This window comes from Emydura macquarii, unplaced genomic scaffold, assembly GCF_026122565.2.
Source record: "Emydura macquarii macquarii isolate MOO-44397 ecotype Brisbane River unplaced genomic scaffold, CSIRO-AGI_Emac_v2 contig_967, whole genome shotgun sequence".
Taxonomy (NCBI): Eukaryota; Metazoa; Chordata; order Testudines; family Chelidae; genus Emydura; species Emydura macquarii.
The window spans coordinates 1794542-1896307 of NW_027131104.1; the positions used below are offsets into that span (position 1 = coordinate 1794542).

The 101766-nt window shown below is 40.9% G+C and overlaps 2 protein-coding genes across 7 annotated transcripts; both read left to right on the forward strand.

Annotated features, from left to right (window-relative positions):
* Positions 1-420: 420 nt before the first annotated feature.
* Positions 421-51976, forward strand: PPP2R2A (protein phosphatase 2 regulatory subunit Balpha). 5 transcript variants are annotated; one of them, XM_067543725.1, is made up of 11 exons: positions 421-641; positions 3317-3394; positions 30794-30907; positions 36027-36124; positions 42098-42263; positions 43227-43339; positions 43733-43910; positions 44743-44907; positions 46257-46426; positions 46685-46776; positions 49766-51976. In XM_067543725.1, exons 3-11 carry the CDS (start codon positions 30880-30882, stop codon positions 50043-50045), a joined length of 1290 nt encoding a protein of 429 aa, XP_067399826.1. In that variant the 5' UTR covers positions 421-641; positions 3317-3394; positions 30794-30879; the 3' UTR covers positions 50046-51976. The 5 variants fall into 5 exon arrangements, with proteins under 5 accessions (XP_067399826.1, XP_067399825.1, XP_067399823.1 ...); XM_067543724.1 differs by lacking the exon at positions 30794-30907; XM_067543722.1 differs by lacking the exons at positions 421-641; positions 30794-30907 and adding an exon at positions 2470-2521.
* Positions 51977-56358: 4382 nt separating this feature from the next.
* BNIP3L (BCL2 interacting protein 3 like) lies at positions 56359-71367 on the forward strand. Of its 2 annotated transcripts, none has more exons than XM_067543727.1 (6): positions 56359-56511; positions 61995-62181; positions 63405-63477; positions 65711-65814; positions 66585-66734; positions 68349-71367. In XM_067543727.1, exons 1-6 carry the CDS (start codon positions 56433-56435, stop codon positions 68395-68397), a joined length of 642 nt encoding a protein of 213 aa, XP_067399828.1. In that variant the 5' UTR covers positions 56359-56432; the 3' UTR covers positions 68398-71367. The 2 variants fall into 2 exon arrangements, with proteins under 2 accessions (XP_067399828.1, XP_067399829.1); XM_067543728.1 differs by lacking the exon at positions 56359-56511 and adding an exon at positions 56573-56613.
* Positions 71368-101766: the final 30399 nt, after the last annotated feature.

Here is a 101766-nt window from a genome sequence, read left to right on the forward strand (position 1 = left end):
TGAGGGTAGGGTAATAGGAGCCTATATAAGAAAAAGCCCTGAATATCCGGACTGTCCTTATAAAACCGGGACATCGGGTCACCCTCGGCGGGGCGGATGTGTGGGCACCGCTGGCATGGGCTGGGCAGATGTGTGGCTGCGGTAAACCCCAGTGCATGGGGTTTGCTGGCTGGCAGGGGCTGGGCGGACATGGGGGTGCAGCTGGCAAGGGGCTGGGCGGACTAGCTAGTGCAGAGGCGCCAGAGAGCGCAGCAGCAGCAGCAGCCCCAGCCGCAAACTCGAGTCAACTTTCTTCTTCTCCGCCCGCTCCCCCCCGCCCCCGCTCCTTCTCTTTGGAGTTCTCACCCCGCCCCTCTCCGACTGACGTCACCCCCAGCTCCGCCGGCGCCATTTTGAAAGTAGAATCTTGGCCGAGGGGGGGGCGGGGGGGAGGAGCGGGCAGGAAAGGAAAGACGGAGGCGAAGACGAGCGGGGGAAGCCGAACGGAGCCGGCTTTACCGCTCCCCCCCTTCCCTCCCCCCCGGGTCAATCTGCCGCCATCCTCCCTCCACGCTCGCCATCGGCCCGGCCAAGGGGGCCGTTCCTAGAGCTGAGAGGCCGCTCTATCAGCCCCGGCCGCTATTGGGAGCCCAACATGGCAGGTAAGGGGGAGAGTGCCCCCCTCCTTCCCGGGGGCCGGCCCCCGCTGCCCATGGCGCTGGAGGGGCGGGGGGATGCGCGTGAAAGGGCCAGGTGAGGCCACGAAAATGGCCTTTGCAAGCGGCTTGCAAACCTGCGCTGGTGCTGCCAGTTGTGTGTGGCGGTGGCAGACTTGCTGGGCATATCGCGCTCTCCTTTCCCCTTCCTTCTCATTCCCCCTCCCCTGGTCTCTTTTTATTCCTTCCTCTGACAATGTGGCTCGGTTTCTTTTCCTCTTCCTCTTTTTGTTTTAATGTGCATTCCTAGAACCTTGGACCCTGAAATGCAACGTGCAGGGGGCCCGAGTCTGTGTCTCTTTCCCTCGCCCTTCTTTTTAATTTCTCTTTCCTTCTGGAAATCTGGGTTGATTTCTCCTCTCTTGCTTCCCTGCCTGCAAAAAAAACATTTGCCTTTCACAAGAAAGGTGGTGGTGGTCGCTGAGATTGAGAGAAGCCTGGTATTTCTGAAGTTCAACGTGTTAGTACATTTCCAAGCAGGGCGTGTCTTTTTTTTTTATTTTATTTTTTTTATTTTTTTTACATTTCTTCCCTAGACTTTCTGGTTTTGCGGGGGAATGGCTTTTATGTGTTGCATTCTTGAAGTGCAGTTTGTAGGGGTGCAGATGTGTACAGGCGGGTGGCCGTAGGGTGCAGATGTTATTGTGTTTGGAGTGTAGTTGTGCCCTACTGCAGGGTATCTGCAGATAAAGGTGAAATTGGGAAGAGGATGTAGTTTTAGAAAATTCAGGTGTCTCCGAGTGTGTGCAATAGAGGAAGGTGTTTTTATTTCTCCTTCTCTCAATTCTGGAGGTTTATGTTCATTCTCCATTTTGCAGATAGCTCATCTCGCATCCTAAAGTGCAATTTGTAAGATAACAATTGATCCACATGCACAAGATGAGTCTTCCTCTTACTTCTCCTCTTTTAATTTTATCTTCTGGTGATATGTTCATTCCTCTCCTCCGCAAATTAATTGCCTCTTCAGTGCCTTGCATTCTATAGAACAGCATGGGAGGCTGTATTTAGGTTTGCACCTTGCTTCCTCCCCTCCCCACGCTCTGCCCCTCTACCCTTCTCCTTCCTTTTCTTTTTAATCAATGGAAACAAGGCCTTGAATGTAGCGAGTTGTATAAACGTTAAAATACAGTTGGCTGCATACGGTATATTGCTTTTTCTTGCAAATAATCATGCTCAAAATGCTTCCATGGTGTTAAAAGAAAGAGTTAAATAGCAGAAGTGGGGGAGCACAAGAAATTGTGTGGATAGGCTTGTGGGTGGTTGGGAAAGATGCTATGGGTGGAATACTTTTCCAATACATGTATCCAGAACAAACGTTGCCATTCATATTGTGTAGATTGACATCTTGATAAGATTTCCCCCATCACCTTGGCTGATTCTAGAGTTCAGGTTGTCTCCCCTTGGTTCCTGGATTTTGTAAGAAGCTCCAAATACAGATCATAGTCTGATCCTTTCCAGACACTCTTTCTTCCCCCCTTCCTTCCCCCCCTCCAAATGCTCAGGCAGCCTCTTGATCTTTGATGGAGAGAGAAGGGTTGAGGAGTCATTCCTGCATGCCCCCTTTCCCAAAAATGTTGCATTGGATTAATGCTTTGCAAGCTGCATTTGTTGTGGGTTGATGGAGAATTTCCATTTTGACAGCCTCTTGCAGACAGAGCAAACTTGTTTCAATCTCTCTTCCTGTTGGGACCTAGCCCAGTGATTTGTTAAGAATGAAATGGGTGGTTTTTTGTGTGTGCGTTTTTGGTGTCAAGGTTCAAATGAATCGCTACCTTCCGCTGAGGCGGTTATGTTCCTGAAGTTTTCTCTTCGATCCATTTTCTATGGTAGTTAAACTTGCTCTTAACTTCAAGCAGATTGTTCAGTTTGTTGAACATATTTGTTGCTTTCTTTAAAACCTAAGCCTGATGATTTATTTTGGTACGTCTATGGGGAAAGAGGGAGAGGATTATAAACTTCCTTTAAAACTTGTTTTCTGTAGTCTGAAATACGTAGGTGGTGTTATGTATTTTCCAAAAGAAAATGAATTGTTTCCGTATCATAATTTGAAAACGTTTAATCATTTGAAATATTTGGAAAACTTGTAGGGCCATTCTGGCTCCTAATATTTACTTTGAAATTTAAGTCACTTGTAAATAAAGTGCTCTGTTTTTTTAGCAGGCACTGAAGTTTTTAAATAAAAAAAAAAAAAAAAAAAAAAGGTATTATGAAATATACGGAGTGTTGATGCTTGTTTTAATATAGCATAGTTTATTAACACTAGCTGTGCTTGTTTTTTATAGTCTTGTGAGTTTTCAACAATTGTAGAAAGTAACTTTTTTATCATTCCTGCCACTACTTTTGACGGATGTTGCCTTGGATGTTGGGCAAATCACTGACAAAAGCAGTATCAGGATTTGGAGAGTGGGGGTGGAGTTGTGGGGAAACAGTTTGTAATCAAGTTTTGGAACTGCTGCCTTTGCATAAGAAATGTTGGTTGTTGCAGGTGTGTACAGTACTGTCTAAAGTGTGTCACTTGCCGGCGGTGGATACTGTCTCTGTGTTTACTAGAGTAAACACAAAACTCACTGCCTGATTTAATGGGGGTTTATTTTTTTGTTTTTGTTTTGTTTTTTTTCTAGGAGCTGGAGGAGGAGGGAATGACATTCAGTGGTGTTTTTCTCAGGTGAAAGGGGCTATAGATGACGATGTAGCAGAAGGTAAGAACAAACTTTTATTACTGTGAATTAATTTAATTGTTGATAGCTGAATTTAGCAAGGATGTTTGAGTCTATCCTCATTGCTGAAGTTTCTCCTTCAGAACTGGGTTTTACTGTATATAATTTTAGAGAAGCAGGAAAGTCAGTGGAAACATCCAGGCATGGGATCAAACTTACGTGAGGTATACGTGGGTGTAATTCAACTGATGTCCATGATCCTGCTGCTGCTTACGTCAGAGTTGAATTTGGCCCATAGATTGCAACAGTAGTTGTTTGTTTTCCAAAATATCAGTCACATGACATAGTCCTCAGGTGAGACAGAGCTACTGACTTATCTGTTTTCCCCATCAGTGAAATGGAGATAATTATGCTTACATTCTTTACGAGGGTGTTGTGAGGATTAATTAATGTGAGCACAGCACTTCGAAGATGTAAGGGTGTTACATAAGTATCAAGTAAATCTTTCCATCTTGCATTAACGATCAGAATTGAAGTGGAATATTTGTACAAACTTACTTTTTAAGTATTAATTATCTTTCATGGCGAAGAATTATTGAAAACTGCCTTAAACTTTTGTAGTATAGGACTGCTACATTGCCGGTGACATGTCACATTTGTAGCAAGATGGCTGCCTCCAGTTGTGGATGCAAACATTCCATTTATAAATCTTCCAATTTTGTCTTGATTCATGGAAGGAAAGGTCTTTATTTCCTTTTGACAGTTCAGACTTCTGGGCTGAACAGGGCCCTTTATCCTGCTTACTTCTTCATGTGGGCAGAGCCCTTCTGATTTGGATGAAATTCCCTCTGGCTGTAGGGGTTCATTTATGCAGAGCAGCTTGCAAGACCTGGACCTAACATTTTCTCTTCCAAAAAGTTGACTTTGGGTGTTGGGTGTGTGATTTATTCAGGATATGCAGCATTTACCTGTCCGGCATACACTAACTTAAAGGCAAATGAGAGAAATATTTACGTTTCATTTCCGTTATTTCCACTTTTGACATGGTCAGATTTAAATTCTGGAAGGCTAAATATTAAATTGTCTCGAACTGCTACTACTGTGTGGACACAAGTGTTTTGTTTTTATTTGTGACCTGCAACGTATGGAAATGATGCCCTTCAGAGGTTTTGTCTGATGCCTACAAACTGAAAGAGAGGTTATAACAAATACCTTTGATATGTTTTATGTAAAATGGATACATTTTAAATTGTTCAGCAAATGCATTTTAAAGATTGAACGTTAATAACCATTTATATAACTGTTGTACAGTTTTTTCCTACCGGACTTGAATTTCTGTAGATTTGATGTTAATTGACATTCTGCAGCTACCTGGCTTTTGAATTAAATGCAAACAATTGAGGACATCTTGACGCTGCCTCTGTAGCAGGTGCTTGTACATATTTCTCCCCTAATAGACGGAGCCTATGAAATCAGACAGAAGAACATTAGAGTTGTTCTGTTGATGTTCATACATCTGTTCCATTGAATATATTAACGGATGAGGGGTTTTTGTGTATATCTGTAATGAAGTGGATCTTCCAAGGATCTGGAAATCCAAGAGCCAATCTCAATTCTTAACTTCCCTATTTGTTCTTAAATACTATAGCTCCTAGACTTAGTATGAAAGATGATTTACTAGTCTCTCACTTCCTGACAGCTGCAATAACTATGAGTGGAGTGACAAGCCAAGAGTACGTTAACTAGTTTGAATTTCATCAGGATACTCTGTGTTGCTTTTAACAATTTTTTGTATAAATATCCATTCTTAATTGTACAAAACCTATAAGTTGCTCATTGTGCAAGCTGTCCCTGGATAGCGACAAAGAAGATTACAATGACTTCATAGTCAGCTATATCATGTTTTGTAAAAGGTTTCTTTAGTGCATGTTACAGGGCTTCTTTAGCGTACATAGGGCTTTATTTTTGCAGTCAAATTGTGCTTAAGTGAAGTCCCTAGGAAAATGGAAGTGGGAGGATTTGACTATAATAGATTTTGTGAGTTGGATTTCTCTTTTATCCATATGGCTGACTCCCACATGACATGCTGAAAATCCTTACAGAACAGTTAAAAGATGTCTGTCCATCTAATTAAACTGTAACTTCAGCTCCCATCCAACTATTTAAAAGTACTGATATACTTGAGGTAGATTCTTTATCCTTGAAATACTCTTCCAATAGTTTAAATACTACGTTTAATTGCATTTCTTAAATGTATTTCCTTGCATTTGTTCTATTACTGGCTATGTACTGTGGAAATATACCCTTTCATAGTCCTTCTTTGTGAATTTGGGACTATAGTTTTACATGTTTCTGGTCTGTGGAGTAGCTCCTTAAATTGCACGGGAATAAATGTGCTATGGCTTTAAGACTAGGCTGATAACCTGTTTCTCTGCCTGCCTTTCTGCTTCTTCCTTGTAAGCAGGCAGCGTATTGAAAGCTTACAAGAATGTTGCTGTCTGAGCCTTGAGAGAGGGGTGTTCTTTCAAACTTATGTGTATTGCCTTCTTACAAGAATGGACTAGAGGTCACATGCTGTGATTATTGAGGAAAAATGCTGGTTATTGTAAGATTGCAGTTAGTATGTGGGTTTTTTGTTTTAAAAAGTGATTTTAAAAAGACAACTGCGTTGAATATACAAAATTTAAAAACAAATTCCTTGTAATACTAGTATCTTGGTTTGTTAAAACTGAAACAATTTAAAAACTCTGATTTACTTATCACTTTATGCAGTTTACTTCTTGCATTTCTTTCAGTATAGAAGGATAGAGTACTTGCACTTTCGTTATTGTGAAATTTCAGTAAGTTTCTCTTATACGCACCTTACAATATTTATATTACAAACACTTAGTGCTTATATATGCACAAGCTGCATCTGTTTAACTTAAATCAGTTTTGTTAAGTCAGTGCTGGTTTGTATATGAACATTCATATCTGTTTAAACCTGGCTTATATTGGTTTAACTTGCACCTGTGCAGAAGCTAAATCAACACAAATGTCCACATAAAAAAATTTATCTGTTTAACTAAATCCATATAAAATCACACTCTTTGTTATATTGATGCTAAATCTGTATAAAGTAACCTATTTAGTTTTATCTGTACAATGTTGTGTGTAGAACAGGGATAAGTGTAGGGGAATGTGGCACTTGTTTAAAAATGTCCCATTTGAATTTTAAAAAGAGAGAAGACAAATGTAAATGTTTTCGTTAAGTTTTGTAGGAGCTGTCTGTACAAACGTCTACAGTAAATATTGGGCCAAATTTGACCCAAATCGCCTGAGCAAAACATATACAAACCATAAGTGTTGAGACATCTGAAGTAAATTGGCAATCTTAAATCAACTTTTAGTGGTTTTCGTATTTGAAACATGAACTCTCATGTTAGGGAAATCTGGGAGATAAAAACCTTTCAAAGCACTGTATGGTGTTCTACATTCAAGGAGTTAGAAACAGGCTGATACTTTATAATTTCAAAAGAAGATCATAACTGTTGTTGAAATTTATTATTTTTTATACACTCTGTGCCTTATCCTCTATTCTTTGCCATCCAAAATTTCTGCAAACTATGGCAACACCAGGAGGTAGAATGGAGAGGAGGAAGAGAAGGGGTGTCATTACTCTAGCCGCCATCCTGACATTAGCAGTGATTTTTTTTTTTTTAATGTCTTATTTCTATATGGATTGAGGACTTGTGCACCAGGAGTAGAGAGAAATTTGCAGCAGGCAGTTATGGTGAGGGCACAGAATGCGAGGCTCAGTTCATGATGCTGAGGAAGGAATGAGAGAGGAGAGAGAGAGCTTAATTAGGATTTGGTGTTTTTGATGGAAAAAACTACTTCAGTAGTTTTTGTAACATCAGTTTGTGGATAAGCACCAGTCAGGGAGTAATGAAGAAGTCATTGGAGGTGCAGTCCGGGATATTTGACATGTAAAAACTAAACCAAATGTAGAACTAACGAAATGGGTTCCTACCACCATGATGATCACCCTACTTATTTCCTGTACCCCTTCAATTTGCAAGACTCATCTTTTCAGACATGGCTAAGCTTTCCAAGATAGTGGCTGTGTCTTCCTCTCTTTGGAAAGTGCCTAGTATATTTTGGGAACCATCGTAATCTAAATAAGAGTTGAATATATTTTTATATACTGAATGCCCCGAAAGAACAAAGAGCATTCAGCTGGTAGTTTTAAATGGACCTCCGTATTCCTAGAAATTGAACGGTCTAGTTCTTACTCTTGACACTCTCTAGAGTTGACATTGGCTAGGCACCTTTTGTGCTTTGACCACTACCTAATGTGGTAATCCGAATGGTTGCATTGTGCTCCAACAGTCTGTCTGTCAAGAAACAATAAATGTATGCAGTCTTTCGCTTGGATTGTAAATTCTGTGGGGTAGGAAACTGTTTCTTTCTTGTTTATATGGTGCCTAGCGCAGTGGGGCCCTGATCTGTGACTGGAGCCTGACCTAGTAATACTATAATACAGATAAATATATAACATCTGGCACATTCTAGACTAGAGGATCAAAGCCACCACTGGCAATTATTTTTCTAAAAAGGCCACTTAGATGAACCCCTTTTAGACACTTCCATGGTTCAGCAGGGTTCTTGTGATAGCTGTGACATCATGGAATGATGCATACTTTGGTAGAGCTGCAAAGAAAGAAGAAATCCTAATGATAGGACAGTAAACTTGGAATTAAGAGACCTGGGTTGCATTTCTAGCTGTGCCTCTGACTTGCCATGTGACCTTGGGCAACTCACTTCCCCTCTCTCTACCTCTGTTTCCCCTCCTATTCTTTGGCTTGTCTGTTTAGATGGTAAGTTTTTTGAGGCAGGGCCTGTCTCTTACTGTGGTTTTTACAGGACCTAAGTTAATGGGGTCTTAGTTGGCGTTTTTTGGTCCTACTGCAATACAAACAACAAAAAGGGAATGCCAGTTGCTATTTGGGAAGAACAGGGCTTAAAAACATTTTTCAAAATTTTGTTTATCTTTTAATAAAACCCAACAATATAAACTATCTAATATCAACATTTTAAAAAGTCATCCCAGAAGGACCCAAATTTAAAACATTGGCTGAAAAGAATGGTTAAAATTTAGTAATGGAGAGCCAAACATCCTGAATCACTGCTGATCTTTAACTCTGTCTCCTTCCTGTTTGTGGTTTAAAAGAATTACTGTTCTTAAAGCCCCAAGCTAGACTTCAAGTCTTAGAATCTGGAAGCCACCCCTCTCTAGATTGTAAAGAACTTTTTAATATTTACTTTTGTTACAGAAAATTACATATGAAATAGCCTGTGTGTGTGTGTGTTTGCCAAACCCACACAAAAGCAATGTGTGAACATGACAACAATTAACTAACACTATTCCCTGGCCTGTGTTCAGCATCATGGGTGGTATTGCTCATAAAGAGAGATGCATTAGTTTCAACAAAATCAATAAACACAAGAATGGCCATACAGGGTTAGACCAATGGTCCATCTAGCTCAGTAGCCTGTCTTCTGAGAGAGTGAACAGAACAGGACAATTATCCCCTGTCGTCCAGTCCCGGTGTCTGGTAGTCAGAGGTTTCGGGACATCCAGAGCATGGGTTGGGTCCCTGACCATCTTGGCTAATATCGATTGACAGACCGATTCTCCAGGAACTTATCTTCTAGGGGTGGAGGGCTGCTGGAAGCAGGGTGATCCTCAATAGTTCTTTAAACTCAAAAAGAGATGGACTGAATTAAAAGAAATTTGAACAAAACTGTGCCTGCCCTGGCATATGCTAGATATCATTCTTGTAAATCAGAGAATTCTGTGTTTAGTATTAAAAAGAGTGAAGTTACAACTACATTATGATGCTACTATAGCACTTTTTATCTACGTACGTATTTCTACAGTGCCAATGATCATTATATCAATACATAGGATACAGTAAATAGATCTGATTTTTGTACTGGTTAGAACTATTTTCCCCTGCTCCATGCTTGATGAAATTGTATTGCATGGGTCTTCAAAGGAAGGTGAAGGAGGAAAACTTGATAGTTGTGATAATGCCCTAGGAAGAAAAGGTGTAATCGAAAAGGTTTCTTGTGCTCTGAAAGAGGAGATGTGTTGAAATATCCTGGTATGGTGTAGTATGGAGTTACGTAACTCAGCATCCTCCACTGAAAATACTGTGTTCATTCTCTGGTTATTTTTCAACCAGAAATATGTTAGTTGTTTTGAAAACATCCCCATAGGCTACATTTAAGGCCACATGATTGCTTGTTGAAATGAAGCGGCATGTTGGTTTAAAACAAAACAAAATCTGACCTGGAAATGGTTAGATTATGCTCCCTTGAAAATCAAGGTTTATAATGGAATTATAGGCTGTCAGAGCCTGAACTCTGGTGGTGCTACTGAAGATTATAATATTACAGAAACCTCAAATGACTATTTTCAGACATTGATAGTAATTCAGTTGCAGAGCTAGGAACTGCTGCAAGCTCTTCTCTTCTAACTCACCACTCTTTTGTTAATCACTGAAGAAGAAGTAATTATCTTGGGCAGACAGTCTTTATAAAAATGTTCTTTGCATTTAGAGAATCCACAAGTGATAGCAACATTTTAAGACAAACCAGCCTATTTGGGTTGCATGTTAAAACCCCCAGGCATTGTGCTTGCATCTAATTTTGGAACTACAGGCAGACGTTTTAGGGTCAGTGGGAGAGGATAGAAAATCGGCCTTCTAAGATAGATTGATTCTTCGGGTAGGTACATCCTCTGTAAAATGGTTTTTCTTAGCATTTTCAGTTGAATTTTTTGAATTACTGATTTTGGGAATAAATAGCAACTCCTCATGAAAATACTGTTTTTGCACTTAATGATTTTGAGTAATTGTTTTCAATTATCTGCATAAACTGCGTATATTCCAGGATAGCTAAGCTGACAAAGATTTCATACTGCATATTTGTATTTTACAATTTGCACTGAATTCCTAGTTGTTTGTTAAATCCTGCTAGATTTTTTTTTTTTTTTTTTGGTCACTGCTAAGTGGCAAAATATTCCAAAAAAGTTCTTTGATTCTTCAAAGCAGTGATGGCAACAGTGGCAAAATTTAGTAAACAGAAGTCACATTCAGATGTGACCTACATAATGCCTATGTACGATGTTTGTGCATTCGATACAAAGGACTTGTTTTCCCAAAATATTTTTCATTTTTTAAAAGCAAATTGTCATAGCAGATCTCAAAGTCAATTGAGTTAGTCATACTAAAATCAACTTTCAATTTCGTCCATAATAAAAACATCATAGTTCCTGTAAAGAAGACGTTTTTTTCCAGGAGGTCCTGACCATCTGTTCAGCAAAAGGAGCATAACCAGTAGAAATACATATTGGTTCCGTGGCTTTTGTGCTTTTCACAGGGACGCATTTATACATGTGTTGAGTGACCTTTTTTAATTCCTTCAATTTCTACATCACTGTTGTTTGGAAAATTACATTGCATGACTTGTTTTCCAGAGAGGTGTGTGGTGCAAGCACACATTTAGGAGTGAGGAATTGGAGTTTTAACTGCATCTCTGACTTGAAGTCCCCCGGTGATTTTAAGCAAATCAGTTACCCTCTCTCCTTCAGTTTCCCTATCTATAAAATGGTTGTACTTATTTGCTTTTACAGCATCTCCCATGTAAGGTGCTCTGATTTCAATGCACCAGTGAATTAAGCCTCACAATACCCCTGAAGTGATAGGCAAGAACTAATACCCACAATTTACAGTTAGGCAAACTGACACATTTATATTAACAGGTGAGTTTTCAAAGGGCCTCCTTTGAGTGCTTTGCAGAGGATTTCATTGCCTAGTTTTGTGTGTTCAAAAAAGGGGTATTTTCAGACTATGAGCTGTGCTTGTTTGCTTCCCCACCCCCCCGCCTTCCTTCCTTTTAAATATCAGCTCATGACATCAAGTGCCCAAGCTGTCTGAAAGCTCAAGCTCAGCTGGGTGCCTGGCCTTTGGATTTTCAAAACCTTATTGCTATATGATGCTGCGCTCTCCAGGCTCTGCTGCTCTGCCTGTGCTACGTGTCATTCGTTTGCCCCCTACCTCAGTCCAAGGTCACTCAGGACAATTCAGCAGTTTTAGTGTGAGGCACCTGTTGCCTGTAAAACATCTTCACCAGCACCTGAAATCATAGAAAAGCCTCAAATGGAGGAGAGGGATCGGTCAAGGGAAGATTGGTCACTGGTTTGTAGAAGTGATTTTAAAGCCGCAAAATGGAACGGATGGGAAGCAAGCAGAGCGTAGCTTCTACACACCGTGGACAGCATGTTCAAAACCTTGGGCAGGGGCAAATAGCAATATGGACTTCCATCGAGGGCATCAAGTGAGGATTTGGCAGTGGGAGAAGATAGGGTGGGTTCAGAGGTGATATTTGGCTGCACACACATTGTCTGGGATTTTCAAAAGTGCCCAGGCAAACTTCCTGGTACTGATGGCTGAGCAGAAGCACCCACTAGTTGCATGTTAGCATATGTAGATCAGTTGCCAATACACTGTTAGGATAATTTACACGATTTGGAAAAGATGTTGTATCATTTAAATTTTTTTAAACATTGGACCGCTATCATTCTCCCTACACAAAATAATGGCAAAACAGTTTGTAAATGTATCAGGGAATCTTCTCCCATGTTACAAATTGGGAGTGGGAAGAGGATTGACATTTTAATGGGTTCTGGAGGAGACTTTTATGTAAATATTTACCAGTGCAATGAACAATTTAATTTTGTTACAGCGTCTCTTATGCCAACATCAAAACACTCTAACCAATGTCACTACAAATGTAACTTGTCTTCTTTTTTTTTTAATTTTAAGAGTTAAAGGCAAGGGAGAAAAGAGATGTTTACAGCTGAGACTTGAGATGGAGAGTTGAGGAAGGCTGTTCCAGATGGTAGGAGCTGCAAAGGAGAAGGCTCTCGTAGCGTCAGTGACAAGATTGTGTGAAGAGGACAGAGGAGGCCAGTGCTAGACAGGCATGTGAGGGTGGAGGGAGATGTAGGTACATAAAGAATCTGGTTGGTAAATGAAGACTTCTGTTGTCATTTTTCTTCATGCAAAGCGTGTTGCTTCACTTTCTCTTGCATGTCTTTCTTAGATTTTATGCCTTCTGTTTCTCACCCTGTACCCTTTCCTCTGTTATCTACCTAAATCCTTTTCACTTGCCTTCTCCTCCTATTCAGGGTTGTATCAGGATCCCTTTTTTACTGTGATTCCATTAGAAGGCAATGACCCTCCCTCTGACTGAGAGCTGGTAACACAGGACTTGACAGAGCAGATCAGACCCATGGTCCATCCCGTCTGACAGTGTCTAGTGCCATATGCCTCAGAAGAAGGTGCAAGAGTCTATACTAATGTGGTGTAGTCTATCCCCTTGAAGGTCTTATCCTAATCCCTAATAGAAAGTGGCTTAAAAACTGAAGGATGAGGGGTTTTTATGCCTTCCAAAAGTATGCGGTGGTGGTGGCGTAGCTATGTTGGTCCCAGAATATTAAAGGGATAGGGTGGGTGAGGTAATGTCTTTTATTGGACCAACTTCCACTGGGGGAGAGACAAGCGTCCAAGGTGGTCCAATAAAAGATATTACCTCACCCACCTTGTCTGTCCAAAACGGTGTTAACTCTTTAAGGTGTTGGCTTCTTTGAGATGGACGCTAGTCCTTTATGTGGTCAGAGGTGGCTGTTATTGAACCAGACAAAACACTTGCTTCCATTTAGTGCTGAATGTATAGCCTCCATGGTGTTCCCATCCTCTCTGTGCTTCTGGGAGCCAGTGAGGCCTGCTCCTAAATCCTGCTTTGTCAATGTACTACCAGGCCAGCTTCTCTGTCTGTTTGTCATCCATCTTCCTATATTGCTTCCTGAGGTGCCGCTCCTGCATAATGGTGCTTGCCACCCGTGACTGGTAGGGGGTAATGGTAGCATTGAAAGTGATAGGATCTCACTGAGCCTTGATACAATGCTCCTGATGGACCGTAGGGAAAATAACCTGCTCCGGGACAACATTGGTGTAATCTTCTTCCTCTGCAAGCCTGCCATAGCCTAACCCAGCAAAAGATCATTCACAGAACACGCTTTTGCTGTGTAAACCTGTTCATGCAGCAGTGTTAAAATTAATTCCCATTCTAAGAGTTGCGTCTTTTCCCTGACACTCAAATTGGAGTTGACTGGCACCCTCAAACTGAGTTAGGCCATTACATTGGTTGAGGTTTTCCTAAAGAATGAAATATTTTGTCAGATTGATATCTCCCAGTGAAGGGAAACGGACCATGAATACAGAGAAACTGGAGGTGAGGTGGTAATCCTGAATCAACACTGATTGGCTGTATGAGGTTGGGGGGAGTCTCTCTGCCTCAGTTTCCTTGATCTGTAAAAAATGCCTGTCTTTCTCAGGGGTGTGTTGGGAAGCTTAAATAATTTTAATGTGCTTTGAGATCCTTCGATTACAGTTAATGCGACTGCTTAATATTTTATATCTTGCTTTACAACTGTTAAATAACCCTGATAGCTCCTAGGAAGAATTTTTGCTTCCCTATTTTACAGATGAGGAGAATAAGGCAGAGAAGTTAAATGACTTACCCAAGGCTGTAGATTGGGTCAAAGCAGCTGTCTTGCTCAGACTGCTAGATTACACTGCCTCTCTGCGAGGTGCTGTATAATGCATAAGTACAGGGCCTGATTTTTCAAAGGTGTCAAGGATCTGCAGCTTCCATTCACATAATTTGGAGTTGTGGGTGTTCCCTGTCTCTGAAAATCCATCCCACAGTGTTATTAGACCCATACTAACAAGGAAGTTGAAAAAGAATGAGAATAAATGGACCCATTTATACTTGTGCCAAAATAGAAACACAGGAAAATATTTGCCAAATAGGGGGGGAAAAATTGGTAAAGGGATAAATATTTACCAGCTTCCAAGTGGCACTACAAACAATAGATGAAGCAAACATTAAAAAGAAATAAACCATCAAAGTAGTTGTGTTTTTAAATGAGTAAAGTAATCAGAAGCTTTTATTCTGTGATGATTTGATAGATCTGTGTATTCATCCCTGTTGGAAATTTAAGTTGTACTTGTGACCTTCACAAGTGCTGAGCTTTCCAGCATGCTGCCTGAAACTCCATCTAGTGTGCGTCTCTCTCTCTCTCTCTCTGCCCCTCACTCCCATTATGGCAGGTAAGAATAAGTTTGCTTTCATTTGATTGCTTCAAGGAAAGCACCTTCCCAGTGCCCTAGGAGAGATGCTCCTATGTGGTCTAGAGCTTGACACTTGAGGATTAAGAGCCTTACAAACTTCTGAGTTTAGCCTTAATATCTAGAATTAAATCATTGCTTAAAGAATGTGTGTGAGGAGGCTTGAAGGAATGGGGTCTCTTCAATTCAAATAATGTTTCTAAAACTCAAGCAGGAAAATCACACGGGGCTAGAGAACTATAATGGCTGAGTTTGAAATGCATTGCCAGACTCTACTTATGCTTTTGAAAGTAGTATTTTTCTTAGGTATTAAATATTTATGTTTTACATTTTGTATTGCATGTCTGAGTGGATTTAAAAAAAAATCAAGATAATCCAGGCTTTTACTGCACAATATATGTTTCAGTGACAAATCAAGAAAGTCGTTGCTTAAAGGCGTCTGATATTTACATATAATACAATATCACAGTACATTATTTCCAAATGTATTGGCATTTGCAAGCACAAACTTAACCACTGGCTCTTCTGTGCTGTGCAGCCTATTGAAATTCTGGCGATGGTGTCAACAGACATTTTTCCATAAATAGCTCTGTACTACTTTGGAACATTAGTAGGCCTTCTGAAAAGAACTAAAGTATGGCCTTCCAAGGACTATTCCTCATTCTAGGTTCATAACATGTATAGTAGTACTTCACTGTATGTAGCTCTATTTTGCTGTTTACACAGAATGGGCTGGGGGAGGAGAAGTGGGGAGCGAGAGAGGAATGAATTGAACAATAAATACTTCTACATTCAGTGTAAAGCTAGGGATTGATAAGTGTCCTGAAGGGAACCTAGAGGAAAGGGTAAGAAATAAAATAAAAATATAAAATTTATCGATGAACAGCTGCAGGTATATTTCCTACACTAGTATTGAGTTCATTTTAACGCTGTCACATTGTGAGTAAACATGCATATATAACACACACACAATCTGTTACTTTAATCTGGAAGGCTGCCCATCCATGCAAAGGATCCTGCAGAAGTTTTATTGATCTGATGTTCTGACTGATGTGAATTAGAGCATACATTTGTTTTATAGTGGATATTTCAGTTGCCCTTCCTAGGGATAATGAATTAGAATTGTATTTCATCTTCATTCTTGAATATCTGAGTGATTCCATGGCCAAATTTTGCCTAAATACCTTGTAAAATAGTAAGACTTGATCTTTGGGAATGTCAGCAGAATCTCTTAACGGGAAAAAGAAAAAGTTTTTTTTTCTCCAAGAGGAGCTTCAGTGGCTTCCAACACGTGGCACAAGAGGCAACAGAGCGACTGTTTTGGAGTCTTTTGTAGTTCATGGGGCTCATCCCCGAAATAGCTATGGCATTCTTAGAGACATCTGGACAAGGCAGATATCCTCTTAAAGAAGGGGGCAGAGGGTCTGAAAACAACTTGTGCATTTGTGAAAGCCACACTTTCAGTGCCTGACACTTAGGTGCAGTCTTCTGTCCCTGGTTATGGTACATCAGCTGTCACACTGGAACGGACTACAACAATACTGCGTACAACAATGGAATGGGTGAGGGCTTTGGTTTTTATTCGTCTTGCATGAGCACTTTGTTATTAAGGGGTTAAACCCTGTATCAAACCATTAGAGCATAACTTGAAATCAAAGCTCACACATTTTTCTATCTGACCTTAATCTTTACAAATCCAACCATCGGTGCAAGAGCCCATTGAAAGCTCTTCCTGGCAATCAGACATCAGTCTTGGGTGGGAGTTTACACAGACGTCAGTTGGAGCCAGACAACTTTCCTTAAGGTAAATGGCTGTACATGTGCCTTTTTGAAACTGAATGGTGTTACTGAGCTTTCTGAGGTTTTGCAGGGACAGTCCTTTTGGTTCTTCCCAAGCATTTTGCACATTGAGCTGAGAAAACAAAGCTATAAATAAGACAGCTTGGCAAAACATATATTTCTTAACCTAGCAGTACAGCAGGGCAAATCCACTAACCCATTCTGGGAAAATGGACAAATGCTTTGTTGAAATTCTAATCTGCAGTCATATAGGAAGGATCAACTAGGAAGCTACAAAGTGTTATCTAACTTTTCAGTGTGTGTACTGGGATCCAGTACTTGCATAATAACTTGCATTTCTTTAGTATCTTTCATCTGAGAATCTCAGAGCACTTTTACAAACATGAACGAAAAAACCTTGCAAGACCCCTGAGAGTATGTAACTTTTATCCCTGTTTTGTTGGTAGAGCTATTACTGTCCAAGGTGAAACAGTGGGTCAGTAGCAGAGCTGAAACGGAACTCTGATCTCCTGCCTTCCAGTTCTGTGCTATAACTAATCGTATGATAGCAGTAACATTTTAAGGGGTGACAAGATTGAGGTTGTCTTGCTCCTCTAGTGAGAGGCTCTTCCAAACAGTGTGTACTTAGGTAGCATGAACTTTAGTCTGGAAAGACTGAATCTTTGGGGGTGATAGAATTGGAAACAAACTTAATCTTTAGAAATTAGTAAATGGCAAAACAGTTTTGCTGTAACTTTGTACGTGATTACTTGTTTCGACACATTTTCTGCCCACAGAGTTTTACATTACTGGAATATTAGTGCTAGACAAGTGGTAAGGTAAAGCAGAAATAAGGTAATGTACTTGAACTAAGCCTGACAGGTTTATATCTCATATTACTCAGGCTATGTCTACGCTGACGGCGGCAAAGTCGCCGCCGTCAGATCGACTTATCTGGATCGGTCAGTGAAGACCCACTCAGTCGATCCAGAAGTCGACGTACTAAAACCACCTCCTCAAGTGGCGTAGCGCTGCGTCGACGGGAATGCGGTTCCTGTTGGCGCAGTGCAGTGAAGATGGCGCGCAGAAGAGAAGCACAGAAGTCGACAGGAGTTATGCATGTTCTTTGTGTACTTTGCGTAACTCCCATCGACTGCCGCTGAATCACCGAGGTAAGTGTAGATCAAGCCTCAGAAAAATCCATGTTACCAATTATATAGTATTTGGGGTTATGTTTTGCATATGGTGGCAAAATAGTAAGGCCTTAAAGGGGTTCATATGTGCAGCAGCATTAGGCATTAACTAAGATGCTGTTCAAGTTCTTCTTGTTCCTCTACAGTTAGTTATGGTCCATATGTAATTGTAGGGAGGATGAAAATTAGCAGTAACTTACCCAAAATGTATTTAAATCATAGGCAATGTAGTAACCCTTGAAGAAAATGTATCCAAAAAATTATTATACATCAATGTATCGATAGAATTTTATGCCTGCTTTGCAACATATACATCCTTCCTTTGCATTATTAAAGCAATTGAACTAAACAGTGTACTGTACAATCCATGCTAATGATATTTTTAGTCACTGTGGCCTCTCTATCCAGGCCATGTATAGCGTACATACGTGCATCACTTTATCAGCAGGAGTGTTTTAAATGCACCCCTGTTTGTGTCCTCTTGAGGCTAGTGGTACAGGATGTTTGTGGAAGTTCCTTCACTGTAGTTCTCACTCCCCCCAATTCCGTCACAAGTTTGGTATCCTTCAGAGCCCGGTGCAGGCCCCATCCTTTTGGCGAGGGCTTTACTTACGGGTTTTGAAGAATAGTTTTGCAGTTCTGTCTAGTTTCTTATGGCTTCCATCACTGAGGAACTCACTGCGACAGAATTTTCACTTTTCCTGCTTTCCTGCGCCCTTTCTGTGTGTGTGAGAACAACTGAGAGAGGATTAGTGGTGTTGCCCGCTGTGGGCAGTTATCAACTTTTTTTTATATGTGACACGTGCAGCTGCCTACATGTCTTGTCTACATGGCACAGCAAGAGACGCTACAGGGCTGTGATTTCTACAGCTCGCTAATTTGGTGTGCATTGACTGGTCCGTGTAGACCCTACTGGTGTAAACTAAAAGTTTCGTAGTGTGCGCTAACATACAGCATTGTGTTAAAGCGCACTAGGGAACTTTTAGTTCACACCAGCAGCATCTACATGGACCAATTAATGTGCAGCATGATAGTGGACTTTAGAAGCCATACCCATATGAAGTGCCTTGCTGCTCAATGTAGGCAAGCCTGTAGTGATGGCTACTATAATAAGTTAGGGTCTCTGGAATTCTACAGCATTTAAAGCCCAGACTCTGCTTTTTTGTCTGACCCAATCTGAATAGTGACTTTTGATTTCTCTCCCAGTGGAAGTATACATTTTGCATTTTGTCATTTATTCCTTTACACATATTAGTAGCACATATGTGTTCAGTACACATGCTAAAACTCCTTATGGCATTTTGATTGAAAAATGTACTCTAGCACCAAGTTATTTCTTGTGAAAGACAGTCTGTAATTTCCATGTTTTTAATAGAGCATGGGTTACTTTCTCTCTTGTTCCCCCCCTCTTCCCCCCCCGTGATGTTTCAAATGGTAAATATACTGTATGATCTGGTATCTGGGAACAAATTTGTTGAGGTGTACCTAACCTCTGAATGTGTAGTGCTATCAGGGAAATGGGAGAATGCTCTGCATGAACTTGCTGATATTACAACATGGGAGTATCGAGTAGTGGGGAAGGTTCTCATGCGTTGGAAAGGAAGGAGGTGCAAGCTAAGGTCAGAGATGGTGTTAAACAGTCGTCTGCAAGGAAATAAGTTTTTTTCCCTCTGAATATAGAAGTAGGCTTCTGGGATTGGCAGCCTGCAGCAGGGGTGTTTGAGGTGACTGGAAAACTGAATCACAGTTATGGCACTAGTATTGATCAGCTGGATGGCATTACAAATATCAATGTGTCAGATTTGAGTCTGATTGTTGTTTGTTAGAGGAAAGATGATTGTTCCCCTCTCAAGCGGTCTGGAGAGAGCTATTTAAAATGCCATGGCGTAACTTCATTTTATTTTGTGACTACATATTTAATGTAGTTCCTGCAAAAAAAAAAAAAGGGGGGGGGGAGGGCTCACAGAAAAGCCACGCAATGTAATTGCATAGTCCTAATTGTGGATAAATACTGTGGTTTCATAACCTTTGGTGGTGGTGGTCACCCGTCTTTCCAAGGTTATTTAAGACTGGTAGGTCTGGATTGCTGCCACTTATGTCTCTTATGTGTATGATATTAATAAACTGGTGTCAAATGTCCTGGGAACGGGTGATGTGGTTTGAAAGACCTTTGTTTCAACCAACAATAGAACTGAATTACTGTGAATAGGAGAGGCCAATAGCCATTTCCTGTCACATTTTAGGGATGACTTTAGTGGAGCATGCATACTGAGTAAACTTAAGCAACTGTACCAGAAAGTTGTTCGTTATCGGTCAATACTTCATAGATTTTTTTTTTTTTTTTTTTTTTGCAGTTGAGTTTCACTTATGTTCCCAGTTTCACAAGTATAAAATAACGGTTTTTTAGTTTCCCTAAAAATGTCTGCATAGTACAGTGCTATTAAGGCAGTGAAGTTAGGGAAAATCCATTTGTTAAAGTAGATTATTAGAATTTTGTTAACCTTCTGTGTGGGTTATCTGCAAACCCAATTATCTGAGGACAGTAAACTATAGGGGGACTTGTTTTAGAAACTCAACAATCCCTGAGTTAAGAACTGGTTAAGAGGATCTTGCAAGGATTGGAAGTATCTGAGATAAAAGCAATGGTACAACTACAGCGTCAGACCACCTTGTCAAACCTTCCACTCAGAGCTGATAAAATCCTCCTCTTTCTAAAATGAGAGGATTACATAGACCTAATGTTCTTGTAAGTTGCAGTGGATGCAGATGGAAATATCAGAAACTTGCAAAATGTAGTAGTCTAGCAGGCTGTCACCAGTGCAGTCTCATAGAACTGCTTCCTTTCCGTGGGAGAATTGTTAGGCTTCCAGTTTTGAATAGTCTGAGGTTGGCTGCCAATTCAAGGTAAAAGGTATCTTTGAATAAATGTTTCTTTGGTGGATGCTGAGATTTAGTTCAAGTTTTAGAACTGGTTAGTTCCAGTTGTTGGGGTGATGAAACCCTTACTCAGTTCTCTGTAAGGTCTTGCATTAATGTCACTGAGCATCCTAGTTCTAAAGGTATGTCTTCACTGCAGGTTTAAATTAGATTCTTATTTGGATGTTATCCCTAATCCCCCTTCTCTCCTCACACAAAAAATCTCTGACCTGAGTAGTGCTTTCAACACGGTCTGGCTGGCTCATCTGTGGCTGTCAGCCAGAGCCTGAGTAATGCTTTCACTCAGGCTGGTAACCCATCGACTTAGCAGTGAGGATGCAGGCTAAATCACTAGAGTGCTACTAGTCCAATAGTGCTTTCCCATAATTCTGCCATGTACAAGGATAAACAAGTTCTCCTATAATTCGCTGGGAAAGAATCAGACCCGCTGAGCTTAATGCAGCAAAAAGATCCATGGGATATGCCCCCACAAGTCCTAGCAATACACAATGAGCATCAGTGAGGACACGGAAACTTGGATATGGCTTTGCATTGTGGTTACTCATGCATGCCCAGGCTAGGCTAACTTGCGCTAATTTTGCAATGAAGATACACCCTAACGTAAAGGTGACTGAATAGGTCTAACAGCAGTTTCCAGTTAACTTTACCTTTTCTGGTAGCCTTCGCTGTACTTCAGTCCATCATAAATGAATTTCATTTACCCTTTCTATAGATGTATCAGCCCACTGCTCCTACTGTAGTTTTACTTCACCATACATTGCTCCTTCGGCTGAGTAGTGGCTAGAATAGGAGGTAGTGTTGTGAAGCTGCAGTAGTTTGCAGCTTTTTATAGGCTGTAAAAATACTGCTGGGGTCAGCTCATAGTATATATTTCACTTAGTTGAGTAAAAGGGACTGTTGCCGACTGGTTTCCTATGCATTTGTTCTGAAAGGAGTTGATGTAATGTCCTTTCTCAAGGTTTAAAAATAGAAGGTAATTAATCAGGGTGATGAGGGTTAATGGTTTCTGTGCAGAAACCAAACATTTGCATTTGGTAACAGAGAGAATAGCCTTGTATATGTCTACTATCATTATTGGGGGGAGGGGTTAGGAAGATGTATTTTTTTTTTTTTTATAAACCAATTTTGGGTTGAAAAATAAACCCAAACCTCTAATTTTTTGAACAGTTGGAATGTCTTCCAAAACACCGGTTTAGAGGCCTTTGTCAACTAACAGACACCAACCCTTTAGTTTTCTTGTTCGCAGACTGTTAGATTTGTAGCGCAGCAGGTTTACAGAACACTTGAGTAATAAGTAGATTGTGTGAAAGTTTCAACAAAGAACAGAACTCCTGTCTTGTGAAGTATTAAGTTATTATACAAACACTGTGGACGGGTACAATCCAGACACCAACAGAGGATGGTGGTCATAATAAATGGAATGCTGCTGGAGCTTCATTATTACATTTAAACGCGTGGATTATTTCCATAGCGTTTCTCAGTTTTTAAGGAATTAAAGGTTTGAAAACTTTTTTCCTGACCACCTGGCATTTTATAATTTAAATAAATGCTTTAACTTCCCCAAATTTAAGGCTATTTAATTTTGTATTAAATGATAGGAGCGTTCACTTTAAACTGATCTAAATCCCATCTCCTTCAAAATAATTTGACCTGCATCTCTGGCCCTGTCTGACACGTAGCAAAATGACGGCAGCAGCATAAGTGTTTCGGAGTCAGGTCTAGAGGAGACCTGGTGTTTCCTACCTTTTTGAAGCAGGTGGAGATGGGATGTTAGTGGCGTGGTGTTTGTGTTTCTTCTCTCCGCACCCCTCATCCTCTACCCCACCAAGAGTTGCCAAGTACCTACCTCATAGAATCAGTTTCTCTCACTCATACCAAGAAAAGAGCTAGATGATCTTTAATGCCCTCTTATCATAGACAAGACCTTCGTTTAAAGATGGTTCTGGAAAGACTCCCATGGAGTAAACTGAGTAGTAGGATTGCCTGATCTTAGATGGTATTGCTACCAGAGAACTGTGTTTTTTTGTTGTTGTTAGTTTTTAAAGTGCTGCGTGGAGAACCCAGAGAAAATCATGCACGAAATCTAAGAAGGTGGAGAGGAGGAGAAAAGAGTTTTCAATAATAATACAGGTAGTTGTAACCTTCAGATACAAAATTCTTGCACTAAAAAGGGGGGGGGGGGGATCAGGTATGATGATGAGAAAGAGAGGGAATTTTATACCTTTACTCCACCCACCACCAGTAAACAAAGGCTCTCACGGGTTACCTATTAGTTTTTGAATCTAAATCATAACTGCCTTCCAGAAATTAAAAACTTTTCCTGTCATACCTCTCTGACTTTGTTTATACTTCCTGCTTGACCTCTGTCCATTTTCTATGCTCTTCCACTCTTGGCCCCTTTATCCCTACTGTCTGTCTGTCTGGTTGGGTGTCACGCTTTCAGTTGTGTTGTGCCATGTGTTTGGAACCATGATGTTCCTCCCATCACAGTGATTCACTCTTTCTAAATCCTGTTTTAACAGTTACCTGTTTACTTTTAGGATTAGTGCTCTGTAATCTACATTGATATTTGTATTAAATACTTAGTGTATTAAGGACTCCATATAAAGGCAAAAGGTGCACGTAAACAATGAAATACCCATGTGATGTCTCAGTCTTACAAGGTGTACAGTGAACTTCCTTAACAGTATTTTAAATTTTTCATGAAGTTAACTCAAACTTCAGGGACAGTGTAGCTAAATTTTCCCATTTTTGATTCATTGTGTCTTGTAATATGTTTTTCACAGTAATGAAGTAGATAATTGCAATACGAAATCTTTTAGAAATGAGAGAAAACTGCCATGCAGTGCATATATACAAAATTTTCTGCCATCAGCTGTTATTGCAAGGAGTCTCATAGGCTCTTCTATCTGTTTTGTAGTCTCAAATAATAGGAAGATTTTTGCCTCGTCTTGGATTTGAAAGGAATAAATAAGTTCCTACGGATGCTTTCCAGACACTTTAAAAAAAATACAAAATTATAACCCAAAATTAATCCTTCCAGCAGGTTTCCTGGTTTGTCCAGGCCCCCTCTCCATTTAGTTTCTTAGTCTCTGCCCTAAGAGAGCTTGTATGTCCCATGTTCATTTTTGTCTGGAACAGTGCTGAACGCATTGGTTGCTGGTTTTTTTTCAAGCAGTCTATGGGATTTAGGCTTAATCTCAACCATTATCTGTGCTTGGTGAACCGCAAAAGTTCCTAGCCACTCTAGACCTCAGGATGTCACCTGACTCCCATTGTGCTCTCAGCTGACGTTCCTTAGACTTCTAGGAAGGCACTGTTTCTTTTGAGTTTGGAATTGTCCGTTGGATCTTATTGAAGATGTTGATTTTAGTTATTACACCTTTTTTGATAGATCTGTTCGTATCCTCATCTTTAAATGCTTCACCATTTGAAAGCTTAGTCAATGATAGAATCCAGGAGATTTTGGAGGAGCACAGTTGGCCCATCTCCTACCAGGAGTGCCTTTCCTGAGTGTTAGGTATTGAGAGAGGCTTCCAAGTACCGTACACTAAGATTACTGCTGTGTCTTTATCAGGCTCCAAGCTGGTACAAATCCAGGTCAAGATTTTGGCCCAGCTATAAGAAAAGTGAATCTTGGCATGGCAGTATTACCAGGTACTGGCTTTCATGGATCTTTGCACTTTGTTCAGGATGTGTTCTTCCATGCATGCTCTTCAGTCTTGTAATCTCCATGTAAATTAAAAGCTGTGGTAGTGAATGAAGGGCAAGAAATTGGAGGAGAGTGGGGAGAATAAAAAAGGTTGCTACTTGTTCCAGCTATGTGGATGTGGCAAATAAATGGGGAAAAGTTAGTGTGAAGGATATCCTGTCAAAAGGACTCGTTGAAACCAGGGGAAAAGGTATTCTTAAAAAGTGTTAGATATTATGATTTTTAACCACTCTTAGCAAGTAGTGGGGATGGCGTTTAATACCTTTAAAAATGTATTAGCTGGCCATAACCACTTTCTCACTCATTCGTCTTTTTGCTTCACTCCAGTTTTTGGTCACCATAGTGAACACTTGTTCCAGAGGACTGTTGGCTTCTGGTAAATAGAAAAAAATTCTTCTTGGTATATCAGTGTCACAAACAAACCTCTTGGAGCTTTATTTTGACTAAAGTGAATAACTGGGACATTTCAGTTATTCCAGAAGAATTTTGTGTAGAAATCCTGAGTAGAACAGGATATGTAATCCCTTTGCTTAAGGATGGTACCCTGCTGTTTCATTTACCAGACTCATCTTGAAGTGAAAGTCCACTTTGTCAGGAGAGTGTCAATCTCATGGGCAGATGGCTTCTCCATAGAAGTTTTTAACAGGGTATCCATCTGTACTACTCTGCATACGTGTGTTAGGCATTACGGTTTGGCTGTAGCTACATAATACAGCACATGGAAGGGCAGGTGTTTGCAAACTGCCTTTTCTGTAACAGTGGTTCTCAGCCAGGGGTGCGCAGAGGTCTTCTAGGGGGTACATCAGCTCATCTATATATTTGCCTAGTTTTACAATAGGCTACATAAAAAGCACGAGTGAAGTCAGCAGAAACTAAAATGTCATACAAACAATGACTTGTTTATGCTGTTCTATATACTATACACCAAAATGTAAGTACAATATTTATATTCCAATTGATTTATTTTATAATTATTGGCAATTTTTCAGTAATAGTGTGCTGTGATACTTTTGTATTATGTCTGATTTCATAATCAAGTAATTTTTAAGTGAGGTGAAACTTGGGATACACAAGACAGATACAGACTCTTGAAAGGGGTACAGTAATCTTGGAAAAGTTGAGAACCATTGTTAGAGTTCCTGTATATCGGTGATCTGACAAATGCTTTGGTAGTCCCACTGTTGTGGCTGGCACAGGAATATGATCAAAAGAGTAACTGGTTTCTTGAAGTTCTTGCAATCCAAGATAGTTCGCTAAATTAATATGAAGGGATAGGGTTGAGAGTTTGTTCATAATAATAGTTAGTTATAGACTGGGCACGGGCAGCTTATAAACCTCAGAGATGGCATCCTCATCAGCTCTTTGAATTTTCTCTGTATCCATCTTATAAGAACATATGAATGTCCATACTGGACAAGACCAATAGTCCATCTAGCACAGTATCCTGTCTTCTGTAAGTGATCCATCCCCTGTTGTCCAATCCCAGCATCTGCCAGTCAGAGGCTTAGAGACATCCGGAGCATGGGGTTCCATCCTTGACCTTGGCTAATGGCCATTGATGAGGATAGACCTATTCTTCATTAACGTATCTAATTCTTTTTTTGAACCCAGTGTATAGTTTCGGCATTCACGGTATTGCCTAGTTATGAGTTCCTCAGGTTGGCTCTGCGCTGTGGAAGAAGTACTTCCTTTTATTTGCTTTAAACCTGCCACCTATTAATTTCATTGGGTGACTCTGGTTCTTGTGTTATGTGAAGAGGTAAATAACGCTTCCTTGTTCTCTTTTTGGAAGACAATTGTCAGCCCATTGTCTGGACTGGCATATCAGTAGTTCATAAAACCTAGAAAATTCCAGAATTGATACTTAAGGTCCCTGGGAAGGTGCATAAACAACTAATAGCTCCATAAATGTTTTGGAATGCTACAATTCTTTGTTCAGATTCCTTAGAAATATGAGCATATTGCTCCACTTGTGTAAGCTGACTGGTTTGCTTGTTGAGCATGTACACACTTGGACAGACCAAAGTGGTTCCAAAAACTTGTGTGGTAACTTTTTCTATCTGGTGAAATAAAGGCACTCTGTTGGCTGCCATGATTGCCTTACTACTGTAGAATAAGTGACATGTTCTGCCTGCCAAGCATCTTTTATAAGCAAAGCTTGTCCAAAGTTCATTGTACGTTAAAATATATAGCTATTCTCTGCCGATAAAAATAAATGTTCTACTACTGTTGTAAACTAGAACTACAGATTCAATACAGAATATCTTCTCAGAGTCACAAAAATTCAGCTTGTGGAATTAAGTCAGTGCATTGAAGTACAGTCAGCTCATTAGACTAATTAATTTGCACTAATGGAGTTTTCAGTATTTTAACCCCTTCCAAGCTGTTACTTACTAAAATCTCCTCCAGGCACTCTGAATGCTTGCACTGTCTCCTGGACAGAATTTTCTACTGTTCCGTTTTCAGGCCAGCATGTGGATAAGCGTGGAATACTCCTCAACCAGTTGTCTACAGTGAGGTTCCTATTTCAAACTTGTTACTCCTTCAGGGCAAAACATATCAAAGGTGTCTCAGATACATTTATTCAGCCATCTCTGAGTGTGGTCTTGGCTTGTTTTCTAACTAGACATTTATTTTTGTTTGAATTGCACATCACTGTTAATTCTTCTGGCCCGGGGCCTTCATTTCTCAGCTTCACCTGAATCCTGACATGGCTGTCTTTCTACAGTGGATCTTGTACTCTGGTTACAGAGTATCATGGTACTAAGCACATCCTGCTTGTCAACAAGCATGTATTCATGCAGTGTCCCAGAAAGGGAATCTAGAGTGAAATTTGCAGACAAAGGCCAGATGCTCTGAACAGGTATACACCAACTTCTTTTGAGGTGTATCTCATTTGCTTGGTTTCTTGCGTCAAAGGACAGTGCCAACAAACCTGATGTTTCTGCTTTAGCTTTCCTGACCTTAAAAGTCCATGGTGTTGACTCAATGCAAGCACTATATGCCAAAGTCTGCTGTAAGTTCATTGTTACTAGAAAAAAGTAAAGGAGAGCTTTCTTTATGCTTCCATCTTGAAGTAGGTTCTTGCCTAAACTTCTGGATGTTCTCAGCTTTGGAAAGGTTCTATTCATTTGTCTCCCTCTTCACAGAAGCCAGCTGTCAGTGGAATATGCATATAGTTTGCAAAGAATCAGCAATGGTTGTAACCCTTTCTCTTTAAGTAATGTTAATGTTGATTGTTCTCCCTCCATTGAAAATGTTTCAGGTAACTTCATACCTAGACATTACCAGTTTGATATTTGGGCATTTTTGAGTCTTGTCTTTTGGCACAAAAGTACTCATGCTGCCGTACAGATTTCTTGATGAGTTATTGTTCTGCTTTGTAGGTTTGCTTCCCACCCTTCATTATTTGAATCTGTTCCAGCCATTCTTTCTAGCTTCCCAAATTCAGTGCCTATTCTTTCAGTATAATTGAGGAGCAGGAAGAAACTCTTCAAGGTGAATTGGTTCCATTCCTATTTGTTTTAAATACTGATGGCTCCACCCCTGCCAACCTGTGCAAGTTTGAGACTACTGGGAAATCAGATGGGGGTTCATTTGACAAGTTCCCTTTTACTAATATTTCTGTGCCTTACACCACTAAGCCTCTCAGCACTATTATGTTTGGAAGTGGATTTCTCAGAGTAATATAAAATCAGTATAGCAAATATATACAGAGATCAAGACTTCTGAAAGTGACTAGTTGTTCTGGGTGCCCAACTTGAGACACTGATTTTCTGCAAGTACTGAGTGCCTCCTTTTTCCTTTCACTGCCTTGCTCTTGGGGGTGGTTTATCTGCTAGCAATAAGATGATTTACATGTTAAAAGCTTCCAGTATGTCCTGGCTGCCCACAGTGAAGTCTAAACATATTGCATCAATCATCAAAACAACTTTTCATACTTATCCTTTTTTTCTTGATAGAAAAGGAAAGGTGCCTTGTTTCATTGCTCTGGTTTTAGCTAGGAGACCTGCAGATCATTGTCTCTGCCTTCGTGCTTACTTAGAAAAGCTTGTGTTTGGAACTATAGCAGAATTTATTCTCATAGTGAAGCTGAGTTTTCTTCTGACCCCGAGCTAATTTTGATTTCTGTTAGAACTCTAAAAGTAAAAGGGAGAAGAGGTGTCCATAATGGGAGGCATAATGAGCTCCGGGCAGCTTGAAGATATCACACACATGCGCGTGCACAAAAAATTGTAGCTTGTAGCTACTTTAGCTGGGGTAGCTATTGGCAAACTTACAGGGCTCCTGACACATAGCAGACTGCCTTCTGTTAGGCCATAATAATACTTTAGGGTCAATTAACAGGAACTTTCAGCCAGAGTACTGTAGGGCATTTTAAGATACTTGTTTAAGATCATTGGCTTGGTTTATTTCTTTAATGATACTTAGCGCTGCTATGTGATGTATCTGGGTTTGATTCACAGTCTTTCACTTGGGTTGGCATGCTGGATGGCACTCTCCCACAGGTGATATTTCTGGTTGGTTAAGAAGTAATATGGTCTGTCCCTGTCAAGTCCTCCCTGGTAAAAAAGAGCCTGGCTTTCATGTAGTGGTACGGATTGAATTTTTTGCTTACAGCTCACTGGTTCAGGACCAGTGTTTGGCAGCATTTACAAATCGTGAAAATGTTTGTACTGAACTAATAAAGGTGCTTTTAGTTTTGGCAAGTTGCATGATACTGGACCTGATCACCATCTTGTTCTAGTTGCTCCACTTTGATTCCCACATGGTTTTGATAGCCAAAATCTTATGAACCACCATAGATGAAGATTAGCATTTTATACCATTGGAAAGCAGTAATTCGAAGATGGGTTGGCATAAAGTGCTGGTGTATTTTCATCTGTTCTTGAGATACCAGCCAGGTAATAATGGCAAGAATTAAAATGAAGGGCCAGTGTTTTCAAAAGTGACTAGTATTTTAGATGCTTCTATTTTTGTGTATCCAAACTGAGGTGCTCTTAAGATGCCTGGCTTTTCAGAAATTGCTGGACATCAAGACTAATCAGCATGATGGGATTTTAAGATCTAGTATGTCCCACCTGGCTGGAGCTAGCTAAGAATGCTGCACATAAATTTGGTGCTTATGTCCTTAAAGTAGTATACAGTGTGTATATCTAATCCCAGAAATCCTGCGGCCAATGTTAAATAGCTCAGGTGACCTGGAAAAGAAGGTGAACAGTGAGATGAAAAAAATTGGAGGAAACAAAATTGTCTAGATTAGTTATGACTCAAGAAGACTTTGGGCAATTTCATAGGGACCCAACGAAGTTATGTGACTGAGCGCCACAGTGACAGATGAAATTCAGTATTGAAATTTGTGAGGTGCTGTACGTGTTGCTGGGTTCTGATATTAACTAAACACTCTGGGGGAGAAGGAGCGGAGACAACTCAATGTAAATTTCTGAAACGGGTGTCAAAAAAGTAAGCAAAGTTAGGCTGTTTAAAGAAAACAATACTGAAAATATTATAATACCATGATATAATTCAATGGTATGCCTTTCCCTGGAATATCGTGCTCAGTTCTGGTAATCAGAAGAACCAGGCAGTGAAATTGACTATAGATATGAGAAGAGATGAGAGGTGACAGATGGGCAACATTTAGCATTGAGAAGACACACATAAGAGGAAGCATGATGTTGGTATACAGAGTAGGGTGTGGCTGTTTTCCCTTATAACAAGAATAAGGCTACCTTCAATTGAACTGAAAGAGGATGATTGATGAAAGGAAATGTAATTTTCAACACTCTATGACCTGTGGAGCTCACTATTTCAAGATATAATTGAGGCCTAGTCAAATTAATAAAAGAACTAGGCATTTGTATGGATAATGACAGCATCTGCAGTTAGGATGAACATTTTTATAAGGGTATAAACTCTCCCACTTTAGCATAAACCTGTCACTAACTGATGATGGTTAGAGAAAAAACTTCCCTATGGGTAAGTTATTTCATGTCTCTGCACTACAGATATTTTAGCCTCTTCCTCTGTAACGTCTGATACTGCCCCTGTAAAACACTGTATTGAACTAAATGGACCTTTGAGGTGAAATCCTAGCTCTAGAGAAGATGATGGGAATTTTGCTCTTGACTTGAATGATGACAGGATTTCACCCTGTCTTGATTCATTTTGACAATTTCTCTGTTCCTATGAACAATAGACCATCAAGCTGTTACTTGATCATTCTATTTAGTCTTTTTGGTCAGTGTCCTGGACCTGATTATAGAAAGTTCTGGCCGCAATAGCAATTTTTTAGCCCTTTTGAAAGGAGGAAAAATGAGTAGGAAATGGAGTATGGGGAAGAATGAAGGAATGTGGCCTTCCTTCTTCAGTAAATAAAAAAGAACATGATTTCGCTGTAGAAGATTTTTCTCTCTAAATCTGCCTCTTTTCAGATGTAAAATGGCTTTTATGTATCTAGAGTAGAAATTAAATAGATACTTCCTGCCTGATTTTAAAAAACAACAAAAATATAGCTGGCAATGCCATGCCACCTTAATGAGCAAGATAGATCAGGTCACTTTTGTTTCCTTTTTAGATTTGGGAGAACTCTCCTTAAACTGTGGTGGGACGTATGAGCAGGAAGTTTAGGTGCCCTGGAAGAGTCCTCCATTTATCCTCTCCATGACAGCTGCTGAAGGGGACCAAGCTGGTGATGTACATTTATGACTGTCCTTTGCTAAAAGACCGTTATCAGTTAGGAATCTGTCAAACCTGCTTTTCATTTCTGTGCTGCAGGATTAGGCTGAAAAAATCTAGTTTCTAAAAATAGACCTGCAAGGAATCTTGTCCTATTTGTATCTTTTTGGAGTTGTCTTGTAGCAGCCTGTGCTAGATATCTTTTAATTCAGATGTATGCATTGCAATTGGCTGTCCACCTTTATTTGAACAGAACTCTGAAAACCTACTGTAAGTATCTTACATCCATAACTGTGGACCTAAATTGATTGTGTCCATTATTTTGCAGTCATATTTACAAAGTAAGCAAGCATGTTAGTAATGGAATTAGGTTATTCTTCCTATATTACATTTCATGTGAATAAGCAATTGAATATATAATTTAGTGAATAAGCAATTTTTTCTAAACTTCATTAACGTATAAGAGCTGTAGCTTAGTATAACTGTATCTTTGATAAGGGCCCCTAATAATCCTGTTAGAGCTGTTATATTGTAGCCTATTAACATAATATCCTAATTCTGTAGTCATGAATAAGATTATTAATATCAAGTTTTTTAAATTTAAATTCACGTTATAAACCTTGTGAGTGTGTGGGGAGGGGTCTGTTTTGGAGTAAAACTACTGTAACAGAGATCAAAGTAGATACCAAAGACTTGGGATGGGGAAGGCTTTTTAGGAAAAGAACTTTTTTTTCCTCAGCTCTGCTGATGGAAGTTTGAGGACTTTCCATATCTAAGGATGAATAAGTAGCCTTGTGATTAATGCACTGGACTGGGATTCAGGAGAATTGGTTTCAGTTCTTGTGGAACCTTGGGCAAATCACTTCATTTTTCTGTGCTTCAGTTTTCCTATCTGTAAACAGTGATTGTACTTTCTTACCTTAATGGAGTGTGGTGAGAACAAATTTGTTAATATGAGTGCTCAGATACCATAGCAATGGGGGCCATATAAGAACCTAAATAATCTCTCTCGTGTTTTGCCTTCATCCGATCAGTGTCTTCCTCTTGCCTGTTCTTGATATCACACCATTGTAATTAAATTATTGATCCTTGAAATATCAGAATGCAGCTTCTCAGTGTCAAAAAATCTCAAGACACCTGGAGTTTAAAAAAAAACCAAAAACACAGAGTAAGTGGTGTCATAAGAGCAGGTGGTTTGCATATTCATTCTGTGGCTTTCTGCAGATCTGTGAGAGATTGATTGAGTTAACAGTATTCTCTAAGGAGTATCAAATATGTGCAGTTCTAGGTGGCTGTTCTTGTGACACTTGTGCTTTAGGGTGGAGGAGAGCACTCTGCAGTAAAATGTAGAATGCAGTATATTTCTGAAAGTCCATTGTGATGCAGACTTAATAGAGCATTGATACGTTTGCTGCTGCTCCCTCACAGATTTTCCTTCCCTGTACTGTTTGCTTGTGGTAGGGGATCATTTGGAAGCTCCTGGGCAGTGATGAGCCGCCCTGAGAGTTTCCAAGACCCCCACCTAGAGACTACAGCGAAAATAGCATACACAAAAGGGAGGAGGCAAGAGAAAGCAGCACGTTCTGTAGATGCTGTGTTTCCCGTTGCAGCACTGAATGACTGAAATAATCCTGCCTTGTAATTGTCACTGGGATTCTAGTTGAAAGAAAAGACTAGCATTCATTTTATTTGGGAACCAGGGTGTTAAAACAGATGAAAATACACAAGCGAATCAGTGCACTGCGGAAGATGAAATGCTTCCTTTGTCAATTCTCAAACACTATTAAATCCGCCCAGTCTAACACCAGTGCTTTGATGTCTGCCTCTTTCTTTGACCAAGGTATGGGAATACAGTATTCTTAACGGTGAGTTATTTGGTTTAAAATGCTTGATTAGTTGCTTTTCTTTCTGTACTTATTTTATATAAATATGCAGTTCAGCACTATTTCACGGTTAATAATAGGAAAGCCTTTTTTTGGCTTACTTGTATAGTATACATGTGCTTTGACCTTTTGAGAATGAATAGCTCAAGCTTGCCTTATAAGAGACATAGATTCATTTTTGTTTTTTTAAAAAAAATGAGTTTTACAGACTTAAAGAGGTTGCTAATTTTCTGTTGTGGTTGCAAATAAATAACTTCTCTTTTTTTAATTTGAAACTAAATTGATCCAAGCAGTTTAAAATATCTGCTTCCTGGATACTAGAAAAATAAAACACAAGTGGATCAAGCATTCAGAGTTTGAGTGTCTTGTCACCTTCAGAAGACCATGCTGTCTTTTCTTGGAGGGCGTGGGGATGCTAGCACTGAAACTTCATTCACTGATGGAGGTTCATGCAGCTGATTCTGTAAACAAAACAGGAGCTGTGTCAGATTGCTGGGCACTAATCAAGCACTCACACACACACAAACCCCTAAAGTACTAGAAATAGAAAGAGCAAGGTGAGAGATATTTAGACTGGGACACCTTCAGGCTATTGGAAGAAACAGAGCATTTAGGAGGTGATTTTCTAGGCTTAAAATTATAAATATATATATAAAAAGTAAAACTATTGTGAAAAACAGGCAGTTGAGTTTTTTGCCTTCAGGAACAAAGACCATAAGAAGCTTCTCTGAATGCATTTCGGATAAATTTATGTTCAAGGAAAATAGTTGACCCAACAAACCTCAGGAAATTCAATTACAATCCCTTAACTTAGAACTTCCTGGCTTTTGTTGCTCTGTCACAATTGTAAGGCTTTAAACATAAAGCCTTTGTCCTTTTTATTTATTTATTTTTCTTTTTTGAAGGGCAGTTCTGCAAAATAACTTGTCATGAAATGCCTCGAATGTGCAAACACAGAATAAAAAGACTGTCCTTCCCCCTTGCAATCTAACTTGTGAAAGGTGTACATTGAAAACCATGCTACTGTTTTGAAGTCTTTTAAAAAAGTAATCTCAAACATCAGCATTAGTGAGAGACAAATATTATCAATGTAGCCACCAGTGAGTAGGAATGAATGGATATTGTTACTTTAGAAGGGGAAAAAATTAGTTTATGAAGGATAAACTTTATATTTTGTTGATGAGGGATTCAGAGCATAGTATTTCCACCACACACACCTTAGTGTTTAGAAAGAAGCTTACGTCACATCTACATGTTTAATATCATGGTCATGTTAGTGAGAAATTTCATCCTGTCTGTATTTTCAGTTCTCTAATATGCAGCTATGCACACTGCATATCTGAGAGCACAACTGAGCTGTGTATCTAACATCCTCTCGTACATGACAGGAATCTGACTCTTCATTTTTTTCCTTGATACTTGTGGATTTTGCAGCTCGTTTTGGCCTGCATATCTAAACTGCCTTAGCATTGCAAAATTTTGAGACACCAGTCTATGCTTGTTATTGCTGTGTATTGCAGTATATAGAAAACACAGCATTTTGTTAATGTCCACAAAGGGCACCACCCATCTTTTTGGAATAACATCAGAATGACTTTTGCATAAGACCCACCTTAGGAATTTGAAAAATGTCTCCCTTCCAGAATAATGGAGAGAAGACATGAAATTTCCTGTCTTCCTTTAAATGAGAGAGGCCTGGTACTTTTGGTGTCTGCTTTCTGTTCTCATAACATGGATTCCTGACCTGCCTCTCTGCAGAAATCTTTGGAAGTTAAGACATACATGGTATGTTTTGCTCAGTAGCATTCAGTATGCAAGGTAGCGCCTTAGAACTACAAATTGTAAAACGAGAAAACAGAAAAGATCAAGCAACAACAAAAAATTGTACCGTGCTTTGTTTATCTCCATTACACAAGAATTAAAGGGGGGGAAAGAGTTTAAAGATTTGTCTGCCTGAAAATAACTTACGTACTTTCTTCTGCCAAAAAGTCTTCTTTGTTGCTCCATGATGAAGTGGAAAGTGTCTGCAAATTAAGTATTATGTATTTAAGAGAATATTCCTGAATAAATGGAAATATCTCTTCTGGTTCCTGGAGAATATATATATATTGTGGTTTCATGGAAGGGTGTCATGCACCGAAAATGAGTTACTTAAAATATGAAGTGTTCATAACCTGGTAAACATGTTTATTTCCATAGTGAAGTGCAAGTTTTGATTTCCTCATGTACCTATTTTGTAGCTTCTGGAAAAAAATAGTCTGGGTTTGTTCATCTCCAGAATCCACGAGGAAAAATACCTATTTTTGCTGGATATTTTTATTTTTCTTCCTCTTATCCTTGCTGACACTATGTCTGTAGTGTATTGTGCATTAAAAACCAACTAGAAGGAAAATGTTTTGGAGATTGGTTAAGTTGGATTGAGGATGGGGTGGTAGGTTTAATGCTTAAACTTGAACATTTTAAATTTAATTTAACAGCACGTCATGTGTAGGGTTCAGGAACGCTAAAGGAATCTACACACAACATTTTAAATAATTTATGATTGGTTTTAATTTCTGCATAGGAAAGCTATAACAGATGAAAACAGATATACATGTATTGGTATGTGTGCTATGAATTAATATGCCTTGGTGGGTGTGGGCTTAGTTTTCATTCTAAATTCGACATTTGACAGTGCCTCTCTTGCAAAATCAGTTTATTTACGTATTGCATGCTAAATTCCATCCTTAAAGTCATGATTGGCAGAGAGGAGTACTCAGTATACAGAATTACATAATTTGCCCAATTTATATAGCATTCTCTAGGAGAAAAACTTTAGTAAATAATTTTAGCTGGTAAAAGCCCAATGTAAATCTCAGACTACTTCCTCACCAGAAAAGTGATTTCTCCACTTTTTTTTTTTTTTTTAAAGAAGACCCTCATTTGAACTTAGATCTATCTTAACTTGAGTGTAGTATACTTAGCTTCAAAAAGTTTTGCTATTCTGCACCTTTTTACAAAACAAAAGCAAAACCCCACTTTTACTGGCCTTTTTCTATGTGGGCAAACAATTTTGGACATTTGCCCCGTTGTGGCATTTTATTCTGAGAATAAGACTGATTTAGACTAAAATGAGCCTTGTCAAGCTGTTGGGAAAGATTATTTTTTTGTTTGTACTCCTTAACCATTTATAAGTCTCCCTTGACTTTTTGAATAGATGTTTAGAAGAAATGTTGACTCGTGGCTTTTTTTTTTTTCTTGGTTATGCAGCGGATATAATTTCTACGGTAGAATTCAACCATTCTGGGGAATTACTAGCAACAGGAGACAAAGGAGGTAGAGTTGTCATCTTTCAACAGGAGCAGGAGGTGAGTGTTAACTGTTTAAAGTGTTATGTATTGAAACTCATCCTCTGTGTCCAAGTGACTGTAGGAGTGAGATGTATACTTGTTATACAACTGAACAGTTTTTCATACAAATACCTGCTCATTCAAAAGTGCTGTGAGAATAAATAGTGAAACTCAAAAGTGGCTACCAAAGGAACTATCAAAAAATGGACAGGGCCTTTAAACGTATGGGCCTGTTCTTAAACTGTAATCTAAACACAGTTTATTGTGCAAACAAAATTGGACTGAAAACCCTGGAGACCCCTTGAAGTGGTCACTTCAGATAGGTTGCTGCCTTTTGGGGGTGATCCTTAATGCAGGTTTCAGGGTAGCTGTTGGGAAATGAGAACTGAGCTTTAAGTGAGCATGTGACCTAAGCTGTCCTTTTCCACTCTAATATATATCAGGCAAAAATTGTTCAAGGTTCTGTCAACCTTGATTCTTTGCAGTTTGTTTTTGGGTGATTTAAGAGCAAACATTTTTTTGCCAGCTAAAACTTGCCATGTAATGGTTTTAGCGTCAGAGGGAATTCTCTCCTGAAATTAAACATGAAAGTTCCTTATGCTATGTTTTTTGAACTGTGAGTAATTTTTCCTTCCTGGCTATAATAATTTTTTTCATGTCTAAAGATAACTCAGCTCATTTTAAGAAACCAAGCATTTTATGTGCTTTTATTCAGGTTAGGTCTGTTGGTAGCTTACAAAATGCACCTCTGAAATAAGATTCTGATCTTAAAGTGCAAGTTATTGCCCATGTACATTTTTTTTCTTTTTGCCCAGTATTCTATTAAATGCTCTCAAAAATGAATGGGATTCCAAAACTATTTTTCTGAACACAGGAAGATGATCAAGGAAGTTCTAAGCTTGGTTTTGAGACACACTTTGATCTTGAGCAAGGCACTGAACCTAATTTTCCTACTTGTAAAACGGGAATACTACCTTAAAGGAATGTCTTGGAGAATGAAGGGTTGAGGATGAAAGAGTAGTAATATTATCACAATATATTATGTTGACTTCAGCTGGAGAGTCTCAGTCACAAATATGCTTAGAGAATATTCATAAGCTCTCTTATCTCATGGTTTTGTATCTAATTATTTTTACCTTAAATACATTCCCTTGCCTTGGTGGCTTGTTAGCATAACTTTCTATGTCTGCAGAGCCTATTCTCGCTATCCTTGAGTTGGCTGACAAGACAATATCCCATTAACCAAATGTGCCTTTCATCAGACACTTTCCCCCAAGTTAAATCTGCCACAGGCTCTTGTCCCTTTTAGCATGGCTCACAGATCTATATGGACTTTTTGTGACTGAGCATGATGTAATCTCTCTGACTTCCTAGTTAAATCAGAGCTTAGTGATATTTAAATAAACAGTAGAATCTGACATTCCACACTAACTAAGCAGCTCATGAAAAATTACTGAATTCTAAGAATTGGAGTAGCCACAATAAAACAAGCAGAGTGCATTACAATGGACTTCATTTATTTGGCAATTTGTATTTTATTTTTAAGATTTCACAGTGTACTGTAATATACCGTGTAAAAATAATGAAGTCATGCAGTGAAATTTCACTGCCATGTAGGTTTTTAAATCTTTGCTGAGAAATGAGGAGAGACTGCCCCTTTGTGCAAATTATAAAGTTTGCAAATATTGAGATCCTATTGTTGGTGAGTAACTGCAAGGGTTGAGGACAAGTTCATGTACACTAAGTATCCATTCAGAACAAGGATAGAGTTCAAGGATTGGAATATTTCTCAAATGAGAGACAGTCATAATACTTAGCCCTTCTATAGGGCCTTTCACCTGTGGCTCTCAAAGTGTGTTACAAATACTAATAAATTGATTCTGGCATTACTCCCTTGAGATATTTAAATCTGAGGTTATGTGGACTAGAGAACTTGTGTGGCAAGAATAGTATGCAATAGATATTATACAAAACACACTGGTGGCTTTCACCTGCCTCTTGAAGGTAGATAAAGCAGTCGAAGAGCTTTTGTCTGTCAAAGATTTTTCAACTGATATACTTATTGTCTGAATTAAAGACATAACTTGTGAGTTAAAAATCAAATAACTTTCTATATGTAGTTGATAAGGAAGCATGAAAACTTAAGAGCATGGGGAAAAAATACCTTGAAATAATGTCTTGATGGATCAGTCTTTCCTATTCTGAAATGTATATGTGCATGTGTAACTCACCCAGTAAGAAGGGTTGAAGACTTCTGAACAACGTGTCCATTACTCCCTCCAAGTTATATTTTTAATGTATACTATACAGTACATTAGTTAACGTAGATATGTATATAGATGGTTTTTGTCCCCCATTAAATCTATATGCATCAGTTACAGAATACTTTCCATCTCTTGCACCAGTGACTAATACTGGGTATCTGTGCCTTCTCTATACTTAATATAAAAAAAAACTTGCTGCCCTCATTTTCTGAGGTTGAACTTCTGACTGCATTTAAGCTCTCAGAATACTTCACAACTTGTGGAAATGACTATCCAATAAAACTTCTATTCAACAAAATAATGTAAATCTCTTGGTTTAAGAGCCTTTTGTTAGCGTTTTAAAGGATAAAGCAGGTCATTGTCAGTGTTGGTGTCTTTAGATGGGCCTACTTATGGAAGTCATTACATTCATATCAAAATAAGTAATCGTTGTTGTGTGTGGATAGATAAGCAGTAGTGAGCTGTATTAATCTATTTGACAAGCAAAATGCTGTCTGCTTTGTAGTTCATAGACATTAGTAAATATCTTAATAGCTTTATTATATTCAGGTGGGTAACATTTTTAAGATGCAAGTTTTGGGTCTATTTTGAAATTCTTCCAGACCAGCTTCAAAGCTAATGAGTTGCTCAGCTAATACTCAGTCAAAACCAAAGAGAGAGCTGCCCATCACTGATACCATTTAGAGGCATTATGTACAAAAAAGGATGTGCTTTTGGAAAGACTAAGATTTGATCCCTCTGCTCACACATGTATGTTAACTTCTGCACTGTTTGGCTCGGAATGTCATAGCATGCTAAATTAGTGGCATTTTCAAAATGCCTGAGTGAATGGGGAGCATAAATCCTGTTAAAAGAGAATGGGACTTGTGCTCTTAAATCACTTAGGCACTTTTGAAATTCTGCTCAGTATAGTTAGCCAATGAAGAGATAGAACTTGATGGCATCCTTTTATCCATGTAATATTAATGATCCGTACTAGCTTAGTGCTTTTGTCTTCATAGCACTCCACAAACAATCTTCTCAATATCCCCGTGGGGTACGTATTGTCATTTTAAAGGTAGGGCAGCTGAGGCAGAAAATTTGATTTACCGGATGTTGCAGAGAGTTGGCATTGGAGTTAGACCCTGGCAGCGCTTGGGGCCTAATCTATACTGGGACTATGCCTCTTCAGAGAGAGTGGTATAACTAATTCATTTAATCTTGCCATAATTGTGACCATGACATTAGCCAAAACTATCTTACCAGTCAGTTTTGTTTTTTTAAAGCTGCTGAACGTTAAAATATTTTTAATGACCTGTATGACTGAGTTCTACAGTCCATTGGAAATAGAAAATAGGTTTCAGACTGGCTTGAGTGTCATAGAAATAAGAGGAGGAAGAGTCCCTTTTTTTCTCCCTGTCAGTATGGGGTGGATTTCCTACAGGATGCTTTCTAGTGCTCATTCAGTCTAGTTGTAAAAGTCTTAAGCAATGAGATTTTTCGCCACTTCTCTAGGGAGGTTCTTCCACAGCCTGCAACAACTTGCTTTCTTCCAGCCTATCCGGAATTGAAACATGTCATAGTAAAATAAATTACTAGGGTCAGGTAGTGCCATCTAGTGGGGTTTACCTGACTTTAGTCAGGACAAGTAGCCTTATAGCAACTTTGTTTAGATGGACTAGGGTTTCAGTGTAATGTAAAATGCAGGATGTCCTTACTCTGTACTCGTCTGTTGACTACATTGAAACCCACTACAGACTCTTGCTTTTATGAATATAAATATGTGAAATCAGAACAGTCTTGGAGAGTCGGGGATGGGCAGCAACTTGCCTGTAATCTAGCCATTCTGGTTACAAGTTAGAGTATGTTTAAGGAAGTGGCAGTCACTGATTTTAATGCTCAGCTGCTCTGAAAAACTCCCCTTATTTGTAGGTGACTGGTATCACTGAAGATCAGAGTCCAGTGTAACTGGCTAGGCTTTCCTCAGTGAGCTGTTAGAAATGCGGGTGCTGCTGTCGGCTTTATGCAGTTGAGTTGTTGGCTTTGCTAGTACTTTTCTGTGTGTTTATGCAGAGGTTCCTGCTTTCAGTACGAAGTGTTATTTATTGACGGCTGTGTGTGCCTTAATTTTAACAGTTACTGGTAAATATTTGCTTAAATCTTATTTTTATCATCCCAGTGTCTGCACCTTGGCTTCATGCCAGTTCCAGTTACACTAGAATACAAGGACTAAATGTTTTGTGATTATGAAACCAGATTCTGACTCAGGAGATCTACAAGTTACATTCCCAAGGGATGCTCCACCATTGGATGTGAGTGTACCTGTGCACTTTTTATTGAAGATTTTAGTTAGCAACATCAGTGCCTGTGCCCTTACCCATCCTCATGCTCTGGTGCAAGGATAATATAATTTCCAGTAATAGGCAGTGTGGTACAGTATTCTGGTGCTAAATAGAGTTTTCTTTCCCTAAGGCAGCTTTCTTCTCCATGCTCGTGGCTTATTCTGCAACATGATAAAATTCTAAACTCCTCATATTCATTAAAATGTAAGGATATGGTACAAGAAAAAAGGGTTTGGAAAATATAATGCGTTTGGGGCCAACGGTGATCACACCAGGAGATAACTTTGGGGTAAGGCAAAAGGGCACAATAAGGGATGAATGGACCTGAGTCATATATATAAAGGGAGGAACAAGTTTCACAGTGCAGAGTGCATCACAGCAAAGGCATGATTCTCCTTCCAACTGAAGATGTGGAGGGATTGCCAAAGCGTAGGTTGGATGTGAGTGACACAAGATAGGAAGCTTGAAGTGGGCTCAGCTATAGCTAGGGCCAGCACAATGAATTGTTTCAAAGACCAGTTTTTCCTGGTCACTTTTCCCATCAGAGGAGGTCACGGTCCTCCTGTGTGAGAGTCGCTTTCAGAAATCGCTACATAAAACACAGCTTTTTAGCAGGGAGAGCAGAGGCCCTGTGTGAGATTTGGGGCTTCCCGTCATTCAGAGCAGCCCTCCCATCCATCCAGGGTGCCCTTATAACATAGGCTGTCCATCACAGATGTGGCTTTTAATATTAAAGCTATGCTGGCTGAAGGTGATAGAAGATTTGACTTCTATTTTTTTCCAGTGCAGCTTCCCAAAAGGAAGGTAAAATGGTTTCTAAGAAAACAAGAATGAATACTGTTCAGGGGTGGAAGAGCTGATTTATATAAGCAGCTCTGTGACTCTGGTTTGCACAGTGGTTGAATTTGGGCTTCCCACAACTTGCATAGCAGACCAGTCGTACCCAGAATAGATTTACTTGGTATGTAGCTGAGAGTCTTCTGGAGACCAGGCTCCCCAGGAAACTACATATTTTGTGGGCTGGATGAGACCCTTACACAATTTGAAAGGTTGGGTTTTTTTTTCTGTTGCATCAAAAGCTACAATCTGTACTGTTAGATGCTTTTATCTGAGTATCTGAATATTCTTGAAACTTTACTCAAACCCTTGTGAAGTGGATGAGCCTTGTTGCATCCATTTTTTCAGAACTGGAAAAATGTGGCACAGAGAAGTTGTAGCTTGTCAGAGGATATACAGCAAGACTGGCAGAGGCAGGCATATTCCTGACAACCAGTCTCCTATTCTCACCACTAAGTCTACATATGTAGTCTGCGTAAACATTGCCCCTACAATCTTGGTACATGTGTGTACTACATATGCGTCTTAATCATCTAATTCTCAGAAACAAATCTTTTCTCTCTTTCTAGAACAAAACCCAGCCTCACAGCAGAGGAGAATACAATGTTTACAGTACCTTTCAAAGCCATGAACCAGAGTTTGACTACTTGAAAAGTTTAGAAATTGAAGAAAAGATCAATAAAATTAGATGGTTACCCCAGAAAAATGCTGCTCAGTTTTTATTATCTACAAATGGTAAGTTTTTTTATTGTACACAATAAACTTGAAAGTGGAATACAGCTGTGTAGAGTGAATCTCAAATTCTCTGCTCCTCTTTCTGCCCTTACTTATAGCATACTCAGCTTTGACTAGCATCGAAGTTTGTTTATGCTTTTTTGAACTGAGAATTTAATATTTTTCCTCCACTTTGCAACTGGTGCTTTACCTACACCAGGAACTTAAGATTCAAAGGCCACTCCTTTATTCAGTAAAATCTGTTCTCACTCAAGCAGTGACTAGTAATTTGTTGCTACAGAGGATGGTGAAAAAAACCTATATCTTGGGAGGAATTTCTTCCTGATACTGTTTTGATCAGTTTATTCCACAAATCATGAGATTTTATAACATTTAGATTTTACTGGCATCAACAGTCTACATAATACAATAGATGTATAATTTGTGCTTGGTTTAATATCATATCTGGGTATCCAAAAGCTTAATAGTAAACAAGTTTACCTGTAGGATTGATTTGTTAATTTGAAGGTTTTTCTAATCTGATTCTGTTTTAAATTAAATGTCAGTCTAAGGGCTTGTCTGTACTCAGGTCATACTGCTTCAACTATACTGGTTTACTTAAAGCAGTACAATCCCCCCCCCTAGAGTGGACACAGTTATATTGGCATAAAGATGCTCTCTACCAATTGTTCTATTCTTGTACGGGAAGGGCAATAAACTATATTGGCATAAGGCACCTTTATAGCGACAGAACTGCATCTTATGTGAGGGCTTGTAAATTGAGGCAACATTCCCATTCAACAAAATATGAATCTTCAGACATTTAGCTTTTATATTTAGATAGATAATCTTGACAGGCTCACTTGAAGAATGACTACTGAAGTGATTAAAAAAACAAACAAACCAAAAAACCAGCTGTGAAAGGAAAGTGGCCTCATGCTTGAGCTTTCATTTCAACTTGGACAACTCTTTAATTTGTTTCAGATAAAACAATAAAGTTATGGAAAATTAGTGAAAGGGACAAAAGACCAGAGGGCTATAACTTGAAGGAAGAAGATGGGCGGTATAGGGACCCTACTACAGTTACGACACTACGGGTGAGTAGCTCCTCTGTCTAGTGTAATAGTCCTCACCATCGCCATCTGAAGGTAGGTAAGTTTTAGCCTCATTTTATAGATCGGGATCTAAGGCGTAGGCAGTTGAGTGACTTTTTCAAGGTCCCGTAGATCAGCTGGCAGTAGAATTCAGAACTCCTGACTACATGTGTCAGTCATTTTCTACAAGACCATCCTTTGTCTAGTGATATTAACCTTGCGTTTTCTGTGCTGTCCCACCTATTGTACACCAGCAGGTCCTTGCCTGCCATGCACGGGGCATTGATTTCTGGAGTGACTTCAGGGTCCTTGTTTGTCGGGCTGGTGGAGGTGCATTGGATGGGTAGCTGTCCATACACGCTGATGTATGTTCCATGCATATCTTGTATTTTGCAGGTGCCAGTATTCAGACCTATGGATCTTATGGTTGAAGCTAGTCCACGAAGGATATTTGCCAATGCTCACACATACCACATCAACTCTATCTCCATCAATAGCGATTATGAAACATACCTATCTGCAGATGATTTGCGGATTAATCTGTGGCACCTAGAAATTACAGACAGAAGTTTTAGTATCTTTTTCATTTTTATTTTTGTCCAAGAAAGACCTTTTGGCCATAATCCAAGTTGTCAGAGATCTCTCTTTTTCCCTTGAAGTGCTGTATGCTTAAGCCGTCTTGCGTTTCTTAGTTATTTTGCCGTTGCAGAGAATATTGCTACTGGCACGCCAATAGCGGAGGATTTTTAGACTACAGAAGGCAAAGCGGTGTTTTGATTAACGTTGGTGGTGGTTTTCATGGCAAAAAATTACGGTAACATCATGGCGTTCATTAGTAGAAGGGGGGGGGGGGGGAAGGTAAAGAACCAGGAACAGAGGAGGAGAAGGGCTGTAAAGAAAACTATTTGAAAGCCTTTGCCTTTTTGAAACAGATCTTGAGCTACCTCAAGAGCCAGGTCTGAAAACAACAACTGATGTGTAGTGCAAAATCATTTATTGAGAGTGTTGGATTTTAGTTATTTTAAGCTTATAAAATATATTTGTTGCTGTCGCTTACTAGACTATAGAAGAATTTTAAAACGATGGCATGTTTATATTTCAGGATATGTTGGCTGGTTTTATAGCCAATTAAAAGATGACTAGATTCCCATTTTTAAAGTGGATAAGGAGGCACAGAGAGGCTGTGATTTACCCCACATCACGGAGGGCGTCTGTGAATAGAACCAGAGTCCCGTCTCCCAGTTCCCTGCTCTCAGCATACTGCTGCCTTTCTTTTTTGATGTTTTATGTCTATTTTAGATGTGCATTCATTGGTGATTGTAGTGGTATTGTGGAATAAATATATAAAGCTGTAAAAATGTGTTCTGAAAATTGAAGAGAAAATTCCTTAATTAAACGCCCTCTAGATATTGTAGATATTAAGCCTGCCAACATGGAAGAGCTGACAGAGGTGATAACAGCTGCAGAGTTCCATCCTAACAGCTGTAACACATTTGTATACAGCAGTAGTAAAGGAACAATTCGTCTGTGTGACATGAGAGCATCAGCGCTCTGTGACAGACATTCGAAACGTGAGTTCTACTTAGTTATTGATTACACCCCCCCCCCCTTTTTTTTTAAAAAAAAGGATTCAGCATTTCACTACTAGAAGAAACGAAGGACTTACCTATACGTGAAATACTACAGCTGCACCACTGCAGCACTTGAGTGAAGACACTACCATGCTGATGGGAGAGGCTCTCCCATCAGAATAGGTAATCCACCTCCCTGAGAGGTGGTAGCTAGGTCGACAGAAGAATTCTTCCATCTAGCACTGTCTACACTGGGGATTAGGTTGGCTTGTCTCAACTACGCTGCTTGGGGTGTGGATTTTGCACATGCATGAGTGACATAGTTAAGCCAACTTTATTTTCTAGTGTAGACAGTGCTAAGTGTAGTGCCTAAGCATCAAGTACTGTAAAATGGTGCTTTTGTCAATAAATTTCTAACACCTCACTATGCTTGTATAGCGAATTTCCTTAGAATGTCAAAATAAACAAAACAGTGGGAGGTTGGGTTTATTATCTCTTCGCTGGAGTGAAAACAGTTGCTTAATGTTACTGCAACTTAAAAAATGAATACCGAGGGGACTGGCTAATTCAGAAGATTAGAAATATTTAATGCAGCCTTTAACTCTTTTTAAATTATTGATTCAGTTCCAACCCAAGTCCATCGCTGATGATGAAGACCTTGCAAATGACTGCACCCTCCAAAAGTTAGATTCCTCACTCTGTCTTGGATTTTTTTTTATTGTGACTGGTCTATATGAAGCAATGTGTAGAGTTACTTGCCTTTACTTCTTTATCTTTCTGAAATATTGCATATAATGGCAACAAGGCTCTTTATTTTAGCACAGTTAACACATTGTAAATGTATAGTCAGTTTAATTGGGTGTACATATCGTTTTCGGAGGGACTTGTATCCTGGACTTCTGAGGAGATAGACTCAGTGGTCCAGAGGTCTTTGATTCTAATTCTTCCAGCATTGTTGATATTACAGCCTTTGGCGGTGGATATAAGAGGCATTTGCTGTATGCATCAGTTTGCAAGTTTTAATGACCTTGTGGCAATATTTCTTATGGTGATAAGTTTTTTTCTTCTTCATCTGGCCCCTCTAACGCTAGATAACTAACAGCACCTGCGGGGTGTCTAATCCGTCCGTGTAATGTCATGTCTGTCTTGTGAAATGACAGGTATGCTGTAGTGGGGTATGGGAGACACTCATCTGTCAGTGCATGTATAAAATGCTGTCCCAGAACCATGAGATCTTTCCATGGTTCATATTGAAATTACTGTTTTGAAGTGCTTGAGTTTGTATGGAATTGACTTAGTTTTGAATAGATGTGCTTTGCTGATTGGCATGCCTGCTGTTTGACTTACAGTGTTTGAAGAACCAGAAGACCCTAGCAACAGATCATTTTTCTCTGAAATAATTTCCTCCATATCCGACGTAAAATTCAGCCATAGTGGTCGATATATGATGACTAGAGATTATCTGTCTGTGAAGATCTGGGATTTAAATATGGAAAACAGACCTGTGGAAACATACCAGGTATTCAGTGAAATTTCATACACTGGTATTACAAATCTTGGAAGTATTTCATGTACTCAGTATGGCTCTGATCCCACTATTAATATAAAGGGGAGAATTATTTAAGACCTATGCCTCCTAGTATTCATCTGAATAAAGATATCATGTTCTTGAAATAGAAATTGTCGAAAGATTGCTTAGACACTTTCACAGATAAATCATGCTTTTTCAAATGTGCATTAAATACATCCAATTAAGGAAACTGTTTTCCCCCCTCAGGTGCATGAATACCTCAGAAGTAAACTTTGTTCTCTGTATGAGAATGACTGCATTTTTGACAAATTTGAGTGCTGTTGGAATGGATCAGACAGGCAAGTCTAAAGATTTTTCTTCACATATTTAACTAAAACATACTTAGTTTTGAGACATGGGACATGGAAAATTCAAAATGTAGCCTCAAATGTATGAATCCTTATATGAGCTAATGTAATGTATATTAGTCCTTACCATGGAATGTAACTTCTGCATTCTAATCCCGCTATTCTTTCCTTCTGTTGTGTCTTTCAATGTTATGCCATGTCGTCATTTAGGCCTCAGTCTTGCAATTTGATGTGCATAGGAGTGAGGATCTGCCCATACAGATCTTATTGCTGGATTGAGGCCTTCAGTACTATTAACACTGGAGGGTATACCTAGTATGCTTTGGGAGCTGTGTGCTCATGAATAACCCTGTTCTGCCAAAATATGAAAATATATAGGCAACCCTCTAAGAATTTCATTTCTTAAAAATGACTTTTCAAGCTTGCCTGGCATGGCTAACTCCCCAGCAACACTACTGTTAACCTAAGTTGAATGATACTTAAAAAAAATGTTCATTGAGCCACTCCCTTCCCAAATCTGAAGCAGCTCAATAGATCCCCATCTGTGTTTCACTGTGCAGAGCATTGTCTTTTAACGGAACAGTTATATTTGGATCATCTCTTAAGCATATTTGCCTAACAGAAAATCTGATTGTTTTTTTTATATATATATATATATATATATATATATATATATATATATATATATATATATATATATATATATATATATATATAAATTAGATGGTCTTAAACTAGCCAACCCTAAGGTGTTGTATCAGAAATTGGGTACGTTTTGGTCCTGATGCATGAGCACACTTCTAGCCGTATACTGTGAGCTAAATTAAAAAAATTTCCCTGTCTGGCTATTAGTCATTTCTTTCCAGGGTGCACTCTGTTGCCAGCCATAAAGGCAATACTGACTGCTTACACGCAGAAATTCAAATGCTTGTCTTAATCAGAGAACCTTGTAACAGATAGTGACGTTTCCTGAGGTACCCAAATTGTGAGGCATCTCTCTGCTACCTGCCCTTAGCGTGAGAATGTCGTCTCTGCCTGCTGTGGTTCAGCTCCCTGAATCCACTAGCCTCTGGCTACACAAGTGCTACCCTCCAATCCTTCACAGGCTCTGAACAGGTTAGCGTTAGGCACACACCAATCCTTGACTCTTCCAAGCCTCCCTTTGGAGTATTCAGCCCCTGTCCCACTGAACACTCACAGAACTCTTGATTTGCTACTCCCAAACGAATAGCACACCCCAGCTTGCAAGAGTCAATTCAGGATCCCCACTGAACTTAACACACACCACTTACAGATATTTATAGTGAAAACAAGAATAAGTTTATCATCAGAGAACAGAGATTCAAGTGATAGGAAGAATATTGGAAACAAATAGTTACATATAAAACAAAATCATAACATGATTTCTAGAGCCTAAACTTAAATCACAAGAAAGTCTCTTCTCTCCTACAAGATAGCTTACCCCAAGTCCTTTCCCCAGTGTTTTCAACTAGGTTGGAAGAGTCCCCCCCCTTTCATGAGTTTAAGCCCACTTGGAATTTTCCTTCACAGATGGATGGCTGCCAGGGTGTGTCTCTGCACTCCCAGATATACTAGAACAAACTTCTGATGTTTACTTGAAAAGACAATATTTCCCCTCCCTGCTGTTTACCTCTTCTGTTAATTTCCTTATGAAGTCCCCTCCAGCTCTTTATTAGCATTTGACTTTGTATGCTAATAGACTTCTGTTGTATGTCTCCCAGGGAGATAAGTGTCTCTAACCCCGTCTGGAGGAGTTTGTTTCAAGACACGCTGCCTTTGAGTGACCTGCTTTCAACCACAGACTTAAAGAACACAATTTTTAGTAGATATACTTAACTCCTCACATATTATCCATACATACATTTTGCAGTGACAGTGATGATCATTGTGACCCAGGCTTTCAGTAGAAACCTTACATGACCTTTTTTGATAAACCCATGTGATCCCTATACCCCTGTGTCCTCTGCCGGTTGGCATCAAAAGGTCTTGGGCCACACAGGTAAAATCTGTAGGATCCAGTCCTGTGACGTGTCGAGCCTCTTCTGAAACATGCTGGGCAAACTAACCACCCACGGTCAGATGCAGTTGAGGATGCTCCACACCTTGTAGGATCGGACCCATAATGACTTAAAAACAGTGTTCAGCTTCCAAAGAATGAAAATTGGTTTTCTCTGATCCAAAAAATACTGCAGTTTTGAATTGGGGTATGAGAATATTTGATACTTTCTGAAGTTAATAACTTGGAAGTTTTTCTAAAATATTGCTTTGCATTGGGAACTGTTTGTTTGGGGTTAGTTTTGGCACAGTGTGAGTTCTCATATGACAAAGACTGTACATAGCGAGAGCTCCCTGTAACAAGGTCTTTGCAAAGGCAGTTGATGATCGAGTTATTCTGGATAAAAATCTGAGTTGTACCTCCACTGGTTTTTAAAGTTCTTGTTTGGCCTGAAAAAATTCTATTGGTGGCCCTAATTCTGCAAGGTTCTGAGTGCCTTCATCTCCCGTTGACTTCAAGAGTGGAGGGCACACAGCACCTTACCTAAGCAGGCCCAGAATAGGTTTCCCCATCACTGTGCAACTCAGAAGGTATTTTCTGAAGGGGTAAAGTGGCTAGAATAGGTGACTAGGAAGGCGGGATTTTGGGGCTCTTGTAAAGTGGAAGGATAGTCTTGTGATTAAGGCGTTGGACTAGGAGTTGGGAGATGAGTGGTCACAATAGGGCCTTGTGTTGATCACTTAATTTCCCTGGGTGGCCTCAGCTTCCAATCTGTAAAATGTGAACACATACTTTATTTTCACTCCCCTTTGTCTTCTGTGTTTGAATTGTAAGCACTTTGAGCCAGGGACTCCCTATTTATACATACAGCCCCTAGCACTATGGAGCCCCATTCTCAGTAACACACTCTTTTTCTCTAAAACGTTGCATTCTTGGATTAATCTTTAGTTTTCTTATTTCCAGTGTTGTCATGACGGGATCTTACAACAATTTCTTCAGAATGTTTGACAGAAACACAAAACGAGACATCACCTTGGAAGCATCACGGGAAAACAATAAACCCCGCACTGTTTTGAAGCCCCGCAAAGTCTGTGCGAGTGGCAAGCGAAAGAAGGATGAAATTAGTGTTGACAGCCTAGACTTCAACAAGAAGATACTACATACAGCCTGGCATCCCAAGGAAAATATCATTGCTGTAGCTACTACAAACAACTTGTATATATTTCAAGACAAAGTGAATTAGGGTTGGCATTCCTAACAGAAGAGTCCACTTCCTGCATAGTTGAGATAGTTGAATCTAGCATTTGTACCTGTAAATGAAAGAGAATAAAAGAGAGAGGTCCATTGTGGCACCCCTTTCCAGTGTTTAAAAATGTGCCATATGACACACACTTTTTTTAGCTACATGGAGAAGGCTCTGTTGATCCGTCACTGTGGTGTTCTCCATGTCTGCTAGCCATTTAGGTGAGGGTAGGGCACTTTTTAATTTAATGACTACTTGCACCATCTTGCCTAATGGACTAGATTGGACTGTTTCAACATTGGTTTACTCCACTTTTTATGCCTTCCATTGTGATGACGTCAAACACAGGGAAAGCCTTCAGTCATGCTATGGGATTTAATTGTGTAACCTCATTACTGTATCATTTGTGGCCCTTTTTTATTAAATGCAGCTCATTCTCGCCGTGGCTTGTAGCATTCCTCTTCTTGGACTCCCCTTGTCCCCCTTCATTCCCTCCACCCATCCCTGGTGGTGGTGTATAGAAAAAAATGAAATAAAGCACATGAAATGGGTCAGTTTGGGGTCAGTGGTAAAGGGGGTCTGTGTTGCGAACAAATGTTTTAATAAACAGTTGACTGTAATCACTCCTTGCCATGTTTGGCACCAAAAAACAGAAAATAAGGAAGAAGAAAAAACTACTGAATAAAAGTGACAAAGAATGAATAATCTGGGTTTTTTTCTTCTTTAATCTACCTCTTTACTTTATACAAATGCTCTGTGTTTTACCTTAGATGCATGAAAATAAAGTGGTGGTTTTTTGTAATGATTTTAACCAGTATTAATTCTTTTTCAGGGGGCAGGAGGAGGAGGGAGGGAGAGTTTTCGCAACTATCTGGCTGTCATTCCAGTATGAAAATGATCATTCTAACTCTGGTATTTATTGACCATTTCCATTTCAAAAATCTTGAAATGCTACCAGACTTTGTCATAGTCATGAACAGTAATTGACCTGTTCCATCTCTTTTAAAGCCCCTTTATCTGTAAATTAAACTATCCCTTGTGTCTGAGTGGGGATTGAATTTGTAGAATTGAAATACATTTCATGGGACTAACTTTTTAATATGTTTAATCTCATTCTAATTTTATTTAATGCTTTGTTTTGAAAGCCAATATCTTTTTTTAATTGTTAAAATTCTTGTTCAACAGTATTACAAAACTAATATCAAGTGAATACATAGATGAGAATTTACACTGCATTCAGAGTACACATATATTTTCTGTATTTTATTGCTATCAGTATCTGGATGGAAATGTAGTTCACCATATGAGTGCTTCTTTTTTTTTTTTTGCCTTTTCAAAGCCATTGCAATTAAAGATAAACTTTAAAAGGTACAATGATCAGAAAATGCTTGGAGTACAGCAACTGCATGAAATAAATATTAATAGTTGTCTGTAATTTGATTTTAAACTCTTTTAAAGCAAATAAGGCTAATCTAAAGATGAAGAATTGGATAGTAACGTTTTTAAAAGCTTGTGGGTTTTTACCTTCAATATGTTTTTTGCTAATTGTCTTCTTCTGGTGCACTAGAAGGTTTAATAAGTTGTACTTATCATTCAACAAAATAGTCAATGGAGTTTTAATCCACAGTAAATGCTACGTTTGATTGGGAGGAACTACACTTCTTAATCAACTATATTTAAATTATTTTTGTGGTTTAGTTGTAAGTAACATTTCTGTAATGCTTCAATTACCTAATCAACTTAAATATTGTTTCTGCTGTAAATTGTTGGCAGGGTTGCACATAGTTAACAGGATCATTGATGCAACGCTATGCCTTAGTTTCATTCAAACTTGAATTTATGTTTGTATAGTGTTTTGAAAATGTTAAAAGTTCTAAATATTCATTACATTTTGCTTGCGTGGATACAATATATAACTCTCTTGTAACATAGATACTGGACCTATGAGCCTTTTGTGAGGAATTTTGTGTGAGTATGAGCTACACCTTTATCCATTTTCATCCGTTGGTCTTGCCAAAATTTAACTCTCCTGGGGATTGTAACTCTGATGGGCAAGTAAAATATTAGGCCCCCAATCTCACATTCTGTTGTGCACTTGGTTAATTTTACTCAAATTATTAGTCGTCTTGAAGTATTTGGAACTACTTGTGTATGCGATTAACTTTACTCACACAAGTGTTCCCAAGATCACGGCTGAGATTTGTTCATTACCCTGGTCATGGTTAGGCAATTAGATTTTTTTGTGGCCACGGCTAATAAACTTTCAGGTCAATTTTGCAAAGATGGTCGTATGTCTAATCACGTCTATTGTGTTGGGAACAATCCAAGTGTTCTGTAAGGTTGTGGCATCTGCAATGAGTAGTGCTATTTTACTCCCACGGTGAAATGTTCCAGCGGGGTAGCCATGTTAGTCTTTATACAGCAAAAACAACAAGAATCCTGTAGCACTTTAAAGACTAACAAATTTCTGCAGGAAAAAAGCTTATGCCTGCAGAAGTTGGTTAGTCTTTAAAGTGCGACAGGACTCTTGTTGTTTTTACTCACGTTTAACTTGTGTGTGTATGCTGGATGGCATATTGAACAGCTGAACACTTCACTTATCAAAGACAAAAAATGGAATCTGGGATGGAATGAAGATGCAGACCATGAACAGGTAGATTACACAAAGAGGCTAAAGCACAACTTTCTAGCAATATTGAATTAAAGTAAAACTGCCTCTGGGACCTCTGTTGTGCTTGTCAGGAGTGTCCATGGTTTTAAAAGGATAAAGTGGCTCCAGGAGAATCTTGAGTTTTGCTTCGCCAGTAGTTGTGGCACTCTGGCCTTACCACCCCTTATCATTAAAAACCCCCCTCCACCAAAACCAGCTACTGATTGAGATTGCCAGATATTTTCCAATTATATAATTCTTTAATCACACCGTCCATTGACATACACTGTAAATCCTGCTGATCATCTTATATGCTAATGCTAATTATATTTTCTATTAATAAAAAGTATGCATAGAATAAATGTACTTCTGTCAGGTTGCTTTTTATCCACTACCCTTTTTTCGTTCCCCTTATTTCACAAAGTCTGTTTCAGGTTACTAATAGGTGTTTTATTTTTTTTCCTTGGATGAAACAAACTACCCTGCTTTACCTGTGCCACCACATCTGGATCTTTTCCTAAATAGCTGGAAGGGAAGAAGGGCTTGCAAGGAGATTCTGGTCCTTCCACAAGAACAGAATCACAGGAAGCAGTTGCTTCTCTTTAGGAGCCTGATCCAACTCCCAGTTAAGACAATGCAAGCCTTTCAGTCAATTTCAGGGGGTATTGATCCAGACTCTATCAAACCAGTCTTATCCTCTGGCATTGTTGAAATACAGTCTTGCACCTGTTTGACTAGAGCTGTGGTTTAAAATAGATTTATTTAAATGGTGCAACATCTTTTGCAGAAAGTGAAATTTACAAGCAGTGTTTAAACCAGTTTAAACCAATGTTCAACCAAATACTGTTCCCCCTGGTTTAACTAAATCTGTTGTCCAAACCAGTGCAACGTGTGTGTGTAGACATGACCTGTGGCAAAGTTTGACAGTTTCAGGCCCTAAGTCTTTTTTTTTTTTTCTGCTGAGAAGTGGCTATTGCCTCCATCTCCTAGCCATGTCAAATACACAGAGGCCTTCTTCCTCTTGTTCAATGCCCAGCTGAATCTGGACTGCAACTTCCAAGTTAGTCTTTATGTTAAAGAGGAGCACTTCTCTGTCCCAGCCACAGCAGGGAGAAGACCAGGTGAGGAGGTTGAGGTAGAGGCGTGAGATTATTGCCCTCAGAAAAAATCATCTGGTAATCAAAAAAGGGGCAAGTTTCCAAATGTAACATTTCAAACTACATTTTGGATATTTAGGGGTGTAATATTCTAATATTGGCTACTAGGGGTGTAATAGCACTTAATATTGTGGGATATTTAGTTAGGGGTATAGGATTTTTTTAGTCACATTTCCTAGTTTTAATTGTCTATCTAGTCTCATAAATTGGAACTGGACATGACAAGGTGTGAGTAATTAATAGTCACTTCTGTGGTATGTGACAATGCACAGAAGGCACGTATGTTACCAGCTGCAAACACACCCTTCTGTCTAATTGAGCAATAGGAGACATGTCAATGGGGTGAGCCATGTGATTTGCCTCAGCTGAGCAAGGGAGCCCTTTAGCTTACTGAATCAAGGGGGAAGTGAGCCAAAGGTATTTCCATTTGTGCCCACTGGCTCCTTGAACTTGTCATGCATGTACTCACAAAAAGTTCTTTTTTAACCTGTAATTGAAATACGTCATGTTTTTATTTATGAACACACAAGGAGTAACAGGTAAAAGCTGTTAAGAGCAGTGACTGGAACAAGGGAAATAGAAAGATCTGCCTTATGGAAAAGATAATATAGGTCAGAGATCAACCCCATTAAACTGCTGCTTCCTGGTTCATTGGCTCTTTTTTCCACAGCATAAATTCTTGTTCAGCCTTTTCATCCAGAGTCTGCTGTCTGAGTTGTTTTAACAGTCCTTCTACCTTTCAAAAACAATTCACTCTTCCCTGCTCCTTTAAAAGGGGGGGGGGCAACGGGTGTGCTTGCGGAGAATTTTTCTGATGCAGTGCTTACTCGTTTTATGCTGGTATCATCCACTAGGAGGCCAATGAATGTTTCTTAGGGGAGAGTGAGCAAGAGTTACAAAGGGATTCAATATTAGGTTTCCCACCATCTCTGATCGGTACTTTGCGAGGGAGCCCTGCTGCCGGACGGGGATCCAATGGGTTCTGCAGGACCCACTGCCATAATAGCAGCAGCAGGTAAAATGTACTCCGTTGCGGGCAGGAGTGTGTGGGCAAAAAAACCAGACTGGTAACTTGTGGGAAAATGTCAGTTTGTGATTAATAGAATTTCAGCAATGTAAAGCAAACTTATCTTAACAGGTGTTAAAGTATTTTTTACATGGTTTAAGCAAGATTTGTTTTATTCTTTTAATGGTAAAATTTCTCAATATTGTTAATATAGTTTATATATATGTATAAACTTTTTTTTTTTTCTTTTAAAGCATAGGGGAGTCTGTCGTGGGATTTATGAGATCTAAGGTTTTTTGGGGGTGGAGTGGGATAAAAATGCAACAAACAACACGGGAGCTGGGGGCAGTGGGTATTGCGGAATGAGAGCAGGATTTAAAAAAAGTCTGGTGCAGGGCTCTCTACTGGACATGGTCAACAGGGCCTGTGGAATTTTAGTGCTCTGTACTAATGACTGTTTTTTGAGCTGTCAACTGCATGTTGACATTAAAGTCCATTGGACCTACTGCAGCTGCCTGCAAATTTCAAGGAATAGGTTCAGTTCATTTCCGCCCTACCGCAACTGCAAGGAAAAGTGAGCTCCAACACTTGTACAGGTGCTAGTAGAGTGTAGTCCTGAGTCCTGGGTGGGTCCCTCTCTGCTCCTGTAATACAATTAAGAAGCTATTTCACATGCCCTGGCAGTGTGTTACATGCCCAACCCTGGAGCAGAGGCAATGCCAGTCTTTAACTTTGGCATGCTCACGTAGCAATGGCACGTAGAGCACGGGCTGCAGGAGTTATACCAGGTTTAGCCTCTATCTCTTTGGGTTCTAGCCTGCAGGGCATGGGGACCCAGCTGCTGGCGGTGTAAGCACCTAGAGGCTGGAGTGCAGTTAGTGCCCCGGTCTTAGCTGGCGTAGGGTGCACCCTGGGGGTTAGCCCCCCTTCTCTCTCCCCCTCCCCAATCCTACCCCATTAGATCCTGTTGTCACTGCCCAGTCCCTGGACTCAGGGTCATTTTACTGGAGCATGGAGGCCTGGGGGGGCTGATTCACCCTGCACCCATAACAAAGGCTTGGCACGTCTCTGCCTCAGTTTCCTCGCCACCCCAGAGCATGATGTGGGCGGGGCCAGGCTCACCTACTGATCAATTGCAGCCCTATCGACCCTGCCCCTAATAGAAGCCAACCTGACGCATGCGCACCTAGCGCTAACGACAGCCGGGCCCAGAAGGCGCCTGCGCATTGAGAAATGAAGGGGGACGTCGTTCGGATCGGCACGTGCGCTCCGGAGGGTCAGGCGGCGGCTGTGGGAAGGACAGGCGCAGTTACGCGAGATGACGTAACGATGGCGTGAGGCGGCGCCTGCGCAGTGAAGCCGAGCGATCCGCCGGCCGCCCTTACGTGACCAGAGAGTGGGCGGTGCCTCAGGGCTGCGCCTGCGCAGCTGGGGGAGGCGGGGCGCTGCTGCTGCTGGGGCTGTGCGCGGAGCGATCCCAGCTTGTTGTTGTCGTTGTCGTTGTCGTTGTTGTCGTCGTCGTCGTGCCCCCACCAGCCTCGGCGTTCCCTTAGCTGCCGTTGCGCCGCGCCGCCATGTCCTGCCTTCCGGAGCCGCTGCAGCACAACAACAACCCCCCGGCCGAGGGGCCGCCCGCCGAGCCGGGCCTCAACAGTGAGTGCGCGCGCCCTGAGCGGAGCCGAATGAGATGGAAAGGGGGAGGGGCTGCGGCAGCCCCTGGGGAGCGCGACCCCGCGGCTGGGATTGGGGGGCGGGGTGAGGGGAACGGGGGCGCGCGGGCTGCTGCGGGTCAGTCCGTGGGGGGAGGGGTCCCCGAGCATAGTGGGTTCTGCAGCGTCCGCGCCGGGGGCAGCCTAGAGTCGTTGGGGGGGGGGTTCGGGGTTCACGGGGAGGGGCGATGGAGTGGGGAGGTGCTGGGGGGGGGGCTCTGCGGGGAGAAGGGTGTGTTGGCAGTCTTAGGGGGCTGGGGTATACTGGGCTGTGGAGGAGGAATAGAGTGGGGGGCCTTAGGGGGCTGGGGTACACGGGTGTGGGGGAGGGGTCTAGGGGGCTGGGGGTTCACTGGGGTGTGGAGGAGGAATAGGTGTGTTGGAAGGTGCTTAGGGTGTTGAAAGTCCCCCTGGAAGGGATTGTGGGGGGAGGGCTGGGGAGGGAAGGGTATTGGGTGCTGTGGGGAGGGGAGGGGGTCTGGAGGTCCGTGGGAGGATGAGAGAAGGGGGAGGGTTCAGGGATTAAAGGGGGATAAGATTGGCTTGGGTCAGAATGGAGGCAGCTGAGGGGACCGGGGGCAGGATGCCGTCTTGTATTGTATTACAATAATTACAGTGCTGTCTTGTGGGGATAGGGTTATTGACTGGCTGAATTTAGGTAACATCAGGGAGACCAAAGCATCAGGTTTGACTCAGTAAGTTTTAGTGGGTATAAGTACAAAGAGTGAGTCACATGCAGGAGGGGTCAGGGAATTTTGGTAGCAGGTTTAACAACTGGGACAAGAGGTAAGATGGATGTAGGAGGTGGTGAAGGAATATCTAATTTTAGGGATGAGTTTATTCAGTGACTTGGTATGTAATGGGGAGAGGGAGTAGGTTTTTGGTGGTAGGAATGAATTTATTCAATGACTGGTTCTAACAGCACGGGTGAGGGTATATCAGGGATGTGGGGAGGAGCTTGACTGTGGGAATGATTTTATTCAGTAGCTGAGTCAATATCACTGACGTGAGCTGTTTTCCTCTATATCCGGCATGTATGTCAGCTGCTTTGCTGCATCCTTTTGTTCCCAGAATAATGTTTGTGTGGTAGATTGATGATATTATCTAGGGTCTCGTATTGGTTTATCTGATGTTTTACATCTCAAAGGCACAGCCATTTAATGTATATTTTGGCTTGCTTTTAAGTGCCAAGGATACTGTGGTAAAAGAGGTCGTACATGAACAAAAGGTATTAATGATTAAGTTCTCTCCATCCTAGTTTGCTAAGTCATCCATGAAATATATCAGTAGGATCAGCTAATTGATCTCCTGTAAATAAGTGGGAAATTTATTAAATGAGAGTAAAGTATGCTGGTATAACAACATTGCGATTGCATTTTGTGTCTGGTGACATTGGGTGTCATGTTAAGTAAAGCGGTATGTGTCTGATGTGTTGGGCTCAGAGAACTGCTCATGTAAATAAATAAAACGGAGGCACCATGGCGAAATTATTCAGGGCTGTCAACATGTAACAATATATCGCAGTGTATTGATGAAATTTCCAAAAATTAAGTGAAATCTTATTTTTGGTTTTGTGTCCCAGTAAACCTAATGTCTATTTCTACAACTTAAAATTAGTTTACCTGTGATTTGCAGATATTCATTCTTCCATACTTCATTTTTTCCTTTTTCGTTTCAATGTTAATACAATGACTTGCTGTGTTGGAGATGTTGATCTGTAAGCAAGGAGCTGCAAGAGAGAGTTTAGTGTAAACATTTAGTTCCCAATCTTGAAATGAACTCCACAGAGTTACATTCTCATTGAAGTTAGTGGGGTGTCGTGCAAGTGCCTACAAAGGGCTGCCCACCGATCTCTTACTGCAGGATCAGAGCATAAGGAGTTAGTGAAATCAGTGCATTTACTCAGGCTGGCAAGTGCTGCATGGTAGTATGAATTGTTTGCAGGACTGGGCCCATGAACCAAACCGATGTAACTAGTCAGTTCCATGAAGGCTCAGTACTGGACTACTGACGACTGGTCTCTAATACTGTAGTCTTGTAGGTTCCATTTTGTCAGGCTAGTAAGTCTATACTTTGATTCTTTTTTGTTCTAAAATATACCTAGAGTTTATTTAGTGCCTTTCATGCAAAAACCTCAAAGCACATACAGAGGTGAAGGTTGTTGCACATTGTAACAGTGGCAGAGCTGAGAATGTAACTTGGAACTCCTGACTAGAGTCCTGTGTGCTAACCACAAGAACATGCTTTCTCTGGTATTTCCTGATGTCTCACTTGTGGCCGTTTCTTGAGCCCTGTGTTGGAAATGTGTGACAGTTACGCTTGATATCAGAATGCCTTGACGCTCATTAAACATGCTTTGACTCATTAATATGGATAAGATTTTGTCATGGTAAAAATAGGCAAAATTCATGTAACAGTCATGGTTTAAAAAAAAAACAAAAACAGAAAAACCCCCAAAATCATCCTTTGGTCACAGCAACAAAAAGTATGTAGTAATTACACTTTAATACTTTATCGTTAAACATTTACGTGAAACAAACAACATTAATGCAATTGTTTTCACTTCCTGGACAAAGTAAACTATTTGGAAATGATATATACATATTGTGGAATCATTTTTCAAACAAAAACAATGAAAAACTATAGAACAAAAATAACTGATTCTTTTTAGCAAAGTCCCTTTTGCAAACTGTGGCAATTTTGGTATAACAAGTCATACATTGACAGATTATTTTTTATGCGGCATCTGTTGTCTCCAAGCACATTTTTATAAAATGAGGAGGAGAGTCTGGTGTGGGCAAGCTTCAGAGCAACTGTCTGCCCACAATGCAAGATCATGAATGTCATTTGTGACTTGATGAGCGTGAACTGTATGCTCTTCATAAACTGTAAGCGTGTTCATGATTCGGGGTGCAAACTCTTTTGGAGCCTGAGGACTGCAGGGCTCCTGCTGACAATGGTGGCTGAGAGCTCCAGGGCCTCCACAGTCCCCAGCAGCTGACAGTTTTGGTCCCACCACCCCAGGGCATGAAGCTGAAGAGGATAATTTAATTGAGGTCTCTGACTTCCATGAATCCGTGACTTCTGTGACCACAAGACAAAATCTTATCATCCGAGATGAGTGGTCAGGTAGAGAAGTAGCAACGTGCAGTGTGTCATGTAAACTCTCTCCTGGGCCTTCTTTTGATGAGTATTTACTCATGTTTAAACTTGTTTCCTCTAGTGTGCCTCTAACGCAACTTGACTCTAAAAAGCAAATTCCTCGGTTTAGCATAGGCGCTATTAAAGATTGTGTTTTGTAGCTTAGGCTTAAGCACAACTGAGTCCCAATCTTGCCAGTGCAGTCATAGACTATAGCAGTCGATTCTAATTAGTCCTCCACTGCAATCCGAGGCTTCCTCTCTGGTCATCTACCAAAACTCCTCCAGAAGGTTAACCTTATAAGGAATGGCCTTCCTTGTTTATGTAGATTCCGGTATCTTTTCCTCCATTTTTTCCCTATTGTTTGCGGCTGAACTCTGCAATGTCGGGGGGGGGGCCAAGCGTGAAAGAGAAATTCATCGTATACCTCAGTCATTATACTGTAGATCCCACCATAGTAGATTTTCTGAACCCAAATGGTTACCACCTGATCTGTAGCTATTTGAGCGGATCAGTTCCCTAACTGAAGTTGCTGTATGCTTTTCCACAGGTATTAGTGTTTTCATATTGGAAGGTGGTTGCTCTAGGATAGGCCTACTGTCCTGGCATATTTCTTGAAATGTGGCCTTCCTCTTTCTGAAATTTTGCAACCATTGCTGATCATCCCAGGTCTGAAAATGCAGAGTAGTCCCACTATTCAGTGCTGGTTGGTCTGACCCAAAACAGTCTTTCCACAATAATGCTTCATCGGCTAAGAAGCTAGACATCTAGTTGTTCAGCTGGTGCATGGACCCCAAGTATCTTGCAGAGTGCTTTGGTAGTGGGACAAATTCCATCATCTTATCACTGTTATTGTTCTGTAAGATACCTGGTACCAACACGCTATGTTCGTGAATATAAGCAACAGCATCAACAGCAGCCCCAGACTGGGAGACATTCCTGGTTGCTGAAGCTTAATGGAGAATTTGCTAGGGTATGAATGAGTTAGCAGTTGAGACAACTCCTGGAACCAGGAAAGGAATTCTTGGAATGTGGCTTCCGCTCCCAAAATGCATAAGGGTTTGCACATGGGCAGTGTGCATTCACCCATAAATGCCGCTCTGCAATATCTGTCATACCATAAAATCATTGCAGCTAATGTGATTGAGCCCGGCACTTGTGTGAACATGGGATTTAAGCGAGTGCACTAAGCATGATTAATAGTTGATTGCTTCATTTGAGTCAAGTAACATGGGTTGCATATTGTTGCGCTTGTTAGCCAATGTAGATGTACCTTAAGAGGTCAATGATGGTTATATTCCTAGGGACCAGAACTGAATCTACATTTAAAATTTCACCTTCACTTACAAACTATTGGCTAGTAATTTTTTTTAACACAGTGTTAAACTTAGTCTAGTACATTTTAAAGTGAATTAAAAGTAGTTTCTGCTTCTACCCCTGCCAATTCTTTAGGTTTTCCAGTCTCTGTTTCTATTTTTACACTGGTTTTTTTTCTCTCCCTAGTTGATGTGAAAAGCACATGTAAGCACATTAACATCATTGCCAGCTAAATGTAACAAACTTAGTTTGTAGCATGCTGTAAATGTGCATGGTTTATTAAATATGTAGGAAAACAAGGGGCCTGCCTCAAGGATCTAATAATTCATAGATCTGTGAATTTATAATCTAAATTGGATATATCCCAGTTATTAACGTTCTAATTTGAGGGGTAGCAGACAGCACTGCAGAGGAAGATTGGCATTGGAAGGCCAACTAAAAGAAGAGAGATTTGTTTTGGGAAGAGAAAAAAAAGATTGCTTGCCATATGGCTAGAGAGGAAGGTTGTTCCAAGCATGGGGCCACTGTGGGGGAAAAAAGTATGAGACCGTAAGTGGGGAAGAACAAAGGGAGTATTAAAGAATGGCATTTGGTTCAAGAATGTGCTGTAGAGAGAAGGGTGTAGTCATGCAGTTATGTGGTGAGGATTTGGAGCTTAAACCTGATGCACAAGAAGGGGGTGCCTGTTAGGGAATTTTAAAAATAGCATAAGGGAGGGGAATGATTTGTTACTTTCAGTTACCCAAATCAAGACTGTTTAGTTCAAAACTTTTAATTCTACTTTTACATTAAGTTAATAAACCTGCCATTCTTGTCTTCTCTATTTGCTAATGCACGTTTTTTTTTCTGGCATCATTGGATGTTATCTGAATTCACCATGTTCACATTCTTTCTGCATGTAAATGATAAACCTTAAGCCAGGTTTTAGTTTCACTGCTTTTAATGAGAGCCATCTGGCTGGCCCAACAGGTTCCTGGGTGGAGTTACAGATGAACGGCAATGGCAATAGCAATGATAATGCCAATGGGAAAAATGGGGGCCTGGAACATGTCCCTTCATCATCTTCTATCCACAATGGAGACATGGAAAAAATTCTTCTGGATGCCCAGCACGAATCAGGACAGAGTAGTTCAAGGGGTAGTTCCCACTGTGACAGGTAAGGAAACACAGCTGTATCAAGTCTCTTGAACCTCTTGCTTTCCTATATGCTATGTGATGCAGTTTCCATTCCTGATGCTTTAATCAAGGGCAAATACATTTTATTAGTTTTATACTTTTGCTTATTGCATCCGTGAGCCAGCCAAAGTGCCATTTGAAATACTTGCTGAATCCTGCTAGCTTTAAATGGTATAGAATACTGAAAAGCAAATAATTGTTAAAATTAAAAAGAAATACAGGAGTAGTGTCAAATCTCATATTAGCATTGTTCATGTACTGTGTGAAAAATAACTGTTAATGTCATGATTACTAATGCATGATCATTTAAGAGAAAGTAATAGGTAAGATCAAGAGACTCTATGATTGAAGATAGTATTCATTATGGTGAAAACTTAATAAAATTGGCTTTATCAATTTTTCAAAGTAATTTACTCAGTTATATCTGTATACTGTGTGTCCAGGCAAAAATAAATGATAGACCACAAACTCTCAATTCCCACCCCTCTTTCTACCACAGAAGAGACAGTGGGGAGGGAAAAAAGTGTTTTAACAACAATGTCCCCCGCTGCTTCCTCTCACCCTCCCCATCTAGGGCTTAATTTGTGCCTGGGCTTGCCAGTGCTGAGTAAGTCTGCTGTGAAAATGATGTTTGTTTATATTACTTTTCACAGCAGACTCACTAGCTAGCAATAAATAAATGACAATGATTTGGGCGTGTATATATGCATTTGTTTTTCCTAAAGTAAATTAAGTATTTTAAGAAAAAGCATGAGAGCGGCCACCAGCAAAAGTTGGTGGTCGCACTTGGAGGTCACCAAAAATTTTGTCTTGAGAGCCCCTGGTTTAAGGTTAGTTTTACTGTATATCAATAAGATGGCCCAGTGATCTAGTAACAGTAGCAATGTATTGCCTCACGGGATGAGAGTTCAGGACTCTGTCTTGGTGTTTCGTTCCTGGGCTGGAGTTGCAGTGGGGTCAGGGTGCTGATTTTTGATGAGAGAGGGGGTTTTTCCCATCGCTTTCTGATTAACTGAAGGGTAGTTGCGGTAGTTTTCCGTTGGTGGGGCATAGTGATATGAAAGGTAATAGAGTCCTTGTTGCTCATTTGAGATGTTTAGTATCTTATATGTAGAAATAATCTTACTCTGATGCTGTTAAGATAATGTTCCAGTAACTTAATAAACCCAAAAGTGAGACTAATGCCATCATTCTTTCCTTTAGCCCTTCCCCTCCAGAAGACGGACAGATAATGTTTGATGTGGAAATGCACACGAGTAAGGACAATAGTTCTCAGGTATTTTCTCCAGTAAACCCTAAAATACATAAAATATTGTCCAGGAGAGCGTGTTTACAATAGACAGTATTGTGCCTTAAAGAGACAACTTCATACCAAGATGAGTTTAAAAAAAAAAAAAAAAAGTGAAGCATGCTAGAGGGCTGAAGCCAAATATTTAAAATTGTAAATTCTGTTCCATGTGTCCATGTACAGAGAACAGAAATCAAATTAATTATGTATTTAAAAAGAATAACCGTTTAAAGCTGTATATTTCTTAATTTCCAGCAATGCATTGTTAATTTAGTGTGGAAAAAGCTGAGTGTACAATAATAGTCTTGGCCTTTATCTTCAGTGTAGGTAAATTCCAATTATTGAAAGCCTGTTTATTCAAAATCTGGACATGCCCCTTAGCTTTTTGGAATAACTGTGTTTACTTGTATTGAACTATGTTCTTTGCAGCTGTTTGACTACAACTGTGTGAACAAAATATCCATTCTTGCTGACTTCCTTGTAAATAGACTCAATGAATCATTAAAGCTTTTGTGTAGTTAAGGTTATGTTGATAACAATATTATAAAGCTTTATTTTAGGAGGTTATAATATGTCTATTAAACTTTGCTTTGGGAGGTGGTGTTATAAAAACGGGTTTTTTAAAATAATTAGAGGAGGAGTGTGTTTTTATGTTTAAATTCTAGTAGTGGGGAAGAAAAAAAGTCTAGTTTGAAACACGTATTTTGTATTTATAGAACTTGGACTTCATAAAAATTCAAGATTTAAAAATTGGAGTGGGAGAGAATATCCGGCACCTTGAAATAATGTTATTGAGTTTATGTAGTACAAGTTAACAGAGATATTATCAGGATTTCTTTTACACATCTAGTTATATAGGTATATGATAGAACTATTTGTTTGACAAGTATTTAAATTATTACCTAAGAATTCAGGACATTCAGGGTATCATTCCATAGTTAGTCAGCTCACATAATTCACAGTAATCTCAACAATGGAGGGAATCTGATGCTGAATGCTTAGTTTGGTCATTTAATGAAATTTGCTGTCTTCAGCAATACAAGTTGAGAGCAGTAATGGAAGAATGAACTGTGCATTTAATTTTTGTCAGAGAGGTTGGCCAAACAATAGAATTATCACCCTTCTGTAACCCTATAGAGAACTGTACGACCCTGAGTGAGCTCCTTTGCTTTTCGTTTTGTTAATCAGGGTTGCCATTTCCCTATTACAATTCAGCATGGCTCCCTTTTTCCATTTGTTTTGGTGCCTCTTTCAACTAAGCTGTATTTCAAGTGGTATAATATAATCTTGCTAAAGGCTGAATTTGGTCTGAGGCTCCCAAGTCCCACTGAATTCAGGGGGGAGAGGACAGCATGGGAATGCCAATACATACGGTTGCTTCTGCTTGAAGTAGGAGCTCCATAGTTGTAATGGTGTTGTGTTCTGTCAGCCAAAGAAACAGCAGCCCTCCAGGTTGCTTCTGAGTTGGATCTTCTATACGGCAGCACTCTTAGGTCACCAGGTGTGACATATGGCCATCCTTTCAGAAGAGGGAGGCATTAATCTTTGGGGCAGGGACTCTCATTTACCATATGCTTGCACAATGTCTGCCATAGTTGGGCCCAGACCTAGTTTAGATCTACTGCAATATACGTGTTAAATAACAGTAGTAAAATAACAAGCAAACGATAAGTTGTTTTGACATGGACCACAGGAAAACTTCTGAAAGAAATTATTTAAAATATTTGTGTACAATTTGGGCAGAAACGCTTCACTTTTAATTTGATTACGTCTGATTTAAGATTTGCTCCAGTTTTAGGGAAGGGTTTTTACTTTAATACATTTTATGCACTACCGGCTCAATCAGGCTATTGTTGAAATCGTCTTCTCAATTGTTCTTCGCTCCAGTTTGTAATATATATTTAAATATCATTACAGTGAAGCTCGCTTAATTCCTTGTAATGTAATACATTTATCAGAGATGCACCGACATCAGTGGACCCTGTGGGCATAGTAAAATCCTTCCAAATAAACCCTTGGTGCAAGAATGTCTTTTTCTTGGTGCAAGAAAGTCATCACCACCTTTCTTTCCCCAACAAATGCAGAAACAGCCCAATGGAATGAAAACTACCAACATCTTCTGCTTATCATTTTGTCACTGCAGTTGATGCTCTTAAAATTAATACCATGAGGCGTAGCTAATTAAGTGTTGTTACAGAGCATGTCCCATGTATATTTTCAGTCTGAAGAGGAAGCAGTAGAAGGAGAGAGAGAGGTGGAAGTTTTGAAGAAAAGTGCTGACTGGGTATCAGACTGGTCGAGTAGGCCTGAAAACATTCCTCCCAAGTGAGTTGAACTCTACTAATAAACACTCCTTCTGCAAGAAGGAAAGAAGAATCATGGTGCGCACAATAAATGGAATTATTCTGGCTATCAAAATGGGATCATCCCAGAAAAAATATTTTGAAGACTTGGATTTTCCTTGGGGAGGATAGCTAGCATAAAACCAATAAACATTGGAAAAAATGTAATAGCATTTACAGAGCCTTTTACTGCAAGCAACACAACAATAAGCTTAATATGGAGTTATTTTTTCCAATAATGACACAATGTTCTTTACTTGTTAGAGCAGGATACCTGAAGTTTGGATTGGTGGGGTTTAGTAATAGCTGATGTGGTGTTGGGCAAGTCACCTAAACTCTCTGCATCTTGGTTTCTGCATCTGTAAAATAGATATAGTGCTTACCTTTGCTATAGGGACACTAGACACTATCAGGCTTTGAAACCCTTGAATGGAAAGTACTATACGAGTGCAAAGTGTTGGCTAAACTGGAGGATGCTGTCTATATCTGGCAGATTTCTATATCCCTGCTTGAAACAAAAAAGTGGCTATTACTAACAAGTCATGTACTGAAATTCCCTCTCCCAGACCTCCTTGTCTCTTTGGCTTCTGCTCCCTTTGTCTCTGTACTTGAATAAGTGGTCTCTCCACACTATCTCATATTTCTCTTTGGTCTCCCTGTAATCTGGTTTTTGCCTTGTTTTAGTGCAACTTGAAAAAATGTGGCAGAGCTCTGCACAATTCTGAAATATTCCTGTCCATTTTTTCCCTTCAGGGAATTTCACTTCAGACATCCTAAACGTGCAGTATCTTTAAGTATGAGAAAAAGTGGAGCTATGAAGAAAGGTGGCATTTTCTCTGCAGAGTTCCTTAAGGTTTTCATTCCATCTCTGTTCATATCTCATGTTTTGGCTTTGGGACTAGGGTAAGTACAAAGATTGATTTTAAACTTTGCATCTTTATCGCTTGCATACTTACTGTAGTAGTATTGGAATTACCAATTTGAGGAAGAGCATAGTAAATATTGCCAGATTACCTTGACGTTATGCTGATAGGTCAAATGTATTTGAGATGTAGGGAAAAATCTACCTTTGCAATGATGCATGGTAATGCTTTCTATTTATTTGATTGTAGGAGGAGTTTGAGATGGATTTCATGATAATCTGTGCATTCTGAATGTCTGACATTCAATCACCTTAATTGACTCTTTGAGACTTTCCTGCAAATAATCTTTGCAGTATCTTGTGGCATGACCCACTTGTTCATTTGCTTATTCTATTCAAATTCCTCAGAGTATAGTGTAATAAGAGAAAAATAAGAACAAATTAAACATAAATATTAAAGTAATTTTTTTCTTTTGCTCCAAGAAAAGTGTGTGTAACATCAGATGATGATGCTCTGGGCTTATGTGAATAGCACATGTTTTCCTGCAAGCTCCCACTAATTTTGGGTGGCTAGCACTGCAGTTTTATGATGGTACTGAAACTAAGGGTTTGAAACTTCAAACAGGCACCGTGTTATGTATATATTTTGATCTTGTGAAATCAGCTATTGGATTTTCAAGTAGCCAAGCAATGCTGTCAGTATTTCTGTAATTAGAAGTGATCACTAAGGTCTAGTCCACGCTCACCTGGCGATTCGGCGGCAGTCGACGGGAGTTATGCAAACTACGCAGAGTAGCTTGCGTAACTCACGTCGACTGCTCTGCTTCCCTTCTGTGCGCTGTCTACACTGCGCTGCTTGAGGGGGTGGTTTTACTCAGTCGATTTCCTGATCAATTGAGCGGGTCTACACTGACGACTCAATCGATCCAGAAAGATCGATCTGGCGGCGGCGAATTTGCCGCTGTCAGTATAGACATGGCCTGAGTGTGCTAATGGTCATATGTTTGCAGATATCTATCTCATGTCCTCTTGTGGTGGGGCCAGAGAAATGTACTCCTAACATACCACGTTTCAATTTTTATTTAACTTCTTATTCAATTATTTCTTGTGCATAGTTTGTCTTTCCCTTTGATTTTAACATCCTCTTGTAAATTAATTTTTTCTTACTCCTAGTTATTGGCTAAACTAGATAGATAGAAAATATGGAAAGAAAATTTTTTTATACCTTTTAGCAAAAATGCATATTTCTGTAATAAATTAGATCTTGCCTCTGTTTGTTAGAGATCTGCCTTTTTATAAGCCCGTAACACTGAATGTTTTAAAGTCTGTGTTAATATTTTTTCTTTACATGTAAAGAATTTTGTGTCATTATTTTGTCTGGGATTTTTAAAGGAGCCTTAGGGAGTTAGACAGCCCCCTCCTATTGAATTTCAATGGGATTAGGGTGCCTAAATCCTTTGGGTTCTGTTGGAAACCTCAGTCTTTATCGTAGGTGTTTAGATGCAGTCTCTCATATATGAGAGAAGGGGATGTTATGGAAGAACATCACAAAATGGAAACTATTGGCAACGGCAAATTAGACCAGTTGAGTGTGCAAGGATTGTTGTGAAGGACAGTATTTCCGGGAAATACGATGTCTCATGTTTGTATTTCAGCATCTACATTGGAAAACGACTGACCATGCCTTCAGCCAGCACCTACTGAGAGAAGCAAAGTGCTGAACTTGGAAATCCATGTGATTTGTGAAGATGTTATTGTCACCTTAGTACATTTGAACTTGAGACCATTTTAAGCATGACTCCAACCCCACCCTTTCTTTACACATCCGGGTTCCAGTGACTCTTGGAATTCAGTATTGTATTGGAACTCTGTTGAGGTGTTTGACTTACCCACTTTCTCTTCCCTTCCCCCACCCTTTGGCCTGCAAAACACGTCAGTTGCCTAACAGAATTTACAATTGTCTATACATTGCAAGGGCTTCTTTTAGTACAAAATTCCACCAGCACATTATAATTTTATCAGTAATGCTGTTGCCTCTAGTACAACCAGACCTAAATCTGCAACCGCGCATGGTATAAATGTTGACTGTATTATAGCGACTGCCAATCTCTTTAAAAGAAACTGAAGGTTGGTTAGAGTAAAAGTGAAGCTCTATTTTTAGAAAACTAAGTTGGCTGTAAATCAAACTAAAAAATCATTGGCAATAGAGAATAAATGAATTTTAAAACCAGCTTTTTGGGCAATTTACTCAACCCCCTATTTTGGCCATGCCGTCTAGTTTGCAGGAGGCAAAGACTGCACAAAACTTAAAGCAGGATAATAATTTAAAGTCATCAGCATATTTTAATATTAGATAATTGTCATAATCTTGTCTTTTCTATGAAGTGTAGGGTCCTTGTTTCTGGTAGGAAAATCTGTCTAATGCCTAGAAAACGTTAGCGAAACTGCATTGTTTGCATGTGAAGAAGTTTTTATTTTCCTTAGCTTTTTCCTTACAGGAAAATTTTAAATGGAAAGTTTTCCTATATAAAAACAGTTTGAATGCAAGTATTTTTGGTGTATTTAGACTCTGCGTAAAAAGCGGAGTCTGCTGAAACCACCTACAATTATGAAGATAAGCTAGTTTCAGTAGCTACTCAAAGCATTTGACCTGCCTGTTGGGAACAGTCTTGTAGTTGTGTAAAGAAACACTAATCTCTGAAATGTCTTCTTTAGTCAAATTTTCAAAATTCCACATTTTCATTGTTTACTGTGTCTCCGTTGGGGATAATTCATATCCTAAGATCACTAGTGATGTTTCATGTAGCTAGGTAGAATTCTCACTGATGTTGTTTAACTTTTATCTTTGAGAGCACTCAGTCTTGTCCTCCTTTCAGTGATACCTTTTTCAAAATGTGAAGCTTTAGTACCAAATTGTTACAAAGCATCAGGACGTACTTGTGTCCTTAAGTAGATTTTATTGGATTTCAAAACATGTAGTGTGACTCTGAAGGATAGAATACTCTGTTTTTTAAAATAAATATATATAAATAAATAATATGAATATAGACTTTAATACTAAATATTTAGGGAAGCAGTGTGAATTTTGAAACTAGCAAAATCTCATTTAAATAGAATATGCATTAGACTGACTTATAGAAAATGTTAAGAAAATCTGGTAAGCCAGTTTTGAAGAACCAGCTACCTAAAATTTACTGCCTGCATCAGATAAAGTTGATGATTTGGCATGGCAGTGATAGTTCAAAACTGTTCAAACATGGAGGCTAATTCCTAGCTGAGGTTTGCTTTGAAAGAGGCAGCTCAGAAAGCAAACAGGCTAAGCATGAAATGAACACATTTTAGAAATGTGTTTTATTCTCCCCTTCTGACAGCCTTTAGGAGAAAGTTAGTAGACTTTAAGCCAGGTCCAGCATGAAAGGGTGGTCAAATCATTCCGTTTAGACATCTCTTTTTTCTTTTGATCCTGAATATTAGTAGCACTTGAATTATCTACAACTGCATGTTTATTTCAATTGTGGATACTGGGTTTCATCCAGACATGTGGAAGAAAAAAGTGGCAAGGGTGTTTTTAGGTGTTATGAACCACATTATTTTAGAGACCTAAATAAAATGGGAAGGGGAGAAAGGCTCGTATACTTTATTAGTACTAATTATAGCACCTTGTTTTGTATGAAAATTGGAATAGTGGAAAAATATTTATATTAAGTAGGGAATACTTTTATTTAAAAAAAACAAAAACCCCACTCATCCATATTAGATTGATTCATCTGCAGAATATTTGATAAATTAATGTTACAAGCTTGTCATGGGAGGTTAAACACAGCTATGTGCTAATATTTCAAGCAGCTGTGCGATTAAAAATTGTTCATGGAAAATATTACTGAAAAATGGATACCTGATCACTGTAGCACTTGTTATCATACAATGATACAATGCAGTATTTATTGATTCCCTGATATAAGCTTGGGATGGAAGTCTACAATTAGTTTTACTATGAATAGAAACAAATTATTGTATAATTTGAAAAGGGTTTTCAGCTGTTGATAGGTGAAGTTTTGTTAAGATAAATGTTGTTTAAAAGCTTTATACCTGTTTACAGTTTTGAAAAAAATGCAGGCTTCATTTTTCTTATGTTCAGTGAAAACTGGCTTAAAATATTTGTAAATAGGATCAAGCAAAATGCATAAACTCGCACATTAAAAAATGTGGCAGGCTAACTTAACTGTAGCAAGTACATATTTACTTACTCTGTTTTGAAAGGTGAAAACTGAAGACTCTGTTAGAAATTCAGATTTTTAATTGACCCATTTGTTGAAATTATTGACGTTAACTGAGCCAAAGTGATTATGCATCCTTCATATATTTAGTTAGCACTTTGTAACATTATATACAGTTTACAGTACATGTATAAGTTGTAGCTATAAACATTTTGTGCCATTAAAGCTCTCACAAAACTGTGTCTGTCAGATCACTTCATATCACATCTTTTTTTTCCCCCCATGGAAGATGTTGAATAACTTTATGCTGTTGCTTGTTTATGAAGTAATAACTGTATCCTGAGTTAAATGAACTCAGAGGCTGACTTTATTAGCATGGGATAATTTTTACTGAGTTATAAGTGGTATCATCAAGTTCTTGTTCTGAAACATGTAATTAAAATATTGCCCTTGGCAACCATGTTCATTATTTCCATCCTCCCCCAGCACCTTTATCTCTTTATAGATCAGGAAGACCATGGTACCAAAAATAAGAACAATGTATTGTGTTGTAAGCTCCATTTCAAATGGAGATGATTGTCTCCCATGTCAGTTGTATTTCTAAGACTCCTCCCAATTCAGTTATAAATGCAATGTGAAGAGTGAGGAAGTTCCTCATTCTAATACCATGGAGCTACAAGCTTACATACCTTAAGGATGTCAAGGTATTGTTGGAGAGGAGAATAGGGCTGAAAATGGTGGGGAGTTGACCTATATAAATTTAAAAAATAGCAGTTTTTGTGGCCCATTTTATTTCCTTCCTGATTTTTCTTGTTTAATGTAAAATTTCCCAAAAAAAGTGTAAGAAATTAAGAGTGAAATTTTCAAAAGCACCTAAATTATTTAGAAGCCCAAAACACCCATTTTCAAAATTATGTAGGCACTTCGGATTTGATTTTCAGTGATTCCTGAGTACCCAAGTGCCTTTTGAATATGGGACTTGGGCATCTGAGTTACTTAGGTGCTTTTGAAAACTCTATGCAACATCTTGAAAATCTTTCTTCAAGTATCTTATCAGAGCAGATGGATTGTAAGTAGCCAATTAAGGTAAAGTTACATATTCACTATGCCATTATTTAGAAAAATACACAGTGATTATCTCAGATTCTCTTGGGCAGTCATAGTGCAGGGTCTGCATAAGTAAGAAAATGTAAAAAAATTGTATAGCCCAAGAATGCTCTTGCTCAAAGAACTTTGTGCTTTACATGGCAATCATAACTGAGTTGCAGAAGGCTATTGGTCTTCCAGTTCAGGTGGGCTACCAAAACTATTTCCAATTCAGTGTTGTTCTTACTCTCTTTACGAGAGCTGACCGGGTCATGTAAAAGGGATTGATGTGCGTTAATGAGGCTGACTGCAGAAAAGTTTAAATTAAAACAGCTTGATGGTTCTGTTTATACATAGCTATATGCATACAGTTCACACACTTTGTCAGGTCAAGAATGAGTCTAGTATATGGAAAGGAAAACAAAACAAGCTAAATCTTGAGTAAATTTCCTTTCTATGAAAGTTCCAAGTGGATAGAAATTGCCAGTAAAATTATTTGCCAAGTTGGTTCCATGACTGTATTCCTATGTGGTCCAACAAAATTGGGTTTAATGACAGGCAGGAGTTTATGCCAGCTAAAGTATGCAAATAGAGGCTCTATTTTTATTATTAGATAAATTCGTTTTACTTGACAGGTCATATGAAGTGTGGATTTCTTTGGTGACGGAGGTTGAAAGAGAACTTAAAACAATTTGAAGGAGCAAGGTTTGGGCAATTTCCATAGGGATATGGAGCCTACCATGATGTCTAGTATTTTGATTTATTTTAAACTATATAGTTAAGCCTAAAAACAAAAAAAATTAGGATATGATAGTTTGAGAGGCAAAATTTTCCCATTTTAAGTTCAAACGCTTCATTTCTAAATGACGGAATTTTGGCCCTATTGAAGTTAGTGGGAGTTTTGCCTTTGACTTCAACATGGCCAGTATTTCACCCAAAGCATTTTAAGCCCTGGATGTTTTCAGTGGGACTACTCATATACTTAAGCAAACAATTTACTAAGTTCCTTGTTGAATTGGGGCCTTGAAGATGATACAAAATGACAGTTTTGATTTACTTGCTCTGGTATTATGCTGAATGGTTCATGGTTCCCTGATTCTTTCCACTTGCCACCACAACGTGTATATAGATGTGAGATTTAAAAGCAAACCTACAACCCTAAGATGCAGTTGAAAATCGCATGTTGGATGTATATAGCAGCCGTCCACAAGAAAAAGAATAAGCTAAATTTACTTCCAGTTGATTGAATAAGTCTTTGTGTGCTGTACTGCACATCACTCGGCCAAGAGCAGCTGACTCAGCCAACTTCTGCTTGCAGCATTAAAGTGTAATTAATCTTGATGTTTGGGGGGAGGAGGTTCTCCATTAAGCAAAGAAAATGTAACTTAACTTTGAAGTGCAACCAGAAGGGTGAGTAGTGTGGAAACTTGCATTTTTCATTTTAAACATTAATATTTCTTTGATATCGACCAGAAGTATGAGGAAGAGAGTCAGTTTTTGCAGATCGTGGGATTTCTGTTGACAAATCGCAAATTGCAATGCAGATCAATTTTGCGTGCACAAAAAGGACTAGTATTTAATAGACTATGGCCAGAAGGGACCTTTATGATCATCTAGTCTGACCTCTTGCATAACACACAAAATTTAAACCAGTAATTCAAACCCATAACTTCTGGCTGAGCTACAGCATACCTTTTAGAAAGACACCCAGTCTTAATGTGAAGACATCAGCGGATGGAGAATTGGCCACATCTTTAGATAAGTTGTTCCAATGGCTAATTACCCTCACTGCTAAAAAAAAAAATTGTACCTTATTTTGAGTGTAGCTTTTGTCAGATTTCTGCTTCCAGTCATTGAATCTTGTTCTGCTTTTGTCTGCTATATTGAAGAGGCCTCGATGGTAGGAATATTCTTCCTGTATGGTACTCATAGACTATGACCCAATTAATCATATAGGTTGATCTTTTGTATAAAACAAGTTTTCTTTGGACTATTTCAAATGTTAATTGCTTTTGGTGGGCAGCTCAGACACCCCAGCTACATGGCAGGACTTCATTCATGTTATCAATCTACTCATAATACAATAATTTATCAGTACCCAGGATGATGTATTGTTCCAGTTAAATGAAATCTGAGTTGGGACATTTGCAAGATGCTAAGGCAGCAAGAACGTTACATTTCTCTGAATAAGGGAGACCTTTGGCTACAAAAGTTTAATGCCAGCAGAGAGAGCAACCATTGATTTATATTCCCACTGCCTCTACGTTCTCTCTGTTCCCAGATCTGAACCACTGGGGTGGATTTTTCAGAGGAGCCCAAGAGCTTTAGATGCCCATCGCCCATTGATTTTCAATGGGAGTTTGGCACTTTATTGCACGTTTTTGAAAATCTGAACCTCACTGATGAACATTTCATTCTCTCCTTTTTGTGAGAATGTGTCCAAAAATAGTTATGAATTTCTAGTTCTTAAGTCTTTAAATGTTTGGGTAAAGTCATTAAAAAGTTGTTGGCAGGCCAAGCTCTAAATGCCACAATTACCATCTTCCCTTCCTGGGTTTTGATCCTGCTCCCATTAAAGTCAATGAACTACATGGGCAGCTGGTATAAACCCGCATAGCTCCATTGAAAGGAATAACACCATGCCGAAGTCTGTCAGCTGAACATCCGGCCCGATGGAAGCAGGATCGCATCTCTGCTGCTTTGTCTCCCATTTAGTGAGTCCTGTCACTGGCTTCCACTCTCTTCCTTCATCCAGTTCAGAGCCCTCATTCTGTCCTTGAATGCGCCGCTGCGCACTTCTGCCGCTGCCTACGTAACTGTCCTCATCTCTCCTCCTGCATGCACTTATGCTCCCTGGGCGCTGCCCAGTCTTCTCTCCTGACTACTCCTTTTGTGTCTTTCACCCGCTCCTGTCCTCATGCAGCCTCTCATGCCTGGAACAGCCTCTTAATTAATATTTGGCAAGCGCCCTCCGGAAGATCCACCTATTCTGTGTTCCAGCTATCGCGACCACACTCCACTCTGATCTGTGTTGTATTGCACTTTACAGTACACTCTCAATCCCTGAGGACAGCCGTTCTTTGGGGCACATCTGCTGCTGTTTGCATAGCTTCTCTGCACCTTTGCACAGAGCTGTGCACTCTTCTGGTGCCACCTGTATAATTTGAACGGATCCATTTTATCGGATTAAGCAAAGCCGAGAACAGGTGCACTGAAGAGTCACTATCACATTTCCAGGTCACAGTGAGCAGAGCAGAAGTGGGCATGACAGAGATTCAGACTTCATAAATCAGTGAAGCCGGGATTAGATCCTGAACTCTGAATCCTCGTCTTGCTTCTTCCACCTCAGCTTTCCTCCCCGGGGCTTGTAGAAGTGATTTCTGAACACTCCCCTTGCCTGTGAGGGTCTTTTGGATGAAAAGAGCTTGCCCCCAGTTCCATTTTATATAAAATTAAAACCAAAGCTGACAAAAGCATGGAACATCCGTTTTTCCCCAGTAGCTGGTTTGTGGGGCTGGGATGGAGAAGAAACTCAGGTGGTGAAAAGGATAGTTTGGCGTACTGGTGAAAAAGTGAAAAAGGATTCCTTTACCTGCACGTTTCTGGTTCCAGAGGCAGAGACAGAAAGTCATGATTGTCTGATGGCTGTTTGGTGGATTTCAGTTTTGTTCATAGGGCGCAGAGGTCAACAATAGCAAACCCCCCTGCTAGAATTGGCATTGGGAGTCAAAAGTCCCAGCAAAAAAGCAGAAGAGTGAATGGAGATTGAACTACCCTTTCCCCATGGCCAGGTGGTCCCTCCAACACAGTGTTGAGGGCAATTGCCACGCCAATGTGCAAGAAGCTGGCACGGCTACTTCCTATGCTGTTTCTCGTCTGGGGAAGAGCAGGGAACATCGCTCTCTGTAGTTGTCAAGCCAGCACCATTCGTGAGTATTTCATTTAGAATCCATAAAGATTATTTAGGGCAAAATCTGGAGCTGATGGGAGTTTTGCCATTGATTTCAACAGGAGCAAGCCGGAGCTTTACTTTTTTTGGGCCTGTAATTGATGTCTAAGTGCCTGATTTGCAAGCGGAGTCACGCTTGGTGGTTATTGTGAGTGTGGTGTAAAACGTGGTGTATGTAGAGATAAATATATACTGAGTTGTCTAAACGGCCTAAATCATACTCAGAGCTATGGGCTCACAAATTGTGGGCATACGCCAGGAGAGCCCAGGGTTTGGTAATCTGGTGTATAACCTGCTTTTGAATTCCTAGACAGCTATGCTGGTTTTTCCCGCACACATGATCCAAGCAAAAGCTGCTTTCAACCTGCTTGGATCCACCTTCTGTTTTTCTTATAAGGTGAAATTTACTGACAATTACAGATTTCTTTGTCTGATTGTTAGAGCCAATGGTCAGGGCTCTGGTTTTGTCACTGTCTTACCATGTGAGCTTGTAACAAGTCACTTAAGTCTTCTCTGTGTTGGGTATTTCAGACAGCGGTGGCCAGATGGCCCCTGGAATAGACAGGGTAAACCACTGTAAACTGCAGTTTGCGATACTGCAGCTTATCCCTGCTTGATCCTGGAGTAAGCTGCTGCAGTGGAAGTCACAGCTTGCCAGTGTGCATTAAGAGTTTGCACTGTCCCAGTTACGGCGATGGCTATAACCAAGATATCCCCGATGTAGACTCTCTGCTGTGCTCTCTTCATCTAGGTAATACGTCTGACCTGCTTCTCTCTGGAGGGGTCTTAACTGCCTTGAAAGTACTTGGGATTGAAGATGCTCTGGCAGTACAGAGATTACTGCACAGTAATATCCTCATTTTAATGCACCATACAGGATTTGCATCAGTGAGTTGTTTTTTCCTCTAAAAACAACACTGAACAAAAACATGGACTTGCAGAACTGAAAGGAAGTCTTTATCTGATGCTTTGTTCTCTTGCTTCTGCCGCACTGTGTGTGTGGTTGGGGGGCATGGAGGGTGTGTGTGATTAACAGCAACAACAGGGAGTTAGCTCTTTCCCTTCACTGTACTGTTTCTCTATAGGTTTCCTTGTAAGGGGGGAAGTAAAGGTTTCATGAGAGAAAACATACCCAATTGGCTGGGATCGCAGTGGCATGACAAGTGATGTCACCCAGGCAAGCTTATTCACTTTACAGGCCTGGGCTTTTATCTCTTAGCGGAAACGAGAGGGAGAGAAGGAAAGAAATTGGTGCTGAAAGGTAATGGGTCCCATTTCCTACTGACAGGCGAGTCAGTGACAAATCACTGATGCTCCATTTCAGAGTGGAGGCCAGTCAAAGCTAATGTAAAATTAGAAGTGAGTGGCTGGGAAGCTATTAAATTTCAGTGCTTTGCATGGTGAGAGTGACTGGGAGCTGCAGAATGCAGGCAGGCTGCTCTCCGAAGTCTTCACTTGGTTAAATGCAGGGGGCCAAACTCAGGCCTGGTGTACAGGCATGTCCCTCTGGGGAAAGTCTCAGGGCCAAATTTCAGTGGCGGGGTAGATTTAATGTTGGGTTTAGGTGGGTCTGAGTGTAACATACACCAACGTGGGTCTGCAAAATGAGAGCAACTGGATGTGTGGACAAGAGGAGGGCCATGAAAAACCTAACAGAAGGAAGTACAAAGAAGTAGAAATTACCCTTGTTGAATCCTTGGAAAGTACTTGTATTCAGAGACACATCAGCACGGAGCACAGAGAGATGCAAACCCCTGAAAAATCTCTATTGAACTACACTAAAACCAGCCAGGACTGGCTGAACTATCCTCTAATAGTCTAACTCTATGGCAACCTAGGCCCTAAGACGACACAAAATACACAGCACCCCTCACCCAGGCCTTTCATCCCCATAAGGGCCTCAAGTCACTCTGTTAGGTGCGGTACTCATCGGAAGACACAATCCCTGTCCCTAAGACGTTAGTTGCTGTTCCTGCTGCACACATCCAGCTCAGCATGTAAAGTTCATGCTTTGCACACCCATTGGAAGTCAACTCAGCACCAGTTGGCCCATTCTGCAGCTCCCCCCTTGTCTGACAAATGTACTGAGCCCTCTCTGTCATTGCAGAGTTGGGCCCGTCGGCTTTTATGTCGTGTTTTATCTTGAGCTTATTCTCTGCTGAGTCCTTTTAAGGGTTTTTCTTTTGGGACAGGAATGTGGCTTCTGGTGGTGAGCCTGCAGAACTGGGAGTCGGGAACATCATTCTTGTTCTGACACTGACTCACTGCGTCACCTTGGCAAAGTAACCGCAGCTGTGTGACTCAGTTTCCCCATCTATAAAATGGGGATCATGCCTACTTCAGAGGGATATTTATTAAACAAACATTCATTAACAAAGTGTTACTATGGTCCATTTTGTCTGAGGAGCTCAAATAATTTGTTTCGTAATTACTATTTCTGAGCCAGATTCTCATCTGGAGTGAATCCCTGTGGGTCCATGGAAGTCTCTGGCTTTTACACTGATTTACACCAGCTGAAAATCTGGCCCATTCTTTATTTTTAGAATAGTCCTAAGAGAATCAAACTGCGCTGAATTGGTTGGAGTTGCAGCTACTAACATCAAGGTTTTGGAGGCTTGTTTCTACTAGATGCCTGAATCCACTCCCATCTGAGATCCTAGGTGTGTATTTATTGGCCAGCCATAACACTGCCAGTGCTGCCTCTGCCACATTGCTATTTTTAGCAGACTAGCTTGATCTATATAACCACCCAAGCTGCGATCTACACTTCCCAGCTTCTATGTAGATGTACGTACCCTTAAAAACGGAAAAACGGACACTCATTTAGCAGCTCACGTGAAGCAAGTTGGTGGTATCAGCTCAGCAGAGAGGTTTTAATAAGGCACGTCTTTCCTGCATGCTAGTTATGATGGTGAGTGTGGTAAGAGGACCCAGCTCAGTAGTTAGTCTTCTATTAATGCTGTATTATTCACTAGGCTCAGTGCCTTACCAAACACAGAAGAACATGTGGTTCATGGTCAAAGGAGCTTACAGTATAAGGCCCCAGTTCTGCAACTTGTTCTGCGTGGGTGCTCTTGTATCTGCATAGAGCCCCAACTGAAAGCAGTGGGCATCTGCTTGGGCACAGGTGTCGGTCTGTATGGAACAAGCTGTAGGACTGGGCCCTAAATTATACGAACAGCACAGCCCAAATACAAGATCGTACATACAGGAGACAGGCATAGAACATCAATGTCGCAGAGCCGAAAGACCAATTTTTCCACTTTAAGAAAGATTCTGCATGAACGGTGAAACACAAATTCTGTCTCCCTAATCTGTTCCCTCATTTCTTTATGCAGCAAGGAAGCCTGCATTGTTCTGGATGACTGGTGATTATCTGACAGCTTCTCTGGACCTCCTATGGAGAAAGATGAAAACGTTGGTAGGCTGCAAACACTTCTATCTAATGTAGTGGGGCAGTGAGCTAGAAACTTAATGTTTGCTAGAGGTTAGGCAGTGAGATTAAAAAACTGGGCAGGACAGAGTAAATTAAACCTCGTAAAGGTCTAATTCTGAGGGGCACCAAACACCCACTATTCCTTTGGCTTCAACAGAGATAGGGCTGGATTAATACATGAACTCTATAGGCCCATGGCCAGAGCTCCTATCCTGGAATTCTGTGAGTACATCAAAATCCAGCTTTCATTTAAAAAAAAAAAGTGAGTTTCTAGCTCTTATGGCCATGAAGAAAGGCTTGGAAAGTGACCTGATGCAGTGAGTCTGCCTGAGTCTGCAGACAGCCTGAAACAATAGCTTTCTGATGGGTGAACAGTCCCATGCATCTCAATGGAGTGTTAACTCCAAGCGCTGGAGATCCCGCCAGTACCCTCCCAGCAGAAGGAGCTGTGTGGTAGGAGATTCACCCATGCAAGTAGATATACCCTGGCTGCTAGAATAAACAATGGGGAGCCCCTGTTGCTGTCACCTAAAGTCCTAAATAGAGAGGTGACCTATGCTGCTGCACCTGCTTCTCTGAGAAGGGAAGGGGCCCTGTCCCACTGCTCCTCCAAGGAGGCTGGGCTGTCAGGGTAGAGTCACAGGGACTCCATGTTGTGCAGTGACTAGGGGCTGGTGGAGTGATCTTGGTCTGAGAGTTGTAGATGCACACTACATTCAGGCCTGTGCTATGGATTATGGGCTGAAGAGTGACTGTATGAAAGACAGCCTGCTCTGATTTAACAGCTGTATTGATTAGAGGTGTGGGTGAAATTCATCACGCACAAAGTCCTTTTTTGTGGAAGGTAAGTGGTGCATAGGCCTTGTGCCCACTCTCTATACCAGGGTGAATTTCACCGGTTGCTCTTATCAACAGGTTTCAAGCCCTTCCCAAAGTGGAGTATCATGACCCTCCCACTTCAAAGACGGAGAAACTGAGGCACAGAAGGACTGTGAGTTGCCAAGTTTACACAGCATGTTAACGGCAGAGGGCGTGATCCAACGCTTGTTAAAATCAGTGGGAGTCTTTCCACTGAGGTCAGTTGGCTTTAGATTAGGCCCAGAATGAGGAATAGATCCCAGGACTTCTGATTCCTTGTCCTGTGTGCTATTCCCCCAATCACACTGGCTACCCCTTCTGTGTTGATTAAAGGGATTCCACGAAGTGGCGATTTAATAGCAGTCTAGCCCTCTCAGAAGCCAGCATGCTTCTCTCTGTCAGCTCTCAAGCTGCTGTTTTCAGTGGAGCTCTGTCTGCTGATGCTCCCAGCTAAGATGTAATTAGTCTAGCAGATGCCCAGCACTACTGTTTGTGATTAACTATCCCTAATACAGGGCTATAAATGTACATGGTGCTTTGCAAAGGAGTAGGATACATTTCCTGCCCCTGAAAAGCTCACAATTGCCTTCTATGCTAGGCAACTTTTTGCACCCAATACCTCACACAGGTTCCATCTTACCCTATGTGCATATACTGGGAGATAATTCGTTCGCTGGATTAACAAAAAATTTCTCGACCGTCCCCTCCCCTGCAAAGCTGTAGCTTCCTCGGAAAAATAATCCATGTTCAAAATCCCCATCCAGGCTCCATCTTTAAATTGAATTAAGGTGCCCAGGTTTCTCACTTTGCAGCTTTTGTCCCTCAGAGCATCTTTGTCCTGTGTGGAAATCCACCGAGGTCCAACCCCTAGCACAGGCTTTGGAGTAGGGCTGGCTGGAATTCTGAAATTTCAAAGAAGAAAGGAAATATTTAGACAAAGGTTAAAAAAAACAGGGTAAGGAGTCTTGCCTCGATTGTTGCTGGCCTGTGTGAAGTGAACTGGTGGTTTCGTGAGCTGACGGTGACTTTTTAGAATGTTAATGTGAGAGGAGTAAAGCAGTGTGGAAAATATTTCTCCGAAGTCCATTTTTTCCCGCCATGTGCCTGTCCTGATAGTCAGAAGAAATACAAACCGAAACAGAAAAGCTTGGGGGGGAAGGGGAAGAAAAATCTGAGTGGAATAGTTACTTTGATGTCATGAATACATGGGTGTCAAGATTTGAGAGAGGAGACAGATGCTGGCTGTAGCAATACAATTCATCAAGGTCGATCTAAATATTAAACTGAGTTATATTAACTCCTCCTAATGGTTTATCTTGCTTTTGATCTATAGAACTACTGGTGAATAAAGAAGCCAGGATTTGGCCTATGGGGTTTCAGTGGGGTTACTCCCATGAATAAGGGGAGCAAATTTTAGCCTATGCGCAGGTTTTGATGGACTTCACTGTGTGGATAAGGAGAGCAAGACTTGGCCTATGCACAGGTTTAAATGGGACTGATCATATGAGCAAAGACAGCAGGTTTGACCAACATATATGTATGAATGGGACCACCGATGGGAGTTGCGCCATGGGAGTAAGAGGAGCAGTATTTAGCCCCATACAGATACTTTTCTAAAGCATCCATCACCATAGTTTGTAGATTCTAAGGCACTGATGCACCCTGGGGCAGGAAGGAGATTTGTAGTTACACTAATTGGGGCTGTTTTTCCCCATATGCATATTTTCCTCCCTAAACAAAGCAGGGTGCGGGGTCTCATTAATTTACACCGGGGCCCTAGTACACAGATTTGGGGGAGAGCTCATAGCAGCGGTGTCTACATCCAGCTATGATTTTAGGCAGAGTTGTGATAAATAAATGAGTCTGTACCATTCTGATGTAATGAAAGTAGTGGCCAGCCAGTATGGAGACATCAGTGAGGGCTGACTTCCCTGAGAAGCTGTCTAGACTATCAGATGAAACAGTTCCAAGCAGGCTCAGAAAGCCGTCTGCTGTGGGTGGGGTAGTTGCTAGCAGACAGCTGGTTTCTTGGTAGAGAGAATGGCTGGCATGACAACATTGTATTTGCAGTCAGGTTTCTTCCCTACTCATCAGCACGGGTCAGGATCCTTTTCTCACAGCCTGTTTCTTAGATAGCTTTTAAATACAGTAACATCTCTTACCAACACCTTTCTCCTAAGGCTCGCCTGACAAGCAAATGATGCGCTTGTATGTAATAATAAAGAAAATCAGTGCTGCTGTCCATGGGGTTGTAACGCTGTAGCGCCCAGCCCCCCCGCAGTCCCCTTGTAAACATCCACTTCATTTGAGCTCCCCTGCAAGAGACGCAGAAAGGCATTTCCTGGATTTAAATGATGTTCGTGTCATTTCAGAGCTGCTTTTAAAATGCTCCAGTCTGAACCGGATCTATCTTAACTGTCCAAATGGAGCAGCCCTGTGCAGTTTAACAAAGAAATGATCTTTCTACAGTTTATTTTTTTAAACCATTCTATAGGGCGTGATAGAAAATTATCCCAGCTATAGAAAGGTTGCCATTTAATTTACATAGTTTATTCTGATAGAGTCTTGCTGATTTCATCTTTATTAAGGCCCAGGTTTTCAGAAGTGACTAGTGATTTTCAGTGCCCGCTTTAGGGCACCCTAAACAGGCCTGATTGTCAGAAGAGGGGGGCTCAGCGCTATCTGAAAATCTGGCCCTATAAACTGGCGAGCTGATTCACCGGCTGGGGAAGGTGAAATCAAATCCCAAGCTCCTGTTCAGGTCCAGTGCCCTTCTCAGGGCTTTCCTTATCAACAGAGATTCAAGATAACACAAGAAAGCTGTCCAATCAGTCTCACTGACCTCAGGATCTAGCCCTTGGCTCCAGAGTTTCACAGACCATTGCCTGACAGATGCAGAAAACCCCTTCCCGGATCAAGGGTCTCTCCGAGTGAAGCCTTGCATGCAGTCTCCTGTAGGATGCTGGACTAGGAGCAAGCATGTGTCTTTTCAGCTTGCAGCTCCCAGTCTTAAAGAGCCCAAGGACATTAACAGGTGCTTTGGGGCATGAGCCCCGAGGCCCAGACCCCTTTACGGTGTCTAATGTTGGGCCCCCACCCTCATGAGTCACTTCTGAAAATCTTGCACGTTAGGACTGTGACATAGGCCTGGGTGTCTATCGGCTGAGGTTCTCCGATCATGCCCTCACCTTCACACCAGAGCCAGTAGGAGGATAGTTTACCTCTGCGTGGTTTAGCATTGGTGTGCTCCCGGTTTGTTGTTCCTAGGATTCGCTGGCTGGCTTTAGCAGTTCAGGGAGCACAGCAGCCGTAAAAACCATCACAGGAAGTTGCTGCCTTCAGGCTGTGCAACCTGCCTGTCAGCCCTAATATTTTGTAAGTGTCAGAGTAGATCCTCCCATCCTGGCAGCTGATGCCTGTTCTCACTAGCCCACGCTTCCTTGCCTAAAGCGAGACTGGGATCTTCAGACCAGCCTGAGGGAGTCGAGGTGCCCGACTCCCACTGGATGTATTTACTCTTGTGCTTTAGTCAAACATACGTTATTGGCCTAAATACCGGGGTAACTGGGTGGAATTCTGGGGCCTGTGTTCTGCATGAGGTCAGACTACACGATCTATTGGTCCCTCCTGGCTTTCAAATCTATGAATCCATACATTTTAGTGTGAGTGGAGCCTCTAACTCCCTGAGCCTCCTTTGAGAATCTCCACCAAAAGCTTTACTGTCAATTTTGAAGGGAGGTTGCTGTGCAGATGCTCTTTTTTGCATCCAGCACCAGAAAAGCCTTTAATATTTGCTGGTCTTGCCTTTAAAAAAAAAAACAAAACAAAACACCTGTCATGGAAAAATGCAAATCAGAAGTACCCTTGGTTCTTTCTTCACTGAGGCCCAGATTGAGCGAGGCACCCGAGAACCTTTGTGCCAGAGAGGTCAGCAGATGGTGAAGCAGTCTGGGCTCCATGCAGTCTTTAAAATATTATGGGTAGGTGTGAAGGGTTTTTTCAAAGGACTGCCCCTGAATCCTGAATTTTAACTCTACAGCCATGAAGCGATGAAGTCAGTAAGATGGAGGAATATTTTCCCTTGGCATAGCACAGCTCTTACACTTGCAAGCTTCCCTCCTGAGCTTCATTTCATGGTAATCGTTTTAGGAATAGAAACAGCTATTATCCCTGTATGTTAAACAACAGCACTTGGTCAGTTACAGAGCCATATTCTTCTGTAGATCTCAAAGTGCTTTACCAGTGTCCTTAAGTATCTTTAGCCCCATTATATACATGGGGAAATCAAGGTACAAAGGATGATAGGCAGTGTCTACTGTGATTTCAGTGGGCCAAATCCTGGCAGGAACTCAGCCTCTTCAGGTCCCAGGGAACTCAGGAGGAATTTCTCAGAGTAAGATCTGAATAAAAATTGAGCAAGGACTTCTTGACTTCCTCCAGTAATAATGTTATTTATGAAGACAAACGACCTGATTTGCAATACAGAATTATTATTTTTAAATAGTCAATAGGGACTCGAGTAAAGGTGCACTTACCAGAGAGGCAGTGTTGCCTAGTGGATAAGGCACTGGCCGAAGACCAGGATTCTATTCCTTACTGTGCCACTGACCTGTTGTGTGATCTTGGGCATGTCATTTTTCCCCCTTCTCTATTAGACCGTGAGCTCCTTGGGGCAAGAACTAGTGTGTGTTGTACAGGGCCTAGCACAATGGGACCCTGATCTCAGCTGGGGCATCCAGATGCTACTGAAATACAAATAGTAGTCTGCAATTAAAACATTCCTATCAAGCCAGCTGTCACATGAGAATTCAGATGTATATAAACTGCACGGTTTCAGGGATTCATAAGCTCCTGTGGTAATGCAGAATTAGCGTTTATTGAGGAGCAGAAACATACAGCGTGCCTCACAAAGAACTGCCTGAGCAGGGGGGAGGTCTGTTAAGAGCAGTGCCCATTTAACAGGGATGTGGAAAGGGGGCAGGGGTTATTTCCCAACTGGAAACATGGTCACTGGAAGTGAACCAAGCACTTGTTAGCTTAAAAGGGACAAAGCCTGGCCTGTGGCCATGTTATACATCCGGGCTGCCAAGACGGTGGGGCAGGAAGGTCCTTCCTTGTGCTAACGGAGTGATCATCTGAAAGGATTGCTTCGTGGCGGCGGCGGTGGTGGTGATGATGATAAGGGCGTGAGAATGATAGCCAGCCAGCCAGCCCCTCTCGGATAATTGATTAATTGTTCTCATTTTATGAACCAGTGTATGAAGTAGGGTTCAGTGCACTAAAAACTCATTAACCAGGGCAATCAGGGACAGGCACAGAGAAGTGAAAACGAATTGCATCAGAAGGGATGCAAACAAACCCCCCTGCCTTGGATGGCCCATGGTCTGAACGTGCAGCACTGCAGGAAACACTGTTCCCTACTAGACTCTTACCTATTATTATGTATGTTACAGTAATACCTAGCTGTCCCAACCAAGATAAGGCCCCGATGGACTGAGTCCTGGGCATAGAGAGTGAAAGCGTGGCTACCCTGAAGAGGTTAATGAACAAAGGCTGGGCAAAAGGAAGGTCTTGCCTTCATTTTTCAGCTGTAGAACGGAGCCAAAGAGAGTAGATGGTCTTGTGATTAAGGCCCTAGACTCAGGAGAGCTGGATTCAATCGCTGATTCTGCCACAGACTCCCTGTTTGATCCTGGACCAGTCACATGCGGGCAGGTTTTTTAAAAAAAACCCGGGGCCAGGTTTTCAAGTGTTCAGCACCCACAATTATGGCCAGGTATGCAAAAGAGCTCTGCTCCTATTTAGACTTTTAAATAAGGACCAGGTTTTCAGAAGCAGTCAGCACCCTACCTGCACTAAATATGCTGAGCTCTTCGGAAAAATCTGGTCCTTAATTTCTCAGGGCCTCAGTTCTTCCTAGCCACCCTTCACTGGTCTTGTCTCTTTAGATGCTGAGCTCTTTGGAGCAGGAGATGCCTTATACTGTGAGTTTATACTACACCTAGTACAATAAGGCCCTGATCTCAGTTGTGGCTTTCTGCTGCTACTGTAATGCACATAGTAACAGAGAGAAAACTAGGATCTAGGCTGAACATCTTTTCTTGTAATAAATACTAGCAGAATCTTCACGGACAAGCTAAAAATGGCACATAGGTTGTTTTTCTTATTTCTTGTCAGCCCTTGTGATTTACACAGGACCTCCGAGAGTGACCCACATCCTAAGGCATTTACTCATTCTTAGCCCAACTTTCTGTCTGGCTGCCTGCCTGCCTGAGAGCAAAAATCTTTCAGTAATATAAAGAACAGGACAAAACTGAGAGGAAGGCTGGTCTCGACAGGCCCGAGCTTGATGACTGGTAACCACGGCAACCGGGCGTCCTTCGAAATAATTGCTTGTTACAGATCCCCGGTTTGTGCAGAGAGCTGGGTAGCATTAAAAATTGGAGAAGACAAGGCGAGATCTATTAGGCGAGCAAAGGCATCAGCCAGGCCTGTCGGAACTGACTGCCACCCAGCTGAGTAAATGAACGCGGGCACTGCACAAGGACCAGTGTTAGCTGGTGGTTTGACGCCGCCCAGCAAACGGTTAACCGGACTGCTGCAGCTCATCCACTTTCTGAGCAATGAAAATACAGATTTAGCAACCACGGGTGCCCACGTGAGAGTACAAGGGACCGCGGGCTGCTCTCGTGTGAATCCACCGGCGTTACTCCAGATTTGCGTCTTGGTAATGGAGGGGAGAATCCAGCCCAAGGCCTTTGCCGTATGGAAAACGGCTAACGGCTCTGAGTCTGGGTTGCTCTGCTTAGCGCTGGAACAATGGCGAGCGGGTTTTATAAACCACCTTGTGCACCCCGATTCTGGAGAAGGTTGGGGTCCTGCCGTGCCCAGGATGTAAATTAGACTTGTTTTAAGCCTGCTCTAATTTACACTCTGCTCCGCATGCACCCATAGCACAGCACTCTGGCTGCCTTCCCTCCACTCCCATCAAATGTCCCTTCCCTCCGACCGTCCCAACCCATCTCCGACGCAACCCTTATGCTGAGTGGGGAAGAGGCCTTGTGCGGGTTTTATCCTGGGCAGCGAGGCCCATTGTTGCACTGAGGTAATCCCTGGGGTGCATGTCCAGTAGCTTTCTGACCCCTCTGTAATGTTGGGGAGGAGCATTGAGGTCAATCACCACCGAGAATTGGACCCATAGAATTTAAGATCAGCTATCTTTTTCAAACCAGCCCCATGAATTTTCCAACAGGCATGCGATTATCTATTAAACCCTATGGGATAGTTACAGAATTCAGTACAAAGGGGTTCATTCTCTGTTAAACTCTCTAGTTTTCAGAGTCCTTTGTGGGGGACCCCATTAAATTTTTGGACACCCTCATTGGTTTATCCCTATGAAATTCTGCAAGACTCTTCTGTAAAGCTCCCAGCCCACCCTTGCAGTAATCAAGATGAACTTAGTGTTCATAAAAAGTGCTGGAGACTGAAGGCTTAGGGTATAGCTACAGAGCAAAAACTGCCTAGGCAACAGGGTCGTCTCTTGTCTCTCACTCAGCCTTGTTTATACTGGTATTAATAGCTAGGGGCTGCATTGGATTCAGTGGATTTGTGGGGTTTCTCTGTGAAGTGCTTGCTGAGGGTGATCCTGCAATGTGCCCCGGCACTACTTAAATCTCTAGGTGTAGCTCACCCCAGTGCAGAGGGTCAGTTCTGGAATTCCAGCCCATGCGCCTATTTCTCCCCAGTAAAACGGAATTTCTTTCAAAAGGGTCTGATTCTGTCCCTGAGCAAGTGTGCTGAGTAGCCCCTCCCAGAGCGCTTGTCAGCGGGTCTCTGAGTGTGATCGGTACCGCTCAGCAGCAAGGTGTTTACTAATAGAAAGTGGAAACAACCTCGGTGTGTATTAAGGAGACTGGGCTTGGTTTTGATCTCCCCTTACACCAGTTTAACTCCACTGATGTCACTGGGGGTCACTCCTGATTTTCACCAGCGTCAGGGCTTGTCTGTTTGCAAAGTTGCACCGGTTTAACTTGAGGTGTGATTTTAAAAAAAAAGATTTAGTTAAACCTGGTGCCACATACTTTGTGGGTAGGGCCGGCCTTCGGGGAAATGGCACCCTGGGTGAACTTGTATTTTGGTGCCCCTGGTCTCTGCTGCCTCCCTGGGCTCTCCACCCATCCTCCCTGGCCCCCCCCCCATTGTCCCCAAGCACCGCCGCCTCCCCCCCATTGCCACAAGCTCCCCTCTGCAGCCTCGCACTGCACGCCCGCCCTGCTCCTTGGTTCCTGACCCTGGCACCCCCCTGACCACAGTGCCATGGGCAGTTGCCCATGGCGCCCACCCATAAGGCTGGCCCTGTTTGTGGGTGCTTACTTGGGCTTAAACCAGGCTCATGTTAGTTTAAGTCAGTTAAGCTAAACTGGGATAAGCCCCTCTTAAACCAGAATAAGAATGTCTACACAGGGGTTTGCAGTGGTTTAGCTAAATCAGTGCAGAGGTGCATGTAGACAGCCCCTGGGAATGAGGAGAACCAGGCCCCGCCGGCGGCGTTTCATGCCCACTGAGGAGCATCTATGCCGCATTCTGTTGCCATTGCTATAGCAACATGCTACCTCCTGATTTTGTTATGAATGGCAATAGGAGCAGCCTCAGTGCAGGTTCCAGCTGATGCCCTGCTGCTTCAAAGACGCTTGAGGATTCGCTTTCTTTTTAACCCGTGAGAGACCCCTGTGTTGCAGCGGGGGCACCTGTGTGTGTGTGTGTGTGTGTGTGTGTGTGTGTGTGTGTGTGTGTGTGTGTGTGTGTGTGTGTGTGTGTGTGTGTGTGTGTGTGCCTGTGTTGTCCTCATGCACATCACGCAGTGGAGGCAAATCAGGGCCAGTTTTCAATACAAGCCAATGACAGGGGGCAAAAGGAGGCTGTGCGTTTTGGGAGCTTGCTATTCACAGCATCAGTCCCCCCAAGATCAACGGGAATTGAGGGCGTGCAGCACCTCACAGGATCAGGCCCTGAAAGCTGGCGGTGGCTTATCCACAGCAGCAGTAAAACGTCCCCTCTCCAGACAGTGCTTATTTTCTGCCATCACAGCCTCCTCCCTGCTGGATTTTTTGCCACTGTGGACTTTTGCCTTACGCTGGTGAAATACAGTGTAAACCAGGGGTGAATCTATCCCTACTAATTAATTATGTCAGAGTGGCAGTTCAGTATTATTATTCCTCTTAAACAAATGAGGAAACTGAGTCACACAGAAGGGAAGTGACTCCCCCAAGGTCAAAGGGAACCATTGTCAGAGCAGGGATAAGAACTCGGGGGGCTGGATTCCTGGCACCGGGTGCAGACCATTATAATTTGGATTATTTTGGTAGTGCCTAGAGGCACCAATTGAGATCGGGGTATCATTGTGCTTGGTGCTGTACAAACATTTGTTCCCTGCCCTGGAAAGCTTACAATCTAAATAGAGAAGACAGACAAAAGGTGGGAGAGGGAGTATTGTTTTCCCCTTTTACAGACGGGGAACTGAGACTCAGAGAATTTAAAGTACTTGTATTAGGTCACCCAGGGAGCCTGTGGCTGAGCCAGAAAATGAACCTAGATCTCCTGAGTTCCACTCTACTACCTTAACCTTTCTCTCCAACGTGAATGGTAACACGTTCCTTGCAATGTAACAGACCCCAGCAGTCCATGACTTGTTCTCTCTAGGGGCATCTATGCTGTCTGACCAAGAGGTTTTCTTCCCTACACAGCCCAAGGTGCTGGTAAGACATTTTTCTGGATTTTCTGGGGGTAGATGCTCTTCTTGTGGTATCGATTTTGCTGTGCTGGTTAGAGTTCTAAGGCTCAGACACACACTTCCCTCACCAGCTCAATCCCCCTTGGGGCTGAGCAGAGAGATCCTCTGATGAGGGATGTGATTTAAATTCATTGCTCCTTCTGACTGACTGGCCTTTCATTCCTCTGAGGATGACGCACATACCTCGTACGCCGAGTTTGAGAATAACAGTTTAGCGTAACATTAACAGTCCTCAGAGCCAGTTTTCAAGACGATTATTACTTAGTATATAATGCAATGTGCCTTCATGTCACTCCATTTCATTATTGAATTTTTCACGGGTCTTTAATCCCAGTATCTCAAAGCATCCTATGATCATGAATGCATTAATCTTTACCATCCACCCCTGAGAAGTAGGGCAGTAGCATCCCCATTTGACAGATGGGAAAACTGGGTGCAGACAGGTGAAGTGACTTGGCAAAAGTCACAAAATGAGTCAGTGGCAGCATCAGGAATAGAACCCCAGAGTCCTGATTCCCAGTCCCCTACTGCCACCCCAAGACAATGCTCCTTCCCTTTATTATCAGATTTTGGGGTTTAAGATAGAAGGGGGAAGAAAGCAGATCTTAGGTGAGAGTGCTACTCAGGGTCCAACCCTACAAATTATTACTTAAACAATCCTCACACAAATATTCCCAGAGACTTCAGTGGGACTATGAGCGTGTATGGAGTTTGCAGTATCCGATCTTATGCCAGAGTGCTACATTTACACACATTAGCAAAGCAAATAGAAAAATTACAGAGCAGCTGGTGTACATGTCGCACTTTAATACCAACTTGTCTGTTTCTGTTAGGAAAAGAAAATCATGAACAATTAGTGGGTGGCTCTTTTCCCCTGCAAGCCTTTGGATAAAAGCTACCCAGATTGGAAGCTAAATATGCTACAGAATTTAATGGGCCCAGGAAGATCTCCATTGTGTTCTGGGGCTCAGTCCTGCGAGATGCTGAGCACTGTAGCCCTGATCAAGCAAAGTGCTTAAGCATGTGCTTAACTTTTAGTACACGAGTACTCCCGTTGTTTTCACTAGTCATATGCTTAAATGCTTTGCTAGTTCCCGGCTGGTGGTTTGCAATTAGAGACCGAGATCATGCAGGTGGAATTGATTCAATCCGTTGCCTTTCCTACTTCAGTTTGAATAGTGAAGCTACTGAAGAGTACCGTGATTCTTGCTTAGGGTTTCATGGTCAGATATGGACACCAAGGCTCCCTCTCTGCAAAGGGGATTTTTTTTCCCCCCTCACAATTACCCAGAGTTCTTGCACTGTTGCAGTGTTAACTGTTCTGAGATCCTCAGTATAGAAAAAGCTTCCAAGGCCACTGGTGTGTTTAAATGCCACGTCAATTAAACCTGCTCAGAACAAGGCCTTGTCTATGCCGGGGTTTATAGCTGAATCAGTGCAAACCCCTTGCATAGATCCTGTCTAACCCAGTGCTCCGAATAGGTGTCAAACGCATACATTGCAGGTATAGCTACTTATTAACTATAGAAATATATTTAGGCTGGTAGCAAGCTGCTACCTGCTCTGTGGCTGGGGCCCCTACACGCTACTGTAATAATAAACTGCTATTTCAGTTAGCGACAGTGGGGCCTGATTCTGCTCTCATGCTGGCTTTAAACAAATGTAACTGAGTTACTCTTGATTTATACTGGTGTAAGTCAGGGCAGGGTCACAGCTACCAACTTATTCACTTCCTGTTCTCTGCTTTTGTGCAGCGTTGCTGTGCACCATTAAAACAGATGCTGCATTCTGCCCCAGAAGTAGCCACAGAGAACAGGAAGTGAATAAGTAGCTTGGCATCTCACCACACCTCTAGGCCAGAAAACCTCTTCTGCACCGCCCTGGATGGTACAATCTGTCTCCCTAATTCAGGCATTACACTGAGGTTCTGTCCTCCTGCTGCACAAGATTTCCTGTACTGACTAGCACAGCCATGCAGCAGTCCACTGAATCCAAGCAATAGTTTGTAATGGATGTAAAGCGCTTTGAGATCCTTCTGGTCATCGGGTGCTATGTAATCATGAGGCATTAGTATTCTAACCCAAGTGCAGGAAGATTTTCCATCACAGATATGATAGAGGGAGAGATTTGGTGGTGAGTTCACGAATTAATTGTCCAGAAGCTCTGGGAAGCGCACAGATTTATGAAATAAGCGGTCATAATGTGGTTTAATAAGCTTGGATTTATTTCATAAGCACAACATGAAGACATTGGTTCAAGTTTAGCCTTAGCTATAAAGCACCTAGAGGTTTTATGAAGCAACGCAGACTGGTCTGATTTTTCCATTTGTTTTTTTCTTTTCTGGGTTAGGAAGTGGTATCTTAGTTTAATACTGCTCAGTCTGCCAGGTCAGCCTTAGCATTTCAGAACTGTGAGGATCTTGTCTTTCTCTTCTATAATACTCTTTCCCAGGGCACTTCTGCTCCCAGGAAGACTGGTCTGATAACTAAACCACTGCAATCGGGCTCAGGAGAGTTGGGTTTTACTCCTGACTCTGCTATAGATTCTATCTCTGACTGTGGGCAGGCCATTTAATCTCTCTCTGCCTAAATTCCCCATCTGTAAAAGAAGTTAATGAAACTTCCTTTGTCAGCGTTGTCTGCTCAGGCTATAAAGCCAAGATTTTCAAAAGTAACAAGCGATTTTGGGTGTCCAACTTGAGGTACCTTTAAGGGCCTGATTTTTCAGAATGGACTGAGCACGGTTTCTGGAAATCAAGGCCCTTGAAAGCAATCACGGGTTGGACACCCGAAATCTCTTGACTCTTCTGAAAATCTTGGCATAAGGACTTTGGGGCAGAGAGTGTCTTTTGTGATGTGTTTGCACAGCATCTAGTGAGGCCCCAATCTTAGTGAATAACTGATGATTATAATAAAACCAAACACCCTGACTGTGTTTCATTTGTGCTAGTTTTACACCAGTGACACTGTTCCACTGACTTCTGTGGAATTACACCTGACTCTTGCTGGTGGATGTGGGATCAGGATCGGGCCCTTTATTTGTAAGGAAGAAAAAAGCCGAAATTGCTAAGCCCTTACGCACCTTGGTGAACACTTACTCCCATGACTCAGTGACTGTATCTGTAAGTGCTCATCTTACGTGAGCGAAGGATCTGATAATATCCTAGCCCTATGTCTTCAATAACTTTCCAGCCAAGGCATGCATTCTTTTCTGCAGAATTGTCTCTGGTTTGCATTTCCACGTGGTAAACAAAGGATGACAATTTATTTACCTTTGCCAGCAGATTCAAGACCTTTCCCCTTCTGTCTCTCCAGGAATTCCCCAAATAAACCACTGTGCTCAGATGAACATAATTTAACAATAGGAAAAAAAATGGTCCCAGAGCAGTTTTGCTAAATGCCCGTCATTCCAATTCTATGCAATGTTCGTTAGATAAGTTTAAAATAGCCTCCAAAGCCGTCCTAGAACTCTCAGCCATTCAGATGAAGCTGCTTAATGAAGCTTAAAGATAAGATCCTCTTTTAAGGCCTCTTAACCAATGAACACATTAGATAAACAGAGCACAAACATGTCCTATTATAGGTGAGTTGCTGAGTGCAATGCAACATTTTGTGACCAGTTGTATCCCAAAATGCCTGGCAGAGTTAAACATTTCCATTGCAGAGAAAAAAAAAAATCTTTGTTTATGATACAGTCAAAAGAGTTGAAAAAAGACAGAGATTTAGGGACGCTGTTCCAATTGGTAGGAGGTGAAGAGGGAGAAGGGTTTTGCACCAAGAGTTGCCATGTAGTGTGGTGGGACAAAGGGGATGTGAGTTCTAGGCAAGTTGAAGGGAGCAAGGGTTGATGTAGTTTCAGACAGGGCTACGTTCATGTGTGCTAGGAACCTTTTAGAGGGCGGCAGCAGGGTCTACACCTAGCATTTAGAGCCCAACCTGTTGGAGCGCTCTGGAAATCACAAGTTATTCCATGATTGTCCGTTATACAGTTCTTGCATCCTTCTCTGGTGCATCTGGGATTGGCAAGTGCAGAGGCAGCAGCCCAGATTAGATGGACCATTGCTCTGATCCAGTATGGTGGTATTGTTATTTATTCGTACTGCGGTATCATTTAGGAGTTCTAGTCATGGACTAGAAGTCTATTGTGCTCGGTGCTGTACAAACACAGAACAAAAAGACAGTTCAAAATCAGTATGAAATATTTGGTTTGACCTGAAATGAATTTTTAAATTTTTGTTCAGATCTATGGGTGAACAAAAATATCAGTTATTCACACAGCTCTAATTAAAACAAATATCTCTAGATTACAAATATATTTTTGAATATTCATTTTCAATTGTAGGGTAAGAACTTACCGGCCACAGAAAATCCATCAGTTTAGTAAAAATGCAATGCCTAGCAGTGTATTTCCAGGGAAGCTTTATTATGATTAGAGGTAGTAGCATTCTCGATGAAGAGATTTGGTGGGATCTGCCTTTTTATGCTCCCTTTCTGCTAACGTTTGATGAGATGCACTGTAATTCCCTTGAGGCATTACTTTGCATTTGTCTGTCTTAAAGAGAGGGTTACAATCTCAGGAATTCGTGATGTTTCAGGGGTAGTAGGGACAAGACTATAAAATGTTCCCAATTTGCAGAAGATTCCGGGGTGTGCTGGGGTTGAAGCAGCAGGTTTAAGCTTTGAAAGAGAGCTGATAAAGGGAAGATTAAGGTAGAAGGATGGGGAAAAGTGTAGGGAGAGAGAAGACGGGAGAAATAAGAGTAGAGATTTAGATGAGGATCTTACATTTAGGTCCCGATTCAGCAAATCACTTAAACATGTGCTTAACTTTAAGCATGTGTGTATCTCATTAACTTAAGCACATGATTTAGTGCTTTGCTGAATCAGGGCCTTTTATAGCAACTTCCTTCTCAAAGTGCTTTCCATACTGATTTCCAGGCTATACCTGAAGTTCACCTGCATGACAACTGACATTGCACACCAAACGTTCAGTGATCTTTCAGATAAGCGGAAAAGAATATCATATGCAGGGAAGGTCTGAGGTTGACATGACGTGTTTACTTGAATTGAAATTTGACCAGTATGCTAGGGGCTAACAGCCCTGCTCTTGGGAAAATATCAAGGGCCTATTTAATGGCCCAAATGCAGTCAGCACTTTTGGTTGAAGTCTCATTTCAAAGGCAGAATCTCTCTACCAGGGAGCTGGGGTGAAGGAGCTTGCACTGTTGCTGTCCCTGCTTTTCCATTGTGGGGATAGATGAAAGACTTTAGACTCCAGAGATGGCAGTGTGGCACTTTTCACAAGCATTAATTTATATTTTAAAGAATCGTTCTGGGGGTGAGATTTTGAAGGGGCAGTTCGATTTCCAGCTCCCATCTAAAGTCAGTGGGAGTCAGGTGCCTAATTTCCATTTGTGCCTTGGGAAAATTTACTCCTAAATGACTAAATATTTGTCCTACTGGCTGTGGGCAATATGGCACAATGTAGCTTTCAGACAATCTGTTTTCATGGACTAAAACCCATTGGCAACAAACCCTGTCTGGCAGAAATTCCCCAAGACTGGTTTACATTAGTCGAGGTTGCCGAGGACAAAAAACATAAAGGAAAACAAGGGTAAGTCACTAAAAAAGGAGCATGAAAATAAATGTGCTTTGTTTGAGCGTTTGAATAGACTTAACTCATTTGTCCAAAGACTTTTTTTCTGGTCTTTAATGTTTTCATATTAGCATCACTCTCTTTTGGAGCGCTCGGTGTCAGGAGCGACTGTCAATCGGTTCAGCAATTATCATATCCCAAAGGGAAGCTGGCTAATGATTTCTCAGGACACAGCTTGGTCTTTCAGTTTTCATCCTATGCCAGAATAATTCCCGTTTAATCAAGCATTTTTAGGGTTTGGTTTGGTTCTTGATGTTAGTGTATGATTTTGAAGTGTGTTGAAAGCTATTCACTCCCTCCTCTTGATACTTCCCCATTGTCCCATAATATGAGAATGATGAGGTCGCTTGATTAAATCAGTGATCACTACATTGATAACCAATAAAAGGAAATATTTCTTCTCGTAGCATGTGCTCAGGTAGTAATGTTCATAGGCTGTTACAGAACTGCATAATAAAACTGGATAATTCCAACGGCTGCAAAATGTTATGACTGATAACGTTTGCAGAGATGGGCTTGAACCAAAACCCTGACTCTGATCACCCCTGAACTCTGCGGAAGTTTGGATTTGGATGTGGATTTAGATCCATGCCTTGTGGCTCAGTTCCTCTCAAAACATCATTTATTTGTATGTGTAAGATGGGGCAATCAAATTTCAATCTTCACAGGGGTCAGAAAGAAATCCCTATATATTCTCTATGTATTCAGCAAGAATACATATCTAGCTCTACTATAGATTCTTTTACCTGATGGGCACTGCCCCAAATACAATATTGACTTAATGTTCCAATAGCCCAGGACAAATCTGTATTCCTATGGCTAATAAAGACACTGGGAGGAAATCTTCCATTGAAGTCAATGGAAGTTTTGCCATTGACTTCAACGAGGCCGGTGTTTCACTTTAGATATCCAAAGAAATTTGGCATGCAACCGTTAATGAATTTGTATGCCTTTTTGTGCTTGTAATTATCATGATAGCATGCACAAATCAAGCAAGCACCTAATTTTCTTGTTTGCTTGCAAAAATGCAAATTAAGCATGAATTGCACACCTAAGATCTTTGAACATCCGGTTATATCCTCAGCTGGAGCAAATTGGCATCACTTCACTGAAGTCAATGAAACCTCGATTTACCCCAGCCAAGGATTTGACCCCTGATCCATCATATCAACCTTTCTGTCTTTTGCAAATATACAGGAAGAAATGTATGTTTCATGGAGTTTGCTTTCACAAACATTCATATTTGAGCGGTACCAAAGTCCTACACCGTATGATAAATTTAGCATACGTTGAAGATATTAATAATGAATTACTTTTAATAATGAAATCTCCAGCTTTTGAAGCAGCCTCTGTCATTTGTTTTTAATAATGGCGACTTAATGGCAGAATGTTCTGCTGTAATTTCTGAGTTCTTAATCTTTAAACAAAGAACAAAATGACTTTTTTGGTTCAAGGGTCTCACCAAAAAATTGCAGGGGAGTAAAAATAATTTAAAGCTTGTATTGCATTGCATTATTAATTCAAATAAAGTTTGATCATTGAACTGCACATTACAGTTGTAGGTAATTATGGAAAGGGAATTTAATAAATTGGACATGGCACTTTTATTGTTTGTGCTTGAGAAGTCAGGTGGGTTGTCATTGTCTAGTGAAAAGGAGGATCAGAAACACCTAGGATCATGGTAATAGCTAGGTGCAACAGGATCTAGAAGAATGAGTATACAGTTGAGTGGCCTGCGTTTTAGCCAAAAATTCTTTTGATGCATTTTTCATTCCTTGAATTATTCAGCAAAGATTTTCCCTTCTGGTATTTGAGCACTTCTATTACTTGAGTGACTAATGTCAGTGGACTAATGTATTCAGTTAAGTTTGTGTTGATTGTCAAGTAAATTATTGGCAAATAACTGTTCACAGTGTTTGTTTAGCTCTGCTTACCTACCTCGCACAATATTGCAAGGCTTAATTAATGTTGGTAAAACACTTTGAACATGGAAAATGCTGCATAAATGCTAAGGACTATTACAGCCTGATTCTAATCTCATTTACACATCTGTGCAACTCAAATGGGATCAGTTCTTCACTCAAAGCAGGTTGTACATTAGTGTAACTCCACTGACTTTAAAGGAGTTTCATCTGTTGACACCAAGGCTAAATTTGATCCGTTGACTTTTATAGAATTACTCTTAATTTACATTGCTATATGTGAAATCCAGGTCAGGGACAGATTTTCAAAGGTATTTAGCTGCCCAAAGATGCAGATGGGTGCCTAATTCAAAAGGCCTTCGGCACCTAACAACTCCCATTGACTTTCAGTGAGTCTGATGGCTTGTCTACATTTGCATCAGTACAGCTGTAGCGCTTCAGTGTAGACACTACCTACACCAATGAGAGGGAGCCTCCTGTCAGCATCCCTCCTCAAGAGGTGGTAGCTAGGTCAACAAAAAAATTCTTCCGTTGGCCTAGCTCTGTCTACACTGGTGGTTAGGTCAGCTTAACTATACAGCTCAGGGTGTGGATATTTCACACCCCTGAGTGACATAACAATGCCAGTATAAGTTCCCCGTGCAGACCAGCCCTTAGGCTCCTAAAGACCAGATTTTCAAGGGAATTTGGGAGCCCAACTCCTATTGATTTCATTGTGTGCTAAACTCCTAAACACTTTTAAATATCTGACCCTACATGCCTAAAGACTTGTCTACATGAACAATTAATTCACAGCAAGCTGGGATGTTAATCTGCCCCATACTAGCCTGCCACGCTCTAACCATCTGTGTGGATCTTGCTGATGCACATTAATAGTTCGTTACCGTGCTTTGCTCTAGTCCTGTTTCAAAGAGGACTAGATCAAAGTACAGTAACACACTGTTGATGCACATCAGCAAGGTGCACATCATAGACCATTAATCTGCAGCAGGCTAATGTGAACTAACTCGTTTAGAGAAACCCTTAAATAATTTAAGAGCATAAGCCCCATTTTCACTAGTAATTAAGGACTTCTGAAAAATTTACCCTTAACTTTAAGCATGTGCTTCAGTGCCCTATTTAGGAACTGAATTGTGTTGAAGTCAATGGGAGTTAAACATGATCTTAAAATTGAGCATGCACTTAAATGCTTTCCAGAATAGGCAAGCCTCTCTGAAACGTGGTATCTGCTCTGCTTCATGAACTCGGTAAACTGATTAGTTGCTCTAAATATTCTAGAGTATTGGCTGCTAGTCTGAATATATTTTTCCCTATTAAATATGTGTGAATAATAATACATAAGGTAAAATTGCATCAAAGGCAAATGATACAAAGAACCCCACAGGCTAAGGTTTAAATATTCTGGGCTGTTAGATGGACCTGAACTGGAAAATGACTTTCAAGCACAAGTGAACTCTGGAGAAGTCTGATTCCAGGTCCAGACTCAACTGTTTGGCTGTTTTGTATGGGACTAGAACATGAACAAGGAATATGAGCAACATAGCAGTCTGAAGCAGTTCAGATTAGGCTCTGAACTCTGTATTTGGGACTGATCTCTGGTTCTAAGCATCACTGTTTCACTACAGAAGGGCTTGTACTAACTTTTGTTTTGGATGAATTTGCATGAGTCAGAGTTTCAGGCAAGAAAAAAATTCCGCCATAAAAAACTGATGGAAACTCACCTGCTTTCACACTGGAATCACATAAACCCATGAATTTTACATTACTTTGATTCAAAATCCTAGATTGGCCCCAGGCTTGCTCTGGGACCTGCCATCTCGATCCGAGAACCTGCTGACAAACCGAGGCTGAATTTAGTTGGTTGTGAAATCTAAAACCAGGTGAGTATCTTGCAATTTGAGGGTTGTTTTGACCATTGTGCACAGCCTCTGTTGTAAGCAGAATGCAACGGGGGGATATTTGGTCCACTTTAATGATTTAAACAAACAACAGAAGAGTTTGCATCTATTGTTAATTACTGTGGATGTTTGATGAAATGTCAGTTTTGCCTCCATGGTTAATGGGATATGGTGACAGATGAATGTGTGTGTGTGTGTGTGATATTGTACATTGATTTGTAAGCACGGCCTTATGTTCTTGATGCAAATGCCACCCAGTGACACGATTTATATGTTTTTGATCTGTATCACGTATTTAAAATATGCATAATGAACCTTTTTTATGTGTGCTACAATGGGAGTAATAAAAATCTTGATATTTCCACTTGCAGCATCTTAAGTTATGGTGGTGCTTATGGAACTCTTGTATTAAGTAAAGAGAATATCACAAATATGGGTAAAAGGATAATACTGTGGTACAGTAAACATTAAGATGTAATGTCCCTCACTGTGCATAATTGATAGGGTCAAATCCTAACCTGGTGTAAAACAATGCAGCCCGGTTGATTTACTCCAACTGAGGATTTGATCCCTGAATCTTTAGGGGCCAGATTGTGAACCTCTTACTTATACTGAGTAGTGTGTTAATCCTAGACTAGGCCTTTTGAAATCAATACGATCCTCTAAGAAGAAAGTTAATTGGAGTATGTCTATCAAAATTTGACCCTACGTGAATTAGACTTAGTGAGCCTGATTCTGATCTCACACCAATTCTTTATAAAGCGATGCCACTGACACCACTTTTTCTTTACAGTGATATGAGAGCAGGCTTGGGCCCATCATACTTCCAAGCATACATGCTGGTTTATGTGTAACCTATAGGGAATCTGTATATTGGTGCATTGTGTGTACCAAGATGGTCTGTGTAAGTTGTTATGCTGTATATGTATGACACTTGCCTGGGGAGTTATTCTATTGGATGGGCTCTGATACCCTGTGCTTGATAAAGAAGGCATTCATTATGCCAGACGAGCTGAAGTATACTGATGGAGAGTGCTGCTTAAGAGAGGTTGAGATCAGATCCAGTTATCAGTTCATGGGATGGTGGAAGAAAGAGGCTACAGAGGTGATGGCTGTGTCACTCGATGGGTAGCTGAATTTTTGTAATCTTCCAGTCTGATTTCAGACCATGCCAGAAGAGTGAGCGATGAATCTGAGACAGGTCTCCACAGTGTTATTGTCAGTTACTTATGGAGCCATTTGAGCAGGAGGAGAGATGAGGCCTGACAGTGTTGGCTGATGGAGCAGAATGTGGTTGCTTGGAATCCCGCAGGAGTAATTTTTATTACCTTTGTGTATGCATGTGAAACCAGCTACTAGTTAGGGCAGCATGGATTAGGTACTGCATCCTACCCAAATTTTGCTGAGCATCTCAGTCTCTCTCATAAATCACCATGGTATCTAAAGGCAGCACAAGCACTGAAGTCAGCACTGAATGTGCCCAGAAGTGCAATACTGATGGGGAAAGACAATGGTGTTACTTGTGGGAAAGGTGAAACGTCTGTGAGATGTTGCTTGATATCTAGTTGCTCTATGTATTGCAGGGGTTTGGCAGGGAGAGGCAGAGGGGGGTCATTTCTGAGGATGAAAGCAGTGAGGAAGCCTAGGCTGTGGGCCTGGCCTTTATCAGCTCTGAAATACAGGTAATGTGAGACCTTTTCTTCAAGACCCAGGTCTCTTCACAGCTTTCCATGCCTTCCTGACCTGTAGGCTGGATTATGGCATTTCATTCTATTGAGATTCTTCTATGGTGCCCGTCACTCTGGTACCCACACACCTTCCAGGGATGTGTGAAGCGACGAACGAGCTTTAGTGAGGGGTGTCTCCAAAACCCAAAACACATAAATTGCGGCAACTGCCCAGTGTGTCAATACAACTCCACCACGGCTCTGACATGCTCAAGACGCTGGCAGTGCTCTCTGAGGGCTGCCCCGGTTGCCTGTTCAGCAGTGGTTTGGCTATTAATATTTATAAACCTTAAATAATACAAGGCTTCGCCTACCTGAGAGAGCATATGGTGCCCCGACTCCCCTAAAGGCACCTGAGACTGTATGTGGGGATGATCCTGGGTCGTAGCCAATCTTGGGAGGAAAAGGAGGGGCAGGGTTTTTCCCCCTTGAGGGCCGCTGTCTCTGGAATCTTCTCCCACTCATTAGTCACCAGAGCACATTTCCATCATCCTTCAGGGCAAAGCTCCAGGCTTATTTCTTTCCTTTTTAGTTC

Coding starts and splice junctions, on each gene's coding strand:
- BNIP3L (XM_067543727.1), top strand. CDS start 56,433: ATGTCCTGCCTTCCGGAGCCGCTGCAGCACAACAACAACCCCCCGGCC. Junction 56,512..61,994: donor CGCCGAGCCGGGCCTCAACA/GTGAGTGCGCGC, acceptor CTGGCCCAACAG/GTTCCTGGGTGGAGTTACAG. Junction 66,735..68,348: donor GTTTTGGCTTTGGGACTAGG/GTAAGTACAAAG, acceptor TTTGTATTTCAG/CATCTACATTGGAAAACGAC.
- PPP2R2A (XM_067543722.1), top strand. CDS start 2,485: ATGTTCCTGAAGTTTTCTCTTCGATCCATTTTCTATG. Junction 43,911..44,742: donor AATTACAGACAGAAGTTTTA/GTATCTTTTTCA, acceptor AACGCCCTCTAG/ATATTGTAGATATTAAGCCT. Junction 46,427..46,684: donor GACCTGTGGAAACATACCAG/GTATTCAGTGAA, acceptor TTCCCCCCTCAG/GTGCATGAATACCTCAGAAG.